The sequence below is a fragment of the Phyllobates terribilis genome, unplaced genomic scaffold, assembly GCF_046119375.1.
Source record: "Phyllobates terribilis strain yellow unplaced genomic scaffold, ASM4611937v1 Scaffold_7__3_contigs__length_470593459, whole genome shotgun sequence".
NCBI lineage: Eukaryota > Metazoa > Chordata > Amphibia > Anura > Dendrobatidae > Phyllobates > Phyllobates terribilis.
Genome location: NW_027362767.1, coordinates 41,012,571 through 41,156,749, shown reverse-complemented (window position 1 = coordinate 41,156,749; position 144,179 = coordinate 41,012,571). Strand labels below are relative to the sequence as shown.

Genomic DNA, 144,179 nt, shown 5'->3' with positions numbered 1-144,179 from the left:
TTAAGTGTTTTTTTTGTGGAGCACTTTTTGCAACCTGTAGACTGTACAGTGCCTAATTTGGAGCGGATTACATCGGGAGCCACTTCCTTAGAATCAACACATACTTTTTTTTCCCTACTAAGTGTTTTTCAAAAGAAAAAATGCTTTTTTCAAGCATTTTTAAGTGATTTTCCAGGCATATTTTTGAAGTGGACCTGTTCCCAAAAAAATCCTTAAAAAACTCGGAGGGCACATACCCTCATCAAGCGTTTATTTACTGGTTGCCATTTCTATTAGCAGTGGAGATATGGAGATCTAAGTGACCCCACATGTTATCCCTATAAGGTGTAGACAAAGGTACTTCAGATTTCACTACACTAGGTACTGGCTTATCTGTTACTGTCATGCACTACTATTCGGACAGATTGGGGAGACCCCAAATGAATCTTCACTAACAAGCCCTAAAACTTAGCTTTCTAAATTTATTTTAAAATAGCAGGGTAAATTGGAAATTCTCCATTTTGTCCCTACATTGCCTATATAATTACCATTATATATGAAGGCATAGCCAAGATTAACGTGCGGAGACTCCTCGAGGTGCCAACTCTATTGGCAGGCTAGGACAGATTTTATGAAAGCACACATCCCCCCAACATGTTTCACTGCAGAAGAGGTGTCATCAGGGGTTTGGACAATAGCTTCTTTGCCTAGCAGATGGATGGATGTGAAATGTGCCATTTGGCACAATTGAAACTAGCACCATGTTGTCAGCAAAATGAATGAGGCAAGTGCACTAGTGTGAGACTTACTTACATGAATTGGCCCATTGAATTACATGTTGTTTCCATGTGCAGTCCATTGTGCATGCACACAACATAAAATTAAGCTCTTCTGAGCTTGCCCTATACCGTAACACCAGGCTAAGATTCGTAGCACTGGTAATTGGCGTTTGGCAGTAAGGCCAACACTGTGAAACTAGACTTTGGAGCAGCAGAATATAACTGATGGGTGGCGATCAGTGATGAGTGGATCGCTTTGCGCTGTCCTGGCCCATGGTCAAGGTCTGATCTCTCCAGCCATGGATCGGAGCTGCTTGAATGTCCTGAGCTTCTGAGTTCACCAGCACGGCGCTTGATTCGCTGGCCTAGCATGTGGCACACGGGTGATATCTCACCAGCCCAGCCAATCATAAGCCGAGCCTGGGATCCTGGAAGGTAAGGAAATTCATGCAGCTCCTGTCCACAGCCAGAGAGCACTGACCTGCACAGTGGACCAGACCAGGGTTGTATGAAGCGATCCGCTCCCCTCTAGTAATGGTAACACATTTTACCTGCAGTGGCCAAGAATGGTATTATATGGTGTCTGTAAAAATGATTGATAGAAGCCTATCCCCACAATCCAGAAGTGGAACTCTACTGTACAATTCAATCAATTTTAATCCAGTTAACATTGTTAAAATCTTTACAATATATATATATTCATTTATTTTTATCTTTTTTAAAGTAAAAAGTGTTCTTTAAAAAGACTGCGATCAAAGGTCAACACCCAGATTTGTGGTCATCACCTAGCTGTCTTACAGTGCGATGGCCTCTGAAACACCTCCTACCCCGACAGGTGAGCGGTGTTTCAGCCGTGTGGCTAGCCATGCCAAAGGGTGTGGATTCTGTTGTGAATTTGTCACAGATCTCACCCTCTTCACTGCATAAAAATTGATAGGATAAAATCGACAGATTGTGTTTTTTTCTCTGCAGCCTGTGGATGAAAGTTAATAAAAATATGCACTGGCTTTTCCACTGCGCATCCAACCTGAGTGGACAAACCCCGAGTGTACATCTAAAGATTCGCTGCAACCTGTTTGTAATTTCTGAAATTGGCAACATATTGATAACTTTTAGATTTTTTTCAGGGCTAATATATTGATGACCTATCCTGACCCCCAGGCTCTCTCGCCAACCTCCAGAACTAGGAGATGTGCTGCTACGAGATGTCCTGCTTCATCCCAATTATCCGATTCTCCATTTCGAAGTTTAGTTCCGATAACAAAATCTCGTTTTTTGTATCTTAGTCTGATGAGTCTAAATATAGATGAAACGACGGCGTCTTGATGTTATTATTGATTCCATGGAGGCCATTATTCTTCCTTAGCCTTAAGTATCATTTAGAACCCACTAAGCAGAAACGCAGCAGCTGGCAAAGAGCAATACACGCCGCTCCCTGTCACCTTATTATAAAATCCACTGGTAAGATGAATTATGCAATAAAAAGCATAATGTAGCAGGCGAAGTTAAGAAGTGCAGTGCACATCAGGATGACTTGATTTGTATATTGCCGAGGCTCCATTAGCCAGATGAGCTCTGATGGTTGAAGGCTATCAGGCTGACTGGTCGTGGAAGAGTTTTATGAAGATCATCACGGAGACAATTCTTAAATCGGGTTTTGAATCATCGTGTATGAGATTGTGTTCTTGGGTGAACAGAAGACCTCGATCTGTTGGCTTAGAAATGCTACAGTATCTATAGCAACCAGTTGGGTAACAAAAAGGAAAAAAGGATCAAACACGTTATTCTGTCTCTATGTAACGAGGCCAATGGGCGATATGGACCCACCGGGTCGCTAATGGATGTGTCTACAACAGGAAGCGGAGTCTGCATCCTTCTTAATCCTTACAAAGGGGTACGGATTTTTCTATAGGGAGTCCTCGGGTAGCTTCTCCGAAAGTGGTCTCTATTAGCAATATCTGTCGAGCGAGGGGCAGGAATCAAAGGCAGACAGTGCACGGGGAAGGCAAGGAAAGCAGCAGACACACCGAGGTGGTCAAGAAGAGAAACCAGATTAATATTACAAACCAAATGATCCTATCGCACTGGCGTCGAGTTATGGAAGAAAGTCCCTTAAAGAGAACCTGTCAGGATGATTGTTTTTTTTTTTTTACTAAAAACTAGTGGTATTGCTGTATAGGTGCTAGAACGGCAATAAAAATGAGACCTGTGTTGTAGTAGTCTGATAGGCTACTGCTGAGAAATGAAGTCGCATGCAGATTAGGCTGGTGGTGCACAAGGGGTGTGACAGTACAATTGTATGGCATCAGTGCACTTCTAGGTGCTTTCTTAGCAGTGGCATATCGGATAACTACAAGAAAGGTATTATCTTTATTGTTGCTTCAGGACATGTACGGCCATAGCAATAGTGTCACTAGAAAAATTGTCCTGATGGGTTCCATTTAAGAAAACTGATGTGCTTAAGCATTGGCTGAAGTCAGGGGTAATTTTGTGCACATTGAACCTGTTTACGAACCCAAAAGCTGACTCAAGTGTGCGACCCAAATACAATAATGCTGGAGCAGACTGACAGACTGACCCTAAATATGTAACTGGAGAAAGTGTAGATACTGAGGGCTGTGTTTTCAAATTAATACCATAGGCTTTAATCAGGAGATATTATCAATACATTGCCGGGCAGGGTCACAAGTAGGGGCTAGAGATAATGGCATGAGGCTGCCTTAGGTTACCTCTGAGGTCTACACATTAGACTAATATCAGCTGAACCGGAAAATATCGACAGTATCGGATGACAGTTTCATGCGTATGGAGGCACCAGCCGACTGATTGTCGGGGGAGTTGTCAGATTTTGGAATACTGATTGTATTGTTCTCCTGGAGAAAAGTCACCGGTGGCTTTCTAATAGAGAAGACAGGAGCGCTTTTTGAATCGGTTTTCTGATGAAATGGCTGATGACTGAACGACCGGCTAAAGTATAGACTGTATTTGAGGGCCTTAATTCTTCTAATAAAGATTTGGACTTTTCTTATCAAATCTCTTGGTCCCCACAGTAGACGCTAATGCATTCCTCAAGGTATCAAGAACGAAACCAGTGGAAAATACAAACACGTAGATAGGGATTGTCAAAAGTGAGTAGCAAGAAGGTAATTGGGGCCTGAAGAAATACTGGGGAAGATGCTGCCAAAGTCAGTATTAGGAAGTTAGCTGTTACGTAAATCCTAAGGATGGAGACAGAAGTAATGGGTAAAGACAAGGCCATGCCCGATACAAATGTTTGTACCAGTTGTATCATCGTGGGTGGGAGCAGAGAGCAATGATAAAGCAAAGAGCAGCACTTGAAGTAACAGAAAGTCCCTTTACAACATTTTATCATGCATTTTGGGTTGTATGTGGGGCATTTGGTGGATGCATAGCATATAGGTTTACCAGTCTAGTGATGGATAACATTGACATAGTGGAGCTACCCTCAGCTTATTTCCCAGATTAGCCCCTGCCAGGTTTCGATTCTCTATTTATAGATATGTGGCATATTGCACATTCACCATGGCGGCCGCCTGTTCTCTCTCCTCGTTCCTCTGCCAACTTCACTCAGAATCCCTGAGATTAATTCATTCATCCATGGAGCAATAATGGCTTGAACACAAATAATTTTAGAACTCATTAAACGCCATAATAAAGAAAGTCCAGATATGAAAAGCTCCAAATGAACTTTTAATTCAGTCCATAGTTGACAGAAGAACTGATGTATAAAAGATGAGACTCATTTATGAACGTGATGTTTTTCTTTTCCAGTCTAGGCTAATGGATTTACTTATGCTCCGAGCTTGTACAAAACGCCTTTATGTCTTACTGGGGTTTGTCTCGTAAAATGAATGCTGCCTGGAACAACCTGACCTATTCAGCTTCTTTTACTAAAGGCTGCAAAGCTTTTTACCCCCTGTAGAGGCAAAAGCTCAAAATCAGACAACTTAAAAGGGAACTATCATCGGGTCACCCGTTAGATCTTTCTGCTGAAGCTTATTAACGTTGCCCAGGTCTGACATATTGATGACCATTAAATTGAAGTCAATGTGATCATAACTGCATTACTTGAGAATGGCCACTACACAGTGTACGGTGCCGTATATCTGGCATCCACAGCAACAGGTATCAGCTGATCGGGGGGAGTGCTGAGAGTTGGACTCCCACCAATCTCATATTGATGAGGATAGGTCATTGAAATCTCAGCCCCAGACAACTCATTTAACCAATTAATGCCGTAACATTAGGAAATAACACCAAACCAATGGCTCTCTCGGTTTCATGTTAATATTATCTTTAGTGATAACCTTGGTGGTATTGATACTATTGCATCAAATGGTAGCAATGGAAGATTAATGGGGATACTGGTTTCATTTAATTATTGCAGACTAGTGACAACACTTAATATTGTATAGAGATCCCTTCAGCTCACCAATGACTCTGACACTCTTCTGAAACAGCATTGTTCCAGATGAGCAGTTCTAATGCAGCACGGACAAGCGGTGCTGGTACAGCAGGATGGTTAAGTTGGAACAAATATGGCAGAGTTGAACAACAGCAACTGGAGTGACTGAGCTGGAATCCATGATCAAATAGAGCAGGCACCACGATGTATCTGTGTTGACACGGTGCTGGTACTTCAGTTCCATATCGCTGAGTGGTGATACAGTGAGCAGAGCTGGTACAGCAATGATTGAGGTAGCAGTATTGGAATCACAAAATAACAGAGCTGAACAGAGGAGACTTATATACCAGTGCTGAAACCACAGAATGCCAACTACCTGAATACTCTGGTAGTGTTCCTTCTACCTGAGCTGGGCTGAATGACCCAGGAGGATAACATTACATGTGCACAAAAAAGCAGGTCATTACAGACCCCGGTGTGGGGAGACACAGCACCTGCTGCTGGAGCTAGGAAAGGTGAGTCACAACCACTCTGACCCTTACTTGACAAATCCCATCATTTTGCTTATTTGGCCATCCAAAGGAACCATGAAAATATTCTACAATTCAAAACATGTAAGGTTAGTGTCAGCTTCCCTAGTCCCCCCCTTGGGGTTAATAAAGCATGAATAGGTTGAGCTTCATGTAATTACAGATGAATGGACCTTGATTGGACCTAGAATGTCAATGTCCCTAATGCTAGGGAATTAATGAGACCAACTTCTAGTAGCAAGGTCTAATGGATGAAGCGGTGACAACACATGAACCTCACCTCTCCCTGAGTGGTAAGCGGATCATTCAGAAGACATGCTGCTGCATGGTTTGGGATGAGTAGATAAAATGTACAACAAAAAGTCAAAATGGGGAAGCGTAAAGTAGCTGAGCAACTTTGATAATAGTCATACTGTTACAACTAAGCAACTGGGTCAGAGCATCTCCAAATAAACAAGTCTTGTGGCAGATCTTGCTGAAGGTTCCCCATAATCGGCAGGTCATGTGGGGTGTTCCCCAGATATAACAGGTCTTGTAGGGTGTTCCACATATATGGCAGGTTTTGTAGGGTATTTCCCATAAAAAGCCAAAATGGTGATGCGTAAGAAATTGAGCCACTTTGAGAAAAGTCAAATTGTGACAGGCAACTTAGTCAGAGCAACTCCAAAACCTCAAGTTTTGTGGGGTGTTCCCTAGATATAACAGGTCTTGTAGGGTGTTCCACATATATGGTAGGTTTGTAGTGTGTTCCCATATATGGCAGGTCTTGTAGGGTATTTCCCATAAAAAGTCAAAATGGTGATGCGTAAGAAATTGGGGCTTTTCCCATGTTTAGATGGTCTTGTAGGGTGCTCCTCATATACGGCAGATCTTGTGGGTGTTCCCCATATATTGCAGGTCTTGTGGGATGTTTGCAGTTTGCAATGGCTTTCAGGATGAACAGAAAGAACAAGGTCATGGTCCCCGATGAACAAGGGAAGTTCAAATACATAAAGGTGCTACAACCCCTGGCAAAAATTATCCAATCACCGGGCTCGGAGGATGTTCATTCAGTTGTTTAATGTTGTTGAAAAAAAGCAGATATGGCACAAAACTAAAGTCATTTCAAATGGCAACTTTAGGGCTTTAAGAAACACTAAAAGAAATCTAGATTAAAAATGTGGTACTCAGTAATGGTAATTTTTTTCAGACCAAGCAGAGGGAAAAAATTATGGAATCACTCAATTCTGAGGAAAAAATTACGGAATTATGAAAAACAAACACACAAAAGAACACTCTAATACATCACTAGTATTTTGTTGCACCACCTCTGGCTTTAATAACAGCTTGCAGTCTCTGAGGAATGGACTTAATGAGTGACAAACAGTACTCTTCATCAATCTGGCTCCAACTTTCTCTGATTGCTGTTGCCAGATCAGCTTTGCAGGTTGGAGCCTCGTCATGGACCATTTTCTTCAACTTCCACCAAAGATTTTCGATTGGATTGAGATCCGGACTGTTTGCAGGCTATGACATTGACCTTATGTGTCTTCTTTCAAGGAATGTTTTCACAGTTTTTCCTCTATGGCAGGATGCATTATCATCTTGAAAAATTATGTCAATATCCCCAAACATCCTTTCAATTGATGGAATAAGAAAACTGTCCAAAATACCAATGTAAACTTGGGCATTTATTGAATATGTAATGACAGCCATCTCCACAGTGCCTTTACCTGACATGCAGCCCCATATCAACAATGACTGTGGAAATTTGCATGTTCTCTTCATGCAGTCTTTATAAATCTCATTGGAACGGCACCAAACAAAAGTTCCAGCATCATCACCTTGCCCAATGCAGATTCGCGATTCATCACTGAATATGACTTTCATCCAGTCATCCACAGTCCACGATTGCTTTTCCTTAGCCCACTGTAACCTTGTTTTTTTCTGTTTAGGTGTTAATGATGGCTTATGTTTAGCTTTTCTGTATGTAAATCCTATTTCCTTTAGGCGGTTTCTTACAGTTTGGTCACAGACATTGACTCCAGTTTCCTCCCATTCGTTCCTCATTTGTTTTGTTGTGCATTTCCTGTTTTGGAGACATATTGCTTTAAGTTTCAGGTCTTGATTCTTTGATGTCTTCCTTGGTATACCAGTATGTTTGCCTTTAACAACCTTCCCATGTTGTTTGTATTTGGTCCAGATTTTAGACACAGCTGACTGTGAACAACCAACATCTTTTGCAACATTGTGTGATAATTTACCTTCTTTTAAGAGTTTGATAATCCTCTCCTTTGTTTCAATTGACATCTCTCGTGTTGGAGCCATGATTCATGTCAGTCCACTTGGTGCAACAGCTCTCCAAGGTGTGATCACTCCTTTTTAGATGCAGATCTAATTTGATGCAGGTGTTAGTTTTGGAAATGAAAATTTACAGGGTGATTCCATAATTTTTTCCCTCTGCTTGGTCTGAAAAAAATTACCCTTACTGAGTACCACATTTTTAATCTTGTTTTCTGTTAGTGTTTCTTAAAGCTCTAAAGTTGCCATTTGAAATGACTTTAGTTTTGTGCCATGTCTGTGATCTGCTTTTATTCAACAACATTAAACAACTGAATGAACATCCTCCGAGCCCGGTGATTCCATTATTTTTGCCAGGGGTTGTATTTTAGCTCAAATTGCTCAAAATATTACTGTTGAGGCTATGATAGAAAGGTGTCAGAACATGCAGAGCAGTGCAGCTTGCTGTTCATGGGGCTGAGAAGTCACGGACTGGTCAGAGTACATATACTTTCCATTCTCCACCACCAAAAGCACCTACAATGGGCACTTGAGCATCAGAATGGGACAATGTAGCAATGGAAACAGGTGACTGTTATTTACTTAGAGGGAACCTGTCAGCAGAAAAAACGCTGGGGGCACTGTTACAGCAGATGCTCTGTATTCTTGTGACTGAAACCGAATACTGCTGGAGGTAAAAAAGTTCACTTCCTCTCCGCAGCACTCGGCTATGGGCGGTCACCGGGCAGGTTAGTAACGCTATTAACCTGCAGATTAAGCCCATATCTGCAGGTTAATAGGGTTTTTGCTGATGACAGGTTCCCTTTAACTGCTGTCATCCACATGGTTTTAAATTATAACAGATTAATGAACATCAGTCTAGATGGCTCCTATGTTTTTTAATGGGCTGGCTATGAAAATGGTGCTCTCCAAGGTGCTGAAAGTATATTGCAACATATGAAAATAGCAGGGCAGAAAGTAAGAGCTGATTGTAGTATTATAGCCTGAGAGTAATTAAATGTTCTTCATGATATCAAGGTGATCATTATAACAATCTCTGATCTATGTCTGTCCGTCTCTCTATCCAATCAGCAATTGTCTGTCTGTCCCATACATATAGCTACTTTACTAATGGACACTAAACTATATTTTAAATGACTACTGAGGATATATCAGGATATCTCTATATTAAAGCGAGTCAACAGAACTGAAAAGTCTTTCTCAATTGAATCTCCTTTGTCATACAGAGAAATTCTGCTGCTCAATGTTTTGTCTTTGGATTTCTTTGGACTAAATTATTTCCCACTAGATATTATAATTTCCTTGTCTTGGGCATGAATATCAGTCGGAATGAGTGTGAAGGTGTCGTAGTGATTTAATAATATCAAATCTTCATGGCTAATTGTGTCAGGGATGTGTGACTTCTGGTGACTCATTCCTATTACGGAGGTGTCATGTAAAATCGCTGATGATGAAGACAAGCTGAAAATCTACAGTGGAGCTCAGCCTTGTATGTATGAGATACTTATCACAATTACAGCAGCGGAATGCGGATTAGAGCATATCAAGAACCTGCATGACCAGTACAGCGATGAGCATAGAGTAACATGGAATATGGGGGAAAGCAAAGCAAAGTTTATGGTTTCCATCTCACAGTCCAAGGGCCAATTCATTAAGATTTGTGTTGCAAACACAATCTTAATAAAGGGCTCGCTGGAGCACGATGCGCCAAATTCATTAAGTGACGTGTACCTCTTCTCAGTAACGTGCACCTCGCTAGAAATGCTACTCCAGTTCTTGGAGTAGAATTTCTGACGTAAAAAAAATGTGATTTTTTCAAAAAAAGGTTTTCTAGTTGAAAACACTGTGGTGTATCGCCCCCCAGAGTTGTAACATTTACACATACAGTGGGGGAAATAAGTATTTGATACACTGCCGATTTTGCAAGTTTTTCCATCTACAAAGAATGGAGAGGTCTCCTCAGGTCATTGACCAGGTCCTCCTGTGTAGTTCTGGGCTGATTCCTGACCTTTCTCAGAATCATCCTTACCCCACGAGGTGAGATCCTGCATGGAGCCCCAGACCGAGGAAGATTGACAGTCATCTTGTGTTTCTTCCATTTTCTAATAATTGTGCCAACAGTTGTTCCATCTCTCCAAGCTGCTTGCCTATTGTCCTGTAGGCCATCCCAGCTTTGTGCAGGTCTACAATTTTGTCCCTGGTGTCCTTAGACAGCTCTTTGGTCTTGGCCATGGTGGAGAGGTTGGAGTGTGATTGGGTGTGTGCACAGGTGTCTTTTATACAGGTAACAAGTTCAAACAGGTGAAATTAATACAGGTAATGAGTGCAGAGTAGGAGGGCTTCTTAAAGAAAAACTAACAGGTCTGTGAGATCCTGAATTCTTGCTGGTTGGTAGGAGATCAAAAACTTATTTCATGAAATAAAAGGCAAATTAATTATGTAAAAATCATACACTTTGATTTTTTTTCTGGCTTTTATTTTTGGATTCTGTCTCTCACAGTTGAAGTTCACCTACGATAAAAACTACAGACCTCTCCATTCTTTGTAGATGGGAAAACTTGCAAAATCGGCAGTATATCAAATACTTATTTTCCCCACTGTATGTATATATACATGTATATCGGCAAGAGATTTCCAAATCATTGCACTTTTGTTTTCTTTACATTTTACACAGCATCCCAACTTTTTTGGAATTGGGGTTGTGTATATGTGCAGGGTCAGACTGGGGGGGGTCTGGGGCCCACAGGGGAAATTGACTCTAAGGGCCCACCCTACAGCTATATGCACATACCTGTTAGCCATTAGCCCTGTTATAGTGGAGCGTCGCCTGTAAAACACAGGCGGCTCCTGCACATCTACTGTGCGCCACCATAACTGGGATGTACAATTACGGTATGTTACATTACAGGGGTTCTTTGATGAAAACAATTTATCACTGATCCACAGGTTAGGTAAGAGATATCTTATTGATCGGTGGAATCCGAGCATTGGAAACCGCACCGATCAGAAGAATGGGGAACCTTTATCCCTGACAGGACACTTTTATCCCCATTTTAAAATGGAGCTGCAGGTGGGACGTCTGACCGCAGCCTCATTCATTCTCTTTGGGGGCTTCCAGGAAAAAAACAAGAGCAGCGCTCGCAGCCACTGAGGGAATGAATGGATCGGTGGTCGAGTTACCCATGAGCTCCAGACTAAGGGGGAGAAAAGCTCCACATTCTGCAGATAGGTGCAGGTCCCAGCAGTCAGACCCCCACTAATCAATAATTTATCCTTAGGTCACGTTCACACATACGGTATTTGGTCAGAATTTTACATCACTTATTTGTAAGCCAAAACCAGGAGAGGAGCTATCAGATGAAAAGTATAATAGAAACACGTCACCACTTCTGCATTTATCACCCAATCCTGGTTTTAGTTTACAAATACTGATGTAAAATCCTGACCAAATAATGAACGTGTGAATGTGGCCTTAGGATAAGCGATTACTTGTTTTCACCGGAGAACCTCTCTAAGTGCATATTTGCTATTGTGTAATAGACACAGGACAGGGAGGGGTTAAATGTCAAAGCAATTTATTGGAAATAAAGAATCTTCTACTTATTGATATCAGCGAGAACAAGTGAATCCTCCATACACAACGTAATCTCCTATACCAAGACCAATAATACCACATAGAAGGGGACAAATACTGTCACACTATGACCAGACCACATATTACCACCACAAAGTGACCGAATAATACCAAATACAAGGGAAAAATACCAACATACCAGTGCCCGACCGCATATTACCACAATATAGTGACCGAATAATACCACATACAAAGGAGAAATACCCCCACACTATGACCGGACCACATATTACCACCACATAGTGACTGAAAAATACCACATACAAAGGAACAAATACTGCCACATCGTGACCAAACCACATATTACCACCACATACACGTGACAAATACCACCATACCATGACCAGACCACACGTTACCATTACATAGTCACCAAATAATGCTACCATAAGGATCATGAATAAAAAACACAATACTAATACACTGGAGCTCTGTATACAGTGTATAGTGTGCATTTACAGGTAACACACTGACTCACCAGTGACATTTCTAGTTGAAGTCCTTCATCTTCGCTTTTCTTCTTCATCCGGCACAGACCGCCATCACTTCTTCCATCCTGGACTTGTCGCTGCAGAAAATATCACACAGTTATCAATAGCTGATCACTTCTACAGCACATTCCCACTTATTCCCTGATTTCTACACTACAGCAGATAAAGAAAAAAAGCGACATAGTGCAGCACTGCACAGTAATAGGACCTCCCTTTTGTTACTCCCCCATGGAGAACAGTATCCTCAAAAATAAATGATATTACAGCAGTAATGTTCCCTACAGTAATTATGTCCCCACTTGCCACCATAAACTAATAATACCTCATTTTGGCCCCCATACTGTAATTGTCACCCATCCTGGCCCCCTTTATTTAATAATATCTCCCATCATAGGCTCCCATGCATCTCCCCCACCCATCCTGGGCCTGTATGCATCCCCCCCACCCACCCTGGGCCGGTATGTATCCCCCCCCACCCATCCTGGGCCTGTATGTATCCCCCCACCCATCCTAGGCCAGTATGTATCCCCTATCAGAGGCCGAACGCTGATGCGCGCATCTTTGATTGGCCAGCGGCCTTTGAATGTTACTGGTATGCGCCGTCTGTGTGCAGCGCATAGCAGAAGACAGCAGATGATGATGGCCTCCGCCGCCGCCACCAAGAACAAGGAGAGGTTAAGAGGAGTGCCGAGCACCCTGCGGCCTCTAGTTAGAAAGACCACGGTTACCGGCGGGCGCCCACTGAGGACCCGGGGCCCACCGGGGGATCATCCGGTGTCCCGGTGGGCCAGTCTGACGCTGTATATGTGTGTATATAGATATATATATATATATATACACGCACATGCACACATAGAAACATAGGTGGTAGGAATGATAAAAAGCCGAAGGCTCAATTTTCAAGTCACATGAGTGTGTATATAAAGAGCATGTTACAGAGACAGAGTCTCTCAGAAGCAAAGATGGTCAGAGGTCACCAATCTGTGAACAACTGCATCTAAAAATTGTGGAACAATTTCAGAAAAATGCTCCTCAATGTAAATTACAAAGACTTAATGAAGTCTTTGTATCATAATCAAGAGATTATGGAAAAAACAAGCGCATAAGGCCAGTGGTCAATATTGGATGCTTGTGATCTATGGGCCCTCAGGCAGCTCTGCATTAAAAGCAGGTGTGATTCGGTTGTGTAAATCACAGCATGGGCTCAGGAATAGTTCCAGAAATCATTGTCTGAACACAGTTCGCCATGCAATCCATAAAGGAAAGTTAAAGTTATATCATACAGAAAAACCATATATCAACACAATCCAGAAACGTTGCCGTCTTCTCTGTGCCAAAACTCATTTATAATGGACTGAGGCAAAAAGAAAAACTGTTCTGTGGTCAAATTAATCAAAATGTTAAATTCTTTATGGAAACCACTGAAGCCATGTCCTGCGGACTGAAGAGGAGGGGAACCATCCAGCTTGTTATCAGCGTCTCTGATGGTATGGGGGGCATTAGTGTCTATGGCAGGGGCAGCTTACACATGAAAGGCGCTATCAATGCTGAGCATTAAATAAATATTTTAGAACAAGATCTGCTCCATCCAGACAATGTCTATTTCAGGGAAGGCCTTGTATATTACAGTAAGACAATGCTAAACCACATACTGAATCTATCACAACAGCACAGCTTTGTAGAAGAAGAGTTCGGTGATCAACTGGTCACATGAACTCCATATCTTACACCAATAGAAAACATTTGGCGTATAATGAAACAAAAAATCTGGCAAATACCCCGGACTGAGGAGCAGCAAGAATCCAACATGGATGGGACAACATTCTTCTCCCAAAACTCCAGCAATTGTCTCCTCACTTCCCAATTGTTTACAGACTGTTGTACAAATAAGGAAGGATGCTACACAACGGTGGACATGATCCGTGACCTTCATTTTGGAACTGTATTGCTGCCATAACTTTCTAAATGGGTTAATTTTTTTATTTGAAATGGAAAAATGTCCAAAGTTCAATATATATATATATTATATTTACTAACACAAGCATAACATTGACAATTACATTTTATTCTGAACGATAATACAAAAGCCCTTAAATTTTATCAACGCAGGTGCTCAAACTGTTTTCCATTACAATCTGCACAGCTTTGAAGTCGGCCTCTTACGCTTCGACAAACTTTTTTGCACAAGTCTCTTTGGGTATTAATTTCTTGAACTGCATCTCTTATGTAATTTTTCAAATCACTGACACTGGTTTTCCCAAGAGTCTGTGAGGAATGATAAGCGGAATCTGATTGGTTGCTAAGGGCAACTGAGCCAGTTTCACTTTACACCACGTTTGATAAATCTCCGCCTTCATAAACTTATTACACTTTCTGTCCACCTACTTTTGGACCACCCTGTATACAGTGCTGGCCAAAAGTATTGGCACCCCTGCAATTCTGTCAGATAATACTCAGTTTCTTCCTGAAAATGATTGCAATCACAAATTCTTTGGTATTATTCTCTTCATTTAATTTGTCTTCATTGAAAAAACACAAAAAGAATTGTCCTAAAGCCAAATTGGATATAATTCCACACCAAACCTAAAAAAGGGGGTGGACAAAAGTATTGGCACCCTTTGAAAAATCATGTGATGCTTCTCTAATTCGTGTAATTAACAGCACCTGTAACATACCTGTGGCACCTAAAAGGGGTTGGCAATAACTAAATCACACTTGCAGCAAGTTAACATGGATTAAAGTTGACTCAACCTCTGTCCTGTGTCCTTGTGTGTACCACATTGAGCATGGAGAAAAGAAAGAAGACCAAAGAACTGTCTGAGGACTTGAGAAACCAAGTTGTGAGCAAGCATGAGCAATCTCAAGGCTACAAGTCCATCTCCAAAGAGCTGAATGTTCCTGTGTCTTCCGTGCGCAGTGTCATCAAGAAGTGTAAAGCCCATGGCACTGTGGCTAACCTCCCTAGATGTGGACGGAAAAGAAAAATTGACGAGAGATTTCAACGCAAGATTGTGCGGATGGTGGATAAAGAACCTCGACTAACATCCAAATAAGTTCAAGCTGCCCTGCAGTCCGAGGGTACAACAGTGTCATCCCGTACTATCCATCGGCGTCTGAATGAAAAGGGACTGTATGGTAGGATACCCAGGAAGACCCCACTTCTTACCCCGAGACATAAAAAAGCCAGGCTGGAGTTTGCCAAAACTTACCTGAGAAAGCCGAAAACGTTTTGGAAGAATGTTCTCTGGTCAGATGAGACAAAAGTAGAGCTTTTTGGGAAAAAGCATCAACATAGAGTGTACAGGAAAAAAAAAAAGGCATTCAAAGAAAAGAACACGGTCCCTACAGTCAAACGTGGCGGAGGTTCCCTGATGTTTTGGGGTTGCTTTGCTGCCTCTGGCACTGGACTGCTTGACCGTGTGCATGGCATTATGAAGTCTGAAGACTACCAACAAATTTTGCAGCATAATGTAGGGCCCAGTGTGAGAAAGCTGGGTCTCCCTCAGAGGTCATGGGTCTTCCAGCAGGACAATGACCCAAAACACACTTCCAAAAACACTATAAAATGGTTTGAGAGAAAGCACTGGAGACTTCTAAGGTGGCCAGCAATGAGTCCAGACCTGAATCCCTTAGAACACCTGTGGAGAGATCTCAAAATGGCAGTTTGGAGAAGGCACCCTTCAAATATCAGGGACCTGGAGCAGTTTGCCAAAGAAGAATGGTCTACAATTCCAGCAGAGCATTGTAAGAAACTCATTGATGGTTACCGGAAGCGGTTGTTCGCAGTTATTTTGGCTAAAGGTTGTGCAACCAAGTATTAGGCTGAGGGTGCCAATACTTTTGTCTGGCCCATTTTTGGAGTTTTGTGTGAAATGATCAATGATTTGATTTTTGCTTCATTCTTTTTTGTGTTTTTTCCTTGCAAGCAAATGAAATGAAGATAATAATACCAAAGAATTTGTGATTGCAGTCATTTTCAGGAAGAAACTGAGTATTATCTGACAGAATTGCAGGGGTGCCAATACCTTTGCCACCACTGTATACACTGCTCAAAAAAAAGGGAACACTCAAATAACACATCCTAGATCTGAGTGAATGAAATATTCTCATTGAATACTCTGTTCTGTACAAAGTTGAATGTGCTGACAACACAATCACACAAAAATCATCAATGAAAATCAAATTCATTAACCAATGGAGGCCTGGATTTGGAGTCACCCCCAAAATTAAAGTGGAAAAACACACTACAGGCTGATCCAACTTTGATGTCATGTTTTTAAAACAAGTCAAAATGAGGCTCAGTATTGTGTGTGGCCTCCACGTGCCTGTATGACCTCCCTACAATGCCTGGGCATGCTCCTGATGAGGTTGCGGATGGTCTCCTGTGGGATCTCCTCCCAGACCTGGACTAAAGCATCCGCCAACTCCTGGACAGTCTGTGGTGCAACGTGACGTTGGTGGATGGAGCGAGACATGATGTCCCAGATGTGCTCAATCGGATTCAGGTCTGGGGAACGGGCGGCCAGTCTATAGCTTCAATGCCTTCATCTTACAGGAACTACTGACACACTCCAGCCACATGAGGTCTGGCATTGTCCTGCATTAGGAGGAACCCAGGGCCAACCTCACCAGCATATGGTCTCACAAGGCGTCTGAGGATCTCATCTCGGTACCTAATGGCAGTCAGGCTACCTCTGGCGAGCACATGGAGGGCTGTGCGGCCCTCCAAAGAAATGCCACCCCAGACCATTACTGACCCACTGCCAAACCGGTCATGCTGAAGGATGTTGCAGGCAGCAGATCGCTCTCCACGGCGTCTCCAGACTCTGTCACGTCTGTCACATGTGCTCAGTGTGAACCTGCTTTCATCTGTGAAGAGCACAGTGCGTGTGTTCCCTTTATTTTATTGAGCAGTATGTGTATATATATATATATATATATATATATATATATATATATATATATATATATATATATATATATATATATATATATATATATATATATATATATATATACACATACACGTACACACACATATACACACACGAGGCCAAGTCGACCTGTCATTGGCAACAGCAGAACAAAGTGAAGGTTCTGGAGTGGCCATCTCAGTCTCCTGACCGCAATATCATTGAGCCACTCTGGGGAGATCTCAAGCGCGCAGTTCATGCTAGACAGCCCAGGAATTTACAGGAACTGGAGGCTTTTTGCCAAGAAGAATGGGCAGCTTTACCATCTAAGAAAATAAAGAACCTCATCCACAACTACCACAAAAGACTTCAAGCTGTCATTGATGTTAGAGGCGGCAATACACGGTATCAGGGTCGGAGAGGGGTGTCTGGGGCCCACAGGGAAAATTGACTCTAGGGGCCCCCCCTACATCTATATGCAAACACCTGTTAGCCGTTATCCCTGTTATAGTGGAGCGTCGACTGTAAAACACAGGCGGCTCCTGCACATCTACTGTGCACCACTACAACTGGGATCTACACAGAATTACGGTAGTTTGCATTAAAGGGTTCTTTGATGAAAACAAATCATCACCAATCCACAGGTTAGAAAGGTGATAACTTATTGATGGGTGGAATCCGAGCATTGGAAACCGCACCGATCAGAAGAATGAGGAATTTTTATCCTCATTTTAGAATGAAGCGGCAGGTGGGATGTCTGACCGCAGCTCCATTCATCCTCTTTGGGGCTTCCAGAAAAAGCCAAGTGTAGCACCTTAGATAATGAATTGATCAGTGGTCGAGATGCACATGCCGCTCCATACTAATGAGGATAAAAGCTCCACATTCTACAGATCAGTGCAGGTCCAGCAGTCGCTCCCCCACCAATCAATAACTTATCCTTTGGCCACGTTCAGTATTTGGTCAGTATTTTACATCAGTATTTGTAAGCCAAAACCAGGAGTGGAACAATCAGAGGAAAAATATAATAGAAACATGTCACCACTTCTGTATTTATTACCCACTCCTGGTTTTAGCTTACAAATACTCATGTAATATACTGACCAAATACTGAATGTGTGAACGTGGCCGTAGGATAGGTGATTATTTGTTTTCACCATAGAACACCTGTAAGTTCATATTTGCTACTGTGTAATAGTCACAGGACAGAGAGGGGTTAAACATCCAAGTATTTAATTTATATTGGAAATCAAGAATCTTCCCCTTATTGATATCAGAGAGAACAAATGGCCGCCATACACAACACAATCCACTATACAAAGACCAATACCACCACATACAAGGGATAAATACCACCACACCATGACCAGACTACATATTACCACCACACTGTGACCGAATAATATCACATACAAGGAACAAATACCGCCACACTATGACCAGACCACATAGTGACCGAATACCACATACAGGCGATTAATACAGTCACACCATGACAAGACCACATATTACCTCCACATAGTGACTGAATAAGATCGTCACACCATGACCAGACCACAGAGACTGAATAATACAGTCACATCATGACCAGATCATATATTACCACCACATAGTGACCGAATAATACTGACACACCATGACCAGACCATGTGTTACCACCACAGTGACCGAATAATACCACATACAAGGATCAAATACCTGCACACTATGACCAGATCATATATTACCACCTCATAGTGACAGAATAATACAATAGTGATCATTAATAAAAAAAAATCTCAATACTAATAACACTAATATTATCACTGGTGACATTATACACAGGAGCTCTGTATATAGTGTCAGTGTACAAGTAATACAGTGATCACCGGTGACATTACAGCATATACAGAGTACCTATATATGCTGTAATACAGGTATATACAGGTGATACAGTGACCATATCCATACAGAATTATGGGCCCCATGTAGTGCTGCTCCTTACAGTATATTGGCCCCATATGATACTGCTACATACAATATATTGGCCCCATATGATGCTGTTCCAAACAGTATATTGGCCCCATGCTACTCCATACAGTATATTGACCCAATGCTGCTCTATACAGTATAGTGGCCCCATGCTGCTCCATACAGTATAGTGGCCCCATGCTGCTCTATACAGTATATTGACCCCATGCTGCTCCATACAGTATATTGGCCCCATATGATGCTGCTCCATATAGTATATGGGCCCCATGCTGCTCCATACAGTATATTGTCCCCATGCTGCTCCATACAGTATATTGTCCCCATGCTGCTACATACAGTATATTGGCCCCATATGATGCTGTTCCATGCAGTATATGGGCCCCATGCTGCTCTATACAGTATATGGGCACCATGCTGCTACATACAGTATATGGGTCCCATGCTGCTCCATACAATTTATTGTCCCCATGCTGCTCCATACAGTATATTGGCCCCATATTATGCTGCTCCATACAGTATATTGGCCCCCATGCTGCGCCATACAGTATATGGGCCCCCATGCTTCTGTTCCATACAGTATATGGGCCCCCATGGTGCTGCTCCATACGGTATATGGGCCTCCATGATGTTGCTCAATACGGTATATGGGCCCCCATGCTTCTGTTCCATATGGTATATGGGCCCCCATGATGCTGTTCCATACAGTATATGGGCCCCCATGGTGCTGCTCAATACAGTATATGGGCCCCATGCTGCTGCTCCATACAGTATATGGGCCCCCATGCTGCTGCTCCATACAGTATATGGGCCCCCATGCTGCTGCTCCATACAGTATATGGGCCCCCATTCTGCTGCTCCATACAGTATATGGTCCCCCATGCTGCTGCTCCATACAGTATATGGGCCCCCATGCCGCTCCATACAGTATATGGGCCCCCATGCTGCTCCATACAGTATATGGGCCCCCATGCTGCTCCATACAGTATATGGGCCCCCATGCTGCTCCATACAGTATATGGGCCCCCATGCTGCTCCATACAGTATATGGGCCCCCATGCTGCTCCATACAGTATATGGGCCCCCATGATGCTCCATACAGTATATGGGCTCCCATGCTGCTCCATACAGTATATGGGCCCCCATGCTGCTCCATACAATATATGGGCCCCCATGCTGCTCCATACAATATATGGGCCCCCATGCTGCTCCATACAATATACAGTGCCTACAAGTAGTATTCAACCCCCTGCAGATTTAGCTGGTTTGATAAGATGCAAATAAGTTAGAGCCTTCAAACTGCAAACGAGAGTAGGTTTTATGAACAGAAGCATAAATCTTACAAACCAAAAAGTTATGTTGCTCAGTTGAATTTTATTAAATTTTAAACATAAAAGTGTGGGTCAATTATTATTCAACCCCTATGTTTAATATTTTGTGGAATAACCCTTGTTTGCAATTACAGCTAATAATCGTCTTTTATAAGACCTGATCAGGCCGGCACAGGTCTGTGGAGTTATCTTGGCCCACTCCTCCATGCAGATCTTCTCCAAGTTATCTAGGTTCTTTGGGTGTCTCATGTGGACTTTATTCTTGAGCTCCTTCCACAAGTTTTCAATTGGGTTAAGGTCAGGAGACTGACTAGGCCACTCCAACACCTTGACTTTTTCCCTCTTGAACCAGGCCTTTGTTTTCTTGGCTGTGTGCTTTGGGTCGTTGTCTTGTTGGAAGATGAAATTACGACCCATCTTAAGATCCTTGATGGAGGAGCGGAGGTTCTTGGCCAAAATCTTCAGGTAGGCCGTGCTATCCATCTTCCCATGGATGCGGACCAGATGGCCAGGCCCCTTGGCAGAGAAACAGCCCCACAGCATGATGCTGCCACCACCATGCTTGACTGTAGGGATGGTATTCTTGGGGTCGTATGCAGTGCCATCCAGTCTCCAAACGTCACGTGTGTGGTTGGCACCAAAGATCTCGATCTTGGTCTCATCAGACCATAGAACCTTGAACCAGTCTGTCTCAGAGTCCTCCAAGTGATCATGAGCAAACTGTAGACGAGCCTTGACATGACGCTTTGAAAGTAAAGGTACCTTACGGGTTCGTCTGGAACAGAGACCATTGCGGTGGAGTACGTTACTTATGGTATTGACTGAAACCAATGTCCCCACTGCCATGAGATCTTCCCGGAGCTCCTTCCTTGTTGTCCTTGGGTTAGCCTTGACTCTTCGGACAAGCCTGGCCTCGGCACGGGAGGACACTTTCAAAGGCTGTCCTGGCCGTGGAAGGCTAACAGTAGTTCCATAAGCCTTCCACTTACGGATGATGCTCCCAACAGTGCAGACAGGTAGGCCCAACTCCTTGGAAAGGGTTTTGTACCCCTTGCCAGCCTTGTGACCCTCCACGATCTTGTCTCTGATGGCCTTGGAATGCTCCTTTGTCTTTCCCATGTTGACCATGTCTGAGTGCTGTTCACAAGTTTGGGGAGGGTCTTAAATAGTCAGAAAAGGCTGGCAAAAGAGATCTTTAATCCACACATGTGAAGCTCATTATTCTTGGTGCCTGAACTACTTCTTAATACTTTAGGGGGACCAAACAGAATTCTTGTGGTTTGAGGGGTTGAATAATAAATGACACTCTGAATTAACTTTTAACGTTTTAAAAAAAAAAACAAAACAAAAAAAAAACAACAAAATTTGCTGCAGTGCATTTCCCACTTCCAGGCTGATCTACAGTACAAATGTCACAATGCCAAGTTAATTCCGCATGTGTCAACCAGCTAAATCTGCAGGGGGTTGAATACTACTTGTAGGCACTGTATGGGCCCCCATGCCGCTCCATACAATATATGGGCCCCCATGCCGTTCCATACAGTATATGGGCCCCCATGCCGTTTCATACAGTATATGGGCCCTCATGCTGCTCCATACAGTATATGCGCCCCCATGCTGCTCCATACAGTATATGGGCCCCCATGCTGCTCCATACAGTATATGGGCCCCCATGCTGCTCCATACAGTATATGGGCCCCCATGCTGCTCCATACAGTATATGGGCCCCCATGCTGCTCCATACAATATATGGGCCCCCATGCTGCTCCATACAGTATATGGGCCCCCATGCTGCTCCATACAGTATATGGGCCCCCATGCCGTTCCATACAGTATATGGGCCCCCATGCCGTTCCATACAGTATATGGGCCCCCATGCTGCTCCATACAGTATATGCGCCCCCATGCTGCTCCATACAGTATATGGACCCCCATGATTCTGCATACATAAAAAAAAAAATCAAATCCTCATCTCTCCCGCTCCTTGGTTGCAGGTCCGGTGTAGTCACCATCTTCTGACTCTGTAGTTCTCAGAGCAGAGGGTGATAGTGACGTCACCTCACCCTCTGCCCTGAGGCGTCAGAATCAGAAGACAGTGACGTCACTCGAGCTGCGGGGAACGGGAGAGGTGCATATCTGAGGAGGAGGTGTGTGTGGGGGGGTTCTCCCTGGGGTGGGGGCTCTTCCTCCCAGATGGGGGGCTCTACCTCCCCCGACACAATAGTGCGCCTTCCCCCCGGGGCCCCGGCACTTACATGGGTGTGCCGGGTGGTGAAGTGGCCGCCAGCCATGGGCATCATGGCAGGTCAGGTTCGCGTGTATGTGTGCGATGCCCATGGCCGACAGCCGCTTCACCACCCAGCGCACCCAGGGAAGTGCTGTTTTGGCAAAACATAACTCGGATTGGATGTTTTTCTTTGTAAGAAAAGGCTTCCGTCCTGCCACCCTACCCCTCAGGCCAGACATATGAAGAATACGGGAGATCCTTGTCACTGACAGAGTCACTGGTGATGTATGTGAGGGGAGATATGTTAATCAGCCATTTTGGGTCTGGTTCTTTGTGAGTAGGTATGAGATGGGCGGGACGACTACTCACCTTATCTCCACCTCAAGGGTGTAGCTGGAGAAGTTAAATCTCCAAGCATTGAGTTTTTTCTCTCTGATGTTGTTTGGAGAAATAAGTCTCCAGACTGAGTGGAAGCCAGAGAGCTCCACAGAATGACTCAGCTGAACGGTTTTGTGTTACCCAGAGTGGGCGAAACCCCACTCCCTTATGAACTGTGCTATACTTTATCTTTTTGTTTTCCCATTATCCCGGAGAGGGTGTGTTTATTTTGTGGAACCCTGACGTGGTTTATGCCGTATATGAATAAACCCACAGAAAGTTAACCAAAGAAATGTTTCCTGTGTCTGCCTCCGAGAGAGCCAAGCAAATCGCTTTACTACAGTTGGTGCAAGAGTGCGGGAAAGATTCCAGGAACACGTGTACCTGCCGCAGAGAATGGTGGATGTCCTGGGTGAAGGCCGCCAGCCAGCGAGTGATGTCTGGCAGCATGGAGGACTCATCAAGCATCTGGTCCAGAGCCAACAACAGCAGCACCTGCAGCAGCTACAGCAGCAATGAGAGCAGCAGTAGCACATACAGCAGTTGCACTGGCAGCAGCAGCAGGTACAGGGGGAGACGAATAAACACCCGATGCAGCAGATACAACAGCAGCAACAGCAGGTGGAACTCCTAGCAGGGGAAGTCCGCAGCAGAGAAACTGTCCCTCCCCCAAGTCTAGGTGATGACGCGCGCATCAGGAAGGTGGTAAGATGGGCCATGCAGAAGATGACCCCAGGGGATGATGAGAAAGCCTTTCTGACAGTTTTTGAGAGGGTGGCGGATTGGGAGAGTCTTTCACCAGAACAGTGGGTAGAGGTTCTGGCACCATATTTGTCAGGCGAACCTCAAACGGCATATTATGACTTAGCACTGCAGGATGCCAAGGATTATGCCAAACTAAAGACAGAAATCTTGGCATGCCTGGGAGTGACTATGGCAGTGAGAGTCCAACAAGTTCGCCACTGGGCGTATGCCGGCGACAAAGCCTCTCGCTCACAAGTGTTTGACTTACTGCATCTAGTCCAGAAGTGGTTGCTCAGATGGTCGAGTGGGTGGTAATTGACAGATTCATACACCCGCTTTCCAGGTCGGTACAGACTTGGGTTGCCCAGGGTGACCCTCAGAACGCAGACGACCTCATCAGCCTAGTAGAGAGGTACCAGGTGGTCAAGAAGTCCTCAGGGAAACCGGACATAGTCACTTCCCCGTACTGGAATACCCAAAGGGGGGTGGGTTCACGACACAGGGGGTGTAGAGTCACAACTGGGGGGCATCCCAATTCCACTGAGGGTCCCGCAAAGACTATTGTTAAGGATGTGGTCTGTTGGCGTTGTCACAATCCTTTACACGTAGCCACCCGGTGTCATATGTCCCCTGAGTCAATGGACTGAAGCCTAGGGCGGCGTTGTTCCTATTACGCCTATCCAGCCTGTAGTCTGGACTGTAATCCCGGCGAGGGGCCACAGGCATGTGCTGTGTCCATTAATGGGGTAAGGGTGCTTGGACTGTTGGATTCTGGGAGCCTGGTGACCCTAATCAGTGCTACCCTTCCCCACCAGTTGGTCCCTCCCAAAACCGTGGGTGTTCGCTGCATACATGGGGATGCCAAGGACTACCCTATGGCCAGAGTGACCGTGAAAACAGATTGTGCTGCTGAGAGAAAGAACCTGATACATCCCGTCATATTGGGGCGCAGTTTTTCCTTGTTTTGAAAAGGGGACCGTATTGAGTCGCTTGGACGAAAACCAGGTTCCTGGGGAAGAACCCCCATCAAAATCACAAGTGGATGAGTTCCCCCTGTGTGTCCTTGCCGGCGACGAGGACAAGATGGTGACCGAGGAGGCCGACCTCCCTGAGTTAGAAGTGTCCGGAGAGAACGTTGAGACTGCTTAAGTTTGGGACCTGACCTTAAAGGGGACGTTTGACCAGGTTACTGTCTGTAAAGGGGTTGCTCAAGAGTCGGGGGCTGACACCAGGTTCCCACACTTTGCAGTTTAGGGGGAGTTATTGTATTGGGTGACCAAACTAAGGGGTGGTGAGAGAGTGCAACAGCAGTTAGATCCAGGACCGTACCGTCGGAGGGTATTAGATATGGCCCATTCACATGTTCTGGGGGACACCTGGGGGTCAAGAAAACTCAGGGAGAAGATAATGAGGAGGTTCTATTAGCCAGGGTGTTACTGGGAAATCCTAAACTTTTGTAGGTCCTGCCCCACCTGCCAGATAACCACTCCCTCTTCCCACTTCCGAAGTCCTCTAATCCCGCTACCTGTGATAGAGATCCCCTTTGAGACGATTGCAATGGACCTAGTGGGTTCCTTAGTTAAATTGGCATGGGGCCACCGATGCATCCTGGTTGTCATGGACTATGCGACCTGGTACCCAGAGCGGTTCAACTAAGAAACTCATCAAGTAGGAGCATAGCTCGGGAACTTGTCCATATATTTGCCAGGACCGGACTGCCAAAGGAGATATTAACTGACCAAGGAAACCCATTCATGAGAAAGGTAATGAAGGAGCTGTGTAAGGTCCTCCAAATTGCCCAGCTGCGAACCTCAGTTTACCATACACAGACAGAAGGCCTAGTGGAGCGCTTTAATAAAACCTTAAAGGCGTTGCTCAAAAAGGTCATTGAGAATGATCGTCGACCGGAGCATCATAGAGCATGTCGCCCAGTTGCAGGAGAGAATGGCGAAATAATGCCTATCTTGAAGGCGCATCTACCCCTGGCACAGGAGGCCCAGGCAAGGGTGTATAACCGATCAGCAAGGCTGAGGAAGTTCCAGCCTGGGGACCACAGTCGAGAGCAAGTTACTGGCCAATTGGCAAGGCCCGTATGATTTGGTGGAGAAACTCAGCGAAGTTAATTATAAAGTCCACCAGCCAGGCCGAAGAAAGCCGCGACAGATATATCATGTGAACTTGCTCAAGCCATGGCGAGATCGGGAACCTGTGGGAGCTCCTTGCCTGGGAGCCAGTCCCGAAGCCAAAGTGGAGGATGTAACCATAGTGGAGACTCTATCGCTGGTCCAGAAACAAAAGTGTTGAGAACTGCTGCAGCGGAATCATGACCTGTTCTCGGAGTTGCTGGGCATACGCAGGTGGTAAAGCATGATGTGTTGACAGAGCCTCATATAAGGGTGAACCTGAAGCCCTATCGGATTCCAGAAGCTTGCCATAAGGTGTTCTCAACCGATGTGAAGAGGATGTTAGACCTCGGCGTGATAGAGGTGTCAAAGAGTGGATGGTTGAGTCCCATCTTTCTCGTGCCAAAGCCCAATGGGGAGTGGAGATTTTTCAATGACAACTACAGGCTGAATGAGGTATCCAAGTGTGATACATACCCGATGCCCCGTGTCGATGATCTCATTGAGAGGCTTGGACCTGCGAGGAATATTACCAACCTCGACCTGACGAAGGGTTACTGGCAGATCCCCATGTTCCAGAGGGCCAAGGAAAAAATGACTTTCTCAATGCCTGATGGGTGTTTTCAATACACCGAATGACTTTCGGACTGCAGGGGGCCCTAGCCACCTTCCAGAGGGCCATGGATCAGATATTAGCCCCACATAATAAGTATGCCGCAGCCTACCTTGATGACATTGTGGTCTTTAGCCCAGACTGGGCTAGTCATCTACAAAAGGTACAGGCGATTCTGGATGCTCTGAGGAAGGCAGGGCTTACTATAAATCCAAAAAAATGTGCCATTGGGAAGGAGGAGGCCAAGTGCTTAGGCTATGTCATCGGGAGAGGCGAAATTAGGTTGCAAGTAAATAAGGTCGAGGCAATCCCGAACTGGCTGCAACCTCTCTCCCAGAAGCAGATGAGAGCGTTTCTTGGAAATGTGGGATATTACCAGAGGTTTATCCCAAATTTTGCCATGATGGCCACTTACGGATCTTCTCAAAGGCACCAAAAAAGCGAAATGGATGGATGAAACGGAGACGGAGTTCCAACAGCTGAAGCTGGCACTGTGTAAGCAGCCGGTCGTGGTCGCACCAGACTTTAATAAAGAATTTGTGGTCCAGACAAACGCTTCAGAAGTTGGCCTAGGAGCCGTGCTGTCCCAAGAGATAAATTGGGAGGAACATCCCATCCTGTATTTGAGTCAGAAGCTTTCTTCCTGCGAGGAAAAACTACACTATAGTAGAGAAAGAATGCTTAGCCATAAAATGAGCCGTAGATACGCTAAGATATTACCTACTAGGTCGAAATCTCCGAATTTACAATTTGAACAGCATGATTTTAAAGGAATTTAATTAAACATGAAGTTTTAACGCATATCAAAGATTCTGATTTGGATGTCTGTTGCCGGACCCTCTTTATTTGATAGGTCGAAAGTTTAAACTTGCGTTAGATCATGCTCCTCTGAGATGGTTAAGGGAAAAGAAGGGTAAGAATGCCAGGGTGACTGGGTGTTTCTTAGGTCTCCAGGACTTTAGTTTTCACATGGTGCATAGGCCCCGGAAGTTACATGGTAACGTGGATGCCCTCTCTAGAATTCCCTGTCTGGTGATTGAAGGTACCAAAACCCCCGGGTTTTGGCAGGGGGGGAATATGTGACAGAGTCACTGGTGATGTATGTGAGGGGAGATATGTTTCACTGTGGCTGTCAGCTTCAGTGAATGGAACCTAGAAGTTTTCTTCAGCATGTTAGGTGCTGAAGAGGTTAATCAGCCATTTTGGGTCTGGTTCTGTGTGAGTAGGTATGAGATCAGGATGCCTACTCATCTTATCTCCACCTGAAAGGTGTGGCTGGAGAAGTTAAAGCTCCAAGAATTTAGGTTTTTCTCTTTGGTGTTGTTTGGAGAAATAAGTCTCCAGACTGTGAGTGGAAGCCAGAGAGCTCCACAGAAGGACTCAGCTGAATGGTTTTGTGTTACCCAGAGTGGGCGAAACCCCGCTCCCTTATGAACTGTGCTATACTTTATCATTTTCTTTTCCTGTTATCCCAGAGAGGGCGTGTTTATTTTGTGGAAACCTGACGTGGTTTATGCCGTATATGAATAAACCCGCAGGAAGTTAACCAAAGAAGTGTTTCCTGTGTCTGCCTCTGTGAGAGCCAAGCAAGTCGCATTACCACAGGGGTTAATCAGAATCCCTGTGAGTGATGGCAGCTGTGTACTGACTACTATTTAATATGAGGGTAAATTTGATTGGCTAATTCTGAAATCAACCATATTCACAATTATAAGAGGGTGTTCACACTTATGCAACCACATTATTTTAGTGTTCTTATTTTTATTTTCCCCTAAAAATTATTTCAGCTTGTTTCTTAATGGATTTGTACAGATCATAGGTGACATTAAAGGTGATAAAGTTCTGTATGGTTCTCCTTGGTATGATTTTTTACACAACAAAAATGTGGCATCTTAAAACAGAGGTGTGTAGGCCTCAATTCATCAAACAATTTCTCCAGAATTCTGGAGTAAATCCCTTTGAAAAGCTTTCATGCAATTTTCTCCCAACTCTGTCATAATGGGTGGGACAAGGGCACAACGAGGGCCACCACGGATTGACTAATTCATGATGAACTGTGGCATTCCCTAAAACAGAAATATTGTTTCAGGCAGTTGCCACCCGTCAGATGCTCATGATTCACGAATTGTGGCCATAGACTTTTTATATCCACTGTAACCGCTTCCTTTGATAGTATCAGATGAGATAATTGTTCATTGTTAGTTGTGCCAAATTACAATCCAAACGTTGCTTCACCTGACAAGCTTATTCTTGCTATATTTGCATATAAGCAGTTATTAATCCCAGAACACTTGTTACAAGGTTAACACAAGTTTATGTAGATATTTTCATAGTTTTTTTAAGTTATAAGCAAAATAGTTCCTTCTTCAACTTTATAAACTTGTATTTACAATTGTAGCTGTGTTGTAGCTCCCTCCTACTTGAGTCAGAGATTGAGTCTGAATCCCACCTGTCTCCAGGTTTATTTATCAGGGAGGTAATGGAGAGGTACATGTTACTTGACAGCACCAGATAACCCATATTCAATGAGATGACACAGCTGTCAGGATCTGCCATATGAGGACTTATACCACATCTACATCTAATGAAAAAGTCCTGATGGTGACCTGCAAACCTCTGCTTATGTCACTAGAAATGGTAAAAAAGAGAGATGACTTATATTATCTTTACTTTTCTGCAAAATCTCTGTAAGTTCCTGATGTGATATGAGAAGACGGGGTGCAAGAATATAATTACCATAATATTGCTCCTAGTATACTGGAATAAATGTTATATAATAGTGCTATAATGTCCCTATATTCAAAAATATAACTACTATCGTACTACCTCATAAGTACAAGAATATTACTATAACACTGTCCCCTATGTACATGAATATAACTACTATAATACTGCCCCTATGTACAAAATATAACTACTATAATACTGATCCTATGTACATGAATATAACTACTATAATACTGCCCCTATGTACAAAATATAACTACTATAATACTGATCCTATGTACATGAATATAACTACTATAACACTGTCCCCTATGTACATGAATATAACTACTATAATACTGCCCCTATGTACAAGAATATAACTACTATAACACTGTCCCCTATGTACATGAATATAACTACTATAATACTGCCCCTATGTACAAAATATAACTACTATGACACTGCCCCTATGTGCAATAATACAACTACTATAATACTGCTCCTATGTACAAAATATAACTACTATAATACTGCCCCCCATGTACAAGAATATAACTACTATAATACTGCCTCCTATGTACAAAATATAACTACTATAATACTGCTCCTATATACAAGAATATAACTACTATAATACTGCTCCTTTGTACAAGAATATAACTACAATAATACTGCCCCTATGTACAAGAATATAACTACTATAATACTACCCCCTATGTACAAGAATATAACTACTATAATACTGCTCCTATGTACAAGAATATAACTACTATAATACTGCCCCCTATGTACAAGAATATAACTACTATAATACTGCCTCCTATGTACAAGAATATAACTACTATAATACTGCCCCCTATGTACAAGAATATAACTACTATAATACTGCCCCCTATGTACAAGAATATAACTACTATAATACTGCTCCTATGTACAAGAATATAACTACTATAATACTGCTCCTATGTACAAGAATATAACTACTATAATACTGCTGCTATGTACAAGAGTATAACTACTATAATACTGCTGCTATGTACAAGAGTATAACTACTATAATACTGCTCCTTTGTACAAGAATATAACTACTATAATACTGCTCCCTATGAACAAGAATATAACTACTATAATACTGCTCCCTATATACAAGAATATAACTACTATAATACTACCCCCTATGTACAAGAATATAACTACTATAATACTACCCCCTATGTACAAGAATATAACTACAATAATACTGCCCCTATGTACAAGAATATAACTACTATAATACTACCCCCTATGTACAAGAATATAACTACTATAATACTGCTGCTATGTACAAGAATATAACTACTATAATACTGCTGCTATGTACAAGAGTATAACTACTATAATACTGCCCCTATGTACAAGAATATAACTACTATAATACTGCCCCTATGTACAAGAATATAACTACTATAATACTGCTCCCTATGAACAAGAATATAACTACTATAATACTGCTCCCTATATACAAGAATATAACTACTATAATACTACCCCCTATGTACAAGAATATAACTACTATAATACTACCCCCTATGTACAAGAATATAACTACTATAATACTACCCCCTATGTACAAGAATATAACTACAATAATACTGCCCCTATGTACAAGAATATAACTACTATAATACTACCCCCTATGTACAAGAATATAACTACTATAATACTGCTGCTATGTACAAGAATATAACTACTATAATACTGCTGCTATGTACAAGAGTATAACTACTATAATACTGCCCCTATGTACAAGAATATAACTACTATAATACTGCCCCTATGTACAAGAATATAACTACTATAATACTGCTCCTTTGTACAAGAATATAACTACAATAATACTGCCCCTATGTACAAGAATATAACTACTATAATACTACCCCCTATGTACAAGAATATAACTACTATAATACTGCCCCCTATATACAAGAATATAACTACTATAATACTGCCCCCTGTGTACAAGAATATAACTAATAAAATACTGCTACATATATAAATGGGGTGTAAGGTATATATTCAGATGATTTTGCTATTCAATAGGACTAGCTCTACATTTATTAAAGGGGTTATTAGGATGTATCTGACCTTCGGCCCTATGAAATAAGAGGTAAAACTTTAAAAACAATTAGTCTAATAGCCCTCGAGTCTCAGAGCGGTCCATGACCCATGCTTATATTTTTATAAATAAATTCAGCATTTGATATCTCTAAATATCTGACTATAGTAAATGATGTTGGGTGGATGGTGGATTTCTGGTCTGTCTGATGTAAGAATTAAGGACTATCTGTCTGTGTTCTCGATAGTTAAATATTGATGCATTTTTATTTTACCTATTGAGTTCTTTCTTGGTTGCACTTTAGAATAAATAATGTCCACGCCACCTCATGTCAGCCCTGCTACTCAAAGGGAAATTGACATTTTTTAACCTCTCCTGACCTCAACTCCAGGGACTAAGTTTATCTGAAGACACCTTGGCAGTGATTCATTCATTCTAGATCTTAACTCTTTCTATGCTAGAGGACCAAATAGTACTTAAATGTAAGGCTGATCTACAAAAAGTATGCATAGTATAAACATCGAATATGCATAAAAGCATAAAACATGCTGAAGCCAGTCCTTTTCATGTTGCACTAAAGAAAGTTTAATGAAAAATCCAGCTATGCTGTACGTGTAGATGTAGGAGAGCAGAAGGCTCTGCTCTTTTTTTTAGTTAGTTCTCATTAACTATAGGACTGAGCGTCAATCTAGAATATTGTATTAAATATGTATACTGAATGACCACTTTGTTAGAGACACGGATCTAGTAGGGTGTTGCACCCCCTATGGCTTTAATTCACACAGCAATTCATGGTGGCCCAGAATTTACTAGGTATTGAAATTGCTCTCCAGAAATATTGTGGGATGTGGACTGGATAGCTTCTTGCAGCTGCTGCAAATTAGATAGAGGTCGTGACCTGCTGTGAACAGCCTGTTCTACCTTGTCCTAGATTGTGGGACACAAAGGAGCAAGGAAAACTCCCTGTCATATTCCTGTAACCAATCTATGACCGGATGACCCTTGTGGCTTGGTGCATTGTCCTTGTGCCATAGGAGAAATAGCTGCCATGAACCTGGTTTGCCATAATGATTAGGTAATCACTCCTTCCTAAACTTCCATTGACAGGTATTAGAAGAGCAAGGCTGTGCCAAGAAAACACTCCCTATGCCATTACACCACCTCCACCAGCCTGACGGGAAGGTGATCAATCATTTATCATACTTGTACCAAATTCTGGCTCTTCCATCAGCATAGGGAAACGGAAATCTGGACCAGTCAATATTTTTCCATTGCATAGTGATACAATTTTTGGATATTTTACTCTCTGGAGTCTCTTTTCTATTTTGCTTACATAGCAGAGGCACTAAAACTAGTTTTCTTCTGTTACAGCCCATTTACACTAAGGAATGACAAGTTCTGTGATTGTACATGTTAGTTGGATACCTTTCTGTATTCAGCTACAATTTGTGTTTTTTTGTGAGAATGATTTTTCACACACTTCTCTGATCCTTTCATCATAACAATTTTTCACATCCTCCTCTGATTCTTTCATCAGAATGATTCTTAACACCCTCCTCTCATCCAAGAATGATTCTTTAAATCCTCTTATGATCCTTTCATCAAAGTGATTCTGGATATCCTCCTCTAACTCCTTGATCACACCATTCTCAGTATACATTCTAGACCGCAGCACAAGAAGAACCCACAAGGTTGGTAGTTTATAAAATACTGATCCTGCCTAGCCTAGCATCCATTACTATTCCTCGTTCCAAGTCTCTCCGATTGCTTGATTTTCCCATTGTAAAGTGGATTCACACTGAATCTGAATCATGGAGAAATTGCTCACTTGATATTATGCAGCGCTCTGGCGTCAGAATTATTATTTCCATACATGGAAGCTCCAATTATGAAAGGATCGATGTCTCTAATAAAGTGGCCATTCAGTGTATACGCTATTGAGTTATTGCAGTTCGCTAAAAAAACAATTTTAATGACAAGTTCAGTTCTATTACATGTATATTCTGTATGTGAGCGCATATTTATGACGATTGCCTTGGGAGATCTGATTCCATGTAAATGCAGAAAACAACTTATATCGCTGTTTTGGATGAATCTTCACTCTTCTCAATCTCTATACTGAATTATCTATTCCATTGGATTTGTGCACCCAGGCATCTCCTGCAAAGTGTGAGAGTGACATATAAAAATAAACTCATGCAACCAGTCACACCGCTGACACCTACATCCAGAATATATGTGGCGCCCCTGGGGGTTCAGTCGCCACAGAGGTACTGCACCTCACCCAGAGGTGTGGTGTCTCCTTCTCTCAGGTAAGGAGGGAGTGCTGCCCGGAACCCTAACACCCGCATTCAACACTTCACTACTCCAGGCCGGCTGGAAGGACAAAATGCACTGTGTTCCTGCTGAGCCCTGTCCCTGGCTGGAGTGGGGGAAACCAAAGAGAGGGGGAACCAGTAGTGGGTGTGGGTGGAGGATGTAGAATAGGGGAGAACCATTATAGGAGGTATATATAGGGAAGCCATCTTAGGGTGGCAGGACGGAGAAGGACAGTGAGTAGTAAGGAGAGGAGGAGAGCAGAGTCTCTTCAGGAGCTCTGCTCCACAAGTGGGGCCTAGTAAGAGAGGCCCAGGAGGGGAGCAGAGGAGAAAGGCTCTGGTAATATAAGGGATCCCAGGGGGTACGGTGAGTGCAGGATGGCACCTGTCCCCCCGAATCTGCCAAGTGTCAGAGGGATCAGGCCGCAAGAAGGGAACCGGTCCCTGGACCAGCCGTGTTACTCCAGGTCTCGGCTGGAAAACCGGAGGCTTCTGCACTTCCATGGTGCAGTTGCCACAGTCTCACCCTAGTCACCGTGAAGGGCATCAAGTAGGTCCAGGAACTCCAGGTTGCCCAGAGGGACTTCAGAGCACCCGATCGGGACTGTGTGTGGGAAGCGCAGGGCAGGAGGGAGAAGACCCAGTGCGGGAAGTCGGTCTAGTAAGAAACATAAAGAAAGCGGGGTTCCGTCAAGCGCTCCTGATCTACCTGAGAAAGTGTTGAACCCCTTGTCTGGTGGACGCAGTGCGACGCGGGAGGCTGACACCCGTACAGTGTGCCTGAGGAACTTGAACAGAACTGTGAGTAAAACTCGGATGACTGCACTCCACTGCCTCCGTCAGTTATCTCCGCTGCGCCATCTCTCCTGCACCACAAGCCCCAGCATCACCACCATTTGCTCCTACACTGCCCCGGGGGCTCGCTCCGCCTGTGGGGAGCGGAAACATCCCAGCTGCCATCCCATTACCCCCGGAGGTCTGCAGCAGCGCCGGTAACCATTACCGGAAACCACAGGTGGTGTCACGAACACTTCCTAAGAACTACCAAATCCCATATAAACATTCTCTTTCCCCTTTTTGTTGACCGCCCTGGGCCACGGACCGGGCCGCCGCCACCACTGTGACATATCCCTCCCCCCTGCATCGATAGGCCAGGCACCGAGTACCCCACGGCCCTGGAGGCGCGTCATATACTGTAGATACTGGAAGACACTTGAAGGTTGGAAGATCCATAAACCTTTGAGAAGCTCTAAAATCTCAATTAAGTTTTTGGATCACAGGTGGCCACTCATGGTAGTGTCCCCAATGGCTTATTATTCCATCCCTATATGGTGCAAATCCTATGTCCAAGGCATTCGAAAGGCAAAATGAATTATCCATCTGCACTCATATTGTCAGACTCAGCATACACAGTTTATACATTTAGGGAAAGGTAATGTACAGTTGTCAATTTAATCATTTCCAGGAGGAAGATCAGAGGAACTGAACAATGCAAACATCTTAAGGAAAGAATTCTCAATAATAAAATCATGGGGAAAACCAGATATCACTACATCAATCGTGGCAGAAGAGATCCTCTGTATTGTACCACATGAGAGAGCTGACACATCCTCTATATACTACACCACACGGGACACATCCTGTATATATTACACCACACGGGACACCTCCTCTATATACTACACCACACGGGACACATCCTCTATATACTACACCACACGGGACACATCCTCTATATACTACACCACACGGGACACATCCTGTATATACTACACCACACGGGACACATCCTCTATATACTACACCACACGAGACACATCCTCTATATACTACACCACACGGGACACATCCTCTATATACTACACCACACAGGACACATCCTCTATATACTACACCACACGGGACACATCCTCTATATACTACACCACACGGGACACATCCTCTATGTACTACACCACACGGGACACATCCTCTATATACTACACCACACGGGACACATCCTCTATATACTACACCACACGGGGCACATCCTGTATATACTACACCACACGGGACACATCCTCTATATCCTACACCACACGAGACACATCCTCTATATACTACACCACACGGGACACATCCTCTATATACTACACCACACAGGACACATCCTCTATATACTACACCACACGGGACACATCCTCTATATACTACACCACACGGGACACATCCTCTATATACTACACCACACGGGACACATCCTCTATATACTACACCACACGGGACACATCCTCTATATCCTACACCACACGGGACACATCCTCTATATACTACACCACACGGGGCACATCCTGTATATACTACACCACACGGGACACATCCTCTATATCCTACACCACACGGGACACATCCTCTATATCCTACACCACACGGGACACATCCTCTATATACTACACCACACGGGACACATCCTGTATATCCTACACCACACGGGACACATCCTCTATATCCTACACCACACGGGACACATCCTCTATATACTACACCACACGGGACACATCCTCTATATACTACACCACACGGGACACATCCTCTATATACTACACCACACGGGACACATCCTCTATATCCTACACCACACGGGACACATCCTCTATATACTACACCACACGGGACACATCCTGTATATATTACACCACACGGGACACATCCTCTATATACTACACCACACGGGACACATCCTCTATATCCTACACCACACGGGACACATCCTCTATATACTACACCACACGGGGCACATCCTGTATATATTACACCACACACAACACATCCTCTATATACTACACCACACAGGATACATCCTCTATATACTACACCACACAGGACACATCCTCTATATACTACACCACACGGGACACATCCTCTATATACTACACCACACGGGACACATCCTCTATATACTACACCACACGGGACACATCCTCTATATCCTACACCACACGGGACACATCCTCTATATACTACACCACACGGGGCACATCCTGTATATACTACACCACACGGGACACATCCTCTATATCCTACACCACACGGGACACATCCTCTATATCCTACACCACACGGGACACATCCTCTATATACTACACCACACGGGACACATCCTGTATATCCTACACCACACGGGACACATCCTCTATATCCTACACCACACGGGACACATCCTCTATATACTACACCACACGGGACACATCCTCTATATACTACACCACACGGGACACATCCTCTATATACTACACCACACGGGACACATCCTCTATATCCTACACCACACGGGACACATCCTCTATATACTACACCACACGGGACACATCCTGTATATATTACACCACACGGGACACATCCTCTATATACTACACCACACGGGACACATCCTCTATATCCTACACCACACGGGACACATCCTCTATATACTACACCACACGGGGCACATCCTGTATATATTACACCACACACAACACATCCTCTATATACTACACCACACAGGATACATCCTCTATATACTACACCACACAGGATACATCCTCTATATACTACACCACACAGGACACATCCTGTATATATTACACCACACAGGACACATCCTCTATATACTACACCACACAGGACACATCCTGTATATATTACACCACACGGGACACATCCTCTATATACTACACCACACAGGACACATCCTGTATATATTACACCACACGGGACACATCCTCTATATACTACACCACACAGGACACATCCTGTATATACTACACCACACAGGACAAATCCTGTATATACTACACCACACGGGGCACATCTTCTATATATTACACCACACACAACACATCCTCTATATACTACACCACACAGGATACATCCTCTATATACTACACCACACAGGACACATCCTGTATATACTACACCACACAGGACACATCCTGTATATACTACACCACACAGGACACATCCTGTATATACTACACCACACGGGGCACATCTCATATATACTACACCACACAGGACACATCCTCTATATACTACACCACACAGGATACATCCTCTATATACTACACCACACAGGACACATCCTGTATATACTACACCACTCGGGACACATCCTCTATATACTACACCACACAGGACACATCCTCTATATACTACACCACACAGGATACATCCTCTATATACTACACCACACGGGGCACATCTCATATATACTACACCACTCGGGACACATCCTGTATATACTACACCACACAGGATACATCCTCTATATACTACACCACACAGGACACATCCTGTATATACTACACCACACGGGGCACATCTCATATATACTACACCACACGGGACACATCCTGTATATACTACACCACACAGGATACATCCTCTATATACTACACCACACAGGACACATCCTGTATATACTACACCACACAGGACACATCCTCTATATTCTACACCACACAGGATACATCCTCTATATACTACACCACACAGGACACATCCTGTATATACTACACCACACGGGGCACATCTCATATATACTACACCACACGGGACACATCCTGTATATACTACACCACACAGGATACATCCTCTATATTCTACACCACACAGGATACATCCTCTATATACTACACCACACAGGACACATCCTGTATATTCTACACCACACGGGGCACATCTCATATATACTACACCACACGGGACACATCCTCTATATACTACACCACACAAGACACATCCTGTATATACTACACCACACAGGACACATCCTGTATATACTACACCACACGGGGCACATCTTCTACATACTACACCACACGGGACACATCCTCTATATACTATACCACAAAGGACACATCCTCTATATACTACACCACACAGCACACATCCTCTATATACTACACAGGACCGATCCTCTATATACTACACCACACAGGAGAGCTGACAGATCCTCTATATACTACACCACAGGAGAGCTGAAAGATCCTCTATATACTACACCACACAGGAGAGATCTTCTATATGCTACACCACATGGGACACATCCTCTATATACTACACCACACAGGAGAGCTGAAAGATCCTATATATACACTACACCACACAGGAGAGCTGACAGATCCTCTATATACTACACCACACAGGAGATCTGACAGATCCTCTATATACTACACCACATGTGACACATCCTCTATATACTACACCACAAGAGACACATCCTCTATATACTACACAACACGGGACACATCCTTTATATACTACACCAGACGGGACACATAGTCTATATACTACACCACACGGGACACATCCTCAATACACTACTGTCACGGGTCATACGGGGTCCGGTTGTAGAAGGTAGCTGCGTTTGGCCTTGCAAACATCTTCCTGATCCTTTCATGATCTCTCTCTCTCTGGGACCCAGGGGTGATCCTCACCTTCTGCTGCTAATTACCACACCCTTGCTGTATCCTTAAATACACCCAGTTTCTCCAGAGAGTTGCTGGTGATAGAGTGTTCTTCTTCTATTCAGGCCTGGAATTCTAGTAGTCGGATAGAATTTCCTTGGGGTTTCTTTGTGGATTGTTGTTGTGTTATCTCCGGTGTCATCTTAGAGCTAAGTGTATTCCCTTGTTTGTTTCCCTTGTGTGTACTTTAGTTTGCAGTGCGGCTGACTAGTGCTCACCCCTCCCTCTCCCTACCTAGGGCCTAGATTTAGGGTCAGCTAGGGCCAGGTTTCCTGCTCGGCAATAGGGGCACCTATATAGGGTCCATAAGGGGAGTCAGGGGGTTTGTCAATTTTGATGTTTAGGGGTCTCCACTCCTCCTTTCCCCACTTGTGGGGCACCCTTCTCTTTTTCTTTCGTTATACGCAGGGTTCTACCCATACCCAGCGTGACATTATAACCAGCCGTTTAAAAAAAAAAAAAGACTTTTTTTGGTGTGTGTGCATGTGTTTATTTTTTGTGTTGTTATGGATCCCGTTTTGGTGCTGGCAGAGCAGCTTCGGAGTTTATCACTGGAGGTAACTGACCTTCGATCAGCTGTTCATCAGCAACTGCAGCGGTCGCAGACTCCTAATGTTGGGGACTCTGCGGGTAGGCCGGTCCAGCTTGAGCCCAAAATTGCCCTCCTGGACAGGTTTTCAGGAGGTAGAGACAAGTTTTTTGTGTTTATAAAACTTGTAAATTGTACTTTAAGCTTCGATCCTACTCCTCTGGAGATGAGGAGCAGCGAGTGGGGATTATGATCTCATTGTTACAAGGAGATCCTCAATTCTGGGCTTTTTCTTTGCCACAGGGCTCTGCTTGTCTCTGATCGGTTGAAGGATTTTTCCGGGCTCTGGCCCTCATCTATGATGATCCTGACCAAATGTCCTTGGCTGAATTCAGGCTGTGTCTCCTTCAGCATGGGGATTGGTCAGTGGAGACTTTTAGTTCCGAATTCCGTAGATGGGCAACCGATACCAAGTGGAATGACCCTGCTCTTAGAAGCCAATTTTGTCAGGGTCTTTCAGAAAGGTTGAAGAATGCCTTGGAAGTTTACGAAACCCCTGGGTCCTTGGAGGCTGCCATGTCATTAGCTATACGAGTAGATAGACGCTTCCGGTATAGGTGGGTGAGACCAACTTCTCCTGAGCCCCCTTTTCGGGTCAACGCCCCTTTGCCGGGGGAGGGAAGTCTGGGGGTGAACCTGTACTTATGGATTTGGAGGAACCCATGCAGTTAGGGGTAGCTTCTGCGTTGCATATTTCCCCTGTAATCCCACAAGAGAAAAGGGGTATGTTTTTTTTTTGTGGTAAAAAGGGACATTTTATTGGGGTCTGTCCCTCGGTTCCTAAGCAAAAAGGAACATCTGGAACTCGATTGACCCTTGATAGTGTGGGGTTGGATACTCAGTGGGTGTGTATGTTTTGTTCATGCAGTTCTCGGTTTGTCCTGATGGCAGAGGTGGTGCTAGAGAGCAGGACTGAGAAAATTTCTGTGTTTTTGGACAATGGAGCTGGAGTCAGCATGGTTGATGCTGAGTTTGTGAGAACTCAGGGGCTTACTTGCTGTACGTTAAATAAGCCCATCCCTATTTATGCCATTGACTCAGCACTGCTTTCACAGAGATGTCTGACACAGATTGTACATGATATAAGACTGAGGGTGGGGCCTTTTCATTATGAAGTAATTCCTTGTTATGTCCTGGAGGGCCTTCCCACTCCGGTTGTACTGGGTCTACCCTGGTTTGTGAAACATAATCTGGTAGTGGATTGGCAATCCAGGGAATTTGTGGAATGGGGAGATTACTGTCATTAAAACTGCTTAAACAATTCCTTTTCTGCGGTCTCTACGAAGAACTTACCTGCATTTTTGTCTGGTTTTGAGGACAGATTTTTTTTGATAAGGGGTGTCAGGATTTGCCTCCTCATCGTGCATATGACTGTCCTATTAACCTGATTTCCGGAGCTAAACTACCCAAGTCCAGACTGTATAATCTTTCTGACCTGAGAGATAAGTAGGCATGAGCGAACATTTCAATGTTCAGTTCGGAAAAGTTTGACGAACAAATTGATATATTTATTAGCCGAATGTTCGTCGAACATTTCCGAATCCTATAGGAGTCAATGGGGGACCAAAAAAATGCATATATAACACCTAAAAACGGGACCAAAAGCTGCCAAAACACATAACATTAGGTGGTAGACACCAGGGAAGTGCCATAAATTGACCCAGAGTACAAGTACTATAATTATTATTACTGTGACAGCGACATTTATTCAGTTGCGCTTTACATGTCAAAAGGGGTCACCGACTGGTACAACAGGAGAGAGGACCCTGCCTGCGAGGGCGCACTGTCACGGATGTGGTTTGTGGAACCACTGTGCCACGGACCCCGGAGAGCCTGGAGGGGCGTGACTAAGCAAGCACCGGACTGTTCCCGATGAACGCCAGATGCCACTCCAGGACAGACCAACGGACGCGCAGCAGCTGGACCCAGTAGGACAGATTAGATGGTGCAGCAGGCAGAGTCTGTATCAGGAGTGCAGCAGGCAGAGTCTGTATCAGGAGTGTTATGTTCTGCTACCAGAGCTAAGGAAAGAGAGGAGATCTGTCCCTACGATAGAACTCAGCTTAATCCCTACGATGTAACAGGGGACCTGATCCTGCGATCAGACCTGCTAAAGTCCTAAGCTAGTCTGTACGGAGACCTATAGATGTGGGGAAGGAATCCCTACAAGTACTAAGGACTGGGAGGAAAATGGGACACCTCCTAACAGAAATAGTAGCAGACAGACGAACAAACAAAATATATAGAACATAGAGGTCCGTAGACCAAGCAAACTAACAGAGTTAGATACAGAGCACAGGCTAGCTAGAAAGTAGTTAAACAATGAAGTCCAGCAAAGCCAGAAGGGCGGAGCAGGATTAAATAGGCCAACAAGGTCATGTGACCAGCAAAGGAAAAAACCTAAGAGCAAGGTTCTAACAGTACCCCCCCTTCTAAGAGGATCCTCCGGATCCCCTAGGACCAGGCTTATCAGGAAATCTCCTGTGAAACGCTCTGATAAGTCTGGACGCGGAAACATCATCCGACCTCACCCAAGAGTTATCCTCGGGTCCGAAACCTTTCCAGGCCACAAGATACTGCAAACTACCTGTATACCGTCTAGAGTTAAGGATGCGAGAAATTTCATATTCCCCGTCCTCCACCACCGGGGGAACAGAGGCAGAGGCGTCACAATCCGATACAACAGCTTTTTTCAACAGAGAGACATGAAATACCGGATTAATTCTCCAGGAGGTAGGAACCTCCAACCTAACAGCAGATTGGTTGACAACCTGAAACACCTTAAAGGGCCCTACAAACTTGGGACCCAATTTCTTAGAAGGAATCCTCAACCGCAGATTCCTAGAGGACAACCAAACCATGTCACCAACAGCGAACATAACCTCCTGTCGTTTCCTATCAAAGTAGTCTTTAGATTTTCTGTTGGCCTCCTGAAGATTACCACGCACATCCGTCCAAATTCTCTCCAAATCACCGGAAAAATTCTCCTCCTCAGGCACGGCAGATCCCAACTTGGAGAACGACCCAAACGACGGATGTCTCCCAGAACAACAAAAAAAAGGCGAACAACCAGCAGAAGAAGATGTATGATTGTTCAGAGCAAATTCAGCAAGTGGCAGAAACTCAGACCACCCCTCTTGATTGTCTGCCACAAAACAACGCAAGAACTGCTCAACATCCTGGTTTTTCCTTTCTGTCTGGCCATTAGATTCAGGATGATATCCTGACGAGAACGACAAATGAACTCCCAACCTGTCACAAAAGGCACGCCAAAAACGAGCCACGAACTGAGGACCTCTATCAGAAACAATGTCAGTAGGAACGCCATGAAGTCTGACAATTTCCTTGACAAAGGCCTTAGCAAGAGTTTTAGCGCAGGGCAGTTTGACGAAGGGAACCAAGTGACACATCTTGCTAAAACGGTCCACGACCACCCAGATGACAGTAAAACCCTCAGAGGGGGGAAGGTCAGTTATAAAGTCCATAGCCAAATGTGTCCAAGGAGCACTGGGAACCTCCAAAGGACAAAGCAACCCCGCAGCAGGAGTATGTGAGGACTTAGATCTAGCACATATAGTACATTGGCGCACCCACTTAATGACTTCCTTCTGCCATCCAGGCCACCAAAAACTGCGACCCACCAGTCTCTTGGTCTCAGAGATTCCGGGATGACCTGCCAACCGAGATTCGTGACACTCAACAAACAAATCTCTCCTAAAGGTCCCAGGCACAAACAACCTCCCATGAGGAGTGTTAGATGGGGCATTCTCCTGTGCTTTAAGAATCTCATCTTCCAAAACGGAGTCCAAAGCAGCTATCACAACACCTTCTTGTAAAATGTTCTCCTCTTTCTCAGCACCGACTATGGGAGAAAAACTGCGAGACAAGGCATCCGCCTTAACATTCTTAGTACCAGGGATGTAAGTAACGGAGAAATTAAACCGCGAGAAAAACAGTGCCCACCTAGCCTGACGGGCATTCAGGCGCTTGGCAGCATCAAGATATATCAGATTTTTATGATCCGTAAGAACCTGAACAGGAAATTCCGCACCTTCCAAGAAGTGGCGCCAGTGTTCAAATGCGAGTTTAATAGCCAATAATTCCCGATTACCAATATCGTAATTCAGTTCAGTCTCCGAAAAATTTTTTGAAAAAAAGGCACAGGGATGTAATCCATCCCCGTTATCCTGAGACAATACTGTGCCAACCCCCACAGAGGAAGCATCAACCTCAACCAAAAACGGCTTAGTCACATCAGGCTGCATAAGGATGGGAGCAGAGGTGAACCTCTCCTTGAGATACACAAAAGCTTCAATGGCCTCAGAAGACCACTGAACCGCATCAGCACCTTTCCTGGTGAGATCGGTCAGAGGTTTGACAATACTAGAAATTTTTTTTATGAATTTTCTGTAATAATTGGCGAAACCCAAAAACCTCTGTATCGATTTCAAACCAATAGGCCTAGGCCATTCCTGTACAGCTTGAACTTTAACCGGGTCCATCTCAAAACCTTCGCTGGAGATAATGTAGCCCAAAAAACTAATTCTCTGTACAGCGAACTCACATTTCTCCAGCTTAGCAAAAAGCGAATTGTCCATCAATAACTGTAATACCTCACGTACGCTCCGCCAATGAGACTCCAGATCCGGCGAATAAATCAAAATGTCATCCAAATACACAACCACATTTTTGCCGATCAAGGTCTAAGGATGTCATTAATAAGATTCTGAAAAAATGCAGGAGCATTAGTAAGACCAAAAGGCATAACCAGATTCTCAAAATGACCCACAGGAGTGTTAAAAGCAGTCTTCCATTCGTCACCCTCCTTCATGCGCAACAGATTGTATGCCCCCTTAAGGTCGATTTTAGAGAACCACTTGGCCCCCCATTAACTGGTTAAACAGATCAGGAATCAATGGCAGTGGGTAAGGATTGCGTACAGTAATTTTGTTAATCTCACGAAAATCCAGACAAGGACGTAAACCGCCGTCCTTTTTTTTTACAAAAAAAAATCCAACCGCCACAGGAGACTTAGAGGGCCTAATGTGACCGGCGGCCAAGCTTGTCTGTATGTATTCCTCCAAAGCCTTTCTCTCAGGAATAGTAAGGTTAAATAAACGACTTTTAGGAAGAGTCGCTCCAGGGACAAATTCAATAGAACAATCATAGTCTCTATGGGGAGGCAAAACCTGCGATTCCTTCTCAGAAAAAAACTCTCCAAAAATCCTGAATAGGAACAGGCAATTCTCCCCTATCCAAAGCTGCAATACGCCCGTTACAACACTTGTCATAACATTTATGGCTCCAGGATTTAATTTCACTGGTAGACCAATCCAGTACAGGATTGTGAAATTTTAACCAGGGCAATCCCAATATTACTGGAGAAGGCAAGTTATTCAACACTACCAAATCCAATTTCTCATGGTGAACACCATTAATAGTGAGAGGAAATTCACAGACCTTGAGAGTAATATTCTTCAAAGGGGAACCATCCACAGAAACCACAGCAATGGGGGATGATAAAGGTTCGGGTTTTAAATTGAGTCTTTCCAAGAATCCCCCATCAATAACATTCAGAGTAGACCCACAATCAACAAACACCCGAAATTCCATTAATTTTTCCTGAGCAATCGTGGAAGCAGCTAAAAATACACCCTTGGAATTTAAACAGGCAATACGGGCATGACTGACCATTTTTTTTTCTTTCTTGATACGAAGCTCACAGTCTTTAATTAAATGACCAGATTTTCCACAATAGAAACACAAGCCTTCAGAAAATCTACGGACTTTTTCTTGAGAGCGAGGTGCCATCGCTCCAATCTCCATCGATTCACCACTGTTAGTACACACATTCTCATAACCAGAAACTGACATAGCAGAGGATTTGCTCTCATTAACCCTTGCACGCAGTCTCCTATCCACCCGTATAGCTAATTGCATAGCCTGTTGCAAATCTTCAGGTGTAGGATAAGCAATTAGCAGGTCTTTAACCCTTTCACTGAGCCCAGCAAGAAATAGACTTTTCAGAGCAGAATCGTTCCACCCTGTTTGAGTAGACCATCGACGGAAATGAGTACAATATTTTTCCACATTACCTGATCCCTGTCTCAAACGTCTTAACTCAGTCTCAGCTGATGAGACACGGTCAGGATCATCATATAATAGTCCCAAGGCAGAAAAAAAACTATCCACTGAACTGAAGCATGTATCACTAGGTTGCAAAGAAAAGGCCCACTCCTGAGGCTCTTTGCGCAAAAGTGACATTATGAACCCTATGCGCTGGGAATCATCCCCAGAGGACTTGGGTCTCAAATGAAAATACAATAAGCAAGCATTTTTAAATGAAAAAAATTCTCGGTGTTCACCAAAAAATAAATCCGGCAAACGTACCTTAGGCTCCAAGAAATGTGCTCCAGGACAGTTACGCACGTGTTGACGGAGCTCAGTCACCTCCAAAGAGAGTCCCTGCAGGTGTTTAGCCAAATCCAGAACCGACACCATGATGGAACAGAAAAAATCTTTCCTTAGAGCATTTGCTGGGCTGGACTTACTGTTATGTTCTGCTACCAGAGCTAAGGAAAGAGAGGAGATCTGTCCCTACGATAGAACTCAGCTTAATCCCTACGATGTAACAGGGGACCTGATCCTGCGATCAGACCTGCTAAAGTCCTAAGCTAGTCTGTACGGAGACCTATAGATGTGGGGAAGGAATCCCTACAAGTACTAAGAACTGGGAGGAAAATGGGACACCTCCTAACAGAAATAGTAGCAGACAGACGAACAAACAAAATATATAGAACATAGAGGTCCGTAGACCAAGCAAACTAACAGAGTTAGATACAGAGCACAGGCTAGCTAGAAAGTAGTTAAACAATGAAGTCCAGCAAAGCCAGAAGGGCGGAGCAGGATTAAATAGGCCAACAAGGTCATGTGACCAATAAAGGAAAAAACCTAAGAGCAAGGTTCTAACAAGGAGTGCAGCAGGCAGAGTCTGTATCAGGAGTACAGCAGGCAGAGTCTGTATCAGGAGTGCAGCAGGCAGAGTCTGTATCAGGAGTGCAGCAGGCAGAGTCTGTATCAGGAGTGCAGCAGGCAGAGTCTGTATCAGGAGTGCAGCAGGCAGAGTCTGTATCAGAGAGCAGCAGGCAGAGTCTGTATCAGAGTGTAGCAGGCAGAGTCTGCATCAGAGTGTAGCAGGCAGAGTCTGCATCAGAGTGTAGCAGGCAGAGTCTGCATCAGAGTGTAGCAGGCAGAGTCTGCATCAGAGTGTAGCAGGCAGAGTCTGCATCAGAGTGTAGCAGGCAGAGTCTGCATCAGAGTGTAGCAGGCAGAGTCTGTATCAGGTGTGCAGCAGGCAGAGTCTGTATCAGGTGTGCAGCAGGCAGAGTCTGTATCAGAGTGTAGCAGGCAGAGTCTGTATCAGAGTGTAGCAGGCAGAGTCTGTATCAGAGTGTAGCAGGCAGAGTCTGTATCAGGAGTGCAACAAGGACTGGTACGCAACCTTATACAACTTAGACTGCAGAACAGGAAGGTTCCACTAAACGCCATGGGACACATCCTTTATATACTACACCACACGGGACACATCCTTTATATACTACACCACACGGGACACATCCTCTATATACTACACCACACGGGACACATCCTCTATATACTACACCACACGGGACACATCTGTGTCACCCTACCTGGATGCCACTAGTGTAATAAAGCTGTGTCTGAGAGCAAGGGGGAGGTTCTCTAGTCAGGGGAACATTAGCATGCAATGCCTCCTGTCTCAGGCCAGTAGGGGGAGCAGGCTGCCCCTATAAAAGCTGGTACTGGGGACAGGGTTAGAGAGAACTGGATTGCCTGTCTCAGCTCTGAGACGTGTCCCAGAGTGGAGCAGGGACAGAAAGTTGATTGCACCGAAGAGGAAGTGTGGCAGTAGGAGAGAGCCACCAGCCAGAGACAAGAGGCGAAGAGAGCCTGTCTTGGCAGAGAAAAGACTTAACTTTACCAGACTTTGGTGTCTGAGGCTGGAAGGATTCCACATCCCCCAGCAGAGAACCAGTCCGCAAGGGACTGTACATTCCTTGGCCTAAGAAGCCTGGAGGCCCTGCCACAACCGAAGGGACCAGTAAAGCCGTACAAGGCTGGGAGCAGAAAGGAACCCACGTCGCAGGCCATACAGGCGAGAAAGCACGGAAAGCTCGGAAACGTGGGCTGTTATCCTATCAGGAGGAGATAGTCAGAAGGAGCGCAGAAAGCACGGTAGGCCTACACCCTCACCCTGACCAGGGTCAATTTCCCCGTTGCTCTCAGACATCCAGGTCCCCTCCTAGCTGGGACTGTTTGTGGGTCAGTTTACCTGTTCAAGTAAAGACCCTGGACTGCAACCTGTTGTCTGTGTGCTCCTTGCTCCTCCAGCACTATCATCCCTGGGACTCTCACTACCATCACTCCCACCATCCACTACACTGCCCTGGGGCCGCACTCTTCCCGTGGGGAGTCACACTACCATAGCTGCACATCTCATCAGCCCCAGCGGTCTGCATGCAGCGGCGGTTCCTAATAACCGCAAATCCACGGGTGGCGTAGTCGGACATAATCAATATAACGGACTACCACTGGCCTGACCACCCTGAGCCACGGAACCGGGTTGCCACTACTACTCCCATTGCTCCCTATTGCCCGGATCCGAGTGCCCCGCGGCCCAGGGGGCGAGTCACATCCTCTATATACTACACCACACGGGACACATCCTCTATATACTACACCACACGGGACACATCCTCTATATACTACACCACACGGGACACATCCTCTATATACTACACCACACAGGACACATCCTCTATATACTACACCACACAGGATACATCCTCTCTATACTACACCACACAGGACACATCCTCTCTATACTACACCACACAGGACACATCCTCTCTATACTACACCACACAGGACACATCCTCTATATACTACACCACACGGGACACATCCTCTATATACTACACCACACGGGACACATCCTCTATATATTACACCACATGGGACACATCCTCTATATACTACACCACACAGGACACATCCTCTATATACTACACCACACGGGACACATCCTCTATATATTACACCACACGGGAGAGCTCATAGGTCTTAAATAAATATTTATATTAATAATAATGTTAAAATATTTTTGTTTTTCATTTTTTGCTAATATTTAGTTGACACTAAGGTTATAATTTCCCACTGCTAACCTTTATTTATGTCAATCACCATCATCTTTTTGATTAAAGGAGCTCTATAAATCCACTTCATGTTTTGTGAGGAGCTTAGTGAGTGAGCAGCGGCAGTGTCGGAGGCGTGCTTTTCCCGAGCTGTGGAGAATAATCCTTAGTTCAGTTGTTGCTGTGAAGAGATGGAGTGGTTCTGGCTTGAGAAGAATTGATGCCGGGCAGCACAGGCGATGGCTTCTCATTATCCGCAGCTTTATGATAGCGGAGCTGCATGAACGGTGAATAGCTTTGTTTTCTGTCAGGTTGGAGGATTCCTGCTGCCTGGGACTCATTGGAGTAAGACATTACAATACTTGGAGAGCAACTGATTTGCAGCTAATTTGAGCATCTGTTCTGCTTTCTAGTTTCCCATTGAACTGGTGAGAGAGCTGGCATCTAAAGGGCATAACACTAGTAGAATTCCAGAAGTTTAGCTGCAGGGTCCTTAGAGGGCAATGAATGGTGAAGAAGCAGTGGTCGCTTAAGCATCAACTCGGCGAAAGGGTTAACCGAACATACTTGCTCATCACTAATCATTACCACTGGGGCAGCAATCAAGGTTAGTACCTCAGTGGTGCCATCATTGCATCATGATTCAATGGGGTCTCGGCTGATAACATGTGCGTTGTGTTTCAGGTACCCAGGGGAACAAGTGGTGATGGAGCTGCCAATTCTTTCTCTGTGCTTCATTTTATCCCGGTCTATAGTATCAGCCACTCAAGGTAAATCCAATGCAATACTCTGTATCTATTTCCCAATGTGTCTAGCAACCTGTGGCTCATTTTCCATAGTCAGACTGAAAGACTGTGGCTGCACCGTGACTTTGATCGAGCAGCCAAAAATCACCTTACGTTGCTGCTAGATCAGGTGAATGGGATCGTGTTTCAAGTTGTAAAAAGTCGAAACCAGTTGGTTGTTTTGTGACTTGCTTGTCTCGGTCAGTACCTTGTGGGTCAAATTGTACCCTGCGTTATGCTGCAATTTAGCAGCAGCATAGAGCAATCTTTGGCCGAGTGATCTGTGTTGCTGCCAAAGTTTTCATTTATCTAATTTCATAACCTACAGTGCATGATAGGAGTTGTAGTTTAAAGAGTCCCAGGTCAGTGAAGTTCTGGTGGTTACCACCTATGTAATTCTATGGAGAATGATGATTCCCCACTTATAAAATCATAGGTTTTATTTCCAAAATGAAAAAAACAACTATTATCTAGACTATGTTGGGTGCGCCCTAATAAAGTGTTAATATAGATTTTTTACTGTTATGATTCCATTTCATACTTTTGATGCAAAAAACATAAAGAACTTGTTATCAATAATAATAATAAATTGTTTCATAGAAACATTTCATTGTTATGATACAGCTTATCCTATATAGGTACAGAATACCCCATTATTACTTTGCATACGATAGGATATTAATATTCGGATATGAATGTTCTATTACCTACAGCTACGCCCAGTATGTAAATGCATGTTGCTTGGGTACTAACATTTATGCACTCGCCTGCCTCGTTTCTCAGTGCATTAGTATTTTTCTGTCATACCTTCTATCTGCATCATAACCTTTCATCCCATAATTTAGCACGCAGCGATGCTACATGCGAGAGTCCCAGCGAGCCTCTGCTAAATACAATATTATTTACTGCTGATAATAGAAAATCCTGATGATATATTGTTCTGATAAATCCGTCTAAGTTTTGTCCCCTCCCTCCACTCGCGTGGATCTAACGCAATATTGAATTATGGAACGATGCCTCATTAATTTGACAGATTTCAATATAATCAGTTAAATAAAATTTCTCATTAATTTTAATGCACTTTTGTCGGCTGAGTATTAGATGATTGGTAATCAATCAGTGCATCAATACGATCGATTCAAACCTGTCTGCAGCAGAAATCTCCCACCAGATCTGATAGTCTGCTACAATGTAACCGTGCAGTGAAATGTATCTGTCTGGATTCCTGGCTGTAGCAAGTCCTCACTGGAGTTAGGCCTGTAGAGGCTTTCAGCCTTTTGATGTCAATAATTCTGTTCCCATTCATAGACAGGCAAACAGAGATATTGAAAATAGCAGAAAAGTGAAGCCAAGTATTTTAGAAAGTTGAGTGTCCATAATTTAGATTTTCCTTAATTCTAGTGACTCACCTCTTCATGTGCCCAGCCAGGTCACGAACAAAAGGAGATACAAACCAGGCTTAACCCGTAATTAAATATACAGTATATCATTAATATGACTTCTGCAGGATGTCCCACTGGGGTGAGGGCACTCCTATATTAATATTAGACCCCTACATTTATTTCAGAGCTTACACAAGACCCTTATATTATCAGACCTCAGACCACACCCCTATAATAATATTAAACCCCTATATATATCTTGCATCCCAGACCAGACCTTTAAATATTTTTCATATCCCAGACCCTTATATCATCAGGCTCCAGACCAGATCCCCCAAATATATTCAGACTCCCTATTTTATTACAACATCCTAGATCAGAAGCTCTATTAAAATCAGAACAAATATTTGACTTAGTTCAGACTCTTGATCAGTATAGCAAAATAGACCTCAGCTCAGACTGTACACTTAAAGGGAATCTGTCACCCCCTGGAAGATATCAGACCACTATTATGGGCATACAGGTTATAGAAAAGTTAATCTATACTTACCTGTATGGCCCATAGTAGAGGTCTGATTGCAGAGAAAAGTAGTTTTATCTTTTTGGTTTTCAACAGGCTTGGTGTCCGGGGGATGCCAAGCAATGCCCGCCTATCTGATTATTCCCCTAAATCGCCGCCTATCAGCCTAGTTACCATTTTCACTCCCTCCCCCGCTTGTCACAGGGCGCTGTGACGTGCTCTTTCCTTCCTCACCTCCCGGTGCATGCACCAAGTGTGGCTCTTATGGACTGCGCTTTGTTTCCTCCCGGACGGGTTTGTATGAGAAGGAAAGAGTACGTCACAGCGCCCTGTGACAAACCTAACACTCTGGTAGCTGAGGTTATGTTCCAATGATGTGAATGTGATTTCATGAAAACTCCTGTTCACTGTATGTGAAGACCCGGCGTCTTCCGTGGGCATAATACTACTCAGACAACACAGGTTGAGGGTAAAACAGTGTGGCAATAATTTATTGAACCACCAAATGGACAATAAACACATAGACCAGTCCCAGCAAATACCCAAGATGGTACAACATGACACAGTCTCACCCTTCCGCTGGTCCACCTGGGATAGAACAACTGTGATTTTGGGACTTCCAGGGCCAACTACCTCAACCAGTGGCCCCCCGCTATTGGTGGCCCCCACAGAGAGAAGGTAGCGGCAAGCTTAAGAAGCTGACAGTCCATCGAGGTACAAGACCAGGAGACCCGAGGGTCCCACCCTGGCCTCTCCAAGAGTTTCCATGGGGCCAGATGATCGGCTGGTCCCAATCTGGCTTCTCCAAATGTCTCCATGGGTTCCAGGTGACCGGAGGGTCCCACCTGGCAACCCCAAACATCATATCCATGGGGCCAGGTAACTTCATCGTCCCAACTGGTCTCCCCAAATGTATCCATGGGTTCTCTGATGGTCAATGGAGCAGATCCGTATCTTTCCAGTCAAGGCCTTATAACCTTAGGCTGGAATCATGATAAATCCAAATCTGTGTCTCTCTGGATCGAGCCATGCTACAAGCTACTTTCCTAAAGAGTGTGTCTGATCTTTGATTTGATTCTCCTTGTAAAGTCTGCCTGCTACAGAGGCATATGTCCCTTAAAAATAGTTAAATTGTCCTTTGAATTACACATCCACAGGTCAAGGATTAGGGAGGGTATTATTTCACAGGGCTCAGGTCTCATTGTTTTTCATTTAATCAGTTTACATAGTTGGAATAGCAGGGGGCTCTTTAAATCAACATCTAGCTGGCTTTAGTACAATATGCAATTAGCATAGTAACAAACATCATTGTTTCACCCGGAGTCACTGTTCTTGACCAGCCAAAGAAACACACATACATAAGTCAACACAAACACATTAGTGTATTTCTCTTGGCTTAACAAATCTAGAGGACTGGATGATTAAGATAAGAAGCTGTTCCGTCACCCTGTACATTTAAAGATTCTGTTTAACTGAGCAATTGTTTTTGTGGGCGTTTTATTCTTTATAGACTTCTATTGGGAGCCTGAAAAAACATTTTAAAAAAAGCAGTTCGGTTTTTAAGTGCAGAATCAGAGCGTTTCTGCATTAAAAAAAACATTAAAAACCACTGCATCAAATCTGCACCGAAAATGCATACAAAAGGGGAACTCTTAATGGAGCAAAATCACAATACTCAAGTGAGATTACTATTGCGTACTTTGCTGTGGATGTCAACTGAAAAAAATGCAGCGGAAAAATCACCGTGTGTACATGGGGCACATGGCCTTAGGGAGTAGATGACAACCAATATGGCTGCTGTTAGGCCTCTCATAAGTATTGTCAGCCGGGGATATATCACTGTATTACTAGGTAAATTCCATTTCGAACTGTGAAGGAGACGAGTGATCATCTCCTGGGAGCTGTCACCATGGACATATTAGTGATCGCCTCACTTTCTCACTGCACTTTCATGGATTTGCACTTTTCATCGTTGAACGTTTTCATTTGTGAAATCCATATTTTACAATTGATTCAGATTTGCTCGTAGGGAGAGAACGCTCAGTTTCTGTCAATCACACTAATCTTCCAGCTGTAATAAAGCGAAGTGGCCATGAACTGAAGCTACTATGGTGGTTTCCATGCAGGTGAAGCTAGTAATAAATTCAACTCTGCTACCTCCATATGCAGCAATCCATTTTATTAACACGTCAGTACATCCGGCATTTGTGGACATCAGAATGATCTTTTTCCATATTTCACTTACTAAGTCATCAAGCAGGATACTTACTGGTGATGGATTTTATAACATTTTTTTTATTCTAGTTAAGATCAGTGTCATTCCTGCTTAATAACCCACTATTCTGACTACCTCATAACTATATATTATTTGCATTGTACACTGCTCAAAAAATAAGGGGAGCACTTAAACAACAGAATCTAACTCCAAGTAAATCAAACTTCTGTGAAATCAAACTGTCCACTGAGGAAGCAACACTGATTGACAATCAATTTCACATGATGTTGTGCAAATGGAATAGACAATAGATGGAAATTATTGGCAGTTATCAAGACACCCTCAATAAAGGAGTGATACTGCAGGTGGGGACCACAGACCAGATCTCAGTACCAATGCTTTCTGGCTGATGTTTTGGTCACTTTTGAATGTTGGTTGTGCTTTCACACTCGTGGTAGCATGAGATGGACTCTACAACCCACAGAAGTTGCTCAGGTAGTGCAGCTCATCCAGGATGGCACATCAATGCGAGCTGTGGCAAGAAGGTTTGCTGTGTCTGTCAGCGTAGTGTCCAGAGGCTGGAGGCGCTACCAAGAGACAGGCAAGTACACCAGGAGGTGTGGAGGGGGCCGTAGGAGGGCAACAACCCAGCAGCAGGACCTCTACCTCCGCCTTTGTGCAAGGAGGAACAAGAGGAGCACTGCCAGAGCCCTGCAAAATGACCTCCAGCAGGCCACAAATGTGCATGTGTCTGCACAAATTGTTAGAATCCGACTCCATGAGGGTGGTATGAGGGCCCGACGTCCACAGATGGGGGTTGTGCTCACAGCCCAACACCGTGCAGGACGCTTGGCATTTGCCACAGAACACCAGGATCGGCAAAGTCGCCACTGGCACCCTGTGCTCTTCACAGATGAAAGCAGGTTCACACTGAGCACATGTGACAGACGTGACAGAGTCTGGAGACGCCGTGGAGAGCGATCTGCTGCCAGCAACATCCTTCAGCATGACCGGTTTGGCAGTGGGTCAGTAATGGTGTGGGGTGGCATTTCTTTGGAGGGCACGCACAGCCCTCCATGTGCTCCCCAGAGGTAGCCTGACTGCCATTAGGTACCGAGATGAGATCCTCAGACCCCTTGTGAGACCATATGCTGGTGCGGTTGGCCCTGGTTTCCTCCTAATGCAGGACAATGCCAGACCTCATGTGGCTGGAGTGTGTCAGCAGTTCCTGCAAGATGAAGGCATTGAAGCTATGGACTGGCCCGCCCGTTCCCCAGACCTGAATCCGATTGAGCACATCTGGGACACCATGTCTCGCTCCATCCACCAACATCACGTTACACCACAGACTGTCCAGGAGTTGGCGGATGCTTTAGTCCAGGTCTGGGAGGAGATCCCACAGGAGACCATCCGCAACCTCATCAGGAGCATGCCCAGGCGTTGTAGGGAGGTCATACAGGCACGTGGAGGCCACACACAATACTCAGCCTCATCAGGAGCATGCCCAGGCGTTGTAGGGAGGTCATACAGGCACGTGGAGGCCACACACAATACTGAGCCTCATCAGGAGCATGCCCAGGCATTGTAGGGAGGTCATACAGGCTCGTAGAGGCCACACACAATACTCAGCCTCATCAGGAGCATGCCCAGGCGTTGTAGGGAGGTCATACAGGCACGTGGAGGCCACACACAATACTGAGCCTCATCAGGAGCATGCCCAGGCGTTGTCGGGAGGTCATACAGGCACGTGGAGGCCACACACAATACTGAGCCTCATCAGGAGCATGCCCAGGCGTTGTAGGGAGGTCATACAGGCACGTGGAGGCCACACACAATACTGAGCCTCATTTTGACTTGTTTTAAGGACATTACATCAAAGTTGGATCAGCCTGTAGTGTGTTTGTCCACTTTAATTTTGGGGGTGACTCCAAATCCAGGCCTCCATTGGTTAATAAATGTGATTTCCATTGATGATTTTTGTGTAATTTTGTTGTCAGCACATTCAACTTTGTACACAACAAAGTATTCAGTGAGAATATTTCATTCATTCAGATCTAGGATGTGTTATTTGAGTGTTCCCTTTATTTTTTTGAGCAGTGTATATTAATGGGTTAATAAGACTCCCACCTGGAGATTATGAGGTAGTCTGCAATTTTTAAACTTTTTTTGCTTTTACGCCGCTCCCCCTACTTTGTGAAAAGTGAGCAGAGCTTAGCGGAAAGGGGTGTGACCCCACAACGCCCGTCAGATTCATCAACATATATGTCTCCACAAAAGCTCCATACATTTCTCACCCTGGCAAACGACAGATGAAAGAGGCACCAAATTATTGCTATAATAATCATGTTGGATCCATCAGCAGCAGCTTGTTGACTGTTTCTGAGCAACGTAATATTTTTTTCCCACATGCTATTTGGTGAGCTGAAAAAAATAATGTAGGTAAAAGATGCTAATAGTACATTTCAAGCATATGGCATGAGTATCAGTATTATAATTATGTAACATTACCATACATTATTAGTCATGATTAGCCGCTGACTATCACTTTCTAGTTATCGGCCTCATTTTTTATATTTAATATAAAAGAGAAGAAATGTGACTTTGTAGCGCAGGACCCCAGAACTGAAGGACATTTCCTCTTTACTGTGTAGAGGCATGCAGAGCATTGCTTCCATCAGGAGGCAATAATTGGGCTCCTGCAGGTATTTATAGCTCTGCTGATGACAACCAATGTAAGGTCAAGGGGAGCAAAGTCAAGATGCTGCTAACAAGAGCAGTACATAAAGCAGTGCTCCATATACTCTGTGCTCCAATTACCTTATAATAATACTGTAATTAATAGATAAATGGCTGCCTCTGATATTCCTATTATTATTACTACTATTATTGTGGTTGGGTTTCACCTTTGCGGGTTATCTTGTGTTTTTCTTTTGGTTTTTATGTGCTTGCTAAATGCAGAAAAAAAACCACTTTAAAAAAGTGAATGCAAGTTTACCAAATTGACATAGTAGTAATAATATTAAAAGCAGCATTTTATTATCAATTCATTAAAGGGTTATTCTGAACATCATTTTTCAGGAGCCCTCCGCTCCATTGCCTCCTGGTGTGCAGCTGATTGATTGACAGCTGAGCTCGGACCATTGACATGGTTGTGCTGTGGCTTTCATTGTGCATAGTCCTTAGTCCTGTGATGTAAGAGGAGCTAGATTTGTCTTTGAAGCATCGGAGGAGTGGAGAGTACTGATCCAGCAGAGATTACAAGCTGCTTATAGGCATGGGACTATTTAGTATATTATTACTTATAGGAGTATCAACACTAAAAACTCAACGAAATAAGAATTACAATATTTCCAATGATCATACTTCCAAAATGTCTGTGAAACCTCCGGCTAAACAATTCAAGCCCAGCTACAACAGAAATCTCTCTCCACTTCTGTTAGTTTGCTACAATGTATCACTGCAGTAAAAGGTATCAGTCTGGATTCCAGGCTGTTTATCTCACAGAGGATTGTCTAGGCTAGTTACCATTGTAACAATCATCATCTGTGAGAAGTATTAAGTCTTTGGAGGTTTTGAGCCTCTTTGCATAATTAGAAACATTACCTACCATTCACGTACAGCAAGAAGAGATATTGAAGATGGCAAAGAATTGAAACGTAAAGTATTTTAGAAAGTTTAATGGTCTTTCATTATACAGTGATGCCTTCTCGCTATAGCTGTTTCTGGAAAAGCTGTGTGGCTATTATTATGGCTTTCGCAAGAGATCCCACTGGGGTCTGATATATTCATTTCAGACCCTTATATTAATATCAGACCCCTGTATTTGTTTTAGACAACAGGACAGTTGCATATATTAATATCAGACCTGAGATCAAGGCCCTATAATAATATCAGATTGCAGATCAGACCCCTATCTTAAAATCAGACCTCAGACCCAACCCTTATATTAATATCAGATTCAAAACCAGACAGTAATATTAAAATTATACACCCAAATTTAGTTCAGAATCTAGACAATACCCCATGCATTCTTATCAGACCTCAGATCAAACCCCTAAATATCAGATCTCAGACCACCCCCTATATTAAAGCTATACCCTTAAATTTATTTCAAACTGTAGATCAGACTTTTTTATTATGAGATCCCAGACCAGATCACAAAGAAGCGTTCATATCTTATGCCCAAGGGTCTGTAACTTTGAGGGGGAAAGGATGGATATGGTCTATAAATGGAAGAAAATAGGGATTTTAAGTCAGCTCACCCATTGTAGAATTCAAGGCACGGAACACCAGAAGTGCAGCAGCAAAAACAATCAATAGCAGAATAGATCCAGCCTCAGAAGTATGTAAAATCCAAGTTTTATTACATAAAGATTAAAAAACATACATCTCATGGCAATATGTCACAACCTCAGAGAATTCCTGGGCAAACACATTTCAGACCATAGGGTCCTTAGCCATTGAAACGCGCCTGCCGAGGAATTTTCTCTCCCCCCTTTTTCTGGGGTTGTGACATATTGCCATGAGATACATGTTTTGTAATCTTTGTCTAATAAAACTTGGATTTTACATACTTCTGAGGCTGGATCCATTATGGTCTATAAATGGTTTATAAATGGTGGTGTGGCTAGGGGTGAAAATTTCTGGCGGTATGCAAGCTTCCAAAAATTGTCAAGTATGCCAACTATATAATTAATAGTATTTTTATTTGGAGTAAATGTATCATTATGTTATAATGTTTCAAACATACAAGCAATAGTAAATTATTAGGGATTACTGCTGTGAGCCCTGCCAACATTTCCATCGGCTGATCGGTATCCTAGGAAAGGACCTGAAAAACTAGCTACAGTATGGTGGTCTAAGTTCAGAAGGTCACAGCGTTGTGGTCTCGATATGGACACTAAAATATGGACCTGTCATGTTGTCAAGATTTTTAAATAAATGCACTAGGAATAGGGAGTAGAAGGTAATAGTGATGTGATAAAATATAACTTTTATTATGGATGTTATTAAAATATAGGTGGTTTAAATTTACAACAATCCCAAATGCATGTGATACAGTTATTATCATTGCAAGTTTATGTAGGGAAATGGCTAACATCCCCTTATTGAATAATTATGGATAAAAGTCCACCTAATAATATTGGAGTAGATACAGTAATAACTTATATAATTATAAATTAAATCTAATTATACGTCAGTAGAATGAGAAATATGTCAGTGACGTACAGCTTTTTGTTGTATAAGACACAGCTGTCAGTCACTGATAGAACCGCCCACTGGACCCAAATCCTAGAAAGAGCAGAGGATTAAACTCAGGTTAATCGGAATCTTTTCTGACAAACCTATATATCAATCTGTTCAGCTCCTCCTGCTCCATAACATGATGGCTGCAGATTAAGCTGCTATTATTTATACTTCTTGGTATTTGGCATTGACAAAACTTTATCGATAAAGTCATGTGTGGATTACATGTGTTTCTTACTTTGGGATTGCCCACATCTGATACAATTTTATGGGGAAAATCTGAACATACCGCAAGAGAAATTGACATGTTGTGGACAGGGCCGGCTCCAGGTTTTTCTGGGCCCCGGGCGAAAGAGTCTCAGTGGCCCCTTTAACACATACCACGATTCATGATGCTCAGATACCGCAGAGAAATATATATATAGTACAATGCAAAGATTTCACTTCTTACATTACATGAGCGATATCTATTGTAAATTCCACAATAGCTCAGAAACTGGTGAATCGCTCCACACAGTATACTGGCCCCCATAAAATGCTCCATACAGAATACTGGCCCCTATATAACACTCCATACAGGATACTGGCCCCTATATAACACTCCATACAGAATACTGGCCCCCATATAACGCTCCGTACAGGATACTGGTCCCTTATAACGCTCCATACAGGATACTAGCCCCATATAATGCTCCATGCAGGCTGTTCCCCCCACATAATGCCCCATGCAGGATGTCACTCCCCCCATATAATGCCCCATGCAGGATGTCACTTCCCCCCCATATAATGCCCTATGCAGGATGTCCCTCCCCCCCCTATACAATGCCCCATGCAGGATGTCCCTTCCCCCCATATAATGCCTCATGCAGGATATTACTTCTCTCCCCCATATAATACCCCATGCAGGATGTCACCCCCCATATAATGCCCCTTGCAGGATGTCACCCCCCCATATAATGCCCCATGCAGGATGTAACCCCCCCCATATAATGCCCCATGCAGGATGTCACTTCTCCCCCCCATATAATGCCCCATGCAAGATGTCACCCCCCCATATAATGCCCCTTGCAGGATGTCCCTTCCCCCCCCCCATATAATGTCCCATGTAGGATGTTCCCCCCCCCCCCATATAATGTCCCATGCAGGATGTCCCTTTCCCCCTCCATATAATGTCCCATGCAGGATGTCCCTTTCCCCCTCCATATAATGTCCCATGCAGGATGTCCCTTTCCCCCCCATATAATGTCCCATGCAGGATGTCCCTTTCCCCCCCATATAATGTCCCATGCAGGATGTCCCTTTCCCCCCCATATAATGTCCCTCCCCCCCCCCATATAGTGCCCCATGCAGGATGTCCCTTTCCCCCCCATATAATGTCCCATGTAGGATGTCCCTTTCCCCCCCATATAATGTCCCATGCAGGATGTTCCTTTCCCCCCCATATAATGCCCCATGCAGGATGTACCTTTCCCCCCCATATAATGCCCCATGCAGGATGTCCCCCCCCATATAGTGCCCCATGCCTCCATACATTAAAAAAAAAAATCAAATACTCACCTCACTCCTCCTCACCTGCTGCCGCTGCTCTGGTCCGGACTCCAGCGTCACCGGCGTCTTCCCGCCCTGCGCTGCCTGTGATGGCTCAGGGGAGGGCGCGGTGGAAAGACGTCACCGCACCCTCTGACCTGAGACGTCACAGAGAGCGCACAGCAGGAAGACAGTGGATCTGCAGAGGCACGGGGAGAAGTAAGTATCCGGCTGCGGGGGCCCTGACCAAGCAGGGGAGAATGGCGGATGTTGGCACCGCTCTCCTCCGCCCATAGCCCGTCGGGGTGCCCAACCGCGAGTGGGCCCCCCGCCTGCTCAGGGCCCCGGCATTTGCCCGGGTGCTGACGCCGGCCCTGGTTGTGGATGTTACACATGAACCATATGTCGGTTTACGCTGCATAAAAAAAACACAGTGTGCATGAGATTTCTATAAATCTGTCACGCCAGGTGTGGGAAAGACTTAGTGCAACTCAGAGGGAAGAGGGAAAGGGAGCCCAGACACTGGGGAAAGGGGGAAGGGGAGACCTCCTACACTGATTTAGTGTTACCCTGTCTCAACTACCATCCCTATATTGGCTCTTCACCAATCGCCGCACGTGTGCCTCGCCCTGTCTTTCCCTGGCGTATGGCTAAGGCTAGTGATGGGAGGAGATGAGCACTAGTCAATCTCCACTAAACTCTATAGACAACAAGGGTAGACAAACAGGGGAAGAATGCTTAGCTTTAGATGACTCCAGACAGATGCAAGCTTGGCCTCAAGCTCCAGAGAGGACCAAGTACTGCTCTTGCTAAGCCTTCACAATAAGGAATGAATATCACCGGCACCTCCCTCTCAGACACACCAGGTATATATACACCCAGGTCAGAAAGCTAATTACCAGAGGGAGTTAGCCGCTAGGTCCTAGAGACAGCCTCTCATCTAAGAAGATGTCTGTAATGCCAAATGTGAAGATCTCCTGCAACCAACTGCAGGGCGACTGTCTGTCACCTCTGACACACCCGTGACAAAATCCCATTCACTTTGCTGGAACTGTAAGACACTGGATTTTTTTACGCTGCCAAAACACGCAGTCTCAGAACCTCACATACGTCTATACTCCTATAAGAAGCCGTACCCTATTGTTGGAATACGAGTCGGGTTTTAGCATAGCTGTATGTGACAGGGATAGTATGATGCTAAGGCCACATTCACAAGTTCAGTATTTGGTCAGTATTTTACATCAGTATTTGTAAGTTAAAAACAGGTGAGGAACAATCAGAGGAAAAGTATAATAGAAACACGTCACTACTTCTGTATTTATCACCCACTCCTGGTTTTGGCTTACAAATACTGATGTAAAATATTGACACGATACTGAACGTGTGAATGTGGCCTAATTATGCTGGGCCAAATCCACTCTACACCACTCTCTGGCCACTTTTCAAAGAGTTGATGGAGCTAGCGAAAACTAGCATAAAAACACCAAAAGTTTCCAAAGTTTTGCACAACTATAAGTTGCACAAAAATTTTGTGGCATTTCAAATAGTTTTGCTCTAGAGTCTTAGTGTAAAACTGATTGATGAATTGGGATCTACATATTAAATGGGAACTGAATACACAGAAAGGTAGTAGATTTTTAATCAAGGCTGTTTGCAAAGATCCTAAATAACAAATCAAAGCTAGCTGATAACCAATAGGGGTAAGTGCCATGGCCACGAGTAGGGTTGTCACTGACCATTTGTCACCTGTGGAGACCAGGATAACTGAGAAACTGCTCAATAGATTTATTTTTTTTTTACACATATTTTAGAAGAGGTAGTGACTTTTAAGCCCTCCTTGAGGAAGATATAATTACAAGTTCAGATTTTTCTCCTCAGTCAGAGAATATAATAAAAAATGAAAGTATACAAATGGGTTTCATAAATATTAATTTGTACTTCCTTGCAAAATGTTATAACAGCCCATCATAAATTTACATTCATTCATCCCTGCGGACCGTGCTGCACCAATACCAAAAGTGGCGGGCCATTCATGAAGCCAATAAAGCAGCATATTTCATCCCTCGTTGTACAGACAGGAACCTAATGAGGTTTGGCAGCAGGCAGCATAGCTACATATTATGTGCTGTCCAATGAGGAGAGCTATTAACTACAACCTGATGGTAAGTTCAGCCCTGTCTGAGTCTTGGTGCCTCCACAAATCAGCAGCGGATGCATCTCTTGATAATTCTGGAGCGTTTATATTTTTGTAACAGCAACAGTCCAAACGATGGCCGGCACTCACATCTTCTTAAAAAAATTGATTTATTGATTCAGTAGTATAAAAGGCACAAAAAATGGTTGAACACAACAGCACAAAAGTTAAAAAAGCAGGAAAGAAATATCCGCTGCGCTCCCAGGTAACATGTTTCAGACCTGCATGGTCCTTTGTCAAGCCTGAAGCCAGAGCTGAACAAAGGACCATGGAGGTCTGAAACATGTTACCTGGGAGCGCAGCGGATATTTCTTTTTTGCTTTTTTAATTTTTCTGCTGTTGTGTTCAACCATTTTTTGTGCCTTTTATACTACTAGTTCAAGAAAGCAATTTTTAAGAAGATGTGAGTGCCGGCTATTGTTTGGACTGTTGCTATTACTAGAGTATTTTGCCATGCACCCGGACAGGTGAGCTGATTGCTTCTTTTTCACATGTTTATACTTTTTCAACCATTGTTTTATTGTTATGCATTTTCATTATTCCAAACCAACTAATATAAAAATGAAGCAAGTTTGCAAATACTTTTGATGAAAAAAAACTACCGCTTACTGTACACAGCTTTTATACAGACCTATATGTGTTGCCGTGACTAAAAATTAAAATGTGCTGACAGTTTGACGCTGCAGATATACACCTTTCTAACCAAGGAGTGTGACCGCAGCATTAGCAAGGACATTTTTATAAAGAGTATTTGTGAAATTGCTTCAGTCTTATGTTGGTTATATTGGAGAAGAAAATATGGTTGAAAAATTTTTGGAAAGAATAGCATTTAATTTAATTGACTTCTTTATGTAGCTAGTTTGTTTAATGGAATCAGAACCCATCCCTTGTACCCTGGTGGTTGCGTTAAAGAAAAGGCTCCCTGTGCAAATGGCGACACTTTATGGGGTTTTTGAGGATTTTAAAAACATAACTACTTTCTTCCAAAAAACAGTACCGCACCTGTCCATAGGTTACGTGTAAAGCTGCAGCACCAGAAACCACTGATTCATCATTGCTGTTTCTCCAGTTTTCTGGATTAACTTGCTCCTTTTTAGTGGTTTTAATACTTGTGCCTTATACTCTATATGTTTTCTGTCCTCTATATCTTTTCTGTTTTTAAGTTGTCTTTTTTAAGACTTTTACCAAATGTCACCTTTTTTGGATCAGCTCACTCCAGTTTCCTCCTGGAGTAAGGTTTCTGAAGGAGTTTTCAATTTGGTGCTTTCTTTTTCAAGTTTTTAAAGGATTAGCAATTTTTGGTGCTGAAAAGTTGCAAAAAAACCCCCCCCAAAAAAACAGTGAAAGATGAAAATTAAGAGCATTTTTTGATTTTGCACCAAATTGATGCACCCTGTAAGCCGTTTTGAAGAATTTAAAATAAAAAATATAAAAAAATGACGATCCAATGGTGCTGTCACTCCAATGCATTGTTAAAAAAACAATGTTTTTATTAAAATAACGGGTTTCTAGAGCAAACTGCTCTGTTCATCAGGTACAAATAAAAACATACATTCAAATTAACCAACATTCTTATAAAGCCCCTTAAACTTAAAGGGAATCTATCACCCCCAGGCACTTATCTGACCTCTAATATGGGCATATAGGTGATAGAAATGTAAATCTACACTTACCTGTATGCCTCATATTAGAGGTCTTGTTGCTGTGAAATGTCTTTTTATTCATACAAGTTTCTGATGCGTTCCCATCCAGGGGCTCACAAGAAATCCCACCTCCTGTATGAATTATAATGTTTCCACCCTCCCCTGCACGTCACAGTGCCCTGTGATGTGCAGTTGTGGCGGCCAAATCCCGTGCCTGCACAGTTCACTTTTTACAGGAGGGGCACTTGTACTATGTAATATGCAGTCATAGTACTGCAGGGATCTTGTGTGCAGGCGCCGGGAAGTCACAGTGACTTGCCAATGCCTACGCACAAGATCCCTGCAGTACTATGACTGCATATTACATAGTACAAGTGCCCCTTCTGTAAAAAGTGAACTGTGCAGGCACGGGATTTGGCCGCCACAACTGCACATCACAGGGCACTGTGACGTGCAGGGGAGGGTGGAAACATTATAATTCATACAGGAGGTGGGATTTCTTGTGAGCCCCTGGATGGGAACGCATCAGAAACTTGTATGAATAAAAAGACATTTCACGGCAACAAGACCTCTAATATGAGGCATATAGGTAAGTGCAGATTTACCTATAGATTCCCTTTAATTTGACACAAAAAAAGTCAGAAAATACCTCAAAACAAATAAAGATAATTGACAAATAAATGATGAATTGGGCCATATATGTGTATAACCTACAGTATGAGGTGAATTGTTATAACGCTGTATAATATGTGTCTTATAGGCGCATGCAGGCCTGGCTGCCACCCTATAAATGGCTACTGCGAGAGTCCTGGAGAATGCAGGTATGTGCTGTGCAGAAGACGTCATTTTACAATAGGCATGGGACAAGGCGTATTCCTGTGTCCTGGCCAGACACTAGGACCCTGCACTGGGTATAAGTTTTGCATGTAATGCTCTTGTCTCTCATGCTTTTTTTTTTGTTGTTTTTTTTATAGGTGTCACGCCGGCTGGAAAGGGCCATTCTGTGACCAGTGTATCCAATTCCCTGGTTGTGTCCATGGAAGCTGTGATAAACCCTGGCAGTGTATCTGTGATGAAGGCTGGATCGGCAGCCACTGCAACATTGGTGCTTGTCATTTTTACACAGAGGAAATTTGAAAAAATGTTCAGTTTTAAAAATTGCCGTGCAGGCGCTGCTCTCATATCATCAAAAGTTGCTTAGTCTGATTCTGCTTGTTCTGCAATTTATACAAATGATGGAGAGAGCTCCATGTACGAGGCCACCAAATAGCATGACAAGGATCGTGGGGAAAAAACAGCAGATAGACATTGCCCTAAAGATGGCAACTATTATCTATCTGCGGGCAATGTGATAGGTGTCTGCTCCAGGGAAGCTCTGCAGCGGCAATGCCATGGCATTCAAAGTGTAAAGGCCCCCATACTAAATAAAAGACGAACGAACCCAGCGATCTGGGCGGGATTAGTTTAAAGTGTAAGGGGGCCTCCCGACACCTCCTCTGACCAATGATTGTTTGATGGGGTGATATGCCGCCATTAGGGGAGTCGGGCTCATAGGTTACTCAGGAGTTTTCCTCAGTATGGGGCAGTTGGGAGAGATAGGCAATTGCGTCTGTCAAAGAATTGTTATTCTACAAGGGGAAAACCACAGAAAAAAACAGCTTGACCAACTCCATGTCAGATTACCAATGCACTAGCAGGATGCAGGAGACCACTAGTTTATTTTCCGCAGTTTTTCTTGACTTTCTGTCCTATCTGAGCCGTTTTTGAATTTAGTGTAGGGACTCGCAAATATGAGGACCCTTGACGTGGGTTGCGGGCTTGCATATTTTGGCCAAAATATTGACCAATACTTCTTGTATTTTATACATAATCTTTTTATGGCACATTTTTCCCTTTTCTTACAGGATGCAGCCAGGCCCTTTAATGTTGGTTGGGAGAATTGGGGTGTCTGTCTTTGTGGGGTGCACTTATATAATGCTGGGCTGCCCGCCTAATCTCATTGTATGGGCGTCCTCAACAGGTTGTAAGCCAGACACTGTGCATCACATGTATCTGTGTGACTGGCGCCCTGTTGAAGCCTCATCTGTGTGCATTTTTAATACTAGGCAACCAGCCTTTCCATGAATTGGTAGGTTTGTGAGTGGTTGCTCCATCAGTATTTTGCACCTGTGCTGCCCCCCGCGGGTCTCCTGCATCCTGCTAGTGCATTGGTAGTCTGACATGGAGTTGGTAAGGCTGTTTTCTTTCTTTGTTTTTCTTGAATTTATTTCCTATGTGTGCCGTTCTTCTGTAAGAGGGCTTTTGCTTCGGTCTCCCTTTTGTGAGTACATCTTCGAAATAGCCATCTCATGTGTATGGCCAGCTTAAAGGGGTTGTCCGGCCCTAGGCTACAAGTCTGCATTCACTCTATGTAACTGCAGACTTGCGAATGCTCACATCACGCGAGCTAGGAATTCTCCGGTGCCAGTGCCGGGGGGCGTAAGACTGCAAGTATGCGATTTGCATACATGTGGTAATGTGCAAACTAGACGTATGGGGCATCGCTCAATGTAAGTGCATTGAGAGGGAATGGATACGTCTAGTTGGAATGGGTCCAGAAGTATGCAAATCACATACTTGTGGTCACATGACCGCGTACTCCCAGCACCGGCAAATTGTAACAGAATGTATAAGAATTCGCAAGTCCACAGTCACCGTCTTTAAAGGACTGATGAAGACAGCTGAGCGCTGTTGTCCACTGGACCCATGAATGATAAGTGGAGTGGCACCGTGCATGCCCTACTGCCACTTGCAGTCAGACACGTATCACCCATTCTGCAGATAACTAATCATAATACAGTGATTAAAATCACAGTGAATACCTGTTAATCCAGCACTTGGATAAACCAGATATTCAGATTTCAAGCACAGAACTGCAACATAATATGGAATTTCAAGGCACCAAAAGCAGATGAGTAGTGAAAATCAAAATAAATTTCTCAACCCTTTTAATGTAGTGTTACATATTTTCAATAGCCGGCTAATCTAATTATCAGGTCTTATTGATCAACCGATTACCAATAAAAAACCCTCTACTGATGGTGCGCTTCATAAGAAAACAAGAACTGGTGAAAAGCAAAGAAAAACCTGTGACAACAGCGCCACCTGCAGTTCAGACGAAATTTATAATTTTACTTTTTCCTCCTATGATTTTGTTCATACATTATATTTTTGATGTAATGAGTGAAATGCATATTTTGTCCATCACACCTCTCACTGTATTATGTGTGGGTTACTCCTGACCCGTCTTTGGGGACAGATATAAAACAATTCTTGCCACTTGTAAGTAAGGGGTGAAACGAGGTGTGTGATTTGAAGATCTTGGGTCCCAATACAATAGTGTATAGTCTGTATAATTAGTGCAGCAGCAAAGGGGCTTACAGGAGAGGCAGGGGCCTTCACAGAGATATTTTTACAAGGAAAACCTTGAAGTCCGTTGGCATGAGTGTGAGGCCTGGCATTGTTAGTGGGCACGGCTTTCTGATGGCGACAGAGCGTTGCTTGTTGGAGATCTGTATGAGATATGGTAAGGATTCAGGACCTTTACTGATATGTTTACAATGGGGCTTATGTGTTGTGTATATAATTTGTAGTCACTGTACTTTTTTGATGTGTCTGATGTGTGCTACGCTTGTGTGATGTGTGCACTGTGGTTGCATGACATGTGTGCTCTGCTGGCTTGACGTGCTTTGCTTGTGTGACGTGTCCATAGTGCTTACATGACATGTGCGCTGTGCTTGTGTGATGTCCACTATGGTTGCATGACCTGTGCGCTGAGCTTGCATGACATGTGTGTTGTGCTTGCTTAACATGTGCCTCGTACTTGCATAACGAGTGTAAATTGCTTGTGCATAGTGCTTGCATGAAGGGTGCAAAGTGCTCGATTGATGTGTGAGCTCTGTTTGCATGATATGTGCTTAGTACATCTGTGTCGTGTGTGCTGTGTGTATGACGTGTGTGCTGTGTGTGTATGACGTGTGTGCTGTGTGTGTATGACGTGTGTGCTGTGAGTGTATGACGTGTGCTGTGTGTGTATAATGTGTGTGCTGTGTGTGTATGACGTGACGTGTGTGCTGTGTGTGTATGACGTGTGTGCTGTGAGTGTATGACGTGTGTACTGTGAGTGTATGACGTGTGTGCTGTGTGTGTATGACGTGTGTGCTGTGTGTGTATGATGTGTGTGCTGTGTGTATGACGTGTGTGCTGTGTGTGTATGACGTGTATGACGTGTGGGCTGTGTGTACGACATGACGTGTGTGCTGTGAGTGTATGACGTGTGGGCTGTGTGTGTATGACGTGTGTGCTGTGTGTGTATAATGTGTGTGCTGTGTGTGTATGACGTGACGTGTGTGCTGTGTGTGTATGACGTGTGTGCTGTGAGTGTATGACGTGTGTACTGTGAGTGTATGACGTGTGTGCTGTGTGTGTATGACGTGTGTGCTGTGTGTGTATGATGTGTGTGCTGTGTGTATGACGTGTGTGCTGTGTGTGTATGACGTGTATGACGTGTGGGCTGTGTGTACGACATGACGTGTGTGCTGTGAGTGTATGACGTGTGGGCTGTGTGTGTATGACGTGTGTGCTGTGTGTGTATAATGTGTGTGCTGTGTGTATGACGTGTGTGCTGTGTGTGTATGACGTGTGGGCTGTGTGTACGACATGACGTGTGTGCTGTGTGTGTATAATGTGTGTGCTGTGTGTATGACGTGTGTGCTGTGTGTGTATGACGTGTGTGCTGTGAGTGTATGACGTGTGTACTGTGAGTGTATGACGTGTGTGCTGTGTGTGTATGACGTGTGCTCTGTGTGTATGATGTGTGTGCTGTGAGTGTATAACGTGTGTGCTGTGTGTGTATGACGTGTGGGCTGTGTGTACGACATGACGTGTGTGCTGTGAGTGTATGACGTGTGGGCTGTGTGTGTATGACGTATGTGCTGTGTGTGTATGACGTGTGGGCTGTGTGTGTATGACATGACGTGTGTGCTGTGTGTGTATGACGTATGTGCTGTGTGTATGACGTGACGTGTGTGCTGTGAGTGTATGACGTGTGGGCTTTGTGTGTATGACGTGATGTGTGTGCTGTGAGTGTATGACATGTGGGCTGTGTGTGTATGACGTGACATGTGTGCTGTGTGTGTATGACGTGTGTGCTGTGTGTGTATGACGTGTGTGCTGTGTGTGTATGATGTGATGTGTTTGCTGTGTGTGTATGACGTATGTGCTGTGTGTGTGTGACATGTATGCTGTTCTTTAATTTATATATTTTACTCACTTACCGCATTTAGCACCATTAATTCCACAGCGATTTACAGACATTATCATCATCACTGTCCCCATTAGGGCTCACAATCTGAATTCCCTATCAGTATGGACATGTGCATACTACTTCTGTGACTTGCGTGCTACGATTTTCTGGTGCATGTACTGTGATGTTCTTATGTGTGTACAGCATGTTTTTATTGTATGCCATGTGCAGGGAACCATGCACAACTCTTGCACAGAAGCTTTTTGCTTTCAGTGTCCGCTCTTGCCCCAGGTGTGCTGGACATCTAAGACAAATATAGCAAATGGAATCAAATTGCAAAAACGCAGCTTTGGGTGTGAATGGAGAATAGTCACATCATGTAACTGGAGCAGTGCACTGCAGTGTAATAGAAATGTAACGTGTATATTTCCCACAGATATTCATCCATGTGCGTCAGTTCCCTGTTCCAGTAACTCAACCTGTATCGAAACGGGTGACGGTGGATATATCTGCCTATGTGCTCCAGGGTTTACAGGAAAAAACTGCTTGGTTAAAAGGGGACCCTGCAATACAAATGGGTAAGTGATCACCTTGAAATTAAAATATGTATCTGCAAGGATTACTCCACCAAACCGCAGTGGGATTTTTTTGCAGTGAGCTGTGCTTACACAGTTAGGTCCATTTACACTGTGTTCCAAATTATTATGCAAATAATATTTTCTCAGATTTTCCCAAATTACCTATATGAATTGCAGTCATTGTAATTTTCCAGTCAAATAACTATTAGAGTACAATTGAAAGGTTTTTGTACAAACTGCCTATGATAACAGTATATTTTTTAAAAAATTAAAAACTCAAACTGCACTCAAAATGCATGTTCCAAATTATTATGCACAGCAGAGTTTTCAACCTTTTCATTTTAATAAAGAACAAAAAAAATTGTCATTTTTGAAATTCTAAGCATTAGCAGGTTATTACAAACTGAAATCAAACAGTTTTCAACTCAAAACTTTATTCTAGGTGATGTTACTTTTGCACATAGGACCCCTTGTTCGAAAGGAGCTTCTGAACTCTCTCGTCCATTGAATTTGTCAGGTTTTGGATGGTTTCTGCTTCAATTGTTTTGCATGAGGACAGAATACCCTCCCAGAGCTGTTGCTTAGATGTGAACTGCCTCCCGCCATCATAGACACTCCTTTTGATGATGCTCCAGAGGTTCTCAATGGGGTTGAGGTCAGGGGAGCATGGGGGCCACACCATATGTTTGTCCCCTTTTATGCCCATACAGCCAGAGATGCAGATGTGTTATGTGCAGCATGAGACGGGGCATTATCATGCATGAAATGATCTTGATGGTCCAGATGGATGGAGTGGAGGATGGCTGGTTGATGGACACCCCATGCAAACACGGCTACGGCGCCAACAAGGAGGAAGTGGAGTAATGTTTTGGGCTGGAATCATGGGGAGAGAGATTGTCGGCCCTTTTAGGATCCCTGAAGGGATAAAGATGAACTCCATAATGTATGTTGAGTTTCTCAAACAGCACTTCCTTCCATGGTTCAAGAAGAAGAACCGTGCATTCCGCAGCAAGATCATTTTCATGCATGATAATGCACCATCTCATGCTGCACATAACACATCTGCATCTCTGGCTGTATGGGCATAAAAGGGGACAAACTTATGGTGTGGCACCCATGCTCCCCTGACCTTAACCCCATTGAGAACCTCTGGAGCATCATCAAAAGGAGTGTCTATGATGGCGGGAGGCAGTTCACATCTAAGCAACAGCTCTGGGAGGGTATTCTGTCCTCATGCAAAACAATTGAAGCAGAAACCATCCAAAACCTGACAAATTCAATGGACGAGAGAGTTCAGAAGCTCCTTTCGAACAAGCGGTCCTATGTGCAAATGTAACATCACCTAGAATAAAGTTTTGAGTTGAAAACTGTGTGATTTCAGTTTGTAATAACCTGCTAATGTATATAATTTCAAAAATGACCATTTTTTTGTTCTTTATTAAAATGAAAAGGTTGAAAACTCTGCTGTGCATAATAATTTGGAACATGCATTTTGAGTGCAGTTTGAGTTTTTAATTTTTTTAAAAATATACTGTTATCATAGGCAGTCTGTACAAAAACCTTTCAATTGTACTCTAATAGTTATTTGACTGGAAAATTACAATGACTGCAATTCATATAGGTAATTTGGGAAAATCTGAGAAAATATTATTTGCATAATAATTTGGAACACAGTGTATATTTGGACAGAGACAACATTTTTCTAATTTTGGTTCTAGACATTACCAATGAATTTTAAACAAAACAATTCAGATGCAGTTGAAGTTCAGACTTTCAGCTTTCATTTGAGGGTATCCACATTAAAATTGGATGAAGGGTTTAGGAGTTTCAGCTCCTTAACATGTGCCACCCTGTTTTTAAAGGGACCAAAAGTAATTGGACTATTGACTCCAAGGCTATTTCATGGACAGGTGTGGGCAATCCCTTCGTTATGTCATTCTCAATTAAGCAGATAAAAGGCCTGGAGTTGATTTGAGGTGTGGTGCTTGCATTTGGAAGGTTTTGCTGTGAAGTAAACATGCAGTCAAAGGAGGTCTCCATGCAGGTGAAACAAGCCATCCTTAAGCTGCAAAAACAGAAAAAACCCATCCGAGAAATTGCTACAATATTAGGAGTGGCAAAATCTACAGTTTGGTACATCCTGAGAAAGAAAGAAAGCACTGGTGAACTCATCAATGCAAAAAGACCTGGGCGCCCACGGAAGACAACAGTGGTGGATGATCGCAGAATAATCTCCATGGTCAAGAGAAACCCCTTCACAACAGCCAACCAAGTGAACAACACTCTCCAGGAGGTAGGCGTATCAGTATCCAAATCTACCATAAAGAGAAGACTGTGCTGTGCAGGGGGATACCCGGAGCCGGATCGCTGGGGGTTGTAGTCCTCCGTGGCGGTGACCCGGTCCGTGCCCAGGGCTGTCAAACCAGTGGCAGTCTATTGGTATTGTAATTGTCCGACTACGCCACCCGTGGATTGCGGTCAGTGGGGACCGCCGCTGCGCTGCAGACCGCTGAGGCTAATGTTGTTTGCGCAGCCAAGTATGGGATAACTCCCCACGGGAGAAGTATTGCCTCAGGGCAGCTAGTGTGGATGATGGGAGTGATGGTGTGAGCGTCCCAGTACTGATGGTGCTGGTGCGGCGATGAAACACAGAGACGTGTGGTGCAGTTCAGGGTCTTTACTGATGGTATAACGCAGACCCTCCCGGGAGTACTGGTTAGCAGTAGGGGCCTGGTCAGTCTGTAAGCAAGTAGGATCTCCCCTGGCCAGGTGGAGTTGTAGGCCTCCCCGACTATCTGCACTCTTTTCTGGTTACCTTGCTCTATGCGGGTAGAAGTAGCCCACGTCCCTGAGTATACCGTGTGGTGCTCACCCGTATGGCCGGTGACTTGGGGCCTTCCGTTAGCCTCCGCTTCACGATGGCGGTGCTGGTCCCTTGCTTGTGACCGTGCCTCCGGGCTTCTATGGCCAGAGGACATGGAATCCCCTGCCGGTTGGATTCTGCTGCTGGACCTGGATGTCCCCACAGCCTCGGACTCCGTGTCCGGGTTTAGTGTCTTCAGCCAAGGCGAGCTTTCTAGCTTCCAGCCTCTAGCACTCGCTCCTGCTCCTACAGAGCTCCTGTTGTAACTTTCCCTGTGTCTGCTGTCCTCCAGACCTGACTGCGCCTCTGTCTGGGACTTCACTCCCTAATCCCGCCCCAGACCCAGTTTATAAGGGCAGATTCCTCCCCTCCCAGGTCTGGGTGGGCCGTGTTGCATGCTTAGGGCTCCTGACCAGAGAAACCTCCCACTTGCTCTCAGACATATTTCTATTACTGTGGTAACCAGACCCCTGGGGTGCCACAACTGCATGAAAGTAAATACAGAGGGTTCACTGCACGGTGCAAGCCACTCATAAGCATCAAGAATAAAAAGGCTAAACTGGACTTTGCTAAAAAACATCTAAAAAAGCCTGCACAGTTCTGGAAGAACATTCTTTGGACAGATGAAACTAAGATCAATCTCTATCAGAATGATGGAAAGAGAAAAGTATGGCGAAGGCGTGGTACAGCTCATGATCCAAAGCATACCACATCATCTGTAAAACACGGCGGAGGCAGTGTGATGGCTTGGGCATGCATGGCTGCCAGTGGCACTGGGTCACTAGTGTTTATTGATGATGTGACACAGGACAGAAGCAGCCGAATGAATTCTGATGTATTCAGAGCCATACTGTGTGCTCAGATCCAGCCAAATGCAGCCAAACTGATTGGTCGTCGTTTCATACTACAGATGGACAATGACCCAAAACATAAAGCCAAAGCAACCCAGGAGTTTATTAAAGCAAAGAAGTGGAATATCCTTGAATGGGCAAGTCAGTCACCTGATCTCAACCCAATTGAGCAGCATTTCACTTGTTAAAGACTAAACTTCAGACAGAAAGGCCCACAAACAAACAGCAACTGAATACCACCGCAGTGAAGGCTTGGCAGAGCATCAAAAAGGAGGAAACAGCGTCTGGTGATGTCCATGAGTTCAATACTTCAGGCAGTCATTGCCAACAATAGGTTTTCAACCAAGTGCTAGAAATGAACATTTTATTTACAATTATTTAATCTGTCCAATTACTTGTGGTCCCTTTAAAAACAGGGTGGCACATGTTAAGGAGCTGAAACTCCTAAACCCTTCATCCAATTTTAATGTGGATACCCTCAAATGAAAGCTGAAAGTCTGAACTTCAACTGCATCTGAATTGTTTTGGTTAAAATTCATTGCGGTAATGTCTAGAACCAAAATTAGAAAAATGTTGTCTCTCTCCAAATATATATGGACCTAACTGTACATGAGCTGCCTGTAGCAGGGCAGGTTTATATCATGGCAGACAGTAGGTGTCGTGATAATGGAATCCAAATATTAATAGAATACATTCTCATTAGGGGAATCACACTGATTGCAAGTGAAACCTGGTGGCAAGTGTTTAATTCTCCTGCAGCGCCACCGCAGGGGAAATCATGCAGTACAAGGTATTGAAAGCAAAGGGCTGTCTACGTAATTCACAGATGTACAAGGTCGCAGTAGTTCTATTATCAGTGATGTAGCAATAATAATCATCAAAGGTGTAAATGCCACTTATATCCTAGAGGAAGCAGTACAGTATACTGGGTAATGAGGAGGCTGACTTCATGTAGGTCCTATATAGGGACACATAATCATATCAAGCATTTGTGACGTCATTGCTGATGAGACCAGGCATACGTTCAGGTTATCATTTTCAAAGAAAAAATAAAGTTTTGATCAATCTTGTCACTGACACATGAGGTATTTGACACCACATGTTTGACGCCTCTATGGCATTAGTAGAAATGTATAGGAATACTGCCACAAACAACCACCCCGCTGCCTTCACTGTCAGCACAAGACTTCACTGCTGTGATTATCATTTTAGATGTGTCCAAGAGAATGTTTGCCAGGTTCATGAATCTCCAGGACTTGGCCTTAATGTTCTACATGCCGGAGGAATCAGCAGGATATGCTCATAATATTAATATAAAAATACAACCAGCTGTCTCCTGATCTAGGGACGACTCTTCTGCTTGTCTCATTAGCTGTTCAGACATTTGCAATTCAGATCCAATTAAAATGTCTACTGTCCTTCTAAATGGCTAAAAATATCCCTGACTGATCCCTGAGCGAGAGGCGCGCACCGGGAAACTGGAGGTGCTTTATATAAGATAAAGATTATCAGGGCTGTTTGTTATCTGGAAGACCACGAATAAACATTTCTAAAACATTCAAATATATGGCCATAAAGGCAGAATAGTAGTTATATTCTTGTACATAGGGAGCAGTATTATAGTAGTTATATTCTTGTACATAGGGAGCAGTATTATAGTAGTTATATTCTTGTACATAGGAGCAGTATTATAGTAGTTATATTCTTGTACATAGGAGCAGTATTATAGTAGTTATATTCTTGTACATAGAGGCAGTATTATAGTAGTTATATTCTTGTACATAGGGGGCAGTATTATAGTAGTTATATTCTTGTACATAGGGGGCAGTATTATAGTAGTTATATTCTTGTACATAGGGGGCAGTATTATAGTAGTTATATTCTTGTACATAGGGAGCAGTATTATAGTAGTTATATTCTTGTACATAGGAGCAGTATTATAGTAGTTATATTCTTGTACATAGGAGCAGTATTATAGTAGTTATATTCTTGTACATAGGGGGCAGTATTATAGTAGTTATATTCTTGTACATAGGGAGCAGTATTATAGTAGTTATATTCTTGTACATAGGGGCAGTATTATAGTAGTTATATTCTTGTACATAGGGGGCAGTATTATAGTAGTTATATTCTTGTACATAGGGAGCAGTATTATAGTAGTTATATTCTTGTACATAGGAGCAGTATTATAGTAGTTATATTCTTGTACATAGGAGCAGTATTATAGTAGCTATATTCTTGTACATAGGGGCAGTATTATAGTAGTTATATTCTTATACATAGGGGCAGTATTATAGTAGTTATATTCTTGTACATAGGAGCAGTATTATAGTAGTTATATTCTTGTATATAGGGAGCAGTATTATAGTAGTTATATTCTTGTACAAAGGGGGCAGTATTATAGTAGTTATATTCTTGGACATAGGAGCAGTATTATAGTAGTTATATTCTTGTACATATGAGCAGTATTATAGTAGTTATATTCTTGTATATAGGGGCACTATTATAGTAATTATATTCTTGTACATAGGGGCAGTATTATAGTAGTTATATTCTTGTACATAGGGGCAGTATTATAGTAGTTATATTTTTGAACATAGGGGCAGTATTATAGTAGTGATATTCTTGTACACAGGGGCAGTATTATAGTAGTTATATTCTTGTACATAGGGGCAGTATTATAGTAGTTATATTCTTGTACATAGGGGCAGTATTATAGTAGTTATATTCTTGTACATATGGGCAGTATTATAGTAGTTATATTCTTATACATAGGGGCAGTATTATAGTAGTTATATTCTTGTACATAGGGGCAGTATTATAGTAGTTATATTCTTGTACATAGGGGCAGTATTATAGTAGTTATATTCTTGTACATGGAAACAGTATTATAGTAGTTATATTCTTGTATATAGGGGGCAGTATTATAGTAGTTATATTCTTGTACATATGAGCAGTATTATAGTAGTTATATTCTTATACATAGGGGCAGTATTATAGTAGTTATATTCTTGTACACAGGGGCAGTATTATAGTAGTTATATTCTTGTACATAGAAACAGTATTACAGTAGTTATATTCTTGTATATAGGGGGCAGTATTATAGTAGTTATATTCTTGTACATATGAGCAGTATTATAGTAGTTATATTCTTATACATAGGGGCAGTATTATAGTAGTTATATTCTTGTACACAGGGGGCAGTATTATAGTAGTTATATTCTTGTACACAGGGGCAGTATTATAGTAGCTATATTCTTGTATATAGGGGGCAGTATTATAGTAGTTATATTCTTGTACATAGGAGCAGTATTATAGTAGTTATATTCTTGTATATAGGGGCAGTATTATAGTAGTTATATTCTTGTACATAGGAGCAGCATTATAGTAGTTATATTCTTGTACATAGAAACAGTATTATAGTAGTTATATTCTTGTATATAGGGGGCAGTATTATAGTAGTTATATTCTTGTACATATAAGCAGTATTATAGTAGTTATATTCTTATACATAGGGGCAGTATTATAGTAGTTATATTCTTGTACACAGGGGGCAGTATTATAGTAGTTATATTCTTGTACACAGGGGGCAGTATTATAGTAGTTATACTCTTGTACATAGGGAGCAGTACTATAGTAGTTATATTCTTGTACATAGGGAGCAGTATTATAGTAGTTATATTCTTGTACATAAGGAGCAGTATTATAGTAGTTATATTCTTGTACATAGGGACAGTATTATAGCAGTTATATTCTTGTACATAGGGGGCAGTATTATAGTAGTTATATTCTTGTACATAGGGGCAGTATTATAGTAGTTATATTCTTGTACATAGGGGCAGTATTATAGTAGTTATATTCTTGTACATAGGGGGCAGTATTATAGTAGTTATATTCTTGTACATAGGGGCGTATTATAGTAGTTATATTCTTGTATATAGGGAGCAGTATTATAGTAGTTATATTCTTGTACACAAGGGGCAGTATTATAGTAGTTATATTCTTGTACACAGGGGGCAGTATTATAGTAGTTATACTCTTATACATAGGGAGCAGTATTATAGTAGTTATATTCTTGTACATAGGGAGCAGTATTATAGTAGTTATATTCTTGTACAGAGGAGCAGTATTATAGTAGTTATATTCTTGTACATAGGCGCAGAATTATAGTAGTTATATTCTTGTACATAGGGTCAGTATTATAGTAGCTATATTTTTGTACATAGGAGCAGTATTATAGTAGTTATATTCTTGTACACAGGGGGCAGTATTATAGTAGCTATATTCTTGTATATAGGGGGCAGTATTATAGTAGTTATATTCTTGTACATAGGAGCAGTATTATAGTAGTTATATTCTTGTATATAGGGAGCAGTATTATAGTAGTTATATTCTTGTACATAGGGGGCAGTATTATAGTAGTTATATTCTTGTACATAGGAGCAGTATTATAGTAGTTATATTCTTGTACATATGAGCAGTATTATAGTAGTTATATTCTTGTATATAGGGGCACTATTATAGTAATTATATTCTTGTACATAGGGGCAGTATTATAGTAGTTATATTCTTGTACATAGGGGCAGTATTATAGTAGTTATATTTTTGAACATAGGGGCAGTATTATAGTAGTGATATTCTTGTACACAGGGGCAGTATTATAGTAGTTATATTCTTGTACATAGGGGCAGTATTATAGTAGTTATATTCTTGTACATAGGGGCAGTATTATAGTAGTTATATTCTTGTACATATGGGCAGTATTATAGTAGTTATATTCTTATACATAGGGGCAGTATTATAGTAGTTATATTCTTGTACATAGGGGCAGTATTATAGTAGTTATATTCTTGTACATAGGGGCAGTATTATAGTAGTTATATTCTTGTACATGGAAACAGTATTATAGTAGTTATATTCTTGTATATAGGGGGCAGTATTATAGTAGTTATATTCTTGTACATATGAGCAGTATTATAGTAGTTATATTCTTATACATAGGGGCAGTATTATAGTAGTTATATTCTTGTACACAGGGGCAGTATTATAGTAGTTATATTCTTGTACATAGAAACAGTATTAAAGTAGTTATATTCTTGTATATAGGGGGCAGTATTATAGTAGTTATATTCTTGTACATATGAGCAGTATTATAGTAGTTATATTCTTATACATAGGGGCAGTATTATAGTAGTTATATTCTTGTACACAGGGGGCAGTATTATAGTAGTTATATTCTTGTACACAGGGGCAGTATTATAGTAGCTATATTCTTGTATATAGGGGGCAGTATTATAGTAGTTATATTCTTGTACATAGGAGCAGTATTATAGTAGTTATATTCTTGTACATAGGAGCAGTATTATAGTAGTTATATTCTTATACATAGGGGCAGTATTATAGTAGTTATATTCTTGTACACAGGGGGCAGTATTATAGTAGTTATATTCTTGTACACAGGGGCAGTATTATAGTAGCTATATTCTTGTATATAGGGGGCAGTATTATAGTAGTTATATTCTTGTACATAGGAGCAGTATTATAGTAGTTATATTCTTGTATATAGGGGCAGTATTATAGTAGTTATATTCTTGTACATAGGAGCAGCATTATAGTAGTTATATTCTTGTACATATGAGCAGTATTATAGTAGTTATATTCTTGTATATAGGGGCACTATTATAGTAATTATATTCTTGTACATAGGGGCAGTATTATAGTAGTTATATTCTTGTACACAGGGGCAGTATTATAGTAGTTATATTCTTGTACATAGGGGCAGTATTATAGTAGTTGTATTCTTGTACATAGGGGCAGTATTATAGTAGTTATATTCTTGTACATAGGGGCAGTATTATAGTAGTAATATTCTTGTACATAGGGGCAGTATTATAGTAGTTATATTCTTATACATAGGGGCAGTATTATAGTAGTTATATTCTTGTACATATGGGCAGTATTATAATAGTTATATTCTTGTACATAGGGGCAGTATTATAGTAGTTATATTCTTGTACATAGAAACAGTTTTATAGTAGTTGTATTCTTGTATATAGGGGCAGTATTATAGTAGTTATATTCTTGTACATATGAGCAGTATTATAGTAGTTATATTCTTATACATAGGGGCAGTATTATAGTAGTTATATTCTTATACATAGGGGCAGTATTATAGTAATTATATTCTTGTATAGAGGCAGTATTATAGTAGCTATATTCTTTTACATAGGGGGCAGTATTATAGTAGTTATATTCTTGAACATAGGGGCAGTATTGTTATATTCTTGTATATAGGGCCAGTATCATAGTATTTATACTCTTATACATAGGGGCAGTCTTATAGTAGTTATATTCTTGTATATAGGGGCAGTATTATAGTAGTTATATTCTTGTACATAGGGGCAGTATTATAGTAGTTATATTCTTGTACATAGGGGCAGTATTATAGTAGTGATATTCTTGTACACAGGGGCAGTATTATAGTAGTTATATTCTTGTACATAGGAGCAGTATTATAGTAGTGATATTCTTGTACACAGGGGCAGTATTATTGTAGTTATATTCTTGTACATAGGAGCAGTATTATAGTAGTTATATTCTTGTACATAGGAATAGTATTTTTGCAGTTATATTCTTGTACATAGTGTCAGTATTATAGTAGTTATAGTCTTATACATAGGGGCATATTATAGTAGGGAGCAGTATTATAGTAGTTATATTCTTGTACATAGGAGCAGTATTATAGTAGCTATATTCTTGTACATAGGGGCAGTATTATAGTAGTTATATTCTTATACATAGGGGCAGTATTATAGTAGTTATATTCTTGTACATAGGGAGCAGTATTATAGTAGTTATATTTTTGAACATAGGGGCAGTATTATAGTAGTGATATTCTTGTACACAGGGGCAGTATTATAGTAGTTATATTCTTGTACATAGGGGCAGTATTATAGTAGTCATATTCTTGTACATAGGGGCAGTATTATAGTAGTTATATTCTTGTACATATGGGCAGTATTATAGTAGTTATATTCTTATACATAGGGGCAGTATTATAGTAGTTATATTCTTGTACATAGGGGCAGTATTATAGTAGTTATATTCTTGTACATAGGGGCAGTATTATAGTAGTTATATTCTTGTACATAGAAACAGTATTATAGTAGTTATATTCTTGTATATAGGGGGCAGTATTATAGTAGTTATATTCTTGTACATATGAGCAGTATTATAGTAGTTATATTCTTATTCATAGGGGCAGTATTATAGTAGTTATATTCTTGTACACAGGGGCAGTATTATAGTAGTTATATTCTTGTACATAGAAACAGTATTATAGTAGTTATATTCTTGTATATTGGGGTAGTATTATAGTAGTTATATTCTTGTACATATGAGCAGTATTATAGTAGTTATATTCTCATACATAGGGGCAGTATTATAGTAGTTATATTCTTGTACACAGGGGGCAGTATTATAGTAGTTATATTCTTGTACACAGGGGCAGTATTATAGTAGCTATATTCTTGTATATAGGGGGCAGTATTATAGTAGTTATATTCTTGTACATAGGAGCAGTATTATAGTAGTTATATTCTTGTATATAGGGGCAGTATTATAGTAGTTATATTCTTGTACATAGGAGCAGCATTATAGTAGTTATATTCTTGTACATATGAGCAGTATTATAGTAGTTATATTCTTGTATATAGGGACACTATTATAGTAATTATATTCTTGTACATAGGGGCAGTATTATAGTAGTTATATTCTTGTACACAGGGGCAGTATTATAGTAGTTATATTCTTGTACATAGGGGCAGTATTATAGTAGTTATATTCTTATACATAGGGGCAGTATTATAGTAGTTATATTCTTGTACATATGGGCAGTATTATAATAGTTATATTCTTGTACATAGGGGCAGTATTATAGTAGTTATATTCTTGTACATAGAAACAGTATTATAGTTGTTATATTCTTGTATATAGGGGCAGTATTATAGTAGTTATATTCTTGTACATATGAGCAGTATTATAGTAGTTATATTCTTATACATAGGGGCAGTATTATAGTAGTTATATTCTTATACATAGGGGCAGTATTATAGTAATTATATTCTTGTATAGAGGCAGTATTATAGTAGCTATATTCTTGTACATAGGGGGCAGTATTATAGTAGTTATATTCTTGAACATAGGGGCAGTATTGTTATATTCTTGTATATAGGGCCAGTATTATAGTATTTATACTCTTGTACATAGGGGCAGTATTATAGTAGTTATATTCTTGTAGATAGGGGCAGTATTATAGTAGTTATATTCTTGTACATAAGGGCAGTATTATAGTAGTTATATTCTTGTACATAGGGGCAGTATTATAGTAGTGATATTCTTGTACACAGGGGCAGTATTATAGTAGTTATATTCTTGTACATAGGAGCAGTATTATAGTAGTGATATTCTTGTACACAGGGGCAGTATTATTGTAGTTATATTCTTGTACATAGGAGCAGTATTATAGTAGTTATATTCTTGTACATAGGAATAGTATTTTTGCAGTTATATTCTTGTACATAGTGTCAGTATTATAGTAGTTATAGTCTTATACATAGGGGCAATATTATAGTAGTTATATTCTTGTACATAAGGGCAGTATTATAGTAGTTATATTCTTATACATAGGGGCAGTATTATAGTAGTTATATTCTTGTACTTAGGGGCAGTATTATAGTTATATTCTTGTACATAGGAGTAGTATTATAGTAGTTATATTCTTGTACATAGGAGCAGTATTATAGTAGTTATATTCTTGTACATAGGAGTAGTATTATAGTAGTTATATTCTTGTACATAGGAGCAGTATTATAGTAGTTATATTCTTGTACATAGGAGTAGTATTATAGTAGTTATATTCTTGTACATAGGAACAGTATTATAGTAGTTATATTCTTGTACATAGGGGGCAGTATTATAGTAGTTATATTCTTGTACATAGGGGGCAGTATTATAGTAGTTATATTCTTGTACATAGAAACAGTATTATAGTAGTTATATTCTTGTATATAGGAGCAGTATTATAGTAGTTACATTCTTGTATATAGGGGGCAGTATTATAGTAGTTATATTCTTGTACATATGAGCAGTATTATAGTAGTTATATTCTTGTATATAGGGGGCAGTATTATAGTAGTTATATTCTTGTACATAGGGGCAGTATTATAGTAGTTATATTCTTGTACATAGGGGCAGTATTATAGTAGTTATATTCCTATACATAGGGGCAGTATTATAGTAGTTATATTCTTGTACATATGGGCAGTATTATAATAGTTATATTCTTGTACATAGGAGCAGTATTATAGTAGTTATATTCTTGTACATAGGAGTAGTATTATAGTAGTTATATTCTTGTACATAGGAACAGTATTATAGTAGTTATATTCTTGTACATAGGGGGCAGTATTATAGTAGTTATATTCTTGTACATAGGGGGCAGTATTATAGTAGTTATATTCTTGTACATAGAAACAGTATTATAGTAGTTATATTCTTGTATATAGGAGCAGTATTATAGTAGTTACATTCTTGTATATAGGGGGCAGTATTATAGTAGTTATATTCTTGTACATATGAGCAGTATTATAGTAGTTATATTCTTGTATATAGGGGGCAGTATTATAGTAGTTATATTCTTGTACATAGGGGCAGTATTATAGTAGTTATATTCTTGTACATAGGGGCAGTATTATAGTAGTTATATTCCTATACATAGGGGCAGTATTATAGTAGTTATATTCTTGTACATATGGGCAGTATTATAATAGTTATATTCTTGTACATAGGGGCAGTATTATAGTAGTTATATTCTTGTACATAGAAACAGTATTATAGTAGTTATATTCTTGTATATAGGGGCAGTATTATAGTAGTTATATTCTTGTACATATGAGCAGTATTATAGTAGTTATATTCTTATACATAGGGGCAGTATTATAGTAGTTATATTCTTATACATAGGGGCAGTATTATAGTAATTATATTCTTGTATAGAGGCAGTATTATAGTAGCTATATTCTTGTACATAGGGGGCAGTATTATAGTAGTTATATTCTTGAACATAGGGGCAGTATTGTTATATTCTTGTATATAGGGCCAGTATTATAGTATTTATACTCTTGTACATAGGGGCAGTATTATAGTAGTTATATTCTTGTATATAGGGACAGTATTATAGTAGTTATATTCTTGTACATAGGGGCAGTATTATAGTAGTTATATTCTTGTACATAGGGGCAGTATTATAGTAGTGATATTCTTGTACACAGGGGCAGTATTATTGTAGTTATATTCTTGTACATAGGAGCAGTATTATAGTAGTTATATTCTTGTACATAGGAATAGTATTTTTGCAGTTATATTCTTGTACATAGTGTCAGTATTATAGTAGTTATAGTCTTATACATAGGGGCAATATTATAGTAGTTATATTCTTGTACATAAGGGCAGTATTATAGTAGTTATATTCTTATACATAGGGGCAGTATTATAGTAGTTATATTCTTGTACTTAGGGGCAGTATTATAGTTATATTCTTGTACATAGGAGTAGTATTATAGTAGTTATATTCTTGTACATAGGAGCAGTATTATAGTAGTTATATTCTTGTACATAGGAGTAGTATTATAGTAGTTATATTCTTGTACATAGGAGCAGTATTATAGTAGTTATATTCTTGTACATAGGAGTAGTATTATAGTAGTTATATTCTTGTACATAGGAACAGTATTATAGTAGTTATATTCTTGTACATAGGGGGCAGTATTATAGTAGTTATATTCTTGTACATAGGGGGCAGTATTATAGTAGTTATATTCTTGTACATAGAAACAGTATTATAGTAGTTATATTCTTGTATATAGGAGCAGTATTATAGTAGTTACATTCTTGTATATAGGGGGCAGTATTATAGTAGTTATATTCTTGTACATATGAGCAGTATTATAGTAGTTATATTCTTGTATATAGGGGGCAGTATTATAGTAGTTATATTCTTGTACATATGAGCAGTATTATATTATTTATATTCTTGTACATAGGGGCAGTATTATAGTAGTTATATTCTTGTACATAGGGGGCAGTATTATAGTAGTTATATTCTTGTACATAGGAGCAGTATTATAGTAGTTATATTCTTTTACATAGAAACAGTATTATAGTAATTATATTCTTGTACATAGAAACAGTATTATAGTAGTTATATTCTTGTATATAGGGGGCAGTATTATAGTAGTTATATTCTTGTACATAGGGGCAGTATTATAGTAATTATATTCTTCTACATAGGGGCAGTATTATAGTAGTTATATTCTTGTACATAGGGGGCAGTATTATAGTAGTGATATTCTTGTACACAGGGGCAGTATTATAGTAGTTATATTCTTGTACATAGGGGCAGTATTATAGTAGTTATATTCTTATAGATAGGGGCAGTATTATAGTAGTTATATTCTTGTACATAGGGGCAGTATTATATTAGTTATATTCTTGTACATAGGGGCAGTATTATAGTAGTTATATTCTTGTACATTGCGGGCAGTATTATAGTAGTTATTATTATTATTATTATTATTTATTATTATAGCGCCATTTATTCCATGGCGCTTTACATGTGATAGGGATATACATAACAAAAGCATTTACATAATCTTAACAAAACGAGTCAGCGACTGGTACAGGAGGAGCGAGGACCCTGCCCGCGAGGGCTCACAGTCTACAAGGGATGGGTGAGGATACAGTAGGTGAGGGTAGAGCTGGTCGTGCAGTGGTGTTTACTGCAGGTTGTAGGCTTGTCGGAAGAGGTGGGTCTTCAGGTTCCTTTTGAAGGTTTCCACGGTCGGCGAGAGTCTGATATGTTGGGGTAGAGAGTTCCAGAGTAGGGGGGAAGCACGGGAGAAATCTTGTATACGATTGTCGGAGGAGGAGATAAGAGGGGAGTAGAGCAGGAGATCTTGGGAGGATCGGAGGTTGCGTGCAGGTAAGTACCGGGAGACTAGGTCACAGATGTATGGGGGAGACAGGTTGTGGATGTCTTTGTATGCCATGGTTAGAGTTTTGAACTGAATTCTCTGGGCAATAGGGAGCCAGTGAAGGGATTGACAGAGAGGAGAGGCCGGGGAATAGCGGGGGGACAGGTGGATTAGTCGAGCAGCAGAGTTTAGGATAGATTGGAGAGGTGCAAGAGTGTTCGAAGGGATGCCACGGAGCAGGAGGTTGCAGTAGTCAAGGCGGGATATGATGAGGGCATGCACTAGTGTTTTTGCAGAGTCTTTGCTGAGGAATGCACGGATCCGGGAGATGTTTTTGAGTTGGAGTCGGCAGGAGGTGGAAAGGGCTTGAATATGTGGCTTGAAGGAGAGATCAGAGTCCAGGGTTACCCCAAGGCAGCGAGCTTGTGGGACTGGGGAGAGTGAACAGCCATTGACGTTGATGGATAGGTCGGATGGGGGATGTGAATGAGAGGGTGGAAAGATGATGAACTCTGTTTTATCCATGTTGAGTTTTAGAAACCTGTCGGAGAAGAAGGATGAGATGGCGGACAGACATTGTGGGATTCTGGTTAGTAGGGAGGAGATATCGGGTCCAGAGAGGTAGATCTGTGTGTCGTCAGCATAGAGGTGATACTGAAAGCCGTGAGACTCTATGAGCTGTCCCAGGCCGAAGGTGTAGATGGAGAAGAGCAGAGGTCCTAGAACTGAACCTTGGGGGACACCGACAGATAGGGGGCGAGATGAGGAGGTGGTGCGTGAGTGGGAGACGCTGAATGTCCTGTCTGTTAAGTATGAGGAGATCCAAGATAGAGCCAAGTCTGTGATGCCAAGAGATGAGAGAATCTGGAGTAAGAGGGAATGGTCCACTGTGTCAAAGGCAGATGACAGGTCCAGAAGGAGGAGGATGGAGTAGTGTCGCTTGGATTTGGCATTTAGTAGGTCGTTTGTGACTTTGGTCAGGGCAGTTTCAGTCGAGTGATGCGGTCGGAAGCCAGATTGTAGACGGTCGAAGAGGGAGCAAGAGGAGAGGTGGGAGGACAGTTCAAGGTGGACATGTTGTTCTAGAAGTTTTGAGGCAAAGGGGAGGAGTGATATGGGGCGGTAGCTGGTCAGAGAGGAAGGGTCAAGGGAGGGCTTTTTGAGGATGGGTGTGATTGCGGCATGTTTGAAACATGAGGGGAAGACTCCGGTTGTTAGTGATAGATTGAAGAGGTGGGTTAGGGTTGGGATGAAGACTGAGGTGAGGTTAGTGATGAGGTGGGATGGGATTGGGTCAAGTTCGCAGGTGGTGAGGTGTGATTTGGAGAGTAAAGAGGAGACTTGACCTTCTGTAATGGTGGAGAAGTGGGGTTTGGAGGAGGAGGGTTGAGTAGATATGAGGAGGGGTTGTGTGGACTTTAGGCCAAAGTTTTGTCTGATGGTGTCAATCTTCTGTTTGAAGAATGAGGCAAAGTCGTCGGCTGAGATGAGAGAAGAGGGAGGAGGTGCTGGGGGACGAAGGAGAGAGTTGAAAGTGTTAAATAGCTGTTTAGGGTTGTGAGATAGGGAGGATATGAGAGATGAGAAGTATGTTTGTTTTGCTGTAGTGAGTGCGGACTTGAAATTAGTGAGGGATTGCTTGAATGCGATGAAGTGCTCGATGGAGTGAGACCTTTTCCATCTCCGCTAGTTATATTCTTGTACATAGAAACAGTATTATAGTAGTTATATTCTTGTACATATGGGCAGTATTATAGTAGTTATATTATTGTACATAGGGGGCAGTATTATAGTAGCTATATTATTGTACATAGGGGCAGTATTATAGTAGTTATATTCTTGCTCACAGGGGGCAGTAGTATCGTAGTTAGATTTTTGTACGTAGGAGCAGTATTATAGTAGTTATATTCTTGTACGTAGGGAGCAGTATTATAGTAGTTATATTCTTGTACATAGGGGCAGTCTTATAGTTGTTATATTCTTGTACATAGGGCGCAGTATTATAGTAGTTATATTCTCGTACATAGGGGCAGTATTATAGTAGTTATCTTCTTTTTTTTTCTGGGCAGTATTATAGTAGTCATATTCTTGTACATGGGGGACAGTATTATAGTAGTTATAGTCTTATACATAGGGGCAATATTATAGTAGTTATATTCTTGTACATATGGGCAGTATTATAGTAGTTATATTCTTATACATAGGGGCAGTGTTATAGTAGTTATATTCTTGTACATAGGGGTAGTATTATAGTAGTTATATTCTTGTACATAGGAACAGTATTATAGTAGTTATATTCTTGCACATAAGGGGCAGTATTATAGTAGTTATATTCTCAGTATTATAGTAGTTATATTCTTGTACATAGGGGCAGTATTATAGTAGTTATATTCTTGTACATAGGGGGCAGTATTATAGTAGTTATATTCTTGTACATAGGGGCAGTATTATAGTAGTTATATTCTTGTACATAGGAGTAGTATTCTAGTAATTATATTCTTGCATATAGGGGCAATATTTCATCATTATAGCAGATTTATCTTCTTGATCTTAAAAGCCATATTATACTACTAATATTTGTAAACACAGTAGCAGTATTAAAGTACTTATATTGTACATATGGGTCAGTATTATAGTAATTATATTCTTGTACATAGGGGCAGTATTATAGCCAGGGGCGTAATGATCGCGATGGCAAAGGGTGCGAACATCACTGGGCCTGTGCGGGAAGGGGGCCCATCGACACCAGTACCATCCGAGAATGCATATTCAGCTGAAATACTGTATATTGCTCAATACACACCGCTGACCAATCAGAGGTTGGCAGCTGATGTCGTCGTACCAGTCACAGGTAACACATAGCAGTGACATCATGCATCGCCCATAGAAGGGAAGCCTAAGTCATCTACCGGCTCTTATGCTGGCTACAGAACATCTGACCTGCGTGCCCATATAGGCAGCTTAGGAGGGTTGATCCTACTGACAGATTCCCTTTAATATATCTAATCCTTTTGTGAACCAATAAAGGGGTTTTCCAGTACTTTATATTACCCCCCAATGTATACCGCCGGGCCCCTAAGGATTTTTGTAATTACCTTACGTTGCAGATACTGCCTGTGAGCGGCGCTATCACTGGCTGCTCACAGGCATCACGTGACTCCCGGTTGCCGCCGGCTCTGACTTCCGCTGATGTCACGACAAGTGCTGGCAGCAGCCGGGGGTCACGATCTTCCTGGTTCCACGGTGGATGCCAGGCTTTGGGCGGGGTTACCCCCCTGCGTCACACACGGTATCCACCGCGCGCTCTGCCTCTCCCCATTCATTGGGAAAGCGCGCGGTGGATGCTGGGTGTGATATGGGGGGTAACCCTACGCACAACCAAGCAGCCACTGCGGGGTCCCCAGCGCTGAGTCACGCCTCACTTGTCGTGACGTCAGCACGGGATCATGAGATGCCTTGGAAGGTAATATAAAGTACTGGACAACTTTTTAAGTTATTCTTGCATCTCAGTGATTTTACATTCATGGTATGTATGTTTGGGGGTGGAGGTTTCGGGGGGGGGGTGCTTTTGAGAGATTGCAGGAATTTAAGAGTTTTGTGAACTATCTAAATGAAAATCCGTTTAATATGGGTTTTAGAAGTAAAATTGGAGCTAGTTGAATAGAGTTCCTAGATTTGGAGGGTGAAATAGTGGAGGGCTCTATTCACACAAGCTGTTATCGCATGCCTGCTACGACTAATTTGCCAGTGTGTTATGATATTCATCATCCTTACCATATTAAGGAATCTTTGCCCTGTGGCAGTTTTTACGACTACGCTGCATTACCAGTAGTAATACATCTTTTGTAGCTCAACCCTACGATTTGAGCTTCATATTATAACGGCACAAGATCATCCAGAAAGGATTTGAAAGAGCTTATCAAAGCGATCATTCATCTTTGTTACAGTGTAAAAAGAAGGAAAAAGACAAGAGATTTGTTCCTTCGTTCTAACACGATTCTATGAGTAACATCATTAAGTCCATTATTAGAAAATATTGTTACATGATTGAAAGGGAGCCTTTGTTATCTGAAGTCGCTATTAGGAAGGAAATAATTTCATTCAGGCGGAGAAGAAATATAAAGGATGTGGTAGTTAAAGGCACAATATCACAGAATTCGCATAATGCTTACTGGCTCAAAGACACGGTACCTAGAGGTCATTGTAAATGTAGACACTGTGAATACACGTATTGTATGGTATTGAATTAGTCTGGGTAGTTATACATTTACTGTTATTAATTTCTTTACCTGTAAGACCAAGTTGGCGGTGTATGTGATTATACGTGAAAGTAGCCGCTTCTACATTGGCAAAAAAATTAGTCCACTACTATAGAAATCCTTTATTTAACATGTAACTTCTTTACAATCAGGAAAATGTTCTCCCATGCTCATTGAACAAGTACAGCAGCAGGTATGAGGCGGCACATCATGGTCGGAAGTAGTGTGATCACATACGTAACAGCTGCTACCCGTGTCTCTGTGGTTGACCCCCAAGACCGTGCATGATAAATAAAAAATAATATTGGATCCATCAGTGCCGATTGCCGTTATCTACTTTCATCTTGTTGGGAGAGAATTTAATCTGTATCTTTAAAAGTTGAGCATTTTATTAATTGACCCTTCTCATGTAATTGTATATATTTTTATAGGTCTCCTTGCAAGAATGGAGGGACTTGCACAGATCACAATGGCTTTGCTTCCCAAGCTTCTTGTCAGTGCCCTTCAGGTTTTGAAGGCAATAAATGTGAAGTAAAGAAAAATGGCTGCAACCCAAACCCTTGTGCAAATGGTGGGAATTGCACTGATGTTGATACAGGATTTCAGTGCAAATGTCTGCTGGGGTTTACTGGTCAGTCTTGTAAGGAAGTCCAGTCATTGTGTAGTAGTAGTCCCTGTGCCCATGGTGGGACCTGTCATGAGAAGATTGGAGAATTTCAGTGCACCTGTCCCCCTGAATACAGAGGAGCTACCTGTGAAGTCTTGAATACCAATAAGAAGGTCCATACTATGGTCAACCATGTTCATTTTCAGCCGCATCACAAGATTTTCCCCCACCAAGGACATGAGGTCTTAAAGATCACAATGAAGGAGACAGTCCACAATATGGACCCGTTCCTCAGCAGAAGTCAGATCATTTGTTTCATTGTCCTTGGTCTTCTCACTTGCCTCATTGTCCTCATCACAACGGGAATTGTTTTCTTTTCGAGGTGCGAGACCTGGTTAGCCAATGCTAAGTACAGCCACCTTATCCGGAAGAAAAAGGATTTCTACATGAAAGCTGATAAAGAAGCCGGCAACGACGTTAAGATTATTTTCCCTGAAAAAGTTAAAATTGCTAACTACAACAGGAATTACACCACTATTTAATGCAATGGGGCACAAGGAGGGGCAAAAGTTTAGGCTATCGGTCAAGTGAGTCATCGCAACCTTTTCTTTTCCAGAAAAGGGCATACTTTCTGAGAAAGGTAGACCACCCAAAAAGAGAACATTTTTGCCACGTGAACCCTGGTTAGATCAAGGACAAAGTCTAAAGTCCAGTCAAATACTGAAAATGTGACCTGACAGTGGTAGACTTTATTTATTAAAACCCTCCCCCGTTCAAAATATTATCATCACAGAGTTCCTGAAGGCTTGGATATGGAAAATGAGTTGTACCACTGGGGAACTAGGCTGCTGCTCATGATTTATTTTATGAAAATATCAGCCATCATGAATAGACCATCAAAGTGTGATTGGTACTCCAAGAGCCACATGAATCAGCAATGGCCCCATTAGTGGTTCTTAAGGCACGGTGGTACGTCATTACATGTGGCTGAGCGTGCTACTGCAGCTCAGCCTCATTCTGACAAACTACACTACTTTGTGATAGTTAATAGTCCTGGCAGAACATTGTGATGGTCTATTTATCATCCCCATGTATTCCTAGGAAAAAGGATATTCTTCACTCTGTAGGACAGATGTTTTGATGGCATGAAAAGGAAATCACTGTGACCACTACTGTATGGACCGCTATAGTCAACTGCCCATACAGTATCTCAGTTTTGTGGGCACCTGTGAGTGTTAAATGGGGTAAAGGGGATACTGAAGATGACACTGATGATTTCAGACTTGTCAGAAATATGTTAAACCAACTATTAAAGGGTTATTCCTAAAAAAATCAAGTTATCAAGTTATCCCCTATCCATAGGACAGAGAATAACTTACTAAGATCAGGGCTATGGAACTACAACAACAGGACTCGGCAGCCCCATCCTGAATGCACAGTGCTCGCCAGCCCCATCCTGACTGGACAGTGTTCGGCAGCCCCATCCTGAATGGACAGTGTTCGGCAGCCCCATCCTGAATGGACAGTGTTCGGCAGCCCCATCCTGAATGGACAGTGCTCGCCAGCCCCATCCTGACTGGACAGTGTTCGGCAGCCCCATCCTGACTGGACAGTGTTCGGCAGCCCCATCCTGAATGGACAGTGTTCGGCAGCCCCATCCTGAATGGACAGTGTTCGGCAGCCCCATCCTGAATGGACAGTGCTCGCCAGCCCCATCCTGACTGGACAGTGTTCGGCAGCCCCATCCTGACTGGACAGTGTTCGGCAGCCCCATCCTGACTGGACAGTGTTCGGCAGCCCCATCCTGAATGGACAGTGTTCGGCAGCCCCATCCTGAATGGACAGTGTTCGGCAGCCCCATCCTGAATGGACAGTGCTCGGCTTTCTCCGGCAGTCCCGTAGACAATGAATGGAGTGAAGGGGAAGCATGCGCACATCCACTCCAATCACGATGGGGTCCCAGATCTTGGGATCGTTCAAGGTTTGACCACGATGAATAGGGGATAACTTTTTTTTTTTAAAAGAATGTTTTTATTAATATTTTTCAGATTACAAAAACACAATGCTTACAGTATATATGTTTATCTTTTTATCTGCTAGTTGTAACTTTCTATCATCCTACAAGACTTAAAATTTCCCAAACCTTTAAGTAATCTGACTCAATTCCCTTGAGAATTTCCCTTGCCCAACAAGAGTCTTTTGGCAACGGAGGTCAAGCCATGCGGAAAAATATGTAGAAAACGCTAATTTAACATATTGCATTATGGAAGCTAAGTAATACATTTTCATACATTCTAATATAACGTTTTCGAGCCTGATCATAACTGGTCTTCTAATGGACGTGATCATCATTATTACAGCCTATGATCGTTGGAGTTTTCCTTTAGCTACATGAGCTGATTTTACAAAATTCTTACATTCCAAAATAGCGGGAAAAAAGTGCAAAAGTGTATAAAAAAGTGCATAATTTCACAAGTTGTGAGTAATGATTTCCTCAAATTGGTCAGTTGAATATATCATGATATGGCTGCCAACATTACCAGTCGACCAAAATTTATACTGGTCCTCATTGACTCGCTATTAAAGGGATTATACCAAGTTTGGAAGTTATCCCATCTGTAGAATAGAGAATGAGTAACTGATTCACCGTACACAGACAGTTTATTTCACAAGTAGTGATTTAGACGTAAGCAATGACTTAGAAAAGGTGCAACGTTTCGATCCTGCCTGGGTCTTATTCATATAGTCGCTGTGAAAAAAGAGAACAATGCATAAATGTCAAAGCACAAATATATATATACAGCAAATACAGAGAAAAAAATTACAAAAAATCATAATATACAAGAGCCCATGAATGGTACATCATGAATATGTGATGAATACAAGTACGATCTTAAGCGGCTTGTACGGCATCCGTCCTAGTGGTAGGTATAATGTGGCTACATGATGAACAATTGGTAAAATTATGGCAAAATAGGTACTAATGCTATAAAAGTAAAGGGGTTATAGGAGAGGGAGCAGATGCTGGAGCTGTACTGGGAGAGATGTAAGGTATAGATTAAGTGTAGGGCAGAGGTGTAACTGTCCCACCAGATGAAAACAGAGCTATAAAAGCTAGCAGAGCAGAGGTGTAAGAGGATAAAAAGAGTGTGGTTACAAATACCAGAGCTCTTGTGCAGAAGTCTGACCAAATGATTATAGAGCAGGTGTGGGCAATTAATTCTCCAGAGGGGCCACATGAGAGACCGTGACTGTTGTGGAGGGCCGAACCAATAGGCTGAAATTAACTCTGCTCAATATTAAAATTACCAAAGTAATTATAATTACTTTATATTAATATAAATTTTATCACTTAATATTGAGCAGAATTAAGTATGCAGACATCCCCCTATATACCTTTTTGAGCACACACACAGCCCCCTATATACCGTAAGGGCCTCCAAACAGCCTTCCCATGACCAGCATGAGACCCCCCCATAGCCCCCCCATGTCCTGAAACAAAGCCCCCATGTCCAGCGACAGACCCCACATGTTCAGCAACAGACCCCCCATAGCCTCCCCATGTCCAGCAACAGACCCCCCATGTCCAGCGACAGACCCCACATGTTCAGCAACAGACCCCCCATAGCCTCCCCATGTCCAGCAACAGATAGGCTCCCCATGTCCAACAACAGACCCCCATAGGCTCCCCATGTCCAGCAACAGACCCCCCATAGGCTCCCCATGTCCAGCAACAGATCCCACATAGGCTCCCCATGTCCAGCAACAGACCCCCCATAGGCTCCCCATGTCCAGCAACAGATCCCACATAGGCTCCCCATGTCCAGCAACAGACCCTCCATAGGCTCCCTGCGTCCAGCAAGAGAACTCCCCATAGGCTCCCCATGTCCAGCAACTGACCCCCATAACCGTTAAAAAAACAACAACACATACTCACGTTGCCCCTGTGCTGTACCTGTCAGCTCCCGTCTCTGGTGCGTAGTGCAACAGACCCCCCATGTTCAGCAACAGACCCCCCCATAGCCTCCCCATGTCCAGCAACAGACCCCCCATGTCCAGCAACTGACCCCCATAGGTTCCCCATGTCTAGCAACTGACCCCCATAGGCTCCCCATGTTCAGCACCTGACCCCCATAGGCTCCCCATGTTCAGCACCTGACCCCCATAGGCTCCCCATGTTGAGCAATAGACCCCCATAGGCTCCCCATGTCCAGCAACAAACCCCCATAGGCTCCCCATGTCCAGCAACTGGCCCCCATAGGCTCCGCATGTTCAGCAACTGACCCCCATAGGCTCCCCATGTTCAGCAACTGACCCCCATTGGCTCCCCATGTCCAGCAACAGACACCCATAGGCTCCCAATGTCCAGCAACAGACCCCCATAGGCTCCCCATGTTCAGCACTTGACCCCCATAGGCTCCCCATGTCCAGCAACAGACCCCCATAGGCTCCCCATGTCCAGCAACTGACCCCCATAGGCTCCCCATATTCAGCAACTGACCCCCATAGGCTCACCATGTTCAGCAACTGACCCCCATAGGCTCCCCATGTCCAGCAACAGACCCCCATAGGCTCCCCATGTCCAGAAACAAACACCCATAGGCTCCCCATGTCCAGCAACTGACCCCCATAGGCTCCCCATGTCCAGCAACAGACCCCCATAGGCTCCCCATGTCCAGCAACAGACCCCCATAGGCTCCCCATGTCCAGCAACAGACCACCATAGGCTCCCCATGTCCAGCAACAAACACCCATAGGCTCCCCATGTCCAGCAACAGACCCCCATAGGCTCCCCATGTCCAGCAACAGACCCCCCATAGGCTCCCCATGTCCAGCAACAGACCCCACATAGGCTTCCCATGTCCAGCAACAGACCCCCCCATAGGCTCCCCATGTCCAGCAACAGACCCCCCCCCATAGGCTCCCCATGTCCAGCAACTGACCCCCATAACCGTTAAAAAACAACAACACATACTCACGTTGCCCCTGTGCTGTGCCTGTCTCTGTTCCCGTCTCTGGTGTGCAGTGCACCGCTCAGCTGAGCGGACGTGATGACATGACGTCATTGTGTCTGCTGTCTCATTCGCTGATTGGTGGAAGAAGGGGCTGGCGGCACCATATTCCACCAATGCAGTCACCGCTGTCTGCATCCTGAGGATGCAGATAGCTGTGACAGTGGGCGGCGGCGACAGACAGGTGGGGGAGGACACGGTGCGGCGGCCAGCGGGCCACTGTTTTCTGCCCACGGCTGTCTCGGTCCGCGGGCTGGACAGGGACAGGCAAAGGGCCGGATGTGGCTCGCGGGCCGCACTTTGCCCGGGCCTGTTATAGAGCCATGTTGGCTGCAGGCGTATGAGGAGTGAAAGAGTTAACAAAGGAGCTCTTGTCAACGTAAAAGTAGGACAAGTAGGGAACACAGTTCTCCCTATGTAGTAATACCGAGTTTATTCTGAGGTTAGAACAGGGTGTGCTAGGTAGTTACCTGAGGTGGCGTTATAGACATGCACTCCCGCGCCTTCGTCAAATGACAAAGGCGCGGGAGCACACGTCTATAACTTTTCCAAGTCATTGCTTATGTCTAAATCACTACTTGTGACATAAACTGCCTGCATATCACAAGGAGTGTGCGGTGAATCGTTACTCATAGTTTATTGGGTTACATCCCTCTTTACCTGCACCTCGGAACTTTACAGCTGAGTGCACACCAATCTTCTTCTCTCTGTAGAATAGAGAATAACTTCCCGATGACTGGGGGTCCAACCGCTAGGACCCACAATGATCCTAAGAATTGGGGCTCTGAAGAGCCCCGAGTGATTGAGGTGTTGGTCAATCATGCACACTGTCGCTTCATTCAATCCTAATGGGAGTGCCAAAGATCAGCCAAACGCTGTGCTTGGCTTTCTCCGGAGACCCCATTAAGAATAATTGGAAAAGAGGTGTGCATAAATGACCACAGCTCCATTCACACAGGCCCCTGTTCTCGGTGGAAGAAGTAGAGGTGGGTAAGCTGCGGACGGACCTCCTGCAATCGAGAAGTTATCTCCTATCCTATGAATGTGGAGGTCCTGGCAACTTGATCTCCACCAATTAGACCCCTTTGTGATACACTAGTAACATGTTAATTTAGAAATGCCCCTTTAACTATGATAAACTATGATATTTCCTAAAATTCTTTGTTATAAAAAAAAAAAAATCAGCTCTGAGCAGAAGGATCACTCAATAGCCATGACTCAATAGCCATTTTCTTCTTTCCGTAATCATGTATTGGTGGAGACCCACACAGGTTCATATCACCTTTGGGAAGGGAACACCAGTTGGCCTACGTCTCATGGGCCCAGCTACATGGGGGCTGCCTGCACAGTATGTATGCCCTTGGTATATATGTGTTTTTTGAGGAAAGATGCCATCCCAAGACTTGTACACATCTATGCTCCTCTGTCTTATCAATGTTCTGTGCTGCTCCATTTATCAAACTGTAAATTGCTGCTACTGATACAGAAGTTGTCTTTCTAAACATAATAAAGCTATAAAAGATGCAAACTTTCTATTAACATCCACAAGTGTCATATTATGGATATTTTGGCCATTCTTGATGCATTCATGCCAACAGAGCCAGATAGATGTTACACGCACGCCGCTAGGATCAAATAGGGGCGAGACAGGTTACATGAATTCTTTGGAATCCTGGGGGAACCGTTACTCAGGGCAACCATAGACCATGTGCTGCAGCTTCTCTCAGGCACACAGGGGTATTGACCCTCAGGTACAGACACGTAGGTTGTTTCACTTGCTGACCAGACACACTTGACAAGAGTCCTCATAAACAGTAGAACAGTAGCATTTAATAAGAAGCTGCACAGCCAGTGCAAGTTAAGTCTTATGAGCAACAGGCTCCAGTGACAAACAGTACAGTTTCCTTAGCAGCACAGCAGTTCACAGTCTTCCCAGTAGTACAGGACAGCACAGTTCTAATGCAAAGGCGCATTAATGAACACCGCATTCTTTACGGCACAGTGAGATGGAGAGGGGGGAGGGTTTGCTGAGGGAGATGATCCCTGTGACACCATCTCTTCCAGTCCTTATCTTTCTGCCTAACAATACTTTGCACTGTTAGTTCAGGAAATCTACCTGACCTGTGTTTGGCTTGAATCCTTTTCACATGCAGCACTTCTGTGAGCTACAAAACACACACACCACATTTGTCTTTCGCTCCAGCCAGACAGTAAACAACTTCCCCTTAATCCCCCTGGGGCTCTGCTAAAACACTCCCCTTCTCCTGTGGCTGTGTTAACTCCTCTAGTTGATGGATGCTTCTGGAGCACAACACTTCCTGTCTCATGTGCTTGTGTTACTTCTAATAGTTGCTGAATGCTTTTAAAGCAACAGCACTACTTCTGCATGTCACACTCTTCCCTCCTTTTTGAATGTCGTCCTCAACATTCGTCTTAATTGGTCAATCTGACCAATTCTGAGACAGTGGTGAAAGTTGGATAACTTTATATACAAATTGGCATTGTGAAATTGGTATAATGTTCATAAACATTGATAACAACCTAATCTTTCAACCTTTTTCTTGGAGGATGCCTGTAAGAAATAAACAACACAATTAAAACAATGAGCATCTCTTGAACTAGATCTTTTCGTACGTCTTCAACCAGTTCTCTCTCTCTATGCTTTAACAGTTCTTTGTTTCTACAAAGTCTTTTAAGAAAAATGAAAGCATGAAAACAAGTCTTTCCACCAGGCAACATCTTCCATACTGCCTCTCGGTGGTGAATACCACTCAAGTGGGCTTAGCTGGCCCGCAGGCTGTTTCCAGTCGACAGTCCTTGGCACTTGACTCGGTTCACCAAGTGTCTCATACATCAGCATCAAAGGCCTCCTCACTTCTCGTGTCGCCATCCTCTTGGTGGGTTGTTCCTCAGCTACCACGGGTTCTTCGGTCACAGGAGTTTCTTCCGCCAAACTCATTTCCCGTGCTTCCTCAGATGCTCTTGAAACTGCCTCTGTAAGTTCCTGTACTTCTCCTGAGTCACCTGTTTCCGGTCTGGTAATTCCGTTCCTCCTGAGTGTTGATCTGTCTCTTCAGGGGTCGGTATTTGATCATCAGATCTGAATTGGACTTCATCTGTACTCCTTGGTACGAACTCCGGAGCCTCAGAACTTAGTACATTATCCCGAGGATAGTACATCCCTCTCCTTGCCGATCCGAGAAATACAACGGTGTGTTCTTCTCCATCGGAACTTTCAAGGTCACTATCCACCTCCGGAGCTTCAGTCTGTGGTGGTCCCTTATTCGATCTCAGACGATGTCGGTCTACTTCTGGGAAGTCTTGTTGTGGTGGGAGATAATCACAGGATAGCAGTAAATTCCGATGGACTATTCTGGTTTTCTTGTTTCCCGTTTTCAATCGGATTTCATACACTGGGCTGTCATCAGCTTTCCTCCTTACGACCACATACACCTTGTCTTCCCAGTACGAATGAAGTTTTCCTGGACCGCCTTTCTCACGTACGTTCTTGACTAGCACCCGGCTTCCCGGTGCCAATTCTGCTCCATAACATTTTCGATCATAGTACTCCTTACTCTTGCTCTGTCCTTGCGTAACCACTTTGGATGCTATGTTGTATGCCTCTGCCATCTGTTCCTTCCATTTCTGAACGTACTCCGGATACGTTCTGTAAGTCTCTGACACCGGAGTATTGAACATGGTGTCGATTTGCAGTCTTGGTGATCGTCCATATGACGCGCCCCCTGGGCCAGTGTTGTTAGGGATACCCGGAGCCGGATCAGATGGGGGTTGTAGTCTCCGAGTGGCTGTGACCCGGTCCGTGCCCAGGGTGTCAAGCTCAGTGTGTGGCAGTCCTTACTGATGTTACTAAAGTTCTTTATGTCGACTACGCCACCCGTTGAATTGCGGTCACTACGGCCGCCGCTGCAGCAGGGTCCGCTGAGGCTGATGGTGTTTGTGCAGCCCAGGTAGTATAACCCCCAACGGGAGGGGTATAGCCTCAGGGGGTCAGGTGCAGAGGATGGTGGTTGTGGAAGTGCAGGGAAGATGGTAATGAGAGTCAGAGTCGGGTTGTGCAGTTCAGGGTTCTTTACTTACTGCTGTTCTTGTACCGGTCACTCCGGCCTTGAGTGACCACCCGAGCCGCGCTGCGTCCACCAGGTCCTGGACTCGGCCAACCCCCAAGTAGTTCTGGAGCGTGGTTCTGAGCTCCCTTTCTGTCCTGTCCTCGTCTCTGGCCTTCCCCACCAGGGATCCACCTAAGTCCGGCTCCCTCGGGCCTCTTGTTGGTGAACCCTTGCCTCTGGGTTCCCTGACCCTATTCGTGGTCTGCCTTCCGGGTGGATTTAGTGGGTGATCGTGGCAGATCAGTCCTGCCCACGACCTCCGGTTCCTGGCTAAGGTGTGCTGTAGCCTCTGCCAGCTTGGGATCCGGTACCCTGTTGCCAACTCTTCACCCTTTGATTTAGTTTGGGCTCTCAGAGTTCCTTCTTTCTCCCCCTCTGGGTCTTTCTTTCTCCTCTCTCTCTCTGGGCCTTGGGGCTGCTCTGCTCCTCTGCTTTCCTCCACTGCTCTGCAAAAGACTGATGTCTCTCTGACTTCTCACAGACTGACCCTGATCTTAGATGGTGCCCACCTTAAATACTCCCTCTATGTGTGAGCTCAGGTGACCAGCACCCAATGAGCTCCTAGCTTTACCCAGGCTGCTCCCCCTATCTGCCCCTACACTACTGGGATGTACCACCCCCCTCCCACTCCAGCCAGGAACAGACTCTGTTGTACCTGCACATTTCTCTAGTGGGAGTACCATCGGTCTGTTCCTCGGAAATGGGATGTGTGTAGTGCATGCAGCTAACCGAGCTCAGTTCCACACTCCATCCTTACCCGGGAGTGGAATATCACACCTCTGGCTGAGGTGCAATACCCCTGTAGCAGCCGAATCCTCAGGGTGCTACACATACAATAGGAAAAATGGTGAGTAACCCGTTGCATCGCTCTTTGTACATTTATAGGCATGCACCACTTTTGACAGAGAACTCTTCCAGTCTTTCTTCTCATGAGCTGTTAAAGTGCGCAACATCGACAATAATATCCAGTTAAAACGTTCCACTTGTCCATTACCCTCTGGGTGATAGGGCGTTGTGTGGGATCTCTGAATTCTACAGTACTTTCCTAGCTTGGCAAAGAGCTGGTTCCCAAATTCTCTTCCTTGGTCGTGGTGTAACCTCATAGAGAACCCAAACCTCAAAGCAAAATCATTGAAGATCTTCTCTGCCGCTTTTCGACCCGATTTATTGGTGGTGGCATATGCTTGAGCAAATCGAGTGAAATGGTCCATCACCACCCAGATGTATTCGTAACCACCCTTGAACTTGAGAAGCGTCACAATGAAGAACAAATGGTAAATTGAAATCAGGATATCCCAAGATGGGTGGTTTTACCAGGTAGTCTACTAGCTCTTCCAATACCTCCTGGTGGTCTGCTGCCCAGAGAATTGGCTGTTGGGATGAAACATTGTTTCTTTTAAGCCCGGTCCTACCCGCGTTCTTCTTTTTCTCCTTGGGTGTTGTTGTCTCTGTCGTCCCCCTCAAGAGGGGGTATAGTGAGGCGGTGATCCTGGAGAAGTTCCGAACGTAAGTACGATAGTAGGAGAGGAATCCTAATATCAGCCTCAATTTCCTGACGTTAGAGGACCGCTTGTCTTTTAAGGCCTGTACTGGAGCGATTTCTGCTGGGTCCATGGTATATCCTTCTCCGGACACAATTTTCCCTAGAAATCGGACTTGTCTTTTGAACATTTCACACTTCTTTGGGGTCAACTTAACTCTGTGTTGTTGATACCGTTGTAATACGGTCCTCACATGTTCAACATGCTCCCAGAAGGTTTTGCTGTGTACCACATTGTCATCCAAGTACAGCTGGCAGATATCGTCCCTCAATCCTTATAAACATGTCTCTGTACTCCTCTGGAATTCTGCTGGAGCTGAACTGAGCCCAAACGGTATGCGGATCCACTCATGTAATCACCATGGTGTGATGAATGCTGTCAAGGGTCTACTGGACTCTTCAACAAACCCTTAGTGGTATGCCTTACCCTGATCGAGGACAGGGAACCAGGTGCTTCTTGACAGGCTATCCATCATATCTTGGATCTTTGGTATCAGGTGTCGATCAGGTACTGACTTTCGGTTTAGTTCCCGGTAATCACAACAGAGTCTCAACGTAAAGTCCTTCTTCCTAACACAGACAAGAGGAGAGAAATAAGACTACTTCGACTTTTGGAACCAACCTCTGTTGATGAGATCTTAATATTCTTTCACTTCACGATGTAATGGTTTTTGCACAGACATGTAACTTCTGGTTACTGGGGTCGTGTCTTTCAAATTGATTTTCAAATGCAACGACTGGATACAGCCTATATCAGAGTCATGTTTGGAGAACACATGACACTCTTCTCTCAGCATCTGTTTTGCTACTTCTAGATCTTCAGCACACAAGTGTTCCAGGGGTAGTGGGGGATCCCAGGACACCGAGGTGGGTTGCGCAATTTCCTCCCTTGGGCAACTCCTGTTCCTTGGTGGGGAGACTAAATTCACTGTAGACCCCTGGGCTGGTCTCACACTGGCTGGATATACCGTTTTAACGGTTTTGATGTGACTTAACAGTCTTTGGATCCAGTCTAATTGCGTGTTTCGTAGTATTCATCACCGGTACTGTCACTCGAGCAAACCCACCAGTAGGAATCGTAAGCACAGTCTCATCTTGAACCAGGCCTTCCGGAAGTTCCGAGGAGTCTTTTGGCACGAACAGTCTTTTCTGGACTTTTCTTCCGGTTCTACCCGGACTCCACACCTCACCCCCACCATTTGATTTGCAGGGATGATGCCTACCTTGACTTCTTTTAGGTCCATTGTATTCTGTGCTTTCTTTACTCTATGAATCACGTTTTTCACCACGGCGTTGGGTATGGCGAGCGATGTGGCGATTGCATCCACCACCAAAGCCCCTGTCTTGTGTTTCATGATGACCTCACTGATTACATTATAACCCAGGATAGGATCCTCTGCCATGTTCTGATCACTGGTCAGGAGAAAAGGTACCAAAAGCTCGATGGTGTTGCTGTTCTTCGTGGCCCTGAGTTGGAAAGTCACTTCCACCCAGCCTATGAAAGGGACTTCGTCTGGTTGACGGCTGGTCCCAAGAGTTCTTTTAGTGACCGAAGGCAAGTGTGTGGCAGGTAGCACCTTCTCCATTCTTCATTTAAAAGGCTCGCTTGGGCTCCTGTGTCCCACAGTGCTTTTACTAGGAGTCCATCTAGCTGGCACTGTATAAAGCACCTTTCACCGATTAGGCTGATGAGGCTATCTTTACTGACCGAGGAATCCTCCTCCCAGGAGTACATCATTTGACCTCCACACTGGGCATTAAGTAACTGATGCCCCTGTATCCCTTGCAGCTGTTGTAGATGGGAACACACTTGGGGATAGTACTGACGCAGAAATTTTTACCTCATGCGCCGATCTAGGGTTTGGTGAGATTTGGATTTGCTTCTGGGGCCTCCTCCGTGTCGCGGTTACCAGTCGCCCCGCACTGGCAACCTCCTGTCTTTTAACCCAAACGACCGTGACCATTGGCATTCTTTGGCATAATGTCCTTCCTCACCACATCTTAGACAGTGGACACACATTGTACTCTGATTTGATGAACAGCACGCTTCACAAGCTAGGTATCTTCTGTTTTGGAACCCACTCCTGGGTCTGAGGGATACCGGTTCTGGCCTGGAACAAATCAACTTTTTCACCTCAGTCAACTCACCTCGCAGTTCTCCTATTACTTCGACCCAGTCAGCGCTGACAGGCCTCTCTTTTGTTGGTGATTTAAGGTTCCATCTCAGAGGTGGCACTGGAGGGTCTCTATGATGATCTTCAGACTGGCCACAGGGGGCCTCCAACTTGAGCTGACTCATTTTGGAGATTTTAGGAGCAGAGCCTTCCTTTAACTTCTGTTCGTTCTCTGACTCCAAACTAGCGGCCTCATTCATTTTTTCAATTAGGACTTCATCCAAAATGCCAGGATCTTCTAGGTACTGTTTCAGCTGCAACTTGATATCTTTGCTGATTAATCCCATTCCCAATGATCTCAAGAACTTCTTCTGGACTAGTCCAGCATCAAACTTCTCTTCCGCTTCTACATCTCTGGATGCAAACAACAGTCTATTCTTCAGTTCAATTGCTCTGAACAAGAAATTTTGGGGTGATTCATTATTTTTCTGTGAGAGGTTAATGAGTAGGTGGAACAATTCTGAAGTACTCTCTTCTTTATAGTTCCCTTTTAAAATCATCTTCAGCTGTTGCAAGGTCAATTGACTCTTCATTTCTAGCATACTACGGAGGTTCAGTCCTGGGTTGATCGCTTTCACCACCCCCTCAACAATCTCATCTGGCTGGTAGCCTTTCTGTAAGCCTGCATCGATCTGGTGCAACAAGTTCCTATAAGACAGTCTCTCTTTCTGTTCACACTCTCCAATTTGTCCCAGGATCTTGAATTCTTTCCTTATGGTGATTTGTGGTGTTAGAGAGGACTGTCTCCCTGATTTATCTAACCCGAGCAGGTTAAAGGTCCTGTCTGAGTCTATCACTCGTTCAAAGGTTTTGGTCGATTCCTGTAGGGCTGTTGTTAAGGCTTTGAATTTTTCTTTCAATTCCTGTAGTTCAGTCTGTGGATGGAGATTCCCGCTTTTGACCCCTTCATCCTCCAACTTCAACCTGGTTAGAAACTGTGTAAGTTCCTGGAGAAATGTCCCCATTTCATCTTCAGCTTCTTTCTCCCCCAGCTCATCCATTTTTGCATTAATGGCAGCTAACAGTTGCCTGCGGTTGTGTGCTTTGGAAATCTCTTCTACTGACATCTTTACATGTTCTGCTACTGTTCTCAATTCTTCACAGGTTAACTGGAGACGCAGCTCACTAATTCTGTCCATTTGTATTTCCACATCCATTGCTGCTAGTGAGTTTTTCTTTAGAGCTGGTCCCCTTTAACTAGTGTAGCAGAGTTGAGTTGAGGTGCTGTGCTGCTGTGTTTTTCCAGACACTTTTCCTCTTCTTGGTCTACACACTAATTCCCGCTCAGGTTTCCCCGTATGGGCCAACAATGTTACACGCACTCCGCTAGGTTCAGATAGGGGCGAGAAAGGTTACATGAATTCTTTAGAATCCTGGGGGAACCATTACTCAGGGCCACCATAGACCATGTGTTGCAGCTTTTCTCAGGCACACAGGGGTATTGACCCTCAGGCACAGACACGTAGGCTGTTTCACTTGCTGACCAGACACACTTGACAAGAGTCCTCATAAACGATAGAACAGTAGCATTTAATAAGAAGCCACACAGCCAGTGCAAGTTAAGTCTTATGAGCCACAGGCTTCAATGACAAACAGTACAGTTTCCTTAGCAGCACAGCAGTTCACAGTCTTCCCAGTAGTACAGGACAGCTCAGTTCTAATGCAAAGGCGCATTAATAAACACAGCATTTTTTACAGCACAGTGAGATGGAGGAGGGGGGAGGGTTTGCTGAGGGAGATGATCCCTGTGACACCATTTCTTCCAGTCCTTATCTTTCTGCCTGACAATACTTTGCACTGTTAGTTCAGGAACTCTACCTGACCTGTGCTTAGCTTCACTCCTGACTTGAATCCTTTTCACTTGCAGGGGCGCTTCTGTGAGCTACAGAACACACACACCACCTTTCTCTTCCGCTCCCGCCAGACAGTAAACAACTTCCCCACAATCCCCCTGGGGCTCTGCTAAAACACTCCCCTTCTCCTGTGACTGTGTTAACCCCTCTAGTTGCTGGATGCTTCTGGAGCACAACACTTCCTGTCTCATGTGCTTGTGTTACTTCCAATAGTTTAAAGCAACAGCACTACTTCTGCATGTCACACTCTGCAACAGCACTAATTCTGCATGTCACATAGACAATGGAAAAAGGTTTGTGCAAATTTACTTTACAACTGGCTTTATGGTATTTTTTAAAGCATTGAGTAGAAGTAAGAGAAGGGAGAGTTAGAAATGTAGGCCAGTTTGGGGCTAAAATAAGGTAAGCGTGGGTGGGTCATCCTGTTGTGATGTCAGAGCTGCGCTTTGTGCTCTGAGCCAATCAGATGGTTCCTCCATGCTTCACCACTGAAACAGAGAAAAAGCTCCATCTTCCTCCTAACCTGTCCCCCATCTACTAGGTAGTATATAACACTAGATGGATTTTTTTTTCATGACTGAGCCGGTTTTAGAATATTTACAAAGTTTCTGTAGGCGGCAATAGAGGAACTACAAGAGTACGATCTGCTGCCAAGCATGGGATGCTTTAAAAAAGGCATTAATACACATGGTGAAAATGCCTCATCAGACTGCAGCTTTCTATGAAATATTAAATATAAAAAATAAGTCAGTCTCAATACCAGTACTGGAAGGATACCTCCCCGCAGGGGAGGAAATATCATTGTTGCAACCTGTGGGGCCACATAGGGGACCAAAAGGTAAGAGGGCCCACATCAACCTCCAAAGCAGGGGAAAATATGCATCAAGATGAGCCATTGGACTGCAAGGGTCCCCTATATTCTTCTTGCACAGGGGCCCCCTCCATGTCTATGTCCGCCAGTGCCTCCTCCAACATGATGCAATAGGGGACCCTATGCAGGTGCACCTAAAATATGTTCACCCCTGCTTCATATAGAAATAAGGACGTACAATAGGAACAATAATCATATAATTACCATATTACTATAATCCCATCATCAAAAATAATCAAATAAATTCATAGGCACAGATATAACAAATTACTTCAGTTTAACTGAATAGTCTAATGAAGTCTGAAATATTTCCTGTTGCTCATCAAATACTTGGGATGTGGCCATTTTACTTCTACATGCTTTATACTGCAGCACTGCTCCATTAGAAAACAAATGTTGTCCCTATATTCAAAAAATGAAATAAGATGGAGCCAGGAAATTATAGGCCAGTGAGCCTTACTTCTATATCAGGATAAATCTTTGAACAAATCATTAAACTTCATGTATGTACAGTTGTGCTCAAAAGTTTATATACCCTGGCAGAATTTTTCCTTTCTTGGCCTTGTTTCAAAGAATATGAATGATAACAAAAAAACTTTTTCTCCACTCATGGTTATTGGTTGGGTGAAGCCATTTATTGTCAAAATACTGTGTTTTCTCTTTTTAAATCTTAATGACAACCAAAAACATCCAAATGACCCTGATCAAAAGTTCACATACCCTGGTGATTTTGGCTTGATAACATGCACGGAATTTGACACAAATGGGTTTGAATAGCTATTAAAGGTAACATCCTCACCTAGTCCTGTTTGCTTCTAATCAGTGTGTGTGCATAAAAGCTGAGTGAGTTTCTGGGATCCAGACAGACTCTTGCATCCTTCATCCAGCTACTGACGTTTCTGGATTGTGAGTCATGGGGAAAGCTAAAGAATTGTCAACGGATCTATGGGAAAAGGTAGTTGAACTGTATAACACAGGAAAGGGATACAAAAAGATATACAAGGAATTGATAATGCCAGTCAGCAGCGTTCAATCTGTGATTAACAAATGGAAAATAAGGGGCTCTGTAAAAACCAAGCCACAGTCAGGTAGACCAACAAAAGTTTCGGCCACAACTGCTAGGAAAATTGTTCGGGAAAAACCCGCAAATAACATCAGCTGAAATTCAGGACTCTCTGAAAACTAGCAGTGTGGCTGTTTCAAGATGCACAATAAGGAGGCACTTGAAGAAAAATGGGCTGCATGGTCGAGTCGCCAGAAGAAAACCATTACTGTGCAAATGCCACAAAGTATTTCGCAAAACAGCACAGAGACAAGCCTCAAAACTTCTGGAACAAGGTAATTTGTAGTGATGAGACCAAAATTGAACTTTTTTGGCCACAACCATAAACGTTACATTTGGAGAGAGGTCAACACGACCTATGATGAAAGAAACACCATTCCTACAGTAAAGCACGGAGGTGAATCGCTGATGTTTTGGGGATGTGTAAGCTACAAAGGCACAGGAAACCTGGTAAAACTTGAAGGAAAGATGAATGCAGCACGTTATCAGCAAATACTGGAGGCAAATTTGCACTCATCAGCCCGGAAGCTGCGCATGGGACGTACTTGGACGTTCCAACATGACAACGATCCAAAACACAAGGCCAAGTCGACCTGTCATTGGCTACAGCAGAACAAAGTGAAGGTTCTGGAGTGGCCATCTCAGTCTCCTGACCGCAATATCATTGAGCCACTCTGGGGAGATCTCAAGCACGCAGTCCATGCTAGACAGCCCAGGAATTTACAGGAACTGGAGGCTTTTTGCCAAGACAAATGGGCAGCTTTACCATCTAAGAAAATAAAGAACCTCATCCACAACTACCACAAAAGACTTCAAGCTGTCATTGATGTTAGAGGGGGCACTACACTGTATTAAGAACTGGGGTATGTGACCTTTTGATCAGGGTCATTTGGATGTATTTGGTTGTCATTAAGATTTAAAAAGAGAAAACACAGTAGTTTAACAATAAATGGTGTCCACCAACCAATAACCATGAGTGGAGAAAAAGTTTTTTTGCAATCATTCATATTCTCTGAAACAAGGCCAAGAAAGCAAAAATTCTGCCAGGGTATGTAAACTTTTGAGCACAACTGTAAGTATTTGGATAAGAATACAGTAATTGACAATATATAGCAGGGTTTGTAGCAAACAAGTCTTGCCAGACTAATCTAATTTTCTTCTATGATGGAATCACTGACAGGGTGATCAGGGAAATGCGGAAGATATAGTATATCTCGACTTTAGCAAAGCATTTCATAGAGTATCTCATAACATCCTTATTGAAAAAATGACCAAGTATGGGTTTGACAAGGCTACGTTTAGGTGGATTCATAACTGGCTCAATGATCATTCTCAAAGAGTGGTAATAAATGGTTGAACATCCAATTGTAAGTGTTTCAAGTGGGGTACCACAAGGCTCTGTCCTGGCCCCAGTGTTGTTCAACATTTTTATAAGTGATCTAGATATGGGAACTTAAGGTAAATGTTATGCACACGCCCGGGCTGAGCGGCGTGTGCGTGTGATTGTAGTGATTCCACTGGACCATGAACCGGAGAGTGCCTAGAGGGGCGTGACTAAGTATCTGGCCGATCCGACCAAGATGGCACGACGGCATACGACGCCAGTGCACCAGGGAGAAACCGGGCAGAGGGACCAGGTGCTACTCCAGGTCAAACTCCGGACACGGGGGTTGACCCACACAGGGATTACTGGATCAGGCTGGTTAGGCTGGCGCACAGACTGGAGGGTATAGGCAGGCACGACTGGTATGCAGGCAGGCGGGTAAAGGCAAGCGCAGCTAGAGTGCAGACAGGGAGGCACTAGCAGGTAGGAACACAGGCAGGATAGGACCCAGTACACACTGGGACTCAGGAACAGGCAGGTTAGGCTGGCACAGACTGGTGGATATAAGCTAACACGGCAGGTATGCAGATGGGTGGATACAGGCGAGTATGCAGGCAGGGAGGTACTGGCCGAAAGGACGGGCTGGAGCACAGAAAGGTTAAGACCCAGTACAGACTGGGTCACAGAACCGCAGATGCGGTAGACAACCACAGCAGAGAGGGTACGCCCGAAGCGGTGGGCAAGAACAGAGCAGGACGGGGCTGCAGGAGCAGCGAGCACAAGCAGGGCAGGACAGGACTGCCGGAGCAGCGGGCAGAAGCAGGGCAGGACAGGACTGCCGGAGCAGCGGGCAGAAGCAGGGCAGGACAGGACTGCCGGAGCAGCGGGCAGAAGCAGGGCAGGACAGGACTGCCGGAGCAGCGGGCAGAAGCAGGGCAGGACAGGACTGCCGGAGCAGCGGGCAGAAGCAGGGCAGGACAGGACTGCCGGAGCAGCGGGCAGAAGCAGGGAAGGACAGGACTGCCGGAGCAGCGGGCAGAAGCAGGGCAGGACAGGACTGCCGGAGCAGCGGGCAGAAGCAGGGCAGGACAGGACTGCCGGAGCAGCGGGCAGAAGCAGGGCAGGACAGGACTGCCGGAGCAGCGGGCAGAAGCAGGGTAGGCTAGAACCGCCGGAGCGGTAAGCAAAGGAGTCAGAGCAGACTAGAACCGCCGGAGCGGTGAGCAAAGGAGTCAGAGCAGGCTAGAACCACCGGAGCGGTGAGCAAAGGAGTCAGAGCAGGCTAGGCTGAGTAGGGGGGACAGGGCTCTGTTCACACGGAACAGACAGGAAGGGAAAGGCAGAGCCAGACACCCACAGGGTACTAGCAGAGAAGTAGCGAGTGGACCACAAACTCACAAACGGGAGTACAGAGACAACAAGCAGGAGTTAGGTACGAGTTCAGACTCTGCAGAAAAAGGAAGGGAACGGACATAGAGGCAAAACAGGTAAAGGATAGGAGAGAGTTCAGACTGGAACTGAGTGTACGGAGGAGACCGACACTGCAGCGGAATACAGGAGCGGGTCTGGGAATACGGCCCCCAGAGAGGCAGGACGAACAGGCAAGGTGCGTGTTCAGACAGGACAGACAAGATACAGGAGCAGGTCTAGGTAATCGGCCCCTAGAAGGCAGGAGGAACAGGCTAGGAGCGTGTTCAGACAGGTCAGACAAGATACAGGAACGGGTCTAGGTAATCGGCCCCTAGAAGGCAGGAGGAACAGGCTAGGAGCGTGTTCAGACAGGCCTGGAAATACAGCCTCCAGGATAGGCAGACAAGAGAACACAGAACGGGACCTGGCACCTTCAGAGTGCAAGCACACACTGAATGAAACACTATGCTCAGGCAGGAATAGATGGGAGCAGCTGAGCTATATACCAGGTGACAGACAGCAATAGGTTGAGGACGCACAAGGGGTGTGACCCACAGCAGGTACAAAAAGCAGGAAGTGATCGGGCGCCGCCCTTAAGCAGCAGAAACAGACACAAACAGACAGCATGGAGGGAAGCCAGAGAGACATTCTGGACAGGAGATCAAGTGCGCGCTCTTGCACAGTGGGAGATGGACCACTATGCAAGGACGCCGCCAGGTATGTTACAGTACCCCCCCCCTTACGCCCCCTCTTCTTCAGGCCTGCCAGAATCTTCCACAGGGAATTCGAGGGCCAATTCTTCACTTCGAAGAGATCACTTCCCCTGTCCACCGGAAAAACTGGTCTCCTCTGGGTAGCTAGGATGCTACCTCCCATCCAGCCACCCTTAGCAACAGACAAAACGGGTGGAGTACCAGGAACAGCACACAAGGAAGTCTCTCTCCACATATTTTCAGGTGGCACCCCAGAGGGTACAGGAGACAACTGGAAGTCCTCCACCGGGTTGGAGGGGGACAGAGACTTGGGGGTAATCTCTGCTTCGAGGTACATCTTGTCAAGCTCACAGGAAGAAATAGACGGGTTATCAGGTACATAATGAGGAAAAGTCACTGTCTCTTTGTTTTCTGGTGGTACCCCGGAGGATTCAGGAAACAACTGGAGGTCCTCCGCCGGGTCAGAAGAGGGCAGAGGCTCAGAGAAAACATCTGCTTCAGAGTACACTAGGTCGGACTCACTGGACGAAGCAGGCGAGGTATCGGGTACCGAGTATAGGAAAGTCTCTGTCCATTTACCACCAGGTGGCACCCCGAAGGGTTCTGGAGACAACTGGAGGTCCTCCGCCTGGTCAGAGGAGTGTAGAGACTCGGGAGTAACCACTGCTTCAGAGTACACTAGGTTGGACTCACTGGACGAAGCGAGCGAGGTATCAGGTACAGAGTATAGGAGAGTCTCTGTCCTTTCGCTACCAGGTAGCACCCCGAAGGGTTCAGGAGACAACTGGAGATCCTCCGCCTGGTCGGAGGGGTGTAGAGACTCGGGGGTAACTACCACTTTGGGGTACCCATTGTCAGGCTCACAGGACGAAGCGGACAAAGTATCGAGTACCGGGTGTAGAGAATTCTCTCTCCATTTGTCATCGAGTGGTATCCCGGAGGATTCAGGAGGCAACAGGGGGTCCTCCGCCAGGTAGTAGAGGTGCACAGACTCTGAGGTAACCACAGCTTTGGAGCATCCTTGGACATGCACACCGGTTAAAGTGGGTGAAGCATCTGATGCCGGGTGCAGGAAGTTCTCCTGTGTGGAGTCTGGATGGGCAGAAGTCTCTTCGGGCAGGAGAACTGGTGCACTACCCACGCACATTACCCGTTGGGGCTTCTCCGGGATACAGGGAGATGAAGCTTCAGTAGGGACTTCAAGGTTGGGGTCAGGAGGTCTCAGGGAGGACAGACCCTGGCGTGACGGCTTGCCTCTACGTCTAGCACATCTGGACTGCCTCTTGAGGTTGGGAGAAGTATTCCGGAAAGCGTAGTCACCCTGTGAGGATTCTGGGTGGGCAGTAGTCTCATTGGGCTGGAGGACTATTACGCTACCCACACACATTACCTATTGGGGCTGCTCCGGGATATTGGGAAGTGAAGCTTCAGCAGGAGCCTCCGGGTTAGGATCATCGAAGACCATTAGAAAGGCCACCAGGAAGGCCATTAGGTCCAGGAGGATCGGATCCTGTGTTTCATATAGGGGGTTGATCCATTCCAAGGCATCACCCGCCAGGTAAGACATAATGAATGCCACCTTAACCCGATCGGTGGGAAAACATAGAGGGTAGAACTTGAAGTGTAGCATGCATTGCTCCACAAATGCACGACTTTGTCTAGGATCCCCATAATAACGTAGCGGATCCGCGGGAACGAGAGCAGATAGATCCATCTGGACGGGTGCGTAATTCGCCTGGAACTCAGCTAAAGGAAAAAAAAATATTTATTTATTTATTTTAATGCATGTATTCGCTGGAAAACTTCACAGAGAGCGAAGGCCGTGGGGCTCAACGGGAACCATGGCCTGAGCATGCTGTTATGCACACGCCCGGGCTGAGCGGCGTGTGCGTGTGATTGTAGTGATTCCACTGGACCATGAACCGGAGAGTGCCTGGAGGGGCGTGACTAAGTATCTGGCCGATCCGACCAAGATGGCACGACGGCATACGACGCCAGTGCACCAGGGAGAAACCGGGCAGAGGGACCAGGTGCTACTCCAGGTCAAACTCCGGACACGGGGGTTGACCCACACAGGGATTACTGGATCAGGCTGGTTAGGCTGGCGCACAGACTGGAGGGTATAGGCAGGCACGACTGGTATGCAGGCAGGCGGGTAAAGGCAAGCGCAGCTAGAGTGCAGACAGGGAGGCACTAGCAGGTAGGAACACAGGCAGGATAGGACCCAGTACACACTGGGACTCAGGAACAGGCAGGTTAGGCTGGCACAGACTGGTGGATATAAGCTAACACGGCAGGTATGCAGATGGGTGGATACAGGCGAGTATGCAGGCAGGGAGGTACTGGCCGAAAGGACGGGCTGGAGCACAGAAAGGTTAAGACCCAGTACAGACTGGGTCACAGAACCGCAGATGCGGTAGACAACCACAGCAGAGAGGGTACGCCCGAAGCGGTGGGCAAGAACAGAGCAGGACGGGGCTGCAGGAGCAGCGAGCACAAGCAGGGCAGGACAGGACTGCCGGAGCAGCGGGCAGAAGCAGGGCAGGACAGGACTGCCGGAGCAGCGGGCAGAAGCAGGGCAGGACAGGACTGCCGGAGCAGCGGGCAGAAGCAGGGCAGGACAGGACTGCCGGAGCAGCGGGCAGAAGCAGGGCAGGACAGGACTGCCGGAGCAGCGGGCAGAAGCAGGGCAGGACAGGACTGCCGGAGCAGCGGGCAGAAGCAGGGAAGGACAGGACTGCCGGAGCAGCGGGCAGAAGCAGGGCAGGACAGGACTGCCGGAGCAGCGGGCAGAAGCAGGGCAGGACAGGACTGCCGGAGCAGCGGGCAGAAGCAGGGCAGGACAGGACTGCCGGAGCAGCGGGCAGAAGCAGGGTAGGCTAGAACCGCCGGAGCGGTAAGCAAAGGAGTCAGAGCAGACTAGAACCGCCGGAGCGGTGAGCAAAGGAGTCAGAGCAGGCTAGAACCACCGGAGCGGTGAGCAAAGGAGTCAGAGCAGGCTAGGCTGAGTAGGGGGGACAGGGCTCTGTTCACACGGAACAGACAGGAAGGGAAAGGCAGAGCCAGACACCCACAGGGTACTAGCAGAGAAGTAGCGAGTGGACCACAAACTCACAAACGGGAGTACAGAGACAACAAGCAGGAGTTAGGTACGAGTTCAGACTCTGCAGAAAAAGGAAGGGAACGGACATAGAGGCAAAACAGGTAAAGGATAGGAGAGAGTTCAGACTGGAACTGAGTGTACGGAGGAGACCGACACTGCAGCGGAATACAGGAGCGGGTCTGGGAATACGGCCCCCAGAGAGACAGGACGAACAGGCAAGGTGCGTGTTCAGACAGGACAGACAAGATACAGGAGCAGGTCTAGGTAATCGGCCCCTAGAAGGCAGGAGGAACAGGCTAGGAGCGTGTTCAGACAGGTCAGACAAGATACAGGAACGGGTCTAGGTAATCGGCCCCTAGAAGGCAGGAGGAACAGGCTAGGAGCGTGTTCAGACAGGCCTGGAAATACAGCCTCCAGGATAGGCAGACAAGAGAACACAGAACGGGACCTGGCACCTTCAGAGTGCAAGCACACACTGAATGAAACACTATGCTCAGGCAGGAATAGATGGGAGCAGCTGAGCTATATACCAGGTGACAGACAGCAATAGGCTGAGGACGCACAAGGGGTGTGACCCACAGCAGGTACAAAAAGCAGGAAGTGATCGGGCGCCGCCCTTAAGCAGCAGAAACAGACACAAACAGACAGCATGGAGGGAAGCCAGAGAGACATTCTGGACAGGAGATCAAGTGCGTGCTCTTGCACAGTGGGAGATGGACCACTATGCAAGGACGCCGCCAGGTATGTTACAGTAAACTTATCAAATTTGCAGATGATGCAAAGCTAGGAGGGATAGCTAACACTAGAGAAGACAGAGAAAGGATTCAGAAGGATCTAGATAAGCTTGAACAATAAGCAGCGACTAATTGAATGGTATTTAACCGGGAGAAATGCAAGATTCTACATCTGGGCAAGAAAAACAAAAATTACATGTATAGAATGGGAGGAATAGAAATAAGCAACAGCACATGTGAAAAAGACTTTGGCATATTTATTGATCACAGACTGCACATGAGTCAACAGTGTGATGCAGCAGCAAAAAAGGCAAACACAGTTCTGGAATGTATTAAGACAAGCAAAGAGTCTAGATCACGTGAAGTAATTATCCCCCTCCAGTCTTCCTTGGTCAGACCTCATCTGGAATACTGTGTCCAATTCTGGGCGCCACATTTTAAAAAAGACGTTTAAAAACTGGAACAAGTTCAGAGAAGAACTATCAGGATAGTGAGCGGACTGCAAACTGTCCTATGAGGAACGGTTAAAGGATCTGGGAATGTTTAGCTTGCAAAAAAGAAGGTTAAGAGGAGACTTAATAGCTGTCTACACTGTGACATCCCTACAGATATTTGTAGAGGGATCATTCTTATTCTCATTTGCACATGGAAACACGAGAAGCAATGAAATGAAACTGAAAGGGAGCAGATACAGATTAGATATTAAAAAAAACTTTTTTGACAGTGAGGGTGATCAATGAGTGGAACAGGTGGCCACGAGAGGTGGTGAGTTCTCCTTCAATGGAAGTCTTCACACAGAGGCTGGACAGACATCTGTCTGAGATGGTTTAGTAAATCTTGCATTGAGCAGGGGGTTGGACATGATGACCTTGGAGGTCCATTCCAACTCCAAGTACAATCAGTCACTTTAGCTTAGCATTGAAGAAGTAACAGCAGAGGGAGAGTTCTATCGGGACCTTGGTTACTTTGTGCTCATTTGGGCAGAAGTACCATAGATCAAAAAATTTGTCATATTGTCATGAACTATCCTAATTTTTACCAAAACATTATAAAATATTGTTATTATTGCCGGCCTTCAACTCGATCTTGAGCCATGGCGACTTGATGGATGAACACTGTAGGAAGATCGATCTTGTGCAAGATAGGTCCAGCAGTGTCTTCTCCGCCGTTATCTTGATAGTATCAAGTCATCTGTTGCTGATCTTTCTCTTCGTCTTGTTCCTTCTATTCTTCCGACCATGATGTCCTTTTCCAGTGATTGCTCTCTTCGTATGACGTGTCCAAAGTAGGCAAGTCGTAGCCTGGTGATCCTTGCTTCGAGTGACATGTCTGGCTTGATTTGTTCCAAAATTGATTTGTTTGTTCTACTTGCCATCCATGGTATTGATAACATCCTTCTCCAGCATCACATTTCAAAGGCATTGATTCTTCTGTCTTGTTTCTTTATAGTTCAGATTTTGCATCCATATGTTACTACTAGTGTTGAGCATTCCGATACTGTAATATCGGGTATCGGCTGATATTCGCGGTATCGGAGTTTCGATACTGAGTTCCGATACTTTTACAATATCGAATACCGGAATCGGAAGTTCCCATAATGCCTGCGCTCTGCAGTGTTTCTGAAGGATGACAAGCTGGATGGCAGCGCTCAGCTGCGATCCAGCCTGTCATCAGAATGCCATCCCAGCGTTAGAGAATTCTCCTGATTGTTTAAAAGCCGGCGGGCGGTAAAAAGCCGGCGGGTGGTAAAAAGCCGCCGGCTTTTAAACAATCACACAGCCCCATACTGCTTCCCCGCAGCCTCCCACCCCGATCCTCCGCTCCCCTCGCCACCCCCCATCCCGATTGTAAGTTAGGACCGGGCGGAGAGCACAGCACCAAGGAGCGGGGAGCGAAGGACCCGGGCGGGGAAGCCGGCAGTGAAAAGACTTCACTGCCGGCTTTCCCGTTCTGTGCTGCGCTTTCCCGCCGGTTATTTCAAATGAACAGCTGAGGTATCAGGTGATGCTGATCAGCAGTTCATTTGAAGTCGCCGCGGTGCCCTCAGAGGGTTCATGTGAGTTCATGCTTGACTGCATTGCATGAACTCACATGAACTTTCCCACGGCCACACAGGTCAGCCACACCTCGCAGACCATCAGACCCGTCATGATTGGTGTGTGCGGGTGTCTGTGCGATGTCTGCGGGTGTGTGCGTGCAGGCAGACATAGGCCGATGTGACACTACTACTCCCATCGGCCTATGTCTGTCCCCCGTCCACTCGTGCCAGCAGGATCAGCTCAATGGGAGCAGTAGCTCCCATCAGCCTGATCCTGCTATTTAAACTGCCCCATGTGTTATTTTTGCCCCTATACGTGTTTTTTTAGGCCCCCATATTTTTTGGGGGTTTTTGGTCCCCAATAAATTTTCAATACATGTCATTGGTGGCCAGTGGTTACCTAAAATAAATTAGTTTATACATTACCTGTCCCCACCGATCGCCACCTAAAATAAAGTAAAAAGCTGGAATGGGCGTGATGGTAAGTATGGTTTAGTTTAGAACAATAAAGAATTGTGTCTTTATTTAAATTAAAGGACTTTATTCTGGGTGTTTGTGTTTTTTTGTAACTTTGACTATGGGGTTAGTAATGGGGGTGTCTTATAGACACCTCTCCATTACTAACCTGGGCTTGATGTCAGCTAGCATTATAAGCTGACATCAGCCCCAACCTTATTATCCCACTGCCACCGCTACAGGGCAGTGGGAAGAGCGAGGCTAAGTGCCAGAATTGGCGCATCCTATGGATTCGCCATTTCTGGGGCGGCTGATGGCTGGTGTTTCTAGCCTGGGAGGGGGCCAATATTCATGGCACCCTTCCTGGGCTATTAATATCAGCCCCCAGCTGTCTGCCTAGCCTTTGCTAGCTATTAAAACCCCACATCATTTTTTTTGTGGGTCCCTCATTTTAATAGCTAGTAAAGGCTAGGTATTCAGCTGGGGGCTGATATTAGTAGCCTGGGAAGCTCCGTGGGTATTAACCTCTTCCCAGGCTTCAAACATCTGCCCCAGCTGTCTGCTTAACCTCCGCTAGAGACTAAAATTACGGGGAACCCCACGCCAATTTTTTTTTAAATAAATCCTTTATTTTAACACTAAATGACAAGTACAGTAACCAACACTATCACTGTACTTCTTATATATGTGACTGACATGTTTCTATCTATCTAATCTATGTGTGATGCTCTATTCTTTCTGTTGTAAATTGTCGGGTACCACTGCTGAATTGCCGGCCGGCAAACACTAATATTTTTTTAAATAAATCCTTTACACTAAATGACAAGTACAGTAAGCAACACTGTCACAGTACTTCATATATATGTGACTGACATGTTTCTATCTATCTAATCTATGTGTGAAGCTCTATTCTTTCTGTTATAAATTGTCTGGTAGCGGTGTATGCCGCTGCTGAATTGCCGGCTTTTCATGTTTCACTGTGAGCACTGTTCCCATCGATTTGGGCAACCACCTCCCCCAATACATTCTACATTATTGTTAGTTGTTTTCCTTCATGTAGAATTACCCTACAAGGAAAGAAAGGGTTTATTTTCATTCCGATATTTGTGTCCCATTGACTTGCATTGGTTTCCGGGATCGGAATCGGCGATATCCGATACTTTTTGGGTATCGGCCCGATCCAATCCGATCCGATATTTCCTGATATCGGAAGGTATCGCTCAACATTAGTTACTACAGAAAAGACCAGACTATTTACGAGCCGTGTCTTCGTCGCCAGTGAAATGTTCCTTGATTTGAAGACCTTGTCCAGTGACTTCATTGTTGATTTGCCCTATAAAATTTGAATACCTCTCTAAAGAGGACCGTCAAAAGTGGGCAGTTTTTGGTCTTGTTTTATTCTTGCTGCTTTCTGGACTATTCTGGCTTTTGTTTTTTACTAATCTGTGACACGTTTCCAGAGATATGGGTCTTTAATAGATACTAATACACAGCAGCCTAAACAAACTCCCATCCTTTTGTAAAACCCATAAAAACTATCAGGAAATAAAAAGCTGCATATCTCATAACCGGATTAAAAATAAAACAGAATAATCATAGGAGCAGCAGGAATTTAAAAAAACATGCCTACTTTTGACCTTCTAACAGGTCTCCTTAAATCAAGAAAATATAAAAATTAATCGATATGGTGTGCTTTACCAACATGTATTTTGCTACTTGTTGGCCAACAATAAAGCATAATGCCACTTGATGACCAATATAGCACAACCCATAATGCTGTGACATATTACATCAATGATACATTACAACTAGTGTTGAGCGATACCTTCCGATATCAGGAAATATCGTATCGGATTGGATCGGGCCGATACCCAAAAAGTATCGGATATCGCCGATTCCGATACCGGAAACCAATGCAAGTCAATGGGACACAAATATCGGAATGAAAATAAACCCTTTCTTTCCTTGTAGGTTAATTCTACATGAAGTAAAACAACTAAGAATAATGTAGAATGACATGAAAAGCCGGCAATTCATCAGCGGCATTCACCGGTACCCGACAATTTACAACAGAAAGAATAGAGCTTCACACATAGATTAGGTAGATAGAACCATGTCAGTCACATATATATGAAGTACTGTGACAGTGTTGCTTACTGTACTTGTCATTTAGTGTAAAGGATTTATTTAAAAAAATATTAGTGTTTTCGTGCACCGTCTCTTTAAAAAAGCCGTCCGGCAATTCAGCATCTGTACCCGACAATTTATAACAGACAGAATAGAGCTTCACACATAGATTAGATAGATAGAAACATGTCAGTCACATATATATGAAGTACAGTAATAGTGTTGATTACTGTACTTGTCATTTAGTGTTAAAATAAAGGATTTATTTAAAAAAAATGGCGTGGGGTTCCCCTTAATTTTAGGCTCTAGCGGAGGTTAAGCAGACAGCTGGGGCAAATGTTTGAAGCCTGGGAAGGGGGTAATACCCACGGAGCTTCCCAGGCTACTAATATCAGTCCCCAGCTGAATACCTAGCCTTTACTAGCTATTAAAATGGGGGAACCCCCCCAAAAAAATAACGTGGGGTCCCCCCTAATTTAATAGCTAGCACAGGCTAGGCAGACAGCTGGGGGCTGATATTAATAGCCCAGGAAGGGTGCCATGAATATTGGCCCCCTCCCAGGCTAGAAACACCAGCCGTCAGCCGCCCCAGAAATGGCGCATCCATAGGATGCGCCAATTCTGGCACTTAGCCTCGCTCTTCCACGCTGCCCTGTAGCGGTGGCAGGGGGTAATAGGGCTGGGGTTGATGTCAGCTTATAATGCCAGCTGACATCAAGCCCAGGTTAGTAATGGAAAGGCTTCTATAAGACACCCCCATTACTAACCCCATAGTCAAAGTTAAAGAAAAACACAAACACCCAGAATAAAGTCCTTTAATTGAAATAAACACACAATTCTTTATTGTTCTAAATTAAACCATACTTACCATCACGCCCATTCCAGCTGAAGCCAACGATCTCCTGCAATAAAAGAAAAATAATAAAGCAACATCATCCTTACCTTTCAATGGTTCCCAGGACAGCTCCAGCTCTGCTACATCGAGATGACAGGCTGGACCGCAGCAGAACGCTGCCATCCAGCCTGTCATCCCGCAGACACTGAGAAGCGCAGGCATGCTTGCGCTCCTCAGTGTCTCTCTGTGACGTCATCCAGATGAGCCGAGTTCATGTCCAATGAACTCAGCTCACCTCATGCACGTCACTGACAGCGTGGGAAAATTCTCCTGCACTCAGCGCTTCAGCGTGAGAATTCTCCCACGCTGTCAGTGACATACATGAGGTGAGGTCATGTCCAATGAACTCAGCTCACCTCATGCACGTCACTGACAGCGTGGGAAAATTCTCACGCTGAAGTGCTGAGTGCAGGAGAATTTTCCCACGCTGTCAGTGACGTACATGAGGTGAGCTGAGTTCATTGGACATGACCTCGGCTCATCTGGATGCCGTCACAGCCAGACACTGAGGAGTGGAAGTATGCCTGCGCTTCTCAGTGTCTGCGGGATGACAGGATGGATGGCAGCGTTCTGCTGCGGTCCAGCCTGTCATCTCGATGTAGCAGAGCTGAAGCTGTCGTGGGAGCCATGGAAAGGTAAGGATGAGGTTGCTTTATTATTTTACTTTTATTGCAGGAGATCGTTGGCTTCAGCTGGAATGGGCGTGATGGTAAGTATGGTTTAATTTAGAACAATAAAGAATTGTGTGTTTATTTCAATTAAAGGACTTTATTCTGGGTGTTGTGTTTTTTTAAATACTTTACTAGAAATTCATGGTGGTCATGTCTAATATTGGCGTGACCCCATGAATTTTGGGCTTAGGGCCAGCTGATAATGCCAAGCTGGCCTTAACCCCTTTATTACCCAGTGAGCCACCGCACCAGGGCCCTGGATGAGTTGGGTACAGCGCCAGAAGATGGCGCTTCTATGAACGCGCCATTTTCTGGGGCGGCTGCGGACTGCAATTTGCAGCGGGGGTGGCCCAGAAAGCTTGGGTCTCCCTGCGCTGCGGATTCCAGCCCCCAGCTGCCTAGTTGTATCTGGCTGGGCACAAAAATAGGGCGAAGCTCCACGTATTTTTTTTTTAAATTCATGAAATTCATGGAATAATTAAGAAAAAAAGGGCTTCCCTATATTGTTGTGTCCGGCTAGGTACAAATAGGCAGCTGGTGGTTGGGGGCAGCCCGTTCCTGCCTGCTGTACCTGACTGGACACAAATATAGGGCGAAGCTCCACATAATTTTTTTTTAATTATTTCATGAATTTCCTGAAATAATTAAAAAAAAATTGACGTGGGGCTTTGCACTATATTTGTGTCCAGCCAGGTACAGCAGGCAGGAACGGGCTGCCCCCAACCACCAGCTGCCTATTTGTACCTGGCCGGACACAACAATATAGGGAAGCCCTTTTTTTCTTAATTATTCCATGAATTTCATGAAATAATTAAAAAAAACAAAACGTGGAGCTTCTCCCTATTTTTGTGTCCAGCCAGGTACAACTAGACAGCTGGGGGATGGAATCTGCAGCGCAGGGAGGCCCAAGCTTTCTGCCCCCCCGCTGAAAATTGCAGTCTGCAGCCGCCCCGGAAAATGGCGCGTTCATAGAAGCTGGATGCTGTACCTGGCTGGCATACAAAAATATGGCAAAGCCCACGTCAAAATTTTTGGGAAAAATTAATTAAAAAATAAATAATAATTTAGGGACTGCATCTTTATTAACTCCTCAAATGTCATTTAGTGTCAAAATAAAGGATTTATTTAAAAAAAAAATGGTGTGGGATCCCCCATAATTTTAGTCTCTAGCGGAGGTTAAGCAGACGGCTGGGGCAGATGTTTGAAGCCTGGGAAGGGGGTAAAACCCACGGAGCTTCCCAGGCTACTAATATCAGCCCCCAGCTGAATACCTAGCCTTTACTAGCTATTAAAATGGGGGACCCCCCCAAAAAAAATGACGTGGGGTCCCCCCTATTTTAATAGCTAGCAAAGGCTAGGCAGACAGCTGGGGGCTGATATTAATAGCCCAGGAAGGGTGCCATGAATAATGGCCCCCTCCCAGGCTAGAAACACCAGCCGTCAGCCGCCCCAGAAATGGCGCATCCATAGGATGCGCCAATTCTGGCACTTAGCCTCGCTCTTCCACGCTGCCCTGGTGCGGTGGCAGGGGGTAATAGTGGTGGGGTTCATGTCAGCGCCAGCTGCCATGAAGCCCAGGTTAGTAATGATGGGCGTCTATAAGACACCCCCATTACTAACCTACAAAGTGTTAAAAAGAAAAAACACACACTACACCCAGAAAAAAATAATTTATTTGAAATAAAACACACAATTTTATTTAATTCTTAGTTTACTAAAAATAATAGTTACCTGTCCACGTTCCTGCGCTGATCTCCCATGCACAGCTGTCACATCTGGAGATGGTGACAGCTGTCATGGCTGCTGTAAGCTCACGCTGCCGGGAACACGTCCGCTCCCGGCAGCGGGAGCCACTGACTGAGGTCACCGGAGTGCATTCAGGCAGCGCAGCTCCGGAGACCTCCTTTACGGCACTGCTGTACTGTGGGAATTTCTCACAATACAGCAGGGCCGTAAAGGAGCTAACCGGAGCAGCGCTGCCTGAACTCCGGTGAACCCTTACGGCCCCGTCATTCTAGCGGCGGCAGCGGTTCAGAGCGGTCACATTCTATGTGGCTGCTCTGAACTGGAGATCTTCGTGGGACACTCGTGGACTACTACGGAGGGGTAAGGATAAGGTTGTGGTTTATTATTTTATATTTTATTACAGGAGATCGATGGCTTCGGGGAATTAGGTGTCTAGGTGAGTATAGGTGTAGTTTTTTATTTTTTACTTTATTTTAGGTGGCGATCGGCGAGGACAGGTAATGTATGAACTAATTTCTTTTAGGTAACCACTGGCCACCAATGACATGTATTTAACATTTATTGGGGACACAGTAGGGCAATTTAAATAGCAGGATCAAGCTGATGGGAACTACTGCTCCCATCGAGCTGATCCTGCTGGCACGAGTGGACGGGGGACAGACATAGGCCGATGGGAGTAGTAGTGTCACATCGGCCTATGTCTGCCTGCACGCACAGACACCACGCACACCCGCACAAACATCGCACACACACCCCGCACACCCGCACACACCCCGCACACACACCCCGCACACACACTAATCATGACGGGTCTGGGAGGTGAGGCTGACCTGTGCGGCCGTGGGAAAGTTCATGTGAGTTCATGCAGTCAAGCATGAACTCACATGAACCCTCTGAGGGCACCGCGGCGACTTCAAATGAACAGCTGTTCGGCATCACCTGATACCTCAGCTGTTCATTTGAAATAACCGGCGGGAAAGCGCAGCACAGAACGGGAAAGCCGGCGGTGAAGTCTTTTCACTGCCGGCTTCCCCGCCCGGGTCCTTCGCTCCTTGGTGCTGCGCTCCCCGCCCGGTCCTAATTTATGATTGGGATTGGAGGTGGCGAGGGGAGCGGAGGATCGGGTTGGGAGGCTGCGGGGAAGCAGTATGGGGCTGTGTGATTGTTTAAAAGCCGGCGGCTTTTTACCGCGCGCCGGCTTTTAAACAATCAGGAGAATTCTCCCCCGCTGGGATGGCATTTTGATGACAGGCTGGATCGCGCTGCCATCCAACTTGTCATCCTTCACAGACACTGCAGAGCGCAGGCATTATGGGAACTTCCGATTCCGGTATCCGATATTGTAAAAGTATCGGAATTAAGTATCGGAATTCCGATACCGCGAATATCGGCCGATACCCGATATTACAGTATCGGAATGCTCAACACTAATTACAACAGCACTTCCTGGACAATAATATAGCACAATCCCACCTGCTGGCCAATGATATAGCATAGCGTCTTTTGATGGGCAAAATGCTACACAACCTTTCATGTTGGTCAATGACACAGTAAAACACTGTTTGTTGGCCAACGATAAAGCACAATGCCACTTGGCCAACTACACAACAAAGTCCGGTATTGGGCAGTGATGCAGCAGAATGCTACCTGCTTGCCAACAATATAGCAAAATTCCACCGAGGTAAGATAGCACAAAGCCACCTGGAGGACAACTATATGACAGAATGCCACCTTTTGGCCAGCAGTATGGGACAATGCAGCCTTTGGCCGATAATACAGCACAATGCCACCTGTTAGCCAATTATAACAGAATGCCAATGAAAAAGCATCACCTGCGGACCCAAAATACAGCACAATGTCACCTGCTGAGCAACAGTATGCCAGAAAACAAGTTGTTAGGTCGGGGTCACACGAGCAATGATTCTCTCATGTGAGAGTCGGGACGATTATGCTAATGACACTCAGCTTTAGTGTGATAGGATTCTTGCATGAGAGAATCGGAGCACAAGTGCAGAGAAGATGGAGACCTTAACGAAGTTCTCCAGTACTTTTACAGTGATGCCCTATCTGACGCGCCCCCTGGGTCGCGCATGTGAGGGGATACCCGGAACCGGACCAGTTGCGGAAGCTGGGGGTTGTAGTCCACGTGTGGCGGGGACCCGGTCCCGTGGCTCAGGGTGGTCAACTCAAATGGCGCTCTATTTATGTGGTTTTTATGATATTAAATGTCCGACTACGCCACCCGTGGATTGCGGTCAGGATGAACCGCCGCTGCAGGGCAGACCGCTGAGGCTGGTGTTGTGGGTGCAGCAGAGTGTAATACAACTCCCCACGGGAGGAGTATAGCCTCAGGGCAGTGTATGCGGAGGATGGGGGTGATGGTGCAGGGGTAGCAGTGACGACACAGAGTCAGTGATGCAGTCCAGGGCCTTTACTCACAGTTCTTATTATCCAGACCACTTCTGCAGGTAATGGCTGCCCACGTCGTACTGTGCTCACCAGGTGAGGGGCTCGGCCGACTCCCAGGTATCTCCGGAGTGTTTCACAGGACCCCCTTTGTGTGTCCTTTCTCTGGCCTGTCATACCCCGCCAGTGACCTCGCTTCTGTCCGGCTGCCTCGAGCCTTCTCTTGGTAAACTTGGCGCCAGTTTCCCTGACCCTATATGGTGCCTTCCTAGCGGGTATAGCGAGGGGCTGCGCCACGTGAAATGTCACAGCCTCCGGTTTCTAGCTGAGGGTAGTTCCCCGCCTCCACTAGTTTCGGGGACCGGTCTCCCCCTTTGGCCTGACCCTTCTACGCAGGTAGATTCAGGCGTGCTGTGGCTACTCGCCGGTCCACACCCCTGGGGTCCCTTCGTTCCTTGTTCCTGGAGCCTCCTCCGCTCCTCTTCCTTCCTTCTGCTTCCTCCAGGCTCCGGCCTCTCTCTTAGGCCTGCCAGTGGAGCAGAGCCCATGCAGAGGCTCTGCTCCCTGTCTTCTCCTCTCATTCTGAGCTGAACTGAACACTAAACTAAGATGGTGCCCACCTTTTATACCTCCCTCTAGGTGCACCCAGGAACTGCTCTCTCCCTGCTCCTGCACTACAGGGTTCCCCCTTCCTCGGTGTTCCCTCTCCCCACTCCAGCCAGGGACAGGGACTGTCGGGCTCTGCTTGGAGCATATCGGTCGCCCTGTCCCCCGGGAATGTGGTGTAATACATGCAAGTGTCGGGGTCCTGATCCTCACTCCATCCTTACCTGAGAGTGAGATATCGCACATCTGGTTGAGATGCAATACCTCCGTAGCAACCGAGCCCTCGGGGTGCTACGTATCCGTAGGTATGATCGGCCGGGGTCCCGCACATGGCACCCCCACCGATCAGCCGGTGCTGGCGGCGGCAGCCGGAAGTGCTCACCTGCGGGGCTCCGCTGTCAAGTGGTAGTGGCCGCCGCGGTGTACTGCACATCCGCCTCATATTCAGTTGAATGGGAGGCGGATCTGCAGTACACCATGGCAGCCACTACCACTTGGCAGCAGAGCCCCGCAGGTGAGCACTTCCGGCCGCCGGCACCGGGTGATCGGGGGAGGTGCAGCGTGCGGGACCCCGGCCGATCATACATTGATGCCCTATCCTACGGATAGGGCATCAATGTAAAAGTAGTGGACAACCTCTTTAAATTCTCCATCTTCTCCATTGTCTGAGTCCGTGGATATCAGATGACATCCGGGTGCAGTTCGATGTTTCACACGTACCCAGTGTATACAGCTTGAGTATGTGAAAATGGTTAAGAATTGATGCTCAACATATTCGTGAAAGCTGGAAAACTTAAAGAGAACCTGTTATTTGCCATAAATGTAATTGTATGGGTGTGCGTGATCCGAATTCCAGAGCCACTTGCAACATGCTGAATGGGTATGAGAAAATAATCGCAAATTTGTACTTCCCCATAGAATAACATTGTTCTGAGTGCTATCTCAGGATAGCACTCAATGTGAGCGAGCCCTCAGCCAAATTCTAGCACAGCATGTTAACCAGCCACAGCGCTCAGTGCTACCTGTAGGCTAATTATATGTGGGGCATTTTAAGCTGCTTGAGATAGAAATATTGGAAATAATTTTTTAACTCAATTTTTTTCACATTTCACTTTTTTTGTTTTAAATTCTGATTCTATGAACTATATAGCAAAAAGCCAATAATACAAAGGATGCACCTTACTAACCAATAAGACAGCACTACACCTCCTTAGGAATGTCAACATATTTTTTTTTCATCGATTTGTATATTTATCATAACACCAAACTGAATAAAGGATCTGACATGTTGCATTCACTCTTCATATCTGAGCTTCCGTGTTCCCGTATAAGTGTCCTTTACATAACCGGTCCGGCTACTCTACAGATGATGTCATTTCCAGCACGTCTGTATTCATTTTTATGATAAAAGTTGTAGCATGAATGAGTCAGATTTTTAATATTTATGATTGAGCCGTGATTCATAGCCCCCTCCTGTGAGATAATGCTGCAGTGAATAAAATACCACTTTCTGACAATTACCTGGACGTGTTCCCGTGTGCGCTGACGCATTCCCGGTTACTATATATGTCGGTTATGTGGATTAAGCAATGCTCGTATCCAGTCATGTATTAGGCAGGTGCAGAAAGAAGAAGCCGTACAATGCCATGGTATAATGAGGTACACTGGAGGCTCAAACACAGCAAAAAAATCCCAAATTATCAAGATTTGACGCCATTCAGGGACCAGTCGATTCAATGCATAATTTGTATGATTAATCTACATAAAAATGTTGTAATTTTTTTTCGATATATTGCATTTATGTGCTCTGTACCAATCAGACGTCTCCCCCCTCTCTTGGTTTCATTAAATCCCTGATTGAGAAGCTGCAGCTGCACCTCCCTCCTACCCCTCCTCCTTGTCTTCTATTTGGTATATTACAGTACAATAGTTTTGGGAGACTGAGGAAGAATTTGAACATTTATAGAGATCTTGCAGTCAGAGAATGGGGAACTTTAAGTGTCATGAAAGTATGGAAGATACGTACTGTAGCACATCCCCAATAAGATTTATTACAACATCTCATATATTCACCTGACTTATGACAATCAGCGCCTTTACCACTTGAACATATAGCAGGAGGGTCTTTTTAAATTGCTAATCATGACAAGCAGGTGAAAATATTTGTTCTGCGGCCCAGGGTGAGGAAAGTTATCCGATCCCACACAGCACGTAACATTGTTTTTTGGCCTCAGTACCAAAATCTAGAATGCACGTAATCCATAGGCTTAAACTAATAAGAGTGCAGCACATGGGTCTACTCCCACGTCTGTCGATGTTGAAACAAGGTCATGGCTGACGTGAGAAGGTGTTGCAAGAGCAAAGTAGAAAGTAAAGTGATTTGTAGAGCTGCATTAACTGAGATATAGCGCACATCTAACTGTATATCTGAACTACACTTGATGTACACGACTGCGAACAGACCTAGAAATCTTCCCTCCTGCCCGACAGTCATTCCACTTACTCCACATCCAGCATTATGTATTATGAATACATATAGATTTTTTTTTTATATATATATATATATATATATATATATATATATATATATAGCTTTTTCATTTTGGGGTACCTGTCAGTAGCCCCCCTCCATGGATCAGCCACTGATATCGCAGCCACATGCAATCACTTATTACAGTAGGAAAACCGCTTTAATGTCAGTCAATAATGTAATGAGAGAATCCAGGCAGGCTTTATAATATTATAATATGAACCAGTGCTAAAGAGTTAGCCCAAACCAGAAAATAGCAAAAGTGTAGATTAATCGTTTTCCTTTAGGAACAAGCTAGGAATACATTTTCTCCCTTTTAATATACGGCACACAATTTGGGCGATATGGGTTTTACCATATGGCTGACACTCTTTGTACTATATTTTCAGTGCATGTTCATTACTATTTCTAGCAAGTCACACTCTACATGTCATGGCAATATATTACCACAAGGTGGCAGTAATTCAATACAAAATGAAGGTGGTTTCTTATAAGACTTTACCTGCAGGAAATAATCAGTTTTAGGCCATGTTCTCATCTTCAGTATTTGGTCAGTATTTTACATCAGTATTTGTGAGTAAAAAAAGTGGTGACGTGTTTTTGTTATACTTTTCCTCTGATTGTTCCACTCCTGATATTGGCTTACAAATACTGATGGCAAATACTAGGCATGTGAATGGTGCTTTAAGACTTGCTCACATGATCGTATAACTCGGACCAATGTTATACTATCGGGCAGTGCAGAGCGGCTTTTTTTTCTACAGACTGATTCGGCATGGTTAAAAAAATTGTAGCATGCTATGAGTGGCTCCACAATTTGGATCATGTACACCCATTTAATTCTAGTAAAACGAGTGCAAGTAAAACATCAGACTGCACTCAGATGTCATCTGAGTGCAGTTTGATTAACACGGACACAGACAATGTAGAAGATAGAGAAATTAAGTTCTCCGTCTTGTCCGCACTTGTGATAAGATTCTCTCAGTCGATCACAGTAAAATGAGATTAAGTGCAAATTCTGATTAGAGTTTGAGCTGAGTGTTATCACGATAATCGATCAGATTATCTCGGAAGTGAGAATCATCACTCGTGTGAGCGAGCCCTTATTGCATCTCACATCTATCTATCTATCTATCTATCTATCTATTGCACAGCATTATAATAACCTCTTGGCTGTGTTGCTGGAATGGTTATTTGAGACCCCAAGAATTGTACAATGGGAAATACTGTATAACTCACAACCTTTCATCCTTCCTTTTCCCACAATTTTCCTCCGTCATCTGATTCCTGTAAGTGAAATTTACTGGTAACTTCTGTATCGGAACCAAAACTGATTAGGAGAAGCAGAGACGAGTGCGAGGCGCAGAGGACAATGAAGTTTTGGCCGGCTGCTTTAGGGTCGGGGGTGACTCAGTTATTGAGTGACTCAGTCTGTGAACGGAACATGAATAAAACTTGGGGGTCTTAGTACTGGAACAGATGTGGGGTCTTATAACAGTCACACATCCTGTAATATGTACTGTGAAACATGAAGCCCAAAGGCAGATTCCTGCGCACTTCCAGTAAAAAGCATTCATGTCTGACCCTAGATCGGGTCTGGCCGCCTTCATCGAATATAATATACTATTAGTCAACAACCGTTATGACTAGAGATGAGCGTTGTTCTACTCTAACTGTTCGCCAATCTCAAATTCGAGCTGTTTTGGGCGGTGTTCGAGCCATTCGGCGAACACGAACAATTTGAGAAAAATTCGGCTGTTCGAGGTTATGTTCGATAACTGTTCGTGCACCAAAATCATAACTGGATTTTTTCTCAGTAATGATGAAAATTAATGTTAATACGCAGTTTGAGTGTACAGCGGGGTGGGGGGAGGGGCAGGGGATGGATCTCTGCAGGAACAATGAAGATCTCCATTTTTTTTTCTCTTTCCCGCATTTACAGTGGGGAGGTGCAATCTGTCAGCCTATCAGCAGCGCACACACGGAGCGAAGTGCTTTTTTTCACACAAGCAAGGGCATGTGTCATTGGCAGTGTATGTCACATGTCCTTGCCCTATAAGACCAAGCCATTTTCCCCGTCGCCACCATTTTCTCACTGCTGCAGCTGCGTGTTAGACGGCACCGCTGTTGCTGTGTGCGCTATACCTTGTTAATTTCAAGCCAATTTTCGCACAAATATACAGATAGCTTGGGAGTAGGGAATAGTTGTGATTGCAGTCCTTTTAAGGACTAGGTTACAGCATTTCCTACGACTTTTATCAGGCAGGTCTGTGCTCTTAAATAGATAGATTGTGGGAGTAAAGACTAATTGTAATTGGAGTCCTTTTCAGGACTAGGTTACATCAGTTCCTATCAGTTTTTGCCAGGCAGGTCTGTGCCAGTGACGCGCCCCTGGGCCTGTGTCGCGCTGCGTTGCGCACGCGGGAGCTTACCCGGAGCCGGATCTCTTGAGGGTTGTAGTCTCGTGGCGGCGACCCGGTCCGTGCCCAGGGAGTCAAACTGAGCGGCGATGTACTAGCAGTAGATGGTTGGTGACTACGCCACCCGTTGAATGCAGCTATGGAGCTGCCGCTGCAGGGCAGACCGCTGAGGCCGGTGGAAGGATGGTGCAGCGTGGATGGTATAACCCCCAACGGGAGGGGTATGGCCTCAGGGCAGCCGACGTGGATGATGGGGGTAGCAGGAACCACTCAGAGACGGTGCGGTGTAGTTCAGGGTCTTTACTGGTGACAAAGATAGACCCTCCCGGAGTACTTGCTAGTGATAGGGGCCTGGTCAGTCCTTGAGCAGATGGGATCTCCCCTGGCCAGGCGGAGTTGTAGGCCTTCCCAACTAACTGTACTCTTCTGGCTACCTTGCTAGAGGCGGGAATAAGTAGCCCACGTCCCTGAGTGTACCGTGTGGTGCTCACCCGTATGGCCGGTGACTCGGGGCCTTCTAATGGCTTCCGCTCCACGATGGCGGTGCTGGTCCCACGCGTGTGACCGTGCCTTCGGGCTTCTGGGCCAGAGGACCTGAAATCCCCTGCCGGACGGTTTCTGCTGCTGGGTAGGAGTTAGTCCCCACAGCCTCGGACTCCGGGTCCGGTAAGAAATCTTCTCAGTCAGGGCGAGCTCTGTAGCTGCCAGCCCCTGACTTGTTGTAACACTGCTCCCCACAGAGCTCCTGATGTTTCTTGCTATGCTGCTTCTCTTCTCTACTCTTGTTCTGTCTTCTTTCTCACTCACTCTGCCTCAGCCCCGGGTTTATATAGGGGAAGTCCTTCCCCTCCCAAGACTGGGCAGGAGGTGTGGCATGCACAGGATCCCTGACCAAAGGACCTCCCACCTGCTCTCAGACGTAATATCTCTATCACTGTGGCAACCAGACCCCTGGGGTGTCACATTCCCCCCTAGTGAAATTTAGTACTCCGGGACTAAACATATTTTTTAGAAAAACATAACAGGGTATAGCAATAACAATACAATAAGAAAAACACATAAGATGGTTACGGCGTGTCCGCAACCGGGTGCAGTTTTGAAAAGCAAGGTGTCCATTTCACCAAAACAGGGAGACGTAACCAGGTAGGGGCCTGTCCTGCCCCGAGTCCTTAACAGTCTTTAGTCCATCCTGGGTTACGCTCCAACTATGTACAAGGATTCCCGGTAAATCCACCAAGGACTCCTAAAAAGAACTAGAAACACAAAATTATACACAAGCAACTATAAACAAGTAAACATTATAAGATAGCTTAAACATTTAGATCCTCCAACGTGCGGGTAGCTGGCCTCTAGTGGCCCTAGTGGACCTACGGAGCTGACTGTCTGGCCCTGAACTACAGGGTGTAAGAGCTGTCAAGGGTAAACTGGGCAGCTGTCTATGGGCCCTCTGGCTCACTAGGGGTATGGCAGGCTCACTATAAGCAGAGGGTTGATTTTCTGGGTCTGCTTGTGTAGAGTCTTCTGCCTCCTGGACCGGCTGTTCTTCCAGCTCTACCGGTTGCTCCGTAGGTTCTTGGGAGGATGGTTGGAGGAAGGTGAGTACGGGTACCACAACTGCACCATTGACTTGAGTCCAAGACCGAGGGAAGTCCCCGAGCACGGTACTAACCATATCTTCCATTTCCTCTACGGGTCGATGGTCTTCTTGTTCCTCTTCAGGGTTCCTCAGTTGTTCGGGACACTTCTTCAGGTGGTCCCGGGATACAATGGCTGTGGTTTCCCCTCCGTCTTTACTGATGGTACAGACCTTCGGGTTTTCGTGGCTTGAGGGCAGTACGGTGTACGGGTCCTTCTCCCACTGGTCGTCCAACTTGTGGAGCCGTCTCTTCCTCTTCAAGACCTGCTCTCCGGGTACCAGGGGAACAGCGGGAGCATACTGGTTGTAAGTTTTCTCTTGTCTTTCCCTAGCCTGACAGAGACTTCGCTCCACGCTCTCCTGTACTCTCCGGTACTGCTGCTGCCTCTCTGTGTCCCAGTCTGTTTCTGGTGAAGTGTCCTCGGGTGTCAGGACTCCCATTTCCAGGTCAACAGGTAACTTACCAGGTCTTGCCCTCATTAGGTAAGCCGGGGTACAGTTGGTGGAACCTACCGGGATGTGGTTGTATAGGTCCACCAGATCGGGCAACTTCTCAGGCCACAGACTGCGTTCTTCCAGGGGCAACGTTTTTAGAAGATCCATTACCACCTGGTTCATTTTTTCACAAAGTCCATTAGTCTGTGGATGGTAGGGTGTCGTCCTTATCTTCCGGCAGCCATACAGATTGCAGAATTCCTGGAAGACCTCCGCTTCAAAGGCAGGTCCCTGGTCCGTCAGCACTTGGTCCGGGTACCCGTGTGGACGGCAAAAGTGCTGCTGGAAGGCTCTAGCTGCTGTTTGAGCCGTTAAGTCCTTGACGGGGACGACAACCAGAAACCGGGAGTAATGATCCACGATGGTTAACGCGTAGACGTAGCCACTTCTGCTTGGGGTCAGTTTTACATGATCCAAGGCTACCAGTTCCAACGGTTGCCGGGTGACGATGGACTGCAGGGGAGTCTTCTGGCTGGCGCGGTCCTTCCTTCTCAGGTTGCACGGGCCACAGTCTCTGCACCACTTCTCAATGGTTCCCCTCATGCCTACCCAGTGGAATCGCTCGCGCAGCAGGAACTCCAGCTTCTTCCACCCGAAGTGTCCAGCTCCGTCGTGGTATGCCTCCATCACCATGGCTGCGTCTCTTCGTGGCACCACTACTTGCCAGAGTAATTCATGCGTCCGGGAGTTAACCATTCTGCGGCACAACTTCCCTTTGTAAAGGAACAGTCGACTCTTCTCTGCCCATAGCTGTTTGGCTTCCTCCGGAGCGTCTGGTTCAAGGCGAGCCTCCGGCCGAGTCAGCATCTCCTTCACCAGTCGGACGGCAGGGTCGCTGTCTTGCGTTTCCGCCCAGTTGTAGTGAGGTAAGGGGTTCAACGTAGCAGCCTGCTTACTCCTTACCCGGTGGGAATACTGGATAGTCCCATGACGGTGGAACGCAGGGAGTTCAATTTCTTCCAGTCCCTCCGGATCTTCTCCTTCGTCCGGCAGGTTGGGCATCCTGGACAGGGCGTCCGCGTTAGTATTGGAGCGCCCTGCCCGGTATTTGATTATGAACTCGTAGTTGGACAGACGGGCCATCCACCTCTGCTCCAGGGCACCGAGTCTTGCCGTGTCCAGGTGTGTCAACGGGTTGTTATCCGTGTACACGGTGAACCGGGAAGAAGCACGGTAATGCTTAAAGCGCTCAGTGACTGCCCATACCACGGCCAGGAACTCTAGCTTAAATGAGCTATAATTCTCGGGGTTCCTTTCGGTGGGTCGCAGTTTTCGGCTGGCGTAGGCGATTACTCGTTCTTTCCCCTGCTGGATCTGGGACAGTACGGCTCCTAGCCCGATGTTACTGGCGTCGGTGTAGAGGATGAAGGGCTGGCTATAATCCGGGTACGCCAAGGTTTCATCCCCCGTGAGGGCCATCTTCAGCTGGCGGAAGGACTCTTCTTCTAGCTCTTCCCATTTGAAGGGCGGCTTCTGGTTCTTGGCCTTCCGGGACTGGCCTATCAGGAGGTCCTGCATAGGCGCTGCCTTTTTGGTAAAACCGGGAATAAACCTTCGGTAGTAGCCTACCAACCCGAGGAACTGCCGCACTTCTTTTACGCTGGAGGGGCTTGGCCATCCCTTAATTGCGGTGATCTTATCGGGGTCGGGAGCCACTCCGTCAGCGCTCACCACGTGTCCCAGGTACTGCACCTTTGGTTTCAGGAGGTGACACTTGGAGGGTTTCACCTTTAGGCCGTAACTCGCCAGAGCTTCGAACACCTCCGCCAGGTGTTTCAGGTGGTCCTCATAAGTTTTGGAGTATACGATGACATCGTCCAGGTACAACAGGACCGTCTCGAAGTTTCTGTGGCCCAGACAGCACTCCATTAATCGTTGGAAGGTTCCTGGGGCGTTGCAGAGTCCGAACGGCATGCAGGTGAACTCGCTAAGTCCCATCGGGGTGGTGAATGCGGTCTTCTCCCGGTCCGCCTCTGCTACAGGAACCTGCCAGTACCCGCTAGTGAGATCCAAGGTAGAGAAGAAGTTAGCAGACCTTAAAGCAGCCAATGACTCCTCTATCCTTGGTAAGGGGTACGCATCCTTGTGTGTGATACGGTTGATTTTCCGGTAATCTACACACATCCTCATGGTGTTGTCTTTCTTTTTGACTAAAACTAGCGGGGCTGCCCAGGGGCTACAGCTATCCCGGATTACCCCAGCCTCCTTCATGTCTCTAAGCATCCCCTTGGCGTGTTGGTAATGTGCAGGGGGTACGGGTCGATACCTCTCTTTTATGGGAGGATGATCTCCCGTGGGGATGCGGTGTTCTACCCCCTTGACTCGCCCGAAGTCTAACGGGTGTTTACTAAACACTCTCTCATACTCTTGAACCACCCGGTAGACTCCCTGTTTCTGGTGGGAGGGAGTGGAGTCAGTTCCCAAGTGTAGTTGCTGACACCAATCCTCCATTACTTTCTTAGAGCCGTTACCTTCCTCCGGGTGAGATGGAGGCAAGGGTTCCACAGACTGTATAGAGTTTTGGTTGATGGTATATAATTTTGCTAGCGTGGCATACCGGGGCAGGTACACTTCCCTCTCCCCGATATTGATTATGCGGACGGGCACCCTCCCATGGCGTACATTGACCACCCCCCGTGCTGTCAAAATGGTGGGCCTACTGTCTGAGTAAACTGGTTCTACCATTGCCTGGTAATCTTTACCTCTCAGACCAATAGCTGCCCGGCACCAAATCATCATTTCGCTTTTTGGGGGCATGGCAATAGGGAAAGGGTCACACATTCTTACGCTACCAATCTCACCGCCGGAGAGTTCCACCTGTTGCCGTCGCATCAGTGCCCGGATCTCTTTCTGGAGCACTCGCTGCTCGCCGGAGCTGGCGTTCTTGGCAACCTGCTGTAGAAGGAAAATCACCTCTGCAAGACAATTCTCAATTACATTAGTTCCTAGAGTTATTTTTGGGTGGCTCTCATGTTTGTCAATGTCTACAATGATCAGTCCCTGTGCTGCCAGTTCGACTCTACCGATTTTGATGGTCACCTCTTTAAATCCGATCTGTGGCACGGGCTGGCCATTGCTGGCGATGATACTCAAGTCGTCGTCAGGGTAGCGGGTAATATCCGAGTCATTCCAGTACTGCTTAAAGAGCACGTACGGGATAGTGGTGACCTGTGACCCGGTGTCCAGTAGGGCACTCATGGGAATGCCATCCAGTACCACAGGCAAGACTGGACGTCCTCCCACATATCTGTCGCGCCAGTTCGATGGGCCTGGTGATCTTTTTCCTGGGGGTTGGCCCTCTACCCCAGGTTGTGCCCGTTTAAAGAACAGTACCTTTCCATATGTCCGGGTTGATTGCAGCGGCGGCAGATGGGTCGTCCGTCCTCGCTGTATCGGTCACTGGGTCTTCCTCTGGCCGGTGGGGTCCTCCTTGGTCGACGCCACGGGATGTCCTCCGGTCCGGATGCCAGCTGGATCTTCCCTGGGGTGGAAACCTGTAAAGACTGCACAGTTCGGGTTAGCGCAGCAACGCTCTTAGCTAGCTCTTGGACCTGATGGCGTAGGTCTGGAGCCGGGTCATTGTCCAAAGCCTGCGCATCAGCTCCCACAGGCCCTGCGGACAAGGGCGCCGCCTCCTGGTGGTAAGTGATAGCTGGGCGCCTGTGGGTCACAATGCCACCCGGTGCCGGTTCTCGGAGCACCCGGATGGCTCTGTCCTTGAACTGTGCAAAGTCCAGATGGGGATCCTGTAAGGCCATTGCCCGCAACTGGGTTCGGTGGGCATTGCAATATAAACCCTCTATAAATTGTTCAGTCAACAGCCTGTCCTCGTTTCCCACCCCATCAGGGTCGGTCTGCTTTATGGCCCTCAGGGCCTCTTGTAGGTTTAGTGCATAGTCCCTTATACTCTCATGCGCTCGCTGCTTGCACCCGTAGAATCTAAGCTTAATCTCGGCTGAGGTGCGGGTATCAAAGGTGTCCTTCAGCCGGGTTAGTATCCCTGCGACAGTCTTCCTCCCAGGTGGCCAGGATTTTACTTCCCTTTTGGCTGCCCCAGTTAGTTGGGCCACCAGGATGCTCACTTTTTGCTCTTCTGTGAGGGGGTACACCTGGAAGAGGCTATCCAGCTTTTCTCTAAAGTCATGCAGGGTATGTGACTCCCCTGAGTACTGGGGTAGCCAAGCTGCTCCCGGGATATAGGGCATGGTGAAGGGCATAACTGCAGCAGCGGTGGCGCTGGCGGGGGTTGAGGCAGTGAAGCTCTCCTCCGTATCCGACATCTTCCTCCCCCCTAGTGGACCGTGGCCTACCTTGCGATGATCCTGTTCCGTAGGCCGCGGCTCCGCAGTGGATCGTCAGGGTTGAGGACCTTCCGTCGCGCTCCGGTGACGTCGGCGTCTGCTGGGCTCCTTCCAGGACCTTACGCAACGTCCGGACGTGAGGCGGGGCTTCAGCTCTCGCGCGCTTTCGGAGTCCACGCCCCTCTTCTTCCCGCGCGGCGTCCTCAAGATGGCGTCCAATGGCGGGAAAACTCCACGGATGGCGGGAAGAAGGTCGAAGATGGCGCCGGATGGCGGGAAAACTTCGCGGATGGCGGGAAGAAGGTAGAAGATGGCGCCGGATGGCGGGAAACCTCCACGGATAGCGGGAATCTTCACCACTGGTAAGTTTGAACAGTCTTTGCTTTTCAGGCACGCAGTACCCGGTGGTTGCGGGCACGAGATCCTGCCGACTACGCCAAAGTTGACGCGCCCCTGGGCCTGTGTCGCGCTGCGTTGCGCACGCGGGAGCTTACCCGGAGCCGGATCTCTTGAGGGTTGTAGTCTCGTGGCGGCGACCCGGTCCGTGCCCAGGGAGTCAAACTGAGCGGCGATGTACTAGCAGTAGATGGTTGGTGACTACGCCACCCGTTGAATGCAGCTATGGAGCTGCCGCTGCAGGGCAGACCGCTGAGGCCGGTGGAAGGATGGTGCAGCGTGGATGGTATAACCCCCAACGGGAGGGGTATGGCCTCAGGGCAGCCGACGTGGATGATGGGGGTAGCAGGAACCACTCAGAGACGGTGCGGTGTAGTTCAGGGTCTTTACTGGTGACAAAGATAGACCCTCCCGGAGTACTTGCTAGTGATAGGGGCCTGGTCAGTCCTTGAGCAGATGGGATCTCCCCTGGCCAGGCGGAGTTGTAGGCCTTCCCAACTAACTGTACTCTTCTGGCTACCTTGCTAGAGGCGGGAATAAGTAGCCCACGTCCCTGAGTGTACCGTGTGGTGCTCACCCGTATGGCCGGTGACTCGGGGCCTTCTAATGGCTTCCGCTCCACGATGGCGGTGCTGGTCCCACGCGTGTGACCGTGCCTTCGGGCTTCTGGGCCAGAGGACCTGAAATCCCCTGCCGGACGGTTTCTGCTGCTGGGTAGGAGTTAGTCCCCACAGCCTCGGACTCCGGGTCCGGTAAGAAATCTTCTCAGTCAGGGCGAGCTCTGTAGCTGCCAGCCCCTGACTTGTTGTAACACTGCTCCCCACAGAGCTCCTGATGTTTCTTGCTATGCTGCTTCTCTTCTCTACTCTTGTTCTGTCTTCTTTCTCACTCACTCTGCCTCAGCCCCGGGTTTATATAGGGGAAGTCCTTCCCCTCCCAAGACTGGGCAGGAGGTGTGGCATGCACAGGATCCCTGACCAAAGGACCTCCCACCTGCTCTCAGACGTAATATCTCTATCACTGTGGCAACCAGACCCCTGGGGTGTCACACCAGTGCTGTGCAAGTTTTTTTCACAGCATTTGGCTGAATCTAGCAAAGCTAATCCTTTTTGGCCTATTGCAGAGTGTGTTAGTCAGTGGAGTAGCCTATCTGTGTTGCAAGATATACCACCTGTGTATAGAATACCAATTTTTTTACTGCACCTAGTGAAGTAAAATCTTTTGGGCATAGCATCATTCTATTAGTCCATCTATACTGACCTCCATCAGGTTGCAAATTGAATATAATTTTTTTCTGCATCTAGCTCTGAAAAAATATTGGGCTTCTAGCTGTGTGTGGGACTTGTTGTATTAGTCCATCTATACTGACCTCCATCAGGTTGCAAACTGAATATATTTTTTTCTGCATCTACCTCTGAAAAAATATTGGGCTTCTAGCTGTGTGTGGGACTTGTTCTATTAATCCATCTATACAGACCTCCATCAGGTTGCAAACTGAATATATTTTTTTCTGCATCTACCTCTGAAAAAATATTGGGCTTCTAGCTGTGTGTGGGACTTGTTGTATTAATCCATCTATACAGACCTCCATCAGGTTGCAAACTGAATATATTTTTTTCTGCATCTACCTCTGAAAAAATATTGGGCTTCTAGCTGTGTGTGGGACTTGTTCTATTAATCCATCTATACAGACCTCCATCAGGTTGCAAACTGAATATATTTTTTTCTGCATCTACCTCTGAAAAAATATGTGGCCTTCTAGCAGTGTGTGGGACTTTATTAGTCCATCTATACTGACCTCCATCAGGTTGCAAACTGAATATAATTTTTTTCTGCATCTAGCTCTGAAAAAATATTTGGCCTTCTAGCAGTGTGTGGGACTTTCTCTATTAGTCCATCTATACTGACCTCCATCAGGTTGCAAATTAAAAATAATTTTTATCTGCATCTACAGTACCTCTGAAAAAATATTTGGGCTTCTAGCTGTGTGTGGGACTTGTTCTATTAGTCCATCTATACTGACCTCCATCAGGTTGCAAATTGAATATAATTTTTATCTGCATCTAGCTCTGAAAAAATATTTGGCCTTCTAGCAGTGTGTGGGACTTTCTCTATTAGTCCATCTATACTGACCTCCATCAGGTTGCAAATTGAATATAATTTTTATCTGCATCTAGCTCTGAAAAAATATTTGGCCTTCTAGCAGTGTGTGGGACTTTCTCTATTAGTCCATCTATACTGACCTCCATCAGGTTGCAAATTAAAAATAATTTTTATCTGCATCTACCTCTGAAAAAATATTTGGGCTTCTAGCTGTGTGTGGGACTTGTTCTATTACTCCATCTATACTGACCTCCATCAGGTTGCAAACTGAATATATTTTTTTCTGCATCTACCTCTGAAAAAATATTGGGCTTCTAGCTGTGTGTGGGACTTGTTCTATTAATCCATCTATACAGACCTCCATCAGGTTGCAAACTGAATATATTTTTTTCTGCATCTACCTCTGAAAAAATATTGGGCTTCTAGCTGTGTGTGGGACTTGTTGTATTAATCCATCTATACAGACCTCCATCAGGTTGCAAACTGAATATATTTTTTTCTGCATCTACCTCTGAAAAAATATTGGGCTTCTAGCTGTGTGTGGGACTTGTTCTATTAATCCATCTATACAGACCTCCATCAGGTTGCAAACTGAATATATTTTTTTCTGCATCTACCTCTGAAAAAATATGTGGCCTTCTAGCAGTGTGTGGGACTTTATTAGTCCATCTATACTGACCTCCATCAGGTTGCAAACTGAATATAATTTTTTTCTGCATCTAGCTCTGAAAAAATATTTGGCCTTCTAGCAGTGTGTGGGACTTTCTCTATTAGTCCATCTATACTGACCTCCATCAGGTTGCAAATTAAAAATAATTTTTATCTGCATCTACAGTACCTCTGAAAAAATATTTGGGCTTCTAGCTGTGTGTGGGACTTGTTCTATTAGTCCATCTATACTGACCTCCATCAGGTTGCAAATTGAATATAATTTTTATCTGCATCTAGCTCTGAAAAAATATTTGGCCTTCTAGCAGTGTGTGGGACTTTCTCTATTAGTCCATCTATACTGACCTCCATCAGGTTGCAAATTGAATATAATTTTTATCTGCATCTAGCTCTGAAAAAATATTTGGCCTTCTAGCAGTGTGTGGGACTTTCTCTATTAGTCCATCTATACTGACCTCCATCAGGTTGCAAATTAAAAATAATTTTTATCTGCATCTACCTCTGAAAAAATATTTGGGCTTCTAGCTGTGTGTGGGACTTGTTCTATTACTCCATCTATACTGACCTCCATCAGGTTGCAAACTGAATATATTTTTTTCTGCATCTACCTCTGAAAAAATATTGGGCTTCTAGCTGTGTGTGGGACTTGTTGTATTAGTCCATCTATACTGACCTCCATCAGGTTGCAAATTAAAAATAATTTTTATCTGCATCTACAGTACCTCTGAAAAAATATTTGGGCTTCTAGCTGTGTGTGGGACTTGTTCTATTAGTCCATCTATACTGACCTCCATCAGGTTGCAAATTGAATATAATTTTTATCTGCATCTAGCTCTGAAAAAATATTTGGCCTTCTAGCAGTGTGTGGGACTTTCTCTATTAGTCCATCTATACTGACCTCCATCAGGTTGCAAACTGAATATATTTTTTTTCTGCATCTACCTCTGAAAAAATATTGGGCTTGTAGCTGTGTGTGGGACTTGTTCTATTAATCCATCTATACAGACCTCCATCAGGTTGCAAACTGAATAAAAAATTTTTCTGCATCTACCTCTGAAAAAATATTTGGGCTTCTAGCTGTGTGTGGGACTTGTTCTATTAGTCCATCTATACTGACCTCCATCAGGTTGCAAATTGAATATAATTTTTTTCTGCATCTAACCCAGCCAATAGTTTTGGCCTAATACCACAGTTTGGCCACTCAGCTCTGCTCGGTTCCCATCCATTGTTTTTTTGTGCAAACAACTCCAGAGTTGTGAATTAGTTAACCACCAAAATGAGTGGAAAAAGGCCTGCTGCTGGTGGAAAGGGGAATAGGCGTGTTGGGAAGGGGAAAAAAGGTTGTGTCCGTGGGGTAGGTGTTAAAGCAACAGTAACATCTGCAGAAGAAAGACCATCTTCCAGCCAAACTAAAATGTCTACTTCTTTTAGCGGACAATGTGATAAGATCTCTTTCTTACGGCCACGCCAATCGCTACAAATTCCAGATGAGGCACAAAAACAGCAGGTGCTTCAACGGATATCAAGTGCTCCTTTAAGTGGGCTCTCCTCCACATCAACTTCAACATCACAAATACTCCAGTCCTCAAAGGTGTCACCCCAATCGCACTTGCTTCCTCACAGCTCCCAAATCTCCAGCTGCCCGTCTGAGTATGAGGTAGAACAGATGGTTGAGTCTGCAGAGCTGTTTACTCATACTATAGCCTGGGAATCAGAGGTCGACTCCAGCGCTTCTGTGAATCCAGACGAGGAAATGATCTGCACTGATGCCCAGAATCTTTATGAGTCGGATCCAGGACCAGACGCAGAAGGTTCTGACCATAATGTAGACCCTCATTCCCAAACTGTAACTCCTGTTGGTGGAGACAATGAGGAAGACGATGATAAGACTCAAATACCTGATTGGAGCGACAGCTTTAGTTTTTTGTCAGGGCAGGAACAGGTTGGCTCTGAGGACGACGGGTGTGATAACGCACAGGGTGATGATGATGAGGTTGGAGATCCCACTTACTGTCAACCCACAGTCAGCCAAGAGATGAGGTCAGCAGAGGAGGTGGAGGAAGATGCTAGTGATGACGAGGTCAGGTTGCGCCTTCCTGGACAGAGACGTAGTACTGGAAGCACGTCAACAACTGCATCCTCAAACACAACTCTGCCTCTCACCACAAGTCGTGGTGGCTCTTCAGGTCGCATGGGTGCTAAGCCTTGCATAGCCTGGGCATTTTTTCAGATCGATAAAGATGACCCAACTCGTGTTATCTGTAACATTTGTCAGCAAAAGCTAAGTAGAGGCCAAAAAATACATAGTTTGAGTACTTCATGCATGAACCGGCACATGGACATGAAGCATAAGTTGCAGTGGGAGGCTCAGTGTGCTACAATGCGGCCTAGCCGGCCGGGCCAACCACCGTCTGCCATATCTTGTGCATCCGCGGCCTCTTCATCCTCTGTGACTGGGGGGACAGCAGTCACACCTGTTTTGGGGCGCAGACCTGCCACCTCTTTACCCGCAACAGCCAGCGTGATTGGCAGGTCATCATTTTCTTTGGAGGTGGTAACACCAGCTGGTGTTGAGCGCTGTCCGACATCGATAGCACCACCTTTGGATCAAGGCAACCTAACATGTCCGCCTGCATCTTCCTCACAGACCGGCAGTTTGCCGGGGACACCCTTATCAACCCCGTCTAAGCACAATAGCCAGCCCTCGTTCCCTCAGATGTGGACAAGTAAAAGACCATTTCCTCCTAGCCATGAGAAAGCTAAGAGGTTGAATTTCACCATCTGCAAGCTCTTGGCTACAGAAATGCTGCCTTTCCGCCTGGTGGACACAGAGGATTTTCGAGACCTTATGTCCGTCGCAGTGCCCCAGTACCAGATGCCCAGTCGGCACTACTTCTCAAAGAAAGGTGTGCCTGCGCTCCACCAGCATGTCACACACAACATCACCGCTTCTTTGAGAAACTCTGTGTGTGACAGGGTGCATTTCACCACAGACACTTGGACGAGTAGGCATGGACAGGGGCGTTACATGTCGCTGACTGGGCACTGGGTAACTATGGTGACAGCAGTACAAGGGGCTGCTGTCCAAGTCTTGCCGTCCCCACGAGTTGTGCGTCAATCCTCTTTATGTCAAAGTTCCTCCACTGCTTCTGCCTCCTCAACCTCCTCTCGGTCTTCCACCTGCACCCAAAGCCTGTCTGGTCATGCCACAAGCTTTCTAACTGCGCAGAAGGGATCCTGCACACCTCCTTACTATGCTGGCAGTAGGGCTCAACTTCATCAGGCGGTTTTTACATTGAAATGTCTGGGAAATGTGAGTCACACAGCTGAGGAGTTGTGGTCAGCTCTGGAGAACCAATTTCATGAATGGTTGTCTCCACTGGACCTGAAACCAGGGAAGGCCGTGTGCGACAATGCTGCAAACCTGGGTGCGGCCCTTCGCCGGGGCAATGTCACACACGTGCCTTGTATGGCTCACGTGTTGAACCTGGTTGTCCAGCAATTTTTAGCCCACTATCCCAGACTAGATGGCCTTCTGCAGAGGGCACGGTCGCTGTGTGCTCACTTCCGCCGTTCGCATCCCGCAGCTCAGCGACTTACATCTCTACAGAAGTCGTTGGGCCTGCCACTTCACCGGCTAAAATGCGATGTGCCTACCCGGTGGAATTCAACTCTGCACATGTTGCAGCGACTGTGGCAGCACCGACAAGCCCTGGTGCAATACGTTCTGACGTATAGCCTGGGCCAACGAGATCCAGAGGTGGGGCAAATCACGCTGGAGGAGTGGTCTCAGATCAGGGACCTATGCACCCTTCTGCACAGTTTTGAAATGGCGACGAAGATGTTTAGTGCTGACGATGCCATTATAAGCATGACTATTCCGGTGATTTACATGCTGGAGCACATGTTAAACAGAATTCGGAGTCAGGTGGTGGCACAAGAGGA

General features: G+C 44.6%; 1 protein-coding gene across 1 annotated transcript; it reads left to right on the top strand.

Moving 5' to 3' along the window:
• The first annotated feature begins 48,925 nt into the window (after positions 1-48,925).
• DLK1 (delta like non-canonical Notch ligand 1) lies at positions 48,926-97,366 on the top strand. Its single transcript, XM_073638403.1, has 7 exons — positions 48,926-49,115; positions 49,242-49,435; positions 49,513-49,598; positions 65,102-65,162; positions 65,316-65,446; positions 70,062-70,203; positions 90,640-97,366. The coding sequence occupies exons 3-7, from the start codon at positions 49,535-49,537 to the stop codon at positions 91,355-91,357; spliced, it is 1,116 nt and encodes a 371-aa protein (XP_073494504.1). The 5' UTR covers positions 48,926-49,115; positions 49,242-49,435; positions 49,513-49,534; the 3' UTR covers positions 91,358-97,366.
• The last annotated feature ends 46,813 nt before the right edge of the window (positions 97,367-144,179 follow it).

Bases quoted from the DNA above. Each gene is read 5' to 3' on its own strand.
- DLK1 (XM_073638403.1), top strand. From the start codon at position 49,535: ATGGAGCTGCCAATTCTTTCTCTGTGCTTCATTTTATCCCGGTCTATA. The intron at 65,447-70,061 runs GTGCTTGTCATT...TATTTCCCACAG, and splicing joins CGGCAGCCACTGCAACATTG to ATATTCATCCATGTGCGTCA. The intron at 70,204-90,639 runs GTAAGTGATCAC...ATATTTTTATAG, and splicing joins GGACCCTGCAATACAAATGG to GTCTCCTTGCAAGAATGGAG.